The sequence below is a fragment of the Macrotis lagotis genome, chromosome 2 (assembly GCF_037893015.1).
Source record: "Macrotis lagotis isolate mMagLag1 chromosome 2, bilby.v1.9.chrom.fasta, whole genome shotgun sequence".
In the NCBI taxonomy this organism is placed as follows: domain Eukaryota; kingdom Metazoa; phylum Chordata; class Mammalia; order Peramelemorphia; family Peramelidae; genus Macrotis; species Macrotis lagotis.
In genome coordinates, this window is record NC_133659.1 from 170,588,875 (window position 1) to 170,724,130 (window position 135,256).

The 135,256-nt window shown below is 42.7% G+C and overlaps 2 protein-coding genes, 1 long non-coding RNA gene, 1 other non-coding gene and 1 pseudogene across 7 annotated transcripts in view; 2 read left to right on the top strand and 3 right to left on the bottom strand.

The window, feature by feature from the left end:
* LOC141513583 (uncharacterized) overlaps positions 1 to 11,390 on the bottom strand; it is a 74,945-nt gene extending 63,555 nt beyond the window's left edge. For all 4 annotated transcript variants that reach the window (XR_012475827.1, XR_012475830.1, XR_012475829.1 and 1 more), the window contains exon 1: positions 10,839 to 11,390. This is a non-coding gene — a long non-coding RNA (uncharacterized LOC141513583). The remainder of the gene's footprint in view (positions 1 to 10,838) is intronic.
* Positions 11,391 to 11,772: 382 nt separating this feature from the next.
* On the top strand, positions 11,773 to 25,003 carry TBX2 (T-box transcription factor 2). The gene is made up of 7 exons (XM_074223554.1): positions 11,773 to 12,633; positions 14,265 to 14,532; positions 16,804 to 16,950; positions 18,052 to 18,128; positions 18,412 to 18,575; positions 18,990 to 19,633; positions 23,344 to 25,003. The coding sequence occupies exons 1-7, from the start codon at positions 12,236 to 12,238 to the stop codon at positions 23,791 to 23,793; spliced, it is 2,148 nt and encodes a 715-aa protein (XP_074079655.1). The 5' UTR covers positions 11,773 to 12,235; the 3' UTR covers positions 23,794 to 25,003.
* Positions 25,004 to 51,126: 26,123 nt separating this feature from the next.
* Positions 51,127 to 83,524, bottom strand: LOC141512025 (claudin-6-like; annotated as a pseudogene).
* Positions 83,525 to 97,424: 13,900 nt separating this feature from the next.
* On the top strand, positions 97,425 to 121,477 carry LOC141512026 (T-box transcription factor TBX4-like). Its single transcript, XM_074220948.1, has 6 exons — positions 97,425 to 97,611; positions 102,336 to 102,494; positions 104,673 to 104,767; positions 116,937 to 117,056; positions 119,782 to 119,929; positions 121,382 to 121,477. Exons 2-6 carry the CDS (start codon positions 102,339 to 102,341, stop codon positions 121,475 to 121,477), a joined length of 615 nt encoding a protein of 204 aa, XP_074077049.1. The 5' UTR covers positions 97,425 to 97,611; positions 102,336 to 102,338.
* Positions 106,108 to 106,214, bottom strand: LOC141515685 (U6 spliceosomal RNA). The gene has a single exon (XR_012476443.1). It is a non-coding gene; the product is annotated as a U6 spliceosomal RNA (small nuclear RNA).
* Positions 121,478 to 135,256: the final 13,779 nt, after the last annotated feature.

Genomic DNA, 135,256 nt, shown 5'->3' on the forward strand with positions numbered 1-135,256 from the left:
CAAAAGAAAAGATTACTGCTTGTTCCCCAGTGCTCAGACAGGGAGACAGAATCAAAATGAGATGGGATATTGATGTGCTAAATCCCAAGGAGAGGCATTAGACAGAGATGATGGAAGGGACTAAGACTAATTCTCCAAGACTTTCCTGAGAGGAAGTCAAACAGAAATATGTCCAGACTCCCAGAGTCCACCTCCTGTGGAGTCCAGCTGAGACCAAGCCCCCAAGATGACCAATTGTGACCACTCAAGGGTGTGATTTTTCCCAGTACAAAGGCATCTAGGCTCCTTTTGTGCTTTATTCTCCTTAGCACAGTGACATTATCCTCATCTAACCTATGACACTTAGATCAGAGTGTATTTGACTCTCTGGGAAAACCAAACTAGGGAGGAAACAAGCAGTTTCAGAAATGGCACCTCTTCTCAGGAAGATGTTGTAAGTTCTGAGAATGGGCTAGAAATTAAATTTGTTCCTAGAGAAAGAGATCCTGGACAGCCTCTCTCTAAATACTGCCCCTGTGAGTGGAGGAGGGAATGAAGTGAGGAAATTTCTGAATTATCTGAAAAGAAAAAATAAATATGAATAATATCAAATAAGCATTATAAATATAAAAAATATTAAAAAATTTAAAATAGACACCATCCCCATCAATGATTCTACTTTTAAATATGAACCTCAGGGATCTGAGAACTGAACCTTTCACATCTCTGACACCCTATCTTTCACCCTCATCCCTCAAAACTGCCAAGGCTTTCTGGTACTCAAATATAACAGATACCTGTCCTGAACTCCCAACTCGTCTTTACATCTCATTTAAATTTTACATCTCCCCAAGCATCTGCTTAATATATGTCTGTTATTCTACATTGTATTTATATCCTCTGGGTACTGTGTGTGTGTGTGTGTGTGTGTGTGTGTGTGTGTGAGAGAGAGAGAGAGAGAGAGAGAGAGAGAGAGAGAGAGAGAGAGAGAGAGAGAGAGAGAGAGAGATCAGTTGAGGAAGGGGAAGAATGCCCATTTCCATTCATTAAAAACACCTACATGAGTCATATCTCAGCAGAGGTGGGGGAAGACTTCTCCAAAAGACGATGGAGAAGCAGTAGCAGCCTGACCCCCAAAACACTAGTTGGATAGTGCTCTGTCCTCTGGAACTTGAGCAAAAGCTCTATATCTATTGCAAAGACTGAGGAGAAATCTGGAAATGGAGAACAGCAGGCAAGACATGCAAATACCCACCTTTGTACTACACCTGCATGTACAAACGACAGTCAGGGATCACGCTGAGCCTGAGATCCCACCACTACCAAGGGTCATCTCTCTGAGACCACAAGTTATAGATATTTCCACTTAACTCCACTTAACAAGGTAATTCCCAACTTTCTTTCAATCTTGAGACCATAGGGAGAGGGTGAGGGTGGGAGGACGTAGTTTTCTTTGGAGCTTCTTTAAGGTATTATCCCTCCACTATGTGCAAATCAAAAAGAGAAATGAGCAGAAAACTAGCAAACACACTTTACCACCTACCTTTAATGGTGGACCTTTACATTTAGACTTGAAAAAAGCCTTAATGCCAATAGTATGCTAGCTCCATCCACCAACACAGGATTCCAGTCCATCTATATCTGGCTGGAAAAGGGAAGCTAGAAGACTCTGGACTGAAGAATTCCACCTCTGACACATGTCTTAGCTATCTGTGGGACTATGGGGAAGTCTTTTTATCTCTCTGAAATTCCATTTCCTCCTTGGTAAAATAACAAAGTCTATAATAGTAAAAGCATCATGAGGGTAGTAATAGATTGAGAGAAGAAATCAGAATCAATAAAACTTGGATTCAAATCTTTCCTCCTATACACATTGACTGTATGACCTTAGCAAACCACTTAAACTCTCAGTGCATCCAGGCAGCTTTCTGAAAACTGGAAAGGAAGTATCATGCAAAGAAAATTTAGATTAAATCTGCCTGGAATACTCATTATGAGTGTGACCAAGTAAGTTATTTACCATTCCTGGGCCTCAGTTTCCTTAATTATAAAATGAGGAGATTGGACTAGAAGGACTCAAGAGGTCCCTTCCCTGGATTTGCAGGATTGCAGAACAACCTCACTTGTAGAAGGAATTCTCTGTACCAGTGAAATCGAAGGTCCCAACAATGATAACAACAAATACCTCTATTATCCATCCCCACAGGGCTATGTGAGGTTCAAAGGATATAAAGTATGTAATGTGTCTTGCATAATTTAAATGGTAATAAAAATGTCAATGTGGTATAGTGAATAGGGAGTTGGCCATGAACCCAGGAAAATCTGGGTCCAAGTTCACTTTACCTCTGACATGTATTGGCTGTGTGACTCTTAATCTCTCAATGCTCTAGGTCATTTTAAATTGGAATGAAAGAGCCTGCCTTCCCCTGTGGAAGGAGTTTCTTCATTTGGCAGTTTCCTACTGTCAATGAAATCATATGTTCACTTGTTATCCTATTATTATTTGACAATATTTGTGAGTTACTGAGGAAAAAGTTATTATCCAGCATCCAAAGTAATGATGGCCTCTGAGCTCAGTTAGTTTAATAGATTCTCAAACATCAGTCATAGATTTTGAGCTGGAAGAAATTTAGATGCACTTGATCTTTCATTTTCCAATTGAAGAAAAACTGAGACCCAAGGAAGTCTCAGTCTAGTCTTCACCTCTCTGGCAGTCTTTCTCCCTGCTCCTTTTTTTTTCCTCTTTAATGCTGGCTTCCTTTCTTTTTTGTTTCTCTTTTCCTCCATTCCCTTCTGTTTTTTGTCTCTTCCTCTCCTTTCCTCCCTTTCCCTTATCTCTCTTTCTCTCTTCCTTTCTCTTTTGTCTCTCTTCTCTTCTTCCCTTTCTCTCTTGTCTCTTACTTTCTTCCTCTCACTCCTCTCCTGTCTCTCCTTTCCCATCTCTCACTCTCTTTCTTTCCCTCCTTCCCTTTGTCTCTTGTCTCTCTTCCTTTCTTTTGCTCCCTTTCTTTCCTTTCCTGTCTTCTCTCTCTCTCCCTCTCCCTCCCTCTCCTCCCTCCCCCTTCACCCTCCTCCCTTCCCCTTCCCCTCTCACTCTTTCTCCTTCCCTCCTTTCAGACTTTGACTTTAAATTCAGTGCACTTTCCCCTTCCTCTCACTTTGAAGTACCAGCAGTAATCAAAGTCTTTCCATTTTGGTAGAACTTAGAGCTTAGCAGCCAATGAGTCTGCCTTGAAGACCCTCAGGCTCACTTCCATACCATCCCCAGGTTGCAGGAGAATTTTAGTGAAGTTCTCTCCTCCAATATTTTTGGTTATGTTTCCATAATACTTTAATACTTTGTTCTCCTCCTCTCCACCTCTCCACTTCGGTACAGAAGTTTAGGAAAGGAAATCTGAGTTCAAATTCCATTTCTGATATACCTATCTGACTTAGAACAAGTGACTTATTCCCTCTGGGTTCCAGATTCAACTAGAAAATAAAGAATTTGGATTAAAATAGCCTCTGAAAATCCCTTCTAAAATCCTTATAGAGGCTCCCTTCCACCCAACCTCTCGGAGCCTAAGTTTCCTTACCTATAAAAGAGGAGCAAAAAGGCTTGCACTATCTGCTGCAGAGGGGAGATGATGGGATCAAATGAATCAAAGAATAAGAAGGAGCTTCTTAGGGCCAGCTATTCCAGGTAATGTGGGCCAACTGGAAACAGTCCAATCAGGTTTAGCTAGCCCCGTTTGCTCTACCCAGGGTCACTTACTGGCTGAGTCTCCTCAAAGGGAAGTGGGTCAGTGAAGACGACACCCTTCCCACCAGCGACCTCTCGTTCCTTCCGTGTGTGTGTGTGTGGGGGGGCGGGGGGGGGATTGATTTATTTGTTTTTGTTTTTTGGAGTTTTATGTTGAAAGAGATTAGGGGGAAAACACAAAATAGCTGGTCCCCCGGGGGCCCCAGCAGAAGCTAAGGGTACCCCCGCCTCAACATTCCCACGGGCTTGCCTGCCCTACACCTCCCTTCCCTTCAGGCCCACAGAAGGCTTCCCTTTCCTCAAGTTCCAGGGCTGCCGATGTTCTCCCCTGGCCGGAGCCCGAGGGGATGGGAGGAACCTTGCTGGACAAAGAGGAAAAGAGGTAGTTTGTCTATTTGTTTTGGACCCCAAGTTTGTGGCGGTCGAGTCCGGGGAGGTCTCCCTCCACTTTCCACCTTCTTTCACCAGGTTTTCGTGAGAAGGTCACCTCTTCGGGTAACTTAGCGCAGGGAACAAAAGCAGGAACCTGTCCGCCCCCCGCCCCGCTTGCAACAGGTGTGTGGGCGCAAGGCCCCAGATTGCAGGCTGCTCCCCTCAGCCCCCGAGGAATCAAAAAGGGAGGCTGGGACGGTACTGCGAGAAGAGCCCGAAGGCTAATGAAAACGGGTGAAGGAATGGTGAGAACTAAAGACACAGCGGAGTGCGGCTAATGAGAATAAGAATAAGAATAAGAATAAGAATAAGAATAAGAATAAGAATAAGAACCTCCCATTTTAAAAACTTTTCTAAAACGAAGCAAATCTTCTGCTAGGAGAAGTCCGTGTAGGTGGAGAGACCAGCTTTCCTGCCCTTCCCATGCTGGCTCCTGGCGCTCCTTCTCTGGTCCCTCATGCGAGGCCCTTTATCCCCCTTGTCTCCCATCTCTTAATCTTCGCTCCCTGCTTCTCTCATTGCCCACCTTCTTTTATTCATCTCCCTCCTCCACGCTCTCCAGCTTTTTCTTCTTTCCTAGTATTTTCATCTCATTCATTTTTCTCACTTCTCTCCCGAATCCCCAACCCCTTTCCCAGTCGTCAGCTCAGAGCTGTAGGGACAAATGAAGGGGAATCTAAAAGTCATCTCGTCCCAAGACTTTGGAGAACACCAAGTCCTGCGGAGGTGAATTATCTTGCCCAAGGTCATTAGGCTAAAGAGCTGGATTTGAACCTGGCTTCTGTGATTCCAAAGAAAGCGCTCCCTCCTCACTGCACCACCTCTGTCCTTCTCTACTATTTATGATTCTCATTTTCTCTCCCCCATTCTCACTCCAGTGTTTCTCCCCTACTGTGTCTCTCACTCATCTCTCGTTGTTCCTTTCCGTACTTGGACCTCTAGCTTTATCTTCCAATCTCTGTCCACATTCCAGTCTCTGGATGTCTCTCTTTCTGCCCTCCTCCTCCTCCCTCTCCCCCTCCTCCTCTCCCTCCCCCTTCTCGCTTCTTCTCTTTCCCTTTTTCACCTCCCCCTTTCCAGTCTAACTTTTCCAGGTCTCGTGCACTCAGCTTCCCGCAGGTATGGGGAGGGAAAGCCTCAGGTGCTAAGAAGAAACTGTAGCCACCTAGCGTCCCCCGCCCCCGCCCCCCAAACTGCACATACAGGCCAGCTCCCGGAGCCGCTTCCCGGGGGAGAATGTTCATTCACCTTCCTTGAAGAGGTAGTGACACAGCACCGGAGTTCTGACAGAAGAACCGGTTCTGTTCGCCTCGATGTCTTTTTCTCCCTCTCTTAATTTTTCCCCCTCCTCTGCCTTCTCCTTCATCTCTCACGCTTCCTTCACCCTTTTCAGTGAGCTTCGAGTTCTTCTCCCAGCTCTGTCCCAGACGCCCTCCTGGTCCTTCGGTGTCCCTGGGCCGCCCTCGGGCACAACAGGCCTTGGGCCCATGCACCTGCTGCAGAGGAGGACTGCGGCTGGGCGTTCGCCTTTGGTACTTGGGTCAGAATACCCGAAGGGGTGACCCTCCAACGAATCCCGGGTGACCGATGCAGACAGGGCGCGGTGGGGAAAGCTGAGAAACAGGGTCCTGATCCTGGCAGCGGCAGGCTGTGGAATCTGGTCTCAGGTCCCAGGTGCACAGGCTCAGGCCGGGCCATGAGGACCAGGGAATAGAGCAGAGCTCTGAACTACCCGGGATGGTACAACTCTGGGAGGGCTTCCCACAAACCCGTTACCATACTCCTTTACTGAATACTTTGTCCTTACAGTCTCCGGGCCGCGTGGTACCTTGGGGCGCGACTCAAATGTGACGGTTTTCCATATTGAGAAGTAAAGGCTCTTCAGCCCTAAAGAAAGGTGGAAATACACCCCCTTCTATCTTTGCAGAAGTAGGGAGCTAAGGAAATCGATTTGGACAGACACTCGTACCTGGTTGATGACCCAGTTTTGTTGCAGTGCCCCCCATTCTTTCTTATAAGCTATGGCTCTCTGCGGAGGGGGGAAGAGGGGAGAGAATATAATGGCAAATAAAGGCGATGTAAAAAAAAATTTCGGTGAAACTTCTTAAAAATTCAAAGCTGCATCTATGAGAGGAAAAGGCACTGGGAGCTTTCTCCGGATAGGCAAGTTGCCACAGGGGCTACAAATACAGAAAGTGCCACCGATCTGAGTCCTAGGTGATCCATCTTTCCGTGAGTGCAAGCCTCCGCTTCGCCCTGAGCAGTGAAGACCCGAGCTGGAGGTTCGGGGCTAGGGGAGATACAGAGCGGCAGGCGACCGAAACCCTCAACCTTCACGCACCCATTGACATCAGTGTTGGAGACAGGAAGGCTAAGATGAGGAAGTGGGAGAGAGGGAAGGCTCCTGTTACACTCAGGTCCCCAGTCCACATACACATACGCGCGCACATTCCCTTCATTCTAGTATTTTGTTACTGTTGATTATCTTTAATTTATCGGAACTTTATTTTTATGCAGATGTTCGCCTATTTTCCCCTCCCATTAGACTGTAAGCTCCCTAAGAGCAGGGACGGTTTGTTTTGTTGTTATTGTTTCCTTTCTTTGTATCCTTATTGCTCTTAACCCAGTATCTGGCACACAGTAGAAGCTTAATGGTGCTTACGGATTGACCTTCACGCACTCATTCCACCCCACGCCACTACCCACAGCACACCCTGCCTACGCTCAAATGGTGGGACTCTAGAAAAAGTCACAGGGGAAATTTGCCAAAGAAAGTTGAAGCCTGGCAGGACCCACGCAATCCTAGAGAACTTCCTGTAAGAGGCAGAAAAAATACTAGTTCTGGAGAAGAAAGCAGCCTCTTTATAAAAGTCAGGAGCTAAAAATCGATTTCAAAACAAAACAAAACAGAACAAACCCCGCCACAATCCATGATGACTGCAGTGGAAATGGTGACGGAGGAGTACGATTTCTTTCTCTGACCCTGTCTTGTTCCTCGTTTCTGCTTCAGGATCATAGATCTAGAACTAAGAGGCAGTCTAGTGGCATCCTCTTATTTTGCAAATGCCGCAGTCTAGGGAGCTCAGGTGGGAGGCTGCACGCTTCTTGGGGTCCCTTCGCGCTGTGCTGGGCGTCCGCAGTCACTCCCCGTTTTTCACCGAGGTAATTAAGGGACTAGGGGTGATAAGGAGGAGCCCGTCTGCGCCTTTCTGAGAGAGGTGCTTTTAAAACCATCACAGACGATTTGTCTAAGTGGTCCGGACAGGACCGGCAGCAGGGTCACCGAGCGTCCCTCTTTCCCCCTGCCGGGGACAGAGACACAGAGACAGCAGGAGAGACAGAGACAGACACCCATAGCTCTGGGCCCCGGGCTCTGTCTGCCTCAGGCTGGCGCCTCGGGCAGCTTGGCTTGCAGCTAAAAATAACTTGCGGAACGCGGAGAGACTGATAGCTGGAAAGTCGGATAACCGGGGTAGAGTTGGGGGAAAGGGAGTTGGGAGGGATCCTGGAACAAATTCTTGCGATAACTTTGAAAGACTGAACCCAGCAGAATAAGGAGGCCCTGGGGTACCCATTTGTCCTTGGATCCCTAAGCGCCTTTGCCTCTCCAATCCCCGCCAGGGGTAGAGAGCTGCCGCGCTGGGCTCCGGGTGGAGGAAAGAAAGGGTCAGCGACAGAACTTCCCAGCCCCCCGCCCGATTTCGTTGTTGGGAGGGAGGGGAGAAGAGGCGCCAAACAAGAAAGGTCAAGAGAGCGGATTATCCGCAAACCTGAAACTCTCCCAGGATTAGAAGCCAAGGATGGGAAGGAAGAGTTCTGGTCCCCCGGGAAGACGGGCCCTAAAAGTCGGGAAATAAGAAAAGGAAACGGGGGTAGGGGTGAGCTGTTACGAGAGGGAACGAGGAAGGACGCGTGCGTCCCCTCTCCTTAGAGCCGGAACCCAGACCGCCTTGGGTGCCCAGGCTGGCTCCCCCCAGGGACTAGAGAGCGGTCGTTTCGCCCGGAGCCATGGGCACCTTTCTCTGGATCGCCTCCCGGCAGCTGAGGGGGCGGAAGACCCCTGGCTAGAGGCACAGACCCGGGGAGCAGGGAAGGGACCGGGTGACCCGGTCCCGTAGTTTTCGGGGACAGGGATGGTGGAGGCAATTCGGTTTTGGAGGGAGCTCGAACTCCCCCCCTAGCCCCCCCCCCCGCGCCCCTGTTCTCCGCCTCCCAATCCCACCTAGGCTTGGCGCCTGAGTTGCTGTATGGGTCCTCAGGAGGGGGCCGGAGGGAGGGGTCCCCACAGTCGGGGCGGGCTCGGCGCGCGTCCCCCCGCCCTTCTGCGGGTGCAGGCCAAATGCGAAGTGACAGGGGCCGGAGCTTTGTTGTGGAGTAGCAGCCGCCTGGCGCCAGCCACCCCCGCCCCTACCCCCCCCCCCCAGCCCCTTGCAGGAAGAGTTGTGCCCCCCCCAGGCCTCTTAAAGGGACAAGCACTCGCTGCCCCCCGGGACCCACCCGGGTCTGCAGCTCTTTCCCTCCTCCCCGCCTCTCTTCATTCCCAGTTCTCAGCCCTCATTGCACACGGGAAGAAGTAGTGCCCGAGCTCCGGGGAAACCAGAGGTAGAGAAAGATGCGAAGAGCCCAAGACTGACTGGAGTGTCTGCTTCTTCGCGTCATTCTCCAGGACTGTTTTTCGATGCTCCCTCGTATCTCCCTATAAACCGTTCCCCCAGAGCACTGGCTGGGTCAAGTGTGCCCTGGAAAGTACCCTGAGAGATATAAGCAGGACTTGGAGTGGGGAGGTTGATGGTCACCGGGAAAAGAGGGAAGCACAGGTGTTGTGATAGGCTGGATCCAGGCCGGGGTGCCGATTTGGGGGAAGAAAAACAATTTTTAAAAAAGCTGGAAATATTTTTGGAGAGGGGGTGCAGGTGGTGGGGAAACTGGCACAACTCTGGACAGAGACATTGCCTGGAGGAAAAACACACAAAACAATCTATTTGTTTAAACAAAAAGTCCCCAAGCGCATACACACAGAATTTGGGATCCAGGAGCTGGCTAGTGGAGAATGCAGGCACTTTGGCTCTGACCAGGAATCCTGGTGTTCTAAAAGATCCCTGCAGGAGAGAGCACATCCAGCCCAGGCTGTAGGCAGTTGTGCCTGCCCTGTCCCTAGTTTCCTGTGTCTTTCACTGAGGGTCAGCCATGGAGGTGGCACACGGTGTGGACTGGGTTTTACAGAAACTAGGGACAGGCCATTATTACACTGGATGACTGCAGGGCGAGCAGGAGGAGCGCCCACGGGAGAGATAACAAAGACATAACCGAAGGCGGAACATGAAATCAAAGAGCCCGGCCTAGGGTCGAATCCAGCCCCCGCGGTTCCAGGCCGCAGGTCAGGGCCACAAAGAGGGAGCCTGGAATACCCGGGGCTAGAGAGCTCCCAGGACTGATTGTTCGGGAACACAATGCCCAGTCTCAGTTCAGGAGAGTTTGTGGGGCTCAGTGAGAATCCCTAGGTACCTTACCAATCCCGTGTGTGTTCTGTGCGTAGTTGGACATATGTAGTGGCCTGAACCTGAGTGTATAGGGCGTTGGAAGAGTCTAATGGACTCGAAACTGACAGAATCATCTGCCTAGGTACTTTGATAATAGGTCCAACGTACACACCTTAGACAGAATTTTAAAATATTTATATCTGTGTTAATACTACATGTTTTGTGTTAGTGTATGTTTGTGAGAAAATGATGCAGAAAATTTGAAAAGCGGAATAAAGACATTGTCTTTCAAATTCTATTACCCAAGGTACGAAGAATGGGGACTCCACTGCACCAGGTGTATTCATCCCCTACTCTACCGCTGTGTACGTTGGGTGTGTGTAAACCAGGTGCCCGACAAGCGGCGGTCAGTTCTGGACTGTTCTGGGTGGACACAGCCTATTGCCCAGGACCTTCAGACAACGACATGGAGACGTCTCTCCTAAGAAGGCACACACGCACTATCTGGACTGTCTTTAACACAGACCTACCTGGGAGTGCCTGGGCTGTGAGCAAAGCAAAAAAAAATGCATACACTCGCACTCATATTCACGTACACACAAAGAGAGATCTTAGTATCCTTTCAAGCTCGAGTCACATTCAAATGCTACGGAAGACAGAGGAATAAACACTGCATGGAATGTCCCCCCACCCCCCCACCCCATATCAGCACGGTGCCCATATTTAGGCGGCGATGATAAAGTCCAGTCTGCACCGGATGCGGCGAATAGATCTTGCCCCGGGTTTAGGAGGAACACGAAGCTAGCAAACTAGAACCCACCATAATCTGTGGCTACCGCGTTTAGCCACAGCCTGCCGGAGGGAGACGCCACGGCCAGAGTAGAGTACGGTTCTTGGCTGGGTCCAGAAAGGTGAAAGAATCTGGGAAGCCCCCGAAGTTTCCTGGGAAATTTCACTCCCAGGTTGAGATTTTAAGGGAATGGGGAGAATAGAGGTCGATTGGGTCATTATTTGTAAGCGCCCTAATTTTGCCACCGACGGCATCCCCAAGCACATCCTCTTGTTTTTCCTCTCTGAAGCTGAGGAACCTCCTATTCCCCCCCCCCCAAGGGACTCCGGGGCTTTCTCCCACCCAATCTCTTGCTCTAACCCCGAGTAATCCCAGGAGCTGAGCTCCGCTTGGCTGGCGCTCTGGCACTACTCACCTGGGTCTTGAGGATTCAGCTCTGCTCGAGGACCTCCGTCTTATGGTCCTGCAACCCTTGGGCGCCCAGCGCTCTCGGTCTTGAAGACGTGCTTGATGATGCTCCGGCTCCCTTGGGTCCCGAGCTTGGGGCAATAGAGGCGGATCTCGGACAGCGGAGCCGCGCGGGCCGGTGCATCGATCTCCGCTGTCCTCGTCGAGTTCCCAACTGTCCCTAGGGCACTGCCTAGCTTGTCACGCCCTCGGAAACCCGAATGGACACCGAAGGGATAGACCTCCGCCCGAGGACCTCGGTGATGGTCCTCTCCCCCAACACACACACACACACACACACACACACACACACACACACAAAGTAAGAGAAGAGGTTAAGGGTGACAAAGTCTGAATGGGATGACAGTTCCCCCACTTCCAGCTAGGGGTGCAGAGAGAAGGGACACCCCTTTCCTCTCCAGGACCCCAAGTTCTCCCTGTTCTGTGTGAATGCTTTGAACTTGAGCCTGGGAGAGGAAAGGTTTCCATTTCGGAAGGCCCCGTGGCCCTCGCAACCCATGTCCCCTGTCCCCTGCCCCTCAGCCCTGGACTCCCCCCCCACCCCACCCCCTCAGTCCCTCCCTCTCCTTGGGCTCCAGCTCCCGGAGTCGGGCTGGGCTGAGCTGCGCCGCCTGCCAAGGCGGCTGTGCAGAGAGGAGCCGGGGGTGGGGGCCAGGGCAGGGGGTGGGGTCTCAGGGCCCCGCCGGCCCGTCATTGGTTAACATTTTATTCTGTTGACATGTTTTCTTACTGCCGAGGCTTCCGACACCTTCTCCCCTGCCCCCCCCTTCCCGGCCAGAGCTTGGCCAGAGCTGTCAAAACCCCGCCCCCGGAGACCCACAATTGGTCCAAAAAGCGTAAAATCAGCAATCAAGGGGGGCCTGGCTCGTTAGCGAAGGGGGATCAGAGAAGGGAAGGACATGTGAGATAGTCACAGTTTTCCAGAGATCACGACAAGATCTAACCACTCGCGCGTGGTCCCCGGCGCCGCGCCGGAGCCGGCCAGCCCCAGCTCGGAGCCCGGAGCCCCCAGTTGGGCTCTCCACCTCCCCCCACCCCCCAGCCCCGAGCCGGGCCCCGACCGCGGGAGCAGGGAGGAGCAGCGGCGGGAGGGTGGGCCCGAGACCGGAGAGGAGCCGGCGGCCGCCGAGGAGGAGGAGGAGGAGGAGGAAGAGGAGGAGGAGGGCGCCGCTTAGCAGGGCGCAGCGGGAAGCCCCCGGCTCGGCGACTCCGCCCGTCCCGGCGCTACCGGGGGTCCCGGGCACAAAGGAGCGGCCGCTGCGCCCACCCCCGTCTCCTGGGGCAGCGCCCGGGGTCGCGCCCCCTCCCCTCCCCCGACGCCCCCCACCCCTTTCGGATGCACCGATGAGAGATACGGCGTTCGCGGGGACCGTCATGGCATACCACCCCTTCCACGCTCCGCGCCCCGCCGACTTCCCCATGTCCGCCTTCCTGGCCGCGGCCCAGCCTTCCTTCTTCCCGGCGCTGGCGCTGCCGCCCGCGGCGCTGGCCAAGCCGCTGCCGGACCCGGGCCTGGCCGGAGCGGCGGCGGCGGCAGCGGCGGCGGCGGCGGCGGCGGCCGAGGCCGGGCTGCACGTCTCGGCGCTGGGCCACCACCCCCAGGCGGCCCACCTCCGCTCTCTCAAGAGCCTGGAGCCCGAGGACGAGGTGGAGGACGACCCCAAGGTGACGCTGGAGGCCAAAGAGCTGTGGGACCAGTTCCACAAGCTGGGCACCGAGATGGTCATAACCAAGTCCGGGAGGTAGGGGCCGGGCCCCGGGCCGGGGGGGGGACCCGCAGCCGGCCCCGCTTGCCCCGCTTCTCTCCTGGGCGGCCGCTCCCCGCGCCTCCCCGGCCCCCGTTCCGGGATGCTGAGGGCACGGGGAAGCCAGCGCCTCGGCCGTCTCCCCAGCGCCCCCCCCTCCAACCCGGCCGGCTGGCTCGGGTTCGAGCCCAGCCCAGCCCCGGCTCCCCTAGCCTCCCGCTCCCGCGCTCCTTGGCCCCTCAGCCCGGGCGGCTTCTGCCTGGCCCTCTCCGGCCTCCGGCCCTCGGCCGTCTCCCGGGAGTCGTCTGGGCATTTTACTCGTTTGCTCTGATGACGAGTTGACAATTCCTCCGCTAGAAATAAGGAGGAAACAAAGCGCCGGGGTTTTGGTGGGGTTTCCCCCCCTCCCTTTAGCGAAGGGGGAATTTTTTTCTCAATCGGAGAAAAACCCAAACGAATAAAATGAAAAAAAAAGTTACCGCCCAGACAAGGAAGGAAACAACCGCTGTAACCCCCAAACCACCAAACACTCCCCTTCTCCAACCCCAAATGCCCGGAGGCCCCTTCCAAGTGGGTTCCCTTTTTTCCCCAGAACGCGGAGAGAACCTAGAACCCACCCTTCCGACAGTAGGCAGGCTAGTGCCCCGAGGGTCGGAGCCCACTGCCGTTGGTGCCTCCCAAAGCCCCCCTCTCTCTTTCCTCCGTCTCCCCTAACTCCGGGACTGTTCGCTGTTGCCGGGAGATCTGGGCTCTTCTCTAGTCGCACTTCTTTCACTTGGGCCAAGTGAGAGAAGGGGATGGAGACCCTCGATCGGGTTATCCTCCTGGAGGTAGAGGTGGGAGTGGGAGGGGGCGGCCTAGTCCTCACCCTCTGAGAGTGGGGTTGAGAGCGGGAGTACTCAGGGCCAAAGGGCCGCTGGCCAAAGGCTCCTCCGGGGCCTGGCCGACCAGGAGCCCTCTGAACTCGTTCCGGAGCCTCCTGGCCAGCTCCAAACAGCTACTCGGGAAGCAGTCTTCCTCTTCCCTTCCCACTTCCCTTTCCGAGTCCGGCAGCCATCCGTCCTGGGCTCCCCAACTTCTCTCAGATTTGCGCCTCAGACTTGCAGACTTTTAGGCAGACCCAGGGCGCTCTTCCCGGGCTCTGGGCTTCTGGAATCCCGACAATTACCCAACGAGTTCAGACCTAAAAAGAAAGTCCCAAACCTGGTTTCTTTGAGGAGTAAAGGGGTTGAGGTCCCATTCCTACCCACCTCCTCCCCAATTGTTCGGGTCGTCGTCTCTCTTTTGCCAATATAAACTCCCCAAACGGGACTCTTCTGGATTTTACCTGGATCATTTGGGCCAAAACGGGTATCGTTCTGGAATTAATTGCCCGGATAATTGAGGGAGAAGCGCCCAAGAAGGGAGGATAATCACTACATTCCTGGGAGCTTCGTAGACCTAGTGTAAGATAACGGGCTTGGCCTTGATTGTCTCCCCGGCCTGTGAAGAAGAGGAGAGAGAGGAAGGGTCTTCGATGTTGGGGGGCCAGGGCAGAAAAGGGGGCAGGCCTGGGGGGAATCCCGGGACCTGGCCCAAAGGGACCAAGCCGAAATCCCACTTCCAGTGTCTCCTCCTCCCCCTCCCAGGCGGATGTTCCCCCCGTTCAAGGTGCGGGTCAGCGGATTGGACAAGAAGGCCAAGTACATTCTGCTCATGGACATCGTGGCCGCGGACGACTGCCGCTATAAGTTCCACAATTCACGCTGGATGGTGGCGGGCAAGGCTGACCCGGAGATGCCCAAACGCATGTACATCCACCCGGATAGCCCAGCAACTGGGGAGCAGTGGATGGCCAAGCCAGTGGCTTTCCATAAACTCAAGCTTACCAACAATATCTCGGACAAGCACGGCTTTGTGAGTACCCTCTTCCAGACTGCTGGTCTGGGGCTCTGTGGTGTGTGTGTGTGTGTGTGTGTGTGTGTGTGTGTCTGTGTGTGTGTGTGTGTCTGTGTGTGTGTCTGTGTGTTTGCGTGTGTGTGTCTGTGTCTGTGTGTCTGTCTATGTGTATGCGTGTTGGAGGTTAAGGGGGAAAGAATGGCACAGGAAAGGAAAAGCCAGGGTACACAGGCTTCAGGCTCCCAGCCCCCTCCCAAACCCATACTAGATCTGTACGATTCTGTGGCCAAGAATCTGGAGCTTTACAATTGTACTTAAGACAACTGCTAGATTACAGGAAATCTGGTAGATCCAGCTTGGGAGAGTATGTTGGCCTACTCCCAGGTGCAAAGTGATCCCTTTCTTTTTATCCTGTGTTTTGCCTGCAGATGTCCAGAGTGGGCTAGATCCTAACAGGGCCTGAAGCAGTCCCTCCACTCCAGATTATCTCAGTCTTCATTAGGACCTGGGTTTCCCCAAGCCCCATTGCCCCCAGGAGGCAGGCTATTGCTAGAAGGGACCTGGGGACTGCGTAGCTCTCCAAACAGGACCATGAGGGACTGGGGGTTTGGGCGGTGATCTCAAGGTCCATTCCAGAGTCTTAACTCTGGTTGGTGGAATTCCTGAGGTCAGTCAGAGTGGAAAAGAAGGGCTAGGAAACAGAGGAGGATGGAAATGGAGGGTTCAGTTGCTGTAGCCAACATGGTGAGTCCTTCCCCCTTCTGATTAAGAGGATGATCCTTTCCATAGCCTCAAACTCCCCACTGGACTCCCTTAGATTCCCCAGGCTATCTCCAATGGGTGATGAGGAAGGCCTCTATCTCCAAGCTGGAGATGTCCTCAAGGCCAGGATCAGACTAAACATGGTACAAATGTATTCTGTTGAGTGATTCCCTGTTTCTCTACCTCCTTACCCCTTTCCCCCCTCTCATCTAACCCAATACCTAGGGCTGGGAATCAGTATCAAAAAGGGGTAAGAGCTAAGGAGGAAGTATGAAATTGGGGGCTTTAATATCTTCTCCCTTTTCCCTCATAAAGTTAAGTACATTTAGGACCCAAATCACTTCTATAAACCTTTTTTTTTGGAAGAAATAAAAGCAACACTTTGAGGTGCTATAACTTATATTCCTATTTTCTGGCCCTAAACTTATCGTTTGCTCAATCTGACCATTTTCCCCAATTCTGGCCCCTATATTCTTATTCCCACTGCTCTCTATCCCCACTGCTCCTAATCCCTCTTGTGAAGACCTCGTTTTGGAGGAATTTATTGGCCAAATCGGATGCCCCCACCTTCTCCTGGGTGACTTTAGGGAAGGTCTATGAACTTCCTCCCGAAGTTTGAATTCTGCCCTAAATTGAGAGCTATATCTCTAGGTGCACCCTAGCTAATCAAGGAGAAAGGAGGGAGGAAAGGGTTTTGTTTCATTTGGAGTTTTTATTCATTAAATCCTCCTCTTCCCATTTATTTCAAATCAAATGCCCGCATCTTCAGAAAAAGAAGGGAAATTCACTCATACCTGACCAGATGGTTGCAAAAGAGTGACCTTCCATCCTGTCCTGTCCTGTCCTGCAGGGTCGAAAGGGGAATCAAATCTTTAGGATAATTTGTTTTCAAAAGCGTCGGAATAGAAAGGAGTTTTTGGTATTCCGGTGGAGATGACCTTACAGAGCCTGGGCTTGACTGATCGCTGTGTTCTTCATTTTTCTGCCCTTTCTAAATGAACAAAGCTCTCCCTCCTCTTCTCTGCCTCCTGGTTTTCCTGACTTTCTTCAACTCTCAATTGAATTTCTAACGTTTTCTAGAAGCCTTTCCCAATTCCCCTTAATTTTAGGGCTTCCCATCGAGCTTACTCCCTATTTGTCCCCTATATATGCTTATAGTCAGTTTTTAACCTGTTGTTTACACCATTAGTTGTGAGAGTTCCTTGAGAACAAGGACTGTTTTTTAAACCTTTCTTTATATCCTCCCAGGGCACAGGCACAGGGTAGGCGCGTAATAAATACTAATATAATGACTGATTAATAATAATTATTAATAGTAATAGTAATAAACAAGAACAGAGTTCCCAGTTTAGAGAGGAGAGCAGTGAAAAAAGGATCGAATTAACTGTAGCCTTGAGTGGAGAAAGGGAAGATTCGACTGGATCCTGGAGAGAACCTGTAGTTGGCGGGAAAGCTGCCTAGCTGAGTAGACAGGCAGGTCAGGGGCGCGCTACTAACTTGCCTTTCTCTGCCCCCCTCCACCCACAGACCATCCTGAACTCCATGCACAAGTATCAGCCCCGCTTTCATATAGTGAGAGCCAACGACATTCTGAAGCTTCCCTACAGTACCTTCCGCACTTACGTGTTCCCGGAGACTGATTTCATTGCAGTCACAGCCTACCAGAACGACAAGGTGGGACCTTCGGGAGGGAGGGAGGGAGGGAGGCCAGGAGGGCTGATGTTTTCTTTCTTTTGCCTTCCCAATGCCGGAACGGGTGCCCCCCTTGTCTTCCTCTGTGGGAAACAGGGAGAAGCAGTCGGGCCCTCCCAGGTGCTGCTGTTTGTTTAGTTATTAACAAAGGATTTAGGGCTCTTTTTGACATCGCTCCCACCTATTTTTGCTCCAGGGCCGAGTTTAAACTTACTTGCTAGGAGCAGATGAGGGTGGGGTGGATCCCCTCCCCTAGAAAAGCTGCCCGGGGGGGGGGCTTTCTGACTCCCAGTTCCTAAATCCATTAAAATTTCGGGGAAACCCTTGATGTTTTGCGGTGGCAGGTGATGTAAGTCGATAAAAGCAATTTTTCACCGGGAAGAGGGTGTGTTGGGATATCTGAACCCTTCGGTCCTAGGTAAAGCAATAGAACTAGGAGACTCAGACTGCTTTTATTAAGTTTTTAAGAACCCTCTTTCTATTAAGCGGTATTCTGTGGGACGCCCATTCACCCCAATAAAAGTAGGGAGAGCCAGCTGCCTATTGCAAAAGCAAGAACACAAGAATGTGTTTTTTTTAGCGGAGAGGATTTGCTTCCAGAACAAAGTTTATGGTTGAGTTAAATTATTAAGGAAGGCCCAGAACCTTCCCCTCTCACTGCAAGCTTTGACTTCTTCCTTCGAATCCCATGATAGCTCCCCGTCCACCCTCTGGAGAAGCAGTGGAAGATTTCCTGTTGTCCTTTTCACAACCACCCACCGCCATTACCTGTGAGGGGAAGGGTGTCTCGGTCTGGAAGGTTAAAACCTCAGATCCTATCCTCTCCCTAAGGTCCTTATAATTAGTTAGCTGTTCCACCTTGTTCTGTATCCAAAATCAGCAGCAGGAGGAGACAGGAACACCAGACTCTGGGGGACAAGAACTTTGAGGGAGCTAGAAGAGGGTCCCTAAAATGACAAGATTGGGGCAAGAGAGGGGAAAACCAATGAGGCTACAGTTGCATAAGGAAGGGTAGGATAATAACTCTTGCGTGTCCCCATCCTACGGTGACCATTCCACTTGTCCGACTTCTTTCCAACCTAGATCACTCAGCTGAAAATAGACAACAATCCCTTTGCGAAAGGTTTCCGAGATACAGGAAATGGCCGACGGGAGAAAAGGTGAGAAAATGGGGAGAGAGTGTGAAATAATTTGGGGAAACACCTTTTTTTCCCTTCAATCTTCTTGGCTGCTTCGAGGGGGTAGCTCCCAGGTCGTTCACCTGTTCCCAAACCCATCCTAGGGAGTATGGAAACTTTTCAGGGACTAGAGCCTTGCATTCTAGGGTCTCTTCCTGCCCATGGTCTCAGGACAAGCATTGTTGCCAGGAACCCAAGAGAGGATTCCCCTGTCCTTCCACTCGTTTCTTCCTCTAATGTCCCCTACTCTCCCTTCTCTTCCCAGGAAGCAATTGACCCTCCCGTCCCTTCGCATGTACGAAGAACAATGTAAGCCAGAGAGAGACGGGGCAGAGTCAGATGCCTCCTCCTGCGATCCACCTCCAGCCAGAGAGCCGCCTGCCTCCCCAGGCACTGACCCCAGTCCCTTGCGTCTGCATCGCACTCGAGGTGAGGGATGGATGGGAAGAGACGAAAAGGGGGAACCAAGGAGGAGGCCCGAGATGGGCGAAAGGAGCTGGGATATGATTGTTTATCATGCTTGCATCCTGTTGCTCTTGATCGTTGCACTTTTAGAATATTAATTAAAAAACAACAGAGGGGTGTGGGAGGTGGGAAGGACCGCCGAGAAAAGGCAAAGTCACTCTTACTCGTTTGCTGGATGTCTGGTGTGTGGAGAATTAGGGAACCCTGAGACCTGGGAAGAGTCACCCCCCCACACACACATCCCCGGTTTCCCTTCCCAACCCGACGGGGCGCACTCCACTCAGCCCAGTCTCCAGAAGGGGCCACCTCCACATCTCCGCTCTGGGCTTCAGCACTCTCAGGTCTCTCCCTTTAAGCGCCCTCGCTTCCTCTCCGCAGCCGACGAGAAGCTGTGCGCTGCGGACAGCGACCCGGAGCCGGAGAGACTCGGGGATGAGCGATCCGGGGGCACAATGGGGCGCAGCCCGGGCCTGGAGCCGGCCAGCCCCCCGCGCCTGCTCGAGTCCGAGCGCGTCCGAGAAAGGCGCAGCCCCGAGCGGGGCAAAGAGCCAGGGGAAGGCGGCGGCTGCCCGGACGGCCCTTTCAGCCTGAGGGGCTTGGAGAAGGACAAGGCGGAGGCCAGGAGGAAGGACGAGGCCCGGAGGGAGGGCAGCGAGGCCAAGGAGGCAGGGTTGGCGCCCCTCGTGGTGCAGACGGACAGCGCCTCGTCTCTCAGCGCGGGCCACCTGCAGGGCCTGGCGCTGTCCGGCCACCTGCACAGCCAGCAGTTCTTCGGGCCCTTGGGCGCCGGGCAGCCGCTCTTTCTGCACCCAGGACAGTTCGCCATGGGCCCCGGGGCCTTCTCGGCCATGGGCATGGGCCACCTGCTGGCCTCGGTGACCGGCGGAGGTAGCGGCGGCGGCGGGGCCGGGGCGGCCACAGCTGGGCTGGACGGCGGAGCTGGTCTGGGCTCGGCGGCCGGATCGGCGGGAACTGCGGCCCCCTTTCCTTTCCACCTCTCACAGCACATGCTGGCATCTCAGGTAAGCTAGAGGCCAGCCGGGGGCCGGAGCTGGGCGGAGGTGGGGTGGGGAAGGTGGGGGCGGGGGGCGGGGGCTGAGAAAGAGGGAACAAGCAGTGAACCTTAGCCTTTGCAAAGAGCCTTAAGGGTCAGCCAGCCAACCTCCTCTCCATGTGGGAGGCTGGAACTTCAAGGCCTTGCGACTGGCAGGGTAGAGGGTATCCTAGGGGCAGAGACCAGAGCCTCTTCAGCCTCCAGTGTAAACAGATCAGGCCTGCCCGCCCTGGCCCAGTAACTCGTTTCCCAGTCCCTAGATTGGATGGCCTGTCTAGTTAACCGTGAACCCGAGGGACGCTAGGAACATTACCTAAAACCAAACACAGGAGTATGGGTCTGGATTGCGATCGGCTCCAGAGTGCCTGGGATTAACACTTAGCTGTTTGCCTCAGGGTAGAAGCAGGCCACCCTGCTTCCACACAGTGGGGCATAGACCAGGTTTCTGTTCTACAGTAGGCAAAGCGTATTTTTTTCTGATAAAAGAGACCAAAAGATGTTCCTTCTCCATGCCCATTCTAGGCTGCATATTTTCTCAGCTGTTGCTATCAGCTCCAGTCTCAATATAGAAAGAAAAGGGAGAAAGGGAAATCTCTCTTCTTCATTTCTGACCCCTCCCCCCAGTCTTAGGGTTAAGGCAAGTTTACTTTGGGTTTGTGTAATTTTTTGTATCATGGTATCTGGGATTTCATTGAACCCTCTCATTTAGAGCTATCATTACATATCAGCAACTTCTCAGCAATTTATAGTTTTTGCCTAAGCCACTGAGAGATTAAAAGACTTGTCCAGGGTCTAACATCTAGTACCTGTCAGAGGCATAATTTAAACCCAGGAATTTCGACTTGAGACTAGTTATCTGTTTAATATGTTGTGTTGCCCCCTCAATGTTTTGAATGTAAATTATGGTCCCCTCAAGCTATAATTTCTGAAAGCCTCTCCATTTTTACCTTATATTAATGAAAAGTTATCACAGATCTAAAGGGGTGGGGAACTGCAATGCTCATTTCTAGTTGGGTGGTGTTAGCCAGTTTGGAAGCATTTCCAAATCCCCTTCATTCATTACTGCCACCTTCTGGGATAGCAGAGGCTAGGGCTGATTTGGTTCAGCATTTTATCTGTTCCTCATTTTCATCTCTTGGAAAGTTCAGATTTAAGGAAAACACCTCTAAATTAATTTATTCTGGATAAGTTTTTTTTCAAGTGTAAAGAAATAAAGCTCGATATGTTAGTGTGGCATAGGACCCAACTTAGTGCTTACAGATCTTCAAGGGGGAAAGAGCCATAGAAAATCCAGAAGGATGTTTCAGGGACATTAGGTTGGAGTGGTGGGGGTGGGGATGGGAATCCTTTTTCAAGAGTCTGCTACAGGTCTTGGACTTTATGATTGTTGTTAATATGTACCTTGAGTTACTTGGCTAAGTGGATAGGGAGCTGGCATCAAGCATGAAGATCTAGGTTCGGGTCCCGCTTCTGACACATACAGACTGCATGACCTTGAGCAATAACTTCTCCGTATCTCCAGGAAACTCATTAAGACTTTTAAATTGCCAAAAAGGTGTTCACCTTCCTTGACAAATAGAATTTCTTCAAAGAGAGTTAGTTCTCTATTTCAGTGAAATCATAGGTCCAATAAAAAATTAATTTATAAATCATTAATAAAACATTTGGGAAACAAAACTATGGTATTAGTTGAGGAAGAATTATTATTCCCATTTGACAGATGAGGAAGTTGAGGCTCAGAGATTTTTGCAATCATACAGTTTGTGAATGTGTTAGTTGGATTTAAACAACCAGATAGATCTTTTCATTCCAAGCTGGTTCTTTTCTCGATGATTTAACCCCCAAACCTTCCACCAGTCTGCACAGTTGGTGGTGATCTCAGGATATTTACTAAGATTAACTTGCCTTACTTTTGTAGACACCTGATGGGAGTGGGGTGATAACTGAGTTAATGGGTCTTGCTTCAAGGCAAATTAGATACTCAATAAAACCCTGCTTTTCTGTTTTGTTTTGTTTCCATGATCTTGAATCATCATTTTCATTCCAATTCATGCCCCTGGCTTTTAGGAATAGCTAACTTTGCATACCCTTGAGGAACCTTTTGGTTTCTCTTCTTTCTCTTCTCTTTTTCATCCCTTGATACCAGCTTTGCAAAGAAACACTAGGAATTTGAGTTTTTCTTTTAAATCTCTCCCCTCTTGCCATCTCAGGAGGTGGTTCACCTACCAATTGAAGGGAGAGAAAGATAATCCGAAAGTCCTAGCTATTTGGATTGAGAACACACAATTCAGTGTCATTTAAGACTTTATCTTGCAACTGTTTGAAGCCTTTTAGCCCTTTAGTAGTATACACTGAGTTGGAAGTTGATAATTCATTGTCAGATAATAGGGAGCTAATTAATATTCCATTTACCTTCTGCATCATTTACCTAGTACAATTCTCATTAAGTTTATGCAAATAGATGAGCAATTATTAGATTTTGTAAACCCCACTCTTCCCACTCGTCCTGAATGCATTGATTCTTTCTCCCTACTAGGATGGGGGGGGCAGAGAGGGAGTGAAAGTAGGAAATGGAGGAAGAGAAAATAAACATATATCTGGCAGATAGGTCTGAATATATAGTATGATATAGTATGATCCATTAGGAAGATCCCAGGATTTGGAGTCAGAGGAACTAGGTCCTTATCCAGCTTCTGTCACTTACTATTTCTTTGACTCTGGGCAAATACTTTAATCTCTCTGGTTCTCAGTCTCCTCTTCTGTAAAATGAGGGGTTGGATTAGATCAGGGTTTCTTTAATCTCTCTCTCTCTCTCTCTCTCTCTCTCTCTCTCTCTGATAGACCCCTCTTGAAATCTGGAGAAGTCTTTGGGTCCTTTCTCACAATCATTTTTTTAAAATGTATCAATGAAAATTCATTGGGAAACGAAGGGAACCGATTACTTTGCAATAATAAACAGGCAGACCGATCATATAAGATCCAGTAATATCGAAGTAATGACGAACATAAATGATATTTTGAGAGAGGTGTAACAATTGTAATGTGATATGAAATTATCTGTGATTTTTATTGAGGACAATTACACAGTTGCTGCTAATACTACTGTGGTTTGCTGCCTACGTTCAGAGTAAATGGAAATCCAAAATTTCTGTTAGGGGTTCCTGAAATACTTATTTTTTTTCCCCTCATCCAAAGTCACGAACTTCCATTCGTTAAGAACACTTGGACTGTATGATCTCTAAGATTTCCTACAGCTCTAATGTGCTAGTATTCGGAATCTTACATTCTCTCCTCCCTCCAACCCTTCCCACAAGATCTCTTACCTACAATTCCTTTCTCCTCCTTCTATCATGACCTATCAAAAGTCTATCCGTCTTCCAAGGCACAGATTAAATTCCATCTCCTCCTAAAGATTTACTTAATCACCTCAGCTAAAAGTGGTATCCTCCCTCTCTCTGCAATCCTATTGGTCTCCCAGTTACATACACTCACGTGGCACAGACCGAAGGCTACTAGGTACATGTGGCTTCTACTCATCTAGCCTGTAAATTCCCGAAAGGCACAGTCTCTCTCTTTCCCTTATTGACTTCCATATGTCACCTTGCTCATAGGATGATGCTTTCATGTCGGGTGAATGATGCCGAATGCATAATTGACCTATTTCTTTGTTGATTCCAGGGGATCCCGATGCCCACATTTGGTGGGCTCTTTCCATATCCCTACACTTACATGGCAGCCGCCGCCGCCGCTGCCTCAGCCTTGCCAGCCACCAGTGCTGCTGCCGCCGCCGCCGCCGCCGCGGGCTCCCTATCCCGAAGCCCTTTCCTGGGCAGTGCCCGGCCTCGCCTTCGTTTCAGCCCTTACCAGATCCCTGTGACCATCCCTCCCAGCACCAACCTCCTCACCACAAGTCTGGCTCCGGATGGCTCTAAGGGGGCTGGCAGCAGCCGGGAGCCTAGTCCTCTGCCCGAGCTGGCGTTACCTAAGGTGGGAGGCTCACACCGGGGAACCCTGTCTCCTAAAGGCGCAGCCAAAGAGGCCGCCAGCGAACTACAGAATATCCAGAGACTGGTGAGCGGGTTGGAAAGTCAGAGGGACCTGTCCCCGGGAAGGGAGTCGCCGAAGTGAAAGATCAGTGTGGGCTAGGCCAGCCCCCCTACCCAACCCAACCCCATCAGCCTCCCATGCCCCCGCCCTATTCCCACCCCTCTACTGACCCCTGTGGCTCCAGGATTTTGTACAGCACGGTATGGGTATTTATTTAAATAAAGGAGCGATGGGGCAGCACCAGTCAGAGATGGAAAGACCAGCCAGTCTAGTCTGGACCGTGGGCACTAGAAAGGCGAGCTGGAGCATTACAGCTAAATCCCAACCTGCAGTGAACATGGATGGAGTAGACTTGAAGCCTGACCGGGTTCAGTCCAATAGTGCTCCTGGGTCAACATGGAGTCCATCTAGAGTCTATATGGAGTCTCATCCTTCTCACATCAGCCTTCGGGTGCTGGTTTGGGATTGAATAACAGGGAATGCCCCTTCTGGGGCGTGTTGGGAAGGGGGACAGGAAGGAAAGCCCTATGTCCCTGGGCTCCTGGAAGACCAGAGGAGGTCATGGGAGGGTTCCCCAACATCCAAAGTTCCAGGCCAGGGAGGAATAAGAGAATACGGAGAATAGGAAGGTAAGGGATGGAGCTGGGGATGAAGGGTGAAGGCAGAGACTTCCGGTAGGAAGGAGGATGGAGCTGAGGTGGGGACACAGCCAGCTGCCCCTGTCTTCTCCCATCAACCTACTCCCAGCTAAGGGCAGGATATTCCACCCTTAGGAGTCCGGGGAGGAAGCTACCACCTCCACCCCTGACTCCCTGGGGGGAGGGGGGATATTTATGAAATAAATGATAATTTGTGTAAATAAGCTTTAAGGTTCCCAGAATATGCAAATTGGTATTAATTTATTCAAAAGTGTACATTACCGTGTACATAATATTTAGAGTTTAACTCGTGGCATTTAATTTCGTTGGGGTTTTTTGTTTGTTTTGTTTTCCGAGTTTTCCCCCTTTTACACGAGCATATCTATATTGTAAATGGTGGGGGAAGGGAGAGCTGTTAGCCCTTTGTGGCTGCCCGGGACCCGAGCTCCGGGAGGGTAGCGCCGGTGGGAGCCGCCCCTGCCCCCCCGGCGGCTGGCCCGGTGGCCCCGGAGCGCTGCCCTTGAACCCACCCCCTTCCCGGGTCGGGGCCACCTCAGGTGTTTTTTTTTCCCACTCCGAAACGAGAACGAAACAAACCAGAAAAAAGGAAAGAAAAGATTATTATTAATAATAATAATAAATAAAGAAATGAAGTGAGCTCTGAGCCGGGCCAGTGCGCTCTGTGGGCCGGGGTGATGGGAGGGGGACCCGACGGGACCCGACCGCGTGGAGTCAGCCAGCGAGTCTGGGGAGAGGGAGGGGACTAGATTCTTCAGCTCGAGTCGGAATGGGCTGGGGGGGGGGGGGCTGGGGAATGGGGGCGGCGGGGGTGCCCATCCGGCACTCGGGCCTCCCTAGTCCCCGGCAGCTGTTCCCCGGGCCGCTTTCCATTTATCATGTCGCCAATTAGCCAGGGCTTGGGGGAGGGGGCCAGGCGGGCTCGTTAGAGGGATAATGAGGGAACGGGACCCTGGAGACGTCGCCCTCCCTCCCCCGCCGGGTCCCTCCTCGAGCGGCGCCGGCTCCGGCTCAGCCCGCGGTCTGGGGACTGAGAGCAGGAGCCTCACCCCACCCCCAGCCCAGCCCCCCGAAGCCGGGGCAAGCAGCCATCCCTCCCCCTTCTCCTTTCTTCCCTGCACCGAGTCCATCCGCCGGGTCGGGCCCGGGGCTCCCTCTGCCGGTCAGCGCAGGCCGATGCCCACTGCAGGACTTGCTCAGGTTGCTAAGGCTCGAACGCCCCCGAGCGAAGTTATTCAGCACAGCTGGATTCAGCCCAGAGTGAGCCCAGCCAGCTGTGCAGGGGCTGTGGCCAAAAGTTCAGCCGGCCCCTCCACGCTCCCACACCTTTTCCTTCAAAGCCAGGTCTTTGGGGTTCAGCCAAAAGTTTCAAAGAAAGATCCAACCCCGAGGGACTTTTTTTCCTTTTCTTTCTTTCTTTCTTTTTTTTTTCTTTTTGGCTGGGGAGAGTAGGGTGAAGGGTGGTCCCTGGAGGCTGCTCGTCTGTTTATAAGAGGAGAGCATGGCCTCTACCCCAGCCCCTTCACTTCTATCCCTTCCCACGGTGGGACCCAGGCGGAGATAGGGAAGTCAGAGAAGGGGAAGAAAACAGAAGTAGGTGGAGGAAGGCGGAAGGGGGGAGCAGGGTCTTGCCTTGAGGGTAGGAAAGGATTCTTATTTTCTCCCTTCTTAAAAATCTCAGGGAGGAGATAGCCTCGAAGCTACATATGCCTCGAAAGGACATTTTCCGGAGGTGTCATCTGGAGGTCTTTGTGTTTATCCACTTTTTTAAATTGAGCAGCTCATGACTATTACTCTCTCGTCAGCTCTAGCCTCCTACCCACGCACGCGCGCACATCCCCTCCCCTCCACTTTTGACCATTCACACCCACATACCCCACATCAGGATTTATATGGAAGTAATCTCCTTCTCCTGCCCTCTCCTTTAATCCCCCAAATCCAAATGTGCCCTACTCTTCTCCTCCCACAGGAGATAGGAAGAACTCCGGGTATATTCCAGGACTGAGTCAAAAATTAGTGATAGCATCCTCACCCCATCACCACCATCATCCTTAGCTTTCTTTCTTTTCTCACTTTACTTCCTCCATTTTTGTCTATTCATTCTTTCCCTTCACCCCCACTTCCTCCTGACTCTCCTCTGTCTATATCTGAAGTCAGTCAACAGTGTCCACGATGTTTGCGGAAAGGTAGAATGGGGGAAGCCCCAGGGAGTAATGGTATCCTAAGGGGCAGCGAAGATATCATTACAACTGTTAGTTGGGCTTACAATGTTCAGTTCCTGTCTCCAGGCTTTACCCCTTGCATGGCACTGCAGCTCTTGTCGGAACACATTTTGAGTGTTAACTCTTTGAATACCAGATGATTTGCTTTCACTGCTTTCTCTAGGGTAGGGCCCGAAGAATCTAAGTTCTATTGTTCTTCGAAGGACTTACCCATATCTGGTGCTGGGGGAACCTTAGATATCATCCTTCTTCCTCCACCCCCATTTTACAGATTTGAAAATCAAGGTTCAAAGAAGTTTTGGCTTACCCAGGTTATCTTCGTGGAAATACCAAATTTGAATTCCAGTCCTCCAACCCCAAATCCAGTGTTCTTTTGCAAAGAGATCTATGCCCTGTGACTCTGCCCCCAACTTCCATTCTTTTTCCAGATCAAATACTTTGGGGGTGTGTGCGAGGAAGAGTTAAGCGGCATTCCTAGCTTAGTATAGATGAAGCAGGAAATGGTGGGGGTCTGGGTGTGATTCTGAAACATTGAACCCTAGGGAAAATCAGATTTCTAGGAAGGAGTTGGCTTGGAACTGTTTTGGACAGGCAGAAGACCACATGAGCAGAAGACAACAGTTTAGAGGAAAGAGAATCCATAAAGCAGGTAAGGGCAGGGGAAGTACAAGGGTGTCAAAGACAAACCTTGCTGGCCTTGCACTATGCCCACTGCCCCGATCCTGACATTTAAAGTTTGGGATACTAGTAGGAGATTACTCTAGCTTAAAACATTGTTTTTCAAACTGCAAAGGACCCTGAAGCACCCAAACATTTGTTGTTGTTAATGAACCTTAGGTAGCTAGTTAATAGGCATTTAAGTAATAATTTAAAGAATTTTACTAAAAAAATTTTTGACAAAGTTTTGTTTAAACTGAAGAGTTCTGCCACTGTGGAAAGTTTTGAGAAACATTGATTTAGACCAAAAAGGGTCTCCTCCTCTAACACCACCAGAGGGGGCCTCTGGGTAAAGATGGGAAGTTTCAAGGTCATGTGTATCCTGAGCAGGCTGCACCTGGGCTTATGATCACCAGAACTGAGACTTGAACTCTACCTCCTCCCAAACCTAATTGTCCTGTCCCCTCTCCTTCTCTTGGAGCTGTTGGATTGGCACTTAGCCCTGGCATGGTTGCAGAAGTTAAGTTTGTCTGGGAAGGGGCTAAGCAGACATACTGACGCCTCTTTCCCCCCCAGACAAAGGGCAATGAGCATTCCCCTTCATTGTCCAATTAGACCACCCCCCCACCAGAGCTCTGCCCCTGCCTCCCTCCTCCTCTGCCCCCATTGTCTTGCTCTTCTGCCAATTAGTCAGACTCCTTTAGAAATATAAATTGAAGCACTGCAAAGAATCCTGGAACTATAGCTCTGGAAGGATCACAGGGTTGGTCTGAATCCCTCATTTTAAAGGAGGAAATACACTCCCTCTCTGATAATACATCTCTTTCCAAAGTCCTCAATGATTTCGAATCTGGACACTTCATGCCGTGAAAGTAGGGAAGTTGGGTGGAGTTAGGTATAGGAATGGGGAAGACAGAGACAGTCCACACAGATATGCCTGTAATATGGATGTGATGGTCTTTGCTTTTCTATAGGACTGTGTGTGATTGTGCATGTCAATAAGGGACCCAAGGTGTGTGTGTGTCTGTGTGATGAGAGAGAGAGAGAGAGAGAGAGAGAGAGAGAGAGAGAGAGAGAGAGAGAGAAGAAAGGAGGGGGTCATGACCAATGAGAAGTCTTTGTGTTTGATAAAGGCCTGGTGACTGGCATTGGTGGATCTTGATTTCACCCTTGTAATGGGGGAGGGAGGAGATTTTTTCTGACTCTCCAACTGCCGTGTCTCACCTTCCTCACCTTACACCCTTCTTCCTATTGCCTGAAATCCAACTGGAAGGGAGAACTCTACCCTGGAGAACAATTGGCTCTCATCAAACTAATCAACCAGTAAACATTTATTATTGAATGCCTGCTATTTGCTAACTGCAGGAGATACCAAGACAAAAGACAGGGCTTCCCACAAAGAACTTGTGTCCCACAAACCATCACACAGATAAATAAATGCAGGATAAACAGAGAATAAATAACCAGGGATGGTAGCAACTGGGAAATGAGAAGTCTGAAAGAAGATGGCCCACTTGAACTGAACTATGGAGGCAACTGACATAGCTATAGAGGCCAGACTGTGCAAAGGGAGGAGAGAAGGAATGTTCCATTTCCGAGAGTAAGCATCAGCATGAAGAAATGTTCATCCATTGCCTTAAAGAAACTGAATCTGAGAATTCTGGGGTGGGGGTGGGGAGGTGCACCAGCACACGTCTATCAAATCAATCTGCAAGCATTTGCTAATTGCTTGCTTTGGCACTATACACACACACACACACACACACACATGCACACGCAACTCTCAGGAACTGCACACAATTCTCTTACACACTGCACACAATTCTCTTTCTTAGAAGACGGAGCGGAGGCGGGAAGATAAGGGAAATTCAGGATTCGAGCCTTCAGTCCTCCAACCTCAGGCCTCAGGTCTACATCCTTTCGTGCTTTAAGACATCTGAAGGCATTAAACACAAAGTCCTGCCCCCAAACAAAACTGGGCACAGATGTTAGGGGGAACAAATGTGACTTGGGCACCGCCCAGAATGCCAGGGGATATTTGCGGAGGGTAGGGCCTTTGAAGTCTGAAAATCCCCTTAGGTCAAAGGAGATGGGGTGGTGGGATGTCCGGAAGGCCTCATCTCAGTGGAATGTATTATCCCCCCTACCCCCCCAACAACAGTGCAGGAGACCAGAGTTTGACTTTTTAAGAAAGACCAGGGGAGCTCCAAACTGGCACCTGTAGGGAAAGGGGGGAGGGGAACGTGTATATGTGTGTGTGTGTGTGTGTGTGTGTGTGTGTGTGTGCTGACACACCCACGCCTCACAGGAACCTTCTTTCCTTAGACCCTTCTTTCCAGTTCCTTTGGGCTTGGGGCTTGGATTGGCCCTCCGCCCCCCAGGCCCTGCACCAGCACCCTCCAGGCCTGACTGACTGCCGGGCCAGCCCACTGGCCCTCCTCCTCCTCCCTCCTCCCCCTCCTCCTCCTCTTCCCCCTCCCCCTCCTCCTCCTCCTCCCCTCCTCCTCTTCCCCTCCCCTCCTCCTCCTCCCCCTCCTCCTCCTCTTCCCCCTCCCCCTCCCCTCCTCCTCCTCCCCTCCTCCCCTCCCCCTCCCCCTCCCCTCCTCCCCTCCTCTTCCCCCTCCCCCTCCTCCCCTCCTCTTCCCCCTCCTCCTCCTCTTCCCCCTCCCCCTCCCCTCCTCCTCCTCCCCTCCTCCTCCCCCTCCTCCTCCCCTCCTCCCCCTCCTCCCCTCCTCCTCCCCCTCCTCCTCCTCCCCTCCCCCTCCCCCTCCTCCTCCCCTCCTCCCCTCCTCCTCCTCCTCCTCCTCCTCTCCCGCAGCCCTGGCCGCCCAGCCCCCCGGGCTGTCTGAGTGGAAGCGGCCCCGGAGGCCCGGGCCGAGCCCGCGCGCGGCCACTAGATGGTGCTGCAGGGCCGAGGCCGGAGCCGCCGCCGGCCCAGGCGTCCGTGGCCGCAGCGCGCACCTGCCGCGCGGGGACGGCGGCGGCCGTGGAGCTCCAGGAGCCCCGGAGGGCCGGACGGCGAGCCAGGAGAGCGGCCCCGGGCCGAGGGGAGCCCCGCGGAGAGGTCGCGGGGGGCCCAGCGGCTGAGGCTCGGGGGCACTTCGGGGAGACTCTGCCCGCGGACCTCGGCGCTCCCCCGGGGCCCGGGCCGCTCCAGCTCCCGGGCCCGGCCGGCCTGGGCTCCTCCGGGCCGAGCTGGGAGGCGCCGTCGCTAGGGGGCACCGGCGGAGCCCCCCGGGCATCCCTGCCGCCCCTCCTGCCGTGGGCCCCACTGCGGGGGTGAAGCCCGGGGAGGGGTCGCGAGGCCGGACCCCAGCCAAGAAGCGGCCGCCCCGAGCCCCCCGGCTCCTGGGGCTTGCCGCCTGCGAGTGGCCAAGCGGGGGCGCGGACGAGTCCCGAGTCCGAAGTCTGGGGTTCAAGTGCGCTTCCAGCCTCCTTCCTCCCTGCGAGACCATGGACAGAGACTGAGCCTCCTTGTCACGCTCACCGCGAGGTGAGACGACTTGGAGCTCTAGACTGATGTTGGAGTTGTAATTTGGGGGTAACCCTGAGTCAGTCGCTGATTCTGAACCCCAGCTTGCCTATCAGTAAGGTGTGGGTGTTCATACCTAAGTCAGAGGGTTGGGATCGAAACGGCAACTCCGCATTGACCCCTTCTCTAGGGACGACTCCGAAGCCTTCTTACCTTTGGAAACAATCAAAGCCATTTCTTTTTAATCTGAAAGACCCGAGTTCAACTTCCTCCTCTGTTACACTCAGGAACCCTGGACCAGTCCCTCAACCTCTCTACGCCTCAATTTCCACATCCACAAAATGCAGTCCTATGACTTCTTCAGGTTTTTTTCCCCTTCTAAATCCTATGAAACAACTTGACAAGAAGTCGAGAGTTTGAGAACAGAGGACATACCTTTTAAAATTAAAATAATCTTCTGGTTGCCTCAGTGAACATTATGCTTTGGGGTAAGGGGGCTATAAGAATGGTGACAGGGATAGAAAAGGGAACGACTGCTTCTTTCTCTGGCACATTAAACACTAATAATCTGTGAATTTATTTCTGAAGATGTAGTGAAATCTCTGCTTCAATAGACCTTTTCTAGACTCATCTTCCTGAGTTCTAATCCAACCTCAGACACTAGCTGTATGACTTCGGTTAAATTACTTAATCCTATTTGTCTCAGTTTCTTCATCTGTAAAACCACCCCGGGATCTTTACCAAGATAACCCCAAATGCAATTGGAGAATATCATCTGTATCCAGAGAAAAAACTGTGGGCTTTAAATAAAGACCAAGGACTATTACTTTTAATTTAGAAAAAAAAAAAAAAGAAACCCTGATATCTTGTTGTCTGATCTTGCTATCTCTTATACTTTGTTTCTTCCTTGGGGATATGATTTCTCTCTCATCACATTCAATTTGGAAATGTATACCATGGAAACAATGTAAAGACTGACAAATTGTGTCATGTGGGGGGTGGGGGGAGGGAAGTAAAATTGAGGGGAAAATTGTAAAACTCAAAATAAATAAAATCTTTTAAAAAATTAAAAAAGATAACCCCAAATGGGGTAACAGTCCAACATGTCTGAACCAACCTACCAACACTTCAAAATTGTTTTTATTTAACTCAGCAGTCACCTTTTGCATGTAGGGGACTGGACCAAATACTTTAGGAGAGATACTATGAAAGAGGAAAGGTGCAAACATTGCCTTAGAGCAACAAGTTTCTTATCTGTCAGCTATGTGCTCCTCCCTGTTCTATTTAGCTATGTTGTTAATTCTAGAGGGGAGATTGGGCAGAATGCCCTTCCTTGCAAAGTAAAGCTGTAGTCTGCTTACCAGTGTGGGAGGACAATTTTGAAGATAAATCTTACTGCCCAAGAGTAAGGAGAGACCTCAAAGATGGATGGAGCCAAAAACAAAAGTCCTTCTAGAAATGGCCTGGATAAAGACTGGGGCCAAGGGTGAGAGGCAATATAGTGGAGCCAGATTAAAATAAAATTGACACATGAAGCAGAAGAAGTGAGCTAAGGAACACAGCCCTGGGATCTGCTGCATTAAGAGCCAATGACTTCAGTACTCTGAGAGTATACTTTAGGGCAGGGACTATCTTGATTTAACCTTGTTATTCTCCAGCAACAAATACAGAGTCTTCCTTATAAAAGCCACTTAAAATTTGTGAACTGTATTTTTTGTTTTGGAGACGTGGTCTCTCTCACCAGGTTAAAAGTACAGCAACTACTCTGCTATACTACCAATATTGAATGGCACAGAATGTTTAACCTGCCATATTTTTCTAACCTGGCTTGGTTTATCTCTTCTTAGGTACATCTACTCTTCAGTGTCTCATCCCAGGGTTCACCATACTAGGGCTGACCTTAGTCACCTGATGAGTTTTTGTTCTATCATAACTCAGAACCTCTAAATTTAATCAATCCACCAACCTCAGTATCCTCCAAAAGGGATTATGGGATAACATTTAAATGTTTGTTTCCTTCCTTTCTTCCCTCCCATGCCTGGCTTGAACTTTTAAAATTATACCTTTTAAAATCACTCATATTTTCCTGTGTATCCTTTGTGACCTGCCCAACCTGTAACTGGTAGCAAGATTAAGAGTTGGAAAGAACTTTAAAGTTTATGTAATATAATCATCTTGTTTTACAGATGAAGGTGGGGCTCAGAGGCCCAAAGTGGTTGAATAACTTATCCAAGGTTACACAGTTACTAAGAGGTAGAATCTAGATTTAAGCTTAGGTCCTCTGATTCCAAATCTACCAGGATTTATTGCACTTTGTTTTTACATAAATGTTCTGAACTTTCCTCTTTTCTTATCTTTCCTATCACCATTGGGTTTCTGTAAAGCTGAGATATAGGTATTAGAGTGGGAGGCAGCATTACAGAGCCGGAGACTCAAATGGGTTTGAGTTTAGAACTGTTCACACTTTTGAGCAGACTGAGGTGTCATGCCAGTCTCAGGGCCCATATTAAGTCCTGTGGTGAGAACAGTAGGGGATCTTGTGTGCTGCCAGAGAGAAAGGGGAGTCTGTGAAGGCAACTAGGTGGCTTGGTGGATAGAGAGGTGAGTCTGGAGTTAAAAAGACCTTTAAATGTGGCCTCTAGCTGTGTGACACTGGGCAAGTCACTTAATTTCTGTTTACCTTAATCCACTGGAAAAGGAAATGGCAAACCATTCCAGCATCTTTGCCAAGAAAATCCTAAATGGGGTCATGAAGAGTTAGACATCACTGAATGACAACTAAATCCTATTCTGATGCCCCAGAATGGCAGTCTGGATTCTAAGCCTAAACCAGTGGAAATTAATCTCCATAGAATTCCTAACAATTGAGAAAGACCATGACAGTAAATCTGAGAAAGGAGCCACCCCTGGGCTTTGACAGACTAGTTTTGGCCTTATTTTGCTCAAACCCAGGCTTCCACATATATATCCACCCATACCACCCTGTAGCTTTCCCCTTCCCTTAGGTCCCTCTTACTGTTGTCCTAAATTAGAGGCCATGTCTATCTGTCTGTCTGTGTCTGCCTGCCTGTCTGTCTATCTATATATATACACACACACACATACATACAAGAGTATCTTTATATATATTTCTCTTATATAGAGGTAACTAGTTGGTGCAGCAAATTGGGGAGGGGGACTGTCTGGTCTGAGGGCCTTATATTATCTGGTTTGGCTGTTTTAAAGCAAACACAGGGAGAAATCAAAATTCAATTAATCTAGGAGCTTTTTTAGGGATGAATTAATTTAATATTTGACCAAATAGAGCAGTCAAATAATGTTATAAATATCCAAAAGACCCTTGGCAGAAAAAAAGATTCTCCACTACTGTATAACAGTAAAAGGGACCTAGGGGAAGGGGAAGTAAATAGAATGCTGAAGACGTCATTTCAAATCTCAAGATACTAGGTGTCACATCCTTTCTGTATGCCCTAGTTTTCTCATCTGCAAAAATAGGGATAATAGTACCTTCCAAGGTTGTTGCGAGGATAAAATAAAATGTTATTTGTAAAGCATATTGTAAATTTTAAAACATGATATAAATGCTAACTTATTTTTTTCTTCCTTCCATCCTTTCTTCCCCTTCTTCCTCCTTTTTTAAAAAAAAATTTACTTAAGGCAATGGGGTTAAGTGCCTTGTCCAAGGTCACTCAGCTAGGAAATTAAGTGTCTGAGGTCAGATTTAAACTCGGTGCCTCTTGACTCCAGGGCTGGTCCTCTATCCACTGTGCAGTCTAGCTGTCTTCCTCCTTCCTTTTTCTTTCTAACTTATTTCCTTGCTCTACCTTCCTTTTTCTTTTTTGTCATCTTTCCTTTTTCTTTTTACCTTCTTTGCTTTCTCCCTACTTCCTGTATTTTCTTCCCCCTCTTCCTTTCTTCATTTCTCTTTCCTTCTCTTAATCTTCCTTCCTTCCTTCCCTTCCCTTCCCTTCCCTTCCCTTCCCTTCCCTTCCTTCCTTTCCTCCCTTTCAATCTAACCCCGCCCCCAACACCCTACCCCAGAACTAGCTTATCCATTCCTTAGGCTGCCTCCTGCTGATGAATTTTTAGGACTTTTATAACTCACTGTGGATCAAGGAGCTACAATCCACTCACCTACTTATCGATTAATGTTGTCTAACTCAAATTTTGTATCCTACCCTAGTAGAACCTAAGTTCCTTGGGGGCAGGGATTATTTATGGTCTTGTTTTTGTCCCGTCAGTACCAGCGGTAGCATGATGAGATGGAAAAAAGCGGAAGGTGTTGAGGTCAAAAAGATCCAGCTTCAAGTCCTCTACTACCTTACTATTCTGTGTGACCCTAGGCAAATGCCCTCAGGCAACTAAGACTATCTAGTTCCCTAAACCATTGAAATCATAGATTCAGTAAAAAAAAGTCCTTAGGGTCTTACACAATAAGCACAGTCAAATTTATTTATTAGATTGAATTAATGAAAACTTGGGTCTTTCTAGTATTGGTTATAATATAGTTGTGGGAAAAGAAGTTCAGGAAGGAACATCAACATTTTATTACTCCTGTATTAAATCTGATATTTAGATAGGGACTGAAGTTGTGGATAGGGAGCTCCCAGGGTCTAGTCCCAGTACTGTTCAATATGACTTTGTGTGACTTTGGATAAGTTACTTCCTCCTCCTTCTTCTTTCCTTCTTTTGTTCTGTGAATCTGTTTTCTCTCTCTCTCTCTCTCTCTCTCTCTCTCTCTCTCTCTCTTTATCAAGTGAGAATGTTAGACTCAATGGCCCATAACACTTTATCTTTTGCTAATATTTTTTTACCCTGGATCATGAATGTGTATGAAAAAACTCCCAAATGAAGAAACTACCTCATTTTGATGACACTAAATTGGAAATTTGGGGGGCAGGCATAACCAAAGAGGCCAATACTGGGGTGTGGGAATAGAAAGCTGGGAAGAGTTTTCTATGGTGGGTTTCTCAGATGAAAATCTCATTTTTCAAATATGTGGAGAACAGAATCAAGTTTACAGTAGAATGAGTCATTCATTCCCCAGTTGATAAATGGTCAAAGGATATAAATGAGCAGCTTTTGTGAGAAAATCAGGGCTATCTATAATCACATAGAAAAATATTCTGAATTACTATTGATTAGAGAGATGAAAATGGAAACAGTTCTGGGTACCACCTCATACCTATCATCAGATTTGCTAGTGTAACAAAGAAGGAGGATGGTAGTTGTTGGAGGGGATGTAGGAAAACTGGAACACTGCAGTACTGTAAACTGGTACAGTTCTTCTGGGGGTCAATTTGGAACTGAGCCCAAGGAGCAATATACACTGTGGTTCAGGTATGGCACTGCTGGATCTGTATACTGAAAGAATTTTTTTTTTTAGTTTTTTCTAGGCAATGGGGTTAAGTGGCTTGCCCAAGGCCACAAAGCTAGGTAATTTTTAAGTGTCTGAGACCGGATTTGAACTCAGGTACTCCTGACTCCAGGGTCAGTGCTCTATCTGTCCCAACAAGCTGCTGAGAGATTTTTTTAAAAAGGAAATGCGTACAAAGATATTTGTAGTAGCTATTTTTGTGGTGGTGGGGAGTTGGAGGTTGGGGAGATGTCCATCAGTTGAGGAGTCATTGAATGAGTTGTGGTGTGGAGCAGTGATGGAGTGCTGTTGGATTGTGATGAGCAGAATGATTTCAGAGGGAACTGAAAAGAGTTACATGAACTGATGTGGGGTGGAGTGAGAACCTGGAGAATATTATGCACAGTAACAGTAATGTTGCATGTTGATCAACAGTGGATGGCTTAGCTATTCTCAGCAATACAAAAATTCAAGACAATTCCAGAGGACTTGTTCTCTTCAAGGGAAAGAAACTAATGGAATCTTAATATAGATTGAAGCATACTATTTTTTACTTGATTTTTTTTTGATAGGGCGGATCTTGTGTTTTCTTTCATGACATGACTAATATGGAGATGTGTTTTGCATGACTGCATATATATATGTATATATATATATCCTATTCGAATATTCGAATTGCTGCCATCTTAGGGAAGAGGGAGGAGTGAAAAAGAGAGAATTCGGAACAAAAAATTTTAAAAACAGATGTTGAAGGTTGTTTTTGCATATAGTTGAAAAAATATTTTTTACCTTTAATTTTATTATTTATTTATTTTAACACTTTAATGTTTTACTTATTTTCCAATTATATACAATAGTAATATGTACCCATCATTTTTTTGCAAGGCTCTGAATTCTTCAATTTTTACCCCTCCCCCTTCCCTGCCCCCCCCCACAGTCTCTACATTGTTTCCATGACATACATTGATGGAAAATAAGAGTAAACATAAACCCCCTAGCCCCCCATAAGATGAAAAACCCCAAGAATACAGAGAGGGGAGGTGGCTAGGTGGTGCAGTGGATAAAGCACCGACCTTGGAGTCAGGAGTACCTGGGTTCAGATCCGATCTCAGACACTTAATAATTACCTAGCTGTGTGGTCCTGGGCAAGCCACTTAACCCCATTTGCCTTGCAAAAACCTAAAAAAAAAGAATATATAGAGAGAAACAAATTGTACTTCAGTCTGTATTCAGATTCCAGTGGCTCTGTCTCTTATCATAAGTCCACTAGAGAAGTTGCTTCAATATTTTTTCTCACAGTTACTATCACTAGCTGTATTTCCCTCCACTCTATTTCTCCCCACTCTCATTTATTCTATTCTTTCTCTCTCTCCTTTCATTCTGGCCCTGTCCAAAAGTGTGTTGAATCTGAGTACCCTCTCCCCTGATCTTCCCTCTCTCCTATCACCTATTCCCCCTTCCCTTCCCCCATTGCCCCTTATCCTGTCCCTTTCTTCTTATTGGAACAATATTTTAAAAAATTCCCTCTACAAGCCTGCAATTTCTCTTCAACGTATAGTTTTATTTTATTTTATTTTTTTAGAGTTGCCTAGAGCAACATGATTAAGTAACTTGTTCAGGGTGACAACTTGCCCAGTATGTATCAGAAGTGGGACTTTTGTATCCCTGTCTTCCTGACACCTGGACCAACTCTCTATCCACTGTACCACACTACCTCTCAAATGAGAGATTTAACAAATACTTTTAAAAACTCTAAGAGAAATTCATGATTTCCTGTACAATCTTTTTTTTTTAGTATTGGAATGTTCATGCTGGTTGGTGATTGTTTTGTTGGTTCATTTGCTTCAGTTGTATCTGACTCTTTGTGATCCCAATTTTTGTTTCTTTTATGCAAAGATACTGGACTGATTTGCCATTTCCTTTTATGACATTCATAACATGAGGTAAACAGGGTTAAGTGACTTGACTAGGGTCACACAACTAGTGTCTGAGGCCAGATTTGATCTTGGGTCTTCTCTACTCTGGTACCAGCTTAGCTGCCCTAGTGATTGCTAGGTTCATAATAAAAATAAAAAAGTCTGAGAGATGGTCACATTCTCTCAAACTCATTGCTATACCTATGAGAGATGAATGGCTCACAGAAACTGACCATCTCACCTTGGCAAATGTCCTCCTCTAGGAGAGCTCAAGAGACTTTATAACTCACTTCAAACCCAATCCCCTCCTGAAGGCAGGGCAATCATATCCATATTTTGTAGATAGAAGAACTGAGCCCTAGAAGTTTCCAGGGACACTCAATAAGTCTGCTTTATAGCCAGGGGTAATGCAAAGGAGAGACAGGTCCTGACCTTTATCCCTAGATCTAGATCCTTTTAGCTATTTATTGTTATCATTGGGTTTGGGGTTTGAGATTACAGTCCTGGTAGAATTCCCAATTGGGAAATCACATTCCAGGTCCTGAAATACCCTTAGGAAAACAGCCGGCCCCAGCTGCCTCTTCTTCCTCTTCTCTGCTGAGCATGGCTCTCTACAGCCAGTGTTCTCCCCTCTAGAGCCAGTTTCATTTCCAGGGGTTGGGGCTTGGGGTGGAGATTGGCCACACAATTGGAAACTAAATGGGCCAGGAGCTTTGATTCCAAGCAAAGGAACAACTTATCTGATTGTAACAGAGACTCTTCCTTCAAAGAGGTAAAAGGGTACCAATATAGGGCATGCTGTATTTGGAGGAGGGATATTCCCATCTCAGGGTCCTAACACAAAGTCTTATAGTGGCTTCATGTTTAGCAAAAAGAGCTCAGAACTGGAAATCAGGAGACCTGAGTTTACTATCAGCTCTGCTTAATACACTGTATGACCTTGGGTAAGTTCCCCCAGCCCCACCCCATCCCTGCCCCAAGTCTCAGTTTTCTCATTTATCAAATGAAAATGTTGGACTAAAGGACCCATAAGTACCACCCTCCTCTAACTTTTGACCCTGGATTGAGAAGTTCAGTAAATGAGCATGCTGTTAGTACAGGGCAGAGAGGCAAGACTCTGGCTCATCTGTTCCTTTTTTTTTAACTCTGGAAAAGGAAAATGGGTCAGGTTAGATTACAGATATCTGGGCGATACCTCATCACTCCCCAGGTGAGTACCACAGCTTGGAACACATTAGTGGGCAGAGTGCCTGAAGTCCCCAAAGGACCTTCATGTCAGAGAATGTGGACCATGTTAGTGACACATTAAAGACAGCCAGAAATCCCAAGTCTTGATCTTGTCTTGCAGTTGGCAGGGTCTTTTTCTCTCTGGAGCAAGAGGAATGAAACATTATACAAAGGACTTACCATATAGGGATAGAGAGGATCTGTACCTTGGAGTCAAAATGGGCATGGTGCCAGCCCTCTTTCTTGTGAATGGTGTGCCCTCTCTGATTTCCCATCAGGTTGTCATTTTTGAAAAATGCTTCTCCCTCATCAACTGGCAAAGGGCAGAAGGGGGTATCCCAGTCTCCTATACTCCATGCCCCTTGGGCAGGTCAGATAGCTGAGTGTTTGCATGTTGCTTTTATAATAGGTTACCACCAAGCACTGGGGCCTCATAGGGAACCAGACAAGGCAACCTGAGCCTAGCCTGTCAGAAGCATCTCACTCTGTGAATGAATGCCCTTAATGCATCTGGGACAGGTGGTTATTCAACTTTTGCTTGAAGACTTCTAAATAACAGCAGGTTCTGTATCTAATGAGGCAGACCCTTTTGTTGTTATACAGTTCTAATTTGTAGAAAGTACATAGTTATATAGTTGAACTATGGCACTCATTGGTTTTAATTCTGTTCCCTGATGAGGAGGAAAAGGGTGGGGAGAATGATATCAGTAAAGAAGTGGGAGACTGGAGATCAAATGGTAGCGGAAAAAAATACTAGGTTTGCTGACAAAACACCTGGCTAGAATCTCCACTCTACTACTTGCTTTTCAGTCATTTTTTTAGTCATGTCTGACTTTTGTGACCCTATTTGGGTTTTCTTCCCCCCCCAACAAACTTTGCCATTTCCTCCTCCATTTCATTTTATAGATGAGTTAATTAAGGCAAATAGGGTTAAGTGACCATGGTCACACAGGAAGTATCTAAGGACAGATTTGAACTCCCGAAGATGTCTTCCTAACTCCAAGCACAGTGCTCTATCCACTTCACAACCTAGCTGCCCTGATCAAGTGTCTAGCATTCTTATAAGTGGATCCTGTTCCCCGTTCAGTTTCTTACAAATGACTCTGCAAACCAAGGCTTGCTGTCATGCCTACCAGCACCTGGGCAAGGGGGTCCTATGAGGAACAGACCCACAGGGTTGGCACTCTTCCCCAGGACAAAAAGCTCCCTGTTCTCAGCTCATTACATAGGCTTTTAGACCTACAACATCTTTTTTCCAAGAGGGGTCAGCTGAGAAAGACCAGAACTTGTATCAATGTAAAGGGGCCAGTAGAGGGAGGTCTGAGAAAAGAGTACAGCCAGTCTCACACTTCGCTAACAGACTTCTCTACAGCTCAGGACACCCAGCCTAACATCAAGATGCCCAATCTGGGGGAACCTCCTAAATATTGAACTCTAGGAAGCCATGGCATAGTTGCAGCACCTAGAGGTTTGGACCCCTGTTGATCTTGGGAAAAAAAAAAAAAAACAAAGTAGGCTTTTTAATCCATTTCTTTTTCAGGGACTTGGAGCTTGTCTTATTTCAGAGCTGTGATTAGCCCAGGGCTAATGGGGTTTTTCCCTGGGGCACTGACATAGATGGAGGTCCAAGATAATCAACCCCAGAGATTCTCTGGAGGAACCTGAGGTGAAGGTACAACTGCTATCAAGCCACCTTCCCCTCTACCAGGGTCATAACTCTTTCCCTAGGCTTATCTTTTTCTGTAAACTCCCTGGGGACAAGACTGCTCCTTTTTTTGGGTACACAGTTATCTGTAGGACTGTCCCCTGGGTCATACTTAAATAGAAATGGGGGCCACCAAAGCATCTATAAGTAACTCTCTTGGCCCCACTTGACTCGGTTTCACAATGTAATATTCATGTTTTATTACATTTTTGTTTATTTTGTTAAATAGTTTCCAATTACATTTTAATCGGCTCTGGGCTGCTGTTGTAGGTCACATGCCAGAAGGTGTCAAACATCATCATCAGGTCACATGCAGCTGGGGCTGTGTGATTGACAGCATTACTCCTGGTCATCATCCTCTCAAATGAATTTACCTTGATCAGTTTACAGCTGGTTCTGATTCTGTCCTATTGGAAATTAGATTTAGGCCCATAGATTTATTGTTGCTGTTTGTCCTTCCTGCTTGAAAAAGACCTTGAGATCAGGAAGGTGACACCATGAAGGATATGCACATGAACTGGATTTAAATGAAGGAAGGTTGTGTAATGTCACCAACTTCACTTTCTTCTCCAGAGCCGTCTGGTTTTAGTGGTCAAATAAGGAAAAGGATGACTGGATGTGGTCCTGGATACAGGGGGAGACCTTGGCCTTTTAAAGATAAGGACTTTAACAGGTCTCAGTGATTAAGGCTAGGTAAGAAAGAAATGAGGCAAAAAAAGAAATGAGGCAAAAACCTAGAACAACAACAAAAAAATCAATCTAGGATTTAGACGAAAACAGAACCCATAGACCACGGATTTAGAGCTGGAATGAATAGGAAAGAACATTTCATTCAACTCCCTGACTACAGAGAAGGAAACTGAGGATTAGGGAGCTCAAGGCTTGGTATTTGAACCCAAGACTTCATGAATCCAGCTCTAATGACTACCCATTGTTATTGTTCACTCATGTCTGACTCACGATTCTCCATAGAGTTTTCTTGGCAAAGATACTGGAATGGTTTGCCATTTCCTTCTCCAGTTTTATGTAGGCAGGTATTAAGTGACTTGCCCAGGATCACACAGCTGGTAAGTGTCTCAGGTCTGATTTGAACTCTGGTCTTTCTGATTCTAGCCCCAGTACACAACATACTTGTCCACTCTACCCATTATTCCACGATGTTTCTTTTCTTTTTAAAGTTTTTTTTCCAATTTCATGTAAAGATAGTTTTCAATAATCATTTTTATAACATTTTGAGTTCTGCATTTTCTACCTCCTTTTCTTTCCTCATGACAGCAAGTAATCTGATAGAAGCAATACATGTCTAATCATATTTAACATATTTCCACATTTCTATAACATTTTTTTCATGCTGTGAAAGAAGAATCAGATGTAATTAAGAAAAAATAAAATATTCAAAAAAGAATCAACAAAAGGGAACAAAACCCTGAAAGAAAAATCATAAAACAATTTTTTTTCTTTTTTAAAATTTATTTTTATTAAAGATATTATTTGAGTTTTACAACCTCCCCCATCTTACTTCCCTCCCCCACCCCCCCATGGAAAGCAATCTGTCAGTCTTTACTTTATTTCCATGTTGTACATTGATTCAAATTGAGTGTGATGAGAAAGAAATCATATCCTTAAGGATATGAGGCAAAAACTATAAGAGATAACAAGATCAGAAATAAGAGATCTGTTTTTTTCTAAATTAAAGGGAATAGTCTTTGAACTTTGTTCAAACTCCGTGGCTCTTTATCTGGATACAGATAGTATTCTCCATTGCAGACAGCCCAAAATTGCTCCGAATTGTTGCACTGATGGAATGAGCGAGTCCTTCAGGGTTGAACATCACCCCCATGTTGCTGTTAGGGTGTACAGTGTTTTTTTGTTCTGCTCATCTCACTCAGCATCAGTTCATGCAAATCCCTCCAGGTTTCCCTGAAATTCCATCCCTCCTGGTTTCTAATAGAACAATAGTGTTCCATGACATACATATACCACAGTTTGCTAAGCCATTCCCCAATTGAAGGACATTTACTTGATTTCCAATTCTTTGCCACCACAAACAGGGCTACTATAAATATTTTTGTACAAGTGATGTTTTTACCCTTTTTCATCATCTCTTCAGGGTATAGACCCAGTAGTGGTATTACTGGGTCAAAGGGTATGCTTATTTTTGTTGCCCTTTGGGCGTAGTTCCAAATTTCTCTCCAGAAAGGTTGGATGAGTTCACAGCTTCACCAATGGTGAAATACTGTCCCAGATTTCCCACAACCCTTCCAACAATGATCATTATCCTTGCTGGTCATATTGGCCAGTCTGAGAGGTGTGAAGTGGTACCTCAGAGAAGCTTTAATTTGCATTTCTCTAATAATTAATGATTTAGAGCAATTTTTCATATGGCTATGGATTGCTTTGATCTCCTCATCTGTAAATTGCCTTTGCATATCCTTTGACCATTTGTCAATTGGGGAATTGCTTTTTAAAACAAATTTTTAAAAGTGAAAATAGCATGCTTTGATCTGCATACAGACTCCATAGATCTTTGTCTGAATGTGGTTGGAATTTTCCATCACAAGTCCCTTAGAATTGTCCTTGATTACTGAACTTCTGAGTAAAGCTAAGTCCATAATAGTTGGTCATCACATAATGTTGCTGTTAATGTGTACATTGTTCTCCTAGTTCTGCTCAATTCATGCAGGATCGATTCATGTAAGTCTTTTCAGGATTTTCTGAAATCCACTTGCTCATTATTTTTTACATAACAATAGTATTCCATTACATTCATATAGTACAACTTGTCTATTTTCCAATTGATGGGCATCCCCTCAATTTCCAATTCTTTGCTGCTACAAAAAAAGCTGCTTTGAGTATTTTTGTATATGTTCCACAGTAATTTTGATGCTCTGTTGTTCATCCTTCATTCTCAAAATGAACCAATAACATCAAGAAGATGACACCTTGACTTACTCTTGAATCATGTGATTTATGTGAGGGTAAGGATGAGTGTGTGTGTGTGTGTGTGTGTGTGTGTGTGTGTGTGTATGTGTGTGTCTATGTGTAGCAGGAAAGGTACTAGATTGTCATTTAAAGATTTTGGTGTGAATCCTAGCTCTTGTATTAGAGCCTGGACAATCTGAACCTTTGTTACTTTAAAAAAGTATATTTACATTAGACATCTGCATCTGGTAATTGGTAAAAATAGAAATTATTAATAAAAGTATAATGTTTTGCCTTCTCAAGTAAATTACTTACATGTGAGAGTTTCACTTTGGAGCAGGATCCTCAAAGTCATGTCTATTTAAACTTCTGAAGCTGTGAGCCCTCATTTGTCATCAGTGGGAAGCATCAACCCAGATAGCCTTAAGAGAATAGCTATTCCCTCTAACAGCAGGGACTTTTCAGATGCATTGAGATGAAAAACCAATTTAAATGTTTAAAAATATTCCCCCTTCCCCCAAAATATTCTCCTTTCTCCTCTTCCACTCTTTTGCTAAAAACTGAATGATAATGAAGAACTCATAGAAATGTGGAAAGAATGTGGAAAATAAAATGCACAAGTAATGAGATTTTAATTATATATTCTGGCTTTATCATGTGAAAAAAAAAGGTTCTCTTCAGGTCTCAGTTTTCACATCTGCCAAATAAGGTATTAGATTACATTTCTTGAAAGTCCCTCTCTGAGGTAGCTAGGTGGCTCAGTGGATAGAGCACAGACCCTGGAGTCAGGAGTACTTGAGTTCAAATCCGCCTCAGACACTTAATAGTTACCTAGCTGTGTGGCCTTGGGCAAGCCACTTAACCCCCATTGACTTGCAAAAGAAAAAAAACCTAAACAACAAAAAAGAAAGAAAGTCCCTCTCTGATCTAAGTTCTGTAGATGAAATAAAGCACTTTTGGAATCTGGTGGCACATTAAAGAAGAATAGGCTTGATGGAGTCTTGAAAATAGAGAGCTTTGGTCAGCATGATAGTACCAGTGGCCTGAAAGGACAGGGAACAGGAGGTGCAGAGAGAGACACCAGAAGGGAGTTTGAAGGGATTACAGCATCATAGAAAACAGATTTAGAACTGAGGGGACCTCAGAAACCAAACCTCAAATTTGGCATTGAGGAAACTGAGGTCCAGAGAAATAGAATTTGAATCCAAGTTCACTTGTTCTAAGTTCACTACATTTTCATTGCACCTACTGAAACCTACTTTTAAGTCTTCCCCTAGGCCTCTAGGTCCTGCCAGGTAGCACAGTGGATAGAACAAAGGACCTATAATCAGAAAGACCTGAATTCAAATGTGACTTCAGATACTCATTAATCTTGTGCCTCAGTTTTGTCATCTGTAAAATAATATCATCTACTTCCTAGGGTTCTTGTGAGGATCAAATGAGATAATATTTGTTAAGTACTTAGCATGGTCATAGAGAATGTTTAAAAATGGTTGCTTCCTCTCCTTCCTTCAATCTGCTGGAGGAAAAGAACTCTTTCAATGACATAATGATACAGATGGCTACTGCCTGCTCTAGAGTCTCGGGTTCTCAAATAGAGATCTCAAATAAGAAGACTCTGAGCTATATAGGTATTCACTACCTTCTGACCCTGTTCTCCAATAGAATAGAATAATGTCCAGAGATATGAAGGAAGGGCAAAGGGCCATGAGAAACACTCCTCTGGGGTATACCTGTCCATTTGGCCCAGTATCTCTTCATATCTAGAATGATGCTATATGTGATCTGTCTTTGAAACAAGAGCAGGAATGATGCTGTAGAGCCTCAGCCTCCTTCTCTGAGTCATGAGCAGGCTTGTGGCAGGGCGGGAATCAAAGGCTGATTGTGATTTTAAGTGACTTCCCTATGAATGAATGCCTTTTCTTTGATCATCCTTTGCCTCAGCCCATCTGTAAACAGATGTTGATGGAAACAAACAGCTCATAAAGGCAAGAGTGATAGGGGAAATCTTAAAGGCACATGTCCTCTTTACTAACCACCACCTCCCCCCCAAAGCAGCTACCCTTAAGAGTAAAAAAGTGGAAAGTTGGTATAGAGAAGGCTGGTGAACAGATATAGATTCTCAAAGAAGGCAATGGCAAGGGCAGGTGTTGGGGAGGGGTACCTATATTTGGGAAATTGAGAGGAGAGGTGGGATGGATTGGCTTTGTTTATTTTTCTCTCTGAAGGGAAAGGGAACTATAAGGGTAAATCCTTTTGTGGTGGTAGAGACATCAAAGTCCAGTGGAAGGACAAAAGTCAAGATGACTGGATATGGTTTGGGATACAGTGAATGACCTTGGTGTCTTTGATGTCTGACCAAACTCTAAGTGATCCACAACACTTGCTTCAACCACCTTCATGACTATTGGAACAAATTATTCTTATCCGCCCATTCTGCAGGGGGAAATCTTCACATGCTTGGGGTAGACATTGCCTAAATCATCAACAGGTTTGAGGTAATTATCCTTGACCTTATTTAGCCTACCTGCCCAAACAGTTTTATGGGGATGTAGCTACTGCACATGTTATAAATGAGAGTTGAGTGCCAGATAGACACCACAGGTGAATGAGCAGCCCTAAAAAGGACTTGGAAAGCTCTCACATCAAAAGTGCTAGTCCTCCTTGAATTCTGTGCCCCTCCATTCACCTCAATTTTTGTTGCTGTTGTTTTAGTCATATCCAACTCTTTTTGGAGTTTTCTTTTCTTTTTTTTTTTGCAAGGCAATAGGGTTAAGTGATTTGCCCAAGGTCACACAGTTAGGTAATTATAAAGTGTCTGAGGTCAGAGTTGAACTCAGGTCCTTCTGACTCCAGGGTTGATACTCTATCCACTGCACCACCTAACTGCCCCTTTTTGGAGTTTTCTTGACAGATCTTGGAGTGGTTTACCATTTCCTTCTCTAGCTCTCTTGACAGGTGAGGAAACTGAGGTAAACAAAGTTAAATCACTTGCCCAGAGTCATGTAGCTGGTAAGTTGAGGTCACATTTTAACTCAGGTTCTCCTGACTCCAGACCCAGTGCTTACTTTACCTACCAAGCCACTTTCCCTACCTTGAAGATTAGAAGGAAAGGAGGGAAAGCAGTTAAAGAATGGTTAATAATGGTTAAAACTAACTAAACAATTGTTGAAAACTACAGCAATTGGAAAAAAATGAAATATTAAATGTAAAAATAAATAATTGAAAGACAAAGAATGACTAACAGCCTAGAGAGACCTGCAAAGACAAAGAACTTATTCCAGGTCACAGAATCACTCCATATCTTCCCATCCAATCAGGTAGTTCTATAAGACCCAATAAAAGTCTGGAAATTATAACTGACTGATCATAAATAAGAAAAAAAAATAAAAAAAGAATACATGCTGTCACTTAAAGAACTGGTTCTGAGTCAAGAAGATTTATTTATCAGAAGATACTAGCTAAACCTCTCCAACATTCCTGAAGGTGCCAGGTTGCCTCTAGTCCTTGACTAAAGGGTTTCTAGTCCTTGCTGAAAGGGCCATACTGTTTTCCTTTGCTCACATTCTTCATCTGCCCTGAAATGTCCTTCTCCCTTTCTCTGATATCCCAAAACTATCTGACTTAAGGCCCTCTCAAAAGCCACCACTTCTGTAAGCTTTCTTTTTTTTCTTCTAGCAAAAAGTAAAAAAGATTTCTTGGTATAATGGAAAATCCCCAGAATTGGAAGTCAGGTGACCTGGGGCTAAGAATATTACTTTACAAATTAGCTTGTTCAAGGTATCTGGAAGGAGCTCCTCACCATTTTTGTCCCAGTTTATTTCATCCTTAAAATCATGGGAATTGGACCAGAATGTGCTTCTGGCTCCTTGATTTCTCTGATCCCCAAGGTACTTCACTTCTCTCTGATGGTACTTTCTACTTGGCATCATCTTTCTTTATACATGTCTTTTCTTCCATGGGAGATCATAAAGCTTTTGAAGAAAGACAATGTCTCCTTTCTTTTTTAATTGATATTTTATTTTTCCAATTACATGTTATGAAAAATTTTCAACATTCAGCCACATGCATAAACATATTTTTAAGTTATACAATTTCCTTCCACCCTCCCTTCCCAATCCCCCCCTCCCCTCCCTCTGCCCTCAGCAGAGAACAGTCAAGTGAATAGACAATGTCTCCTCACCTTTAGATCCTGATCAGGTTGAGGGGAGCCTTGAATTTGTTTGTTGGTGATTTAGGGGAATATTTACTTCCAGCCTGTAAAGACTTCCTCTAGTGTAATGTGTGCTTGAGGACAGTTTGTTCCAAAAGCCATGAAAGGTAGCTGAAACACTGGAGCACTTAGAAGATGCCAAGGTCATCCACTACATGATTGTTGTCTTTATGCTGGACTTCAGTGACTCAGGAAGAGAGAGTGAACACTACTTTGCCTCACTTAAATCTAGTTTCATTGCTCAAAGGAAAATCGATGGGATCACTCATGGTCCTCTTTGAAAATGAAGTATGGGGGCAGCTAAGTGGCAAAGTGGATACTCTGACCCTGGAGTCAGGAGGACCTGAGTTCAAATCTGATCTCAGAAATGTAGAATGACCTAGCTGTGTGACTTTGGGCAAGTCACCTAACCCCATTGCCTTGGAAAAAAGAAAGAAAATGAAGGATGAACAAACAGTCCCTAGCAGAGTGCTCAGTATTTAAGAAATGTGTTTAAGGAATGACCCTTGAATGAAAGTATAAATGGATAGCTTACCTTCCCAGCCAGATGGTAAGGTCATTCAGAGTAGGGACAGCATACTACATAAATTCTTTCCACAGAGCAGAACAAATAGGAGACACGTTTTGAATATTTATTGTCTTGAACTGCTTCCACAATCTTCTCTCCCATGAAATATCAAGATTACAGTGTATTTACATCTCACTGATGCAACAAGGCTGGGACTGGGGTTTCTATGTAGAGTGGTTCATAGCCAGTGTGCCTTTATGTCAACAAGACTTGGATTCAAGAGCTGTCTTGGACAGTTAAAGACTGTGTCATCTTTTTATGTTCTGGCCAATTCTTCAACATATTTGGATTTTTAAGAAATGTTGTCTTATGAATTATGTTGTTTTTTTCTCTCTAATTTTTTCTTCTATTTGTAGTGATTCTTCTTTCACAACAAGATTAATATGGATATTTGTTTAGATTGGTTATAAATGTAAAGCCTATATTACATTGCTTTCTGTCTGGGGAAGGGGAGACAGAAGGGTAGGAGAGAGAAAACTGTAAAAAATGATTGTTGAAAACTACCATTACATGTTGGAAAAAAGAAAGAAAGAAATGGAAAAACCCCCACAAAATATAGTGGAGAGCAGTTGTAACTTGGATTAGGTAAGGGAGTTTTCTCATCAAGTTTTTCCCTATACTTATAAAGTCATAGACCTGCCCCCGTTTTATTTATAATTACAGATGAGGAAACTAAGTCTCCCAGAAGTGTAAAGAATAATATAGGTGGTAAACAGAAGCATGGTTTGAAATCAGGTCTTTATCTTTTTGTTTAATATTTCATTCCCCCCAATTACATATAAAAACAATTTTAAACATTCATTGCTTTGAGTTGTTTTTGTTTGTTTGTTTTGAGTTCCAAATTCTACCACTCTGTCTTCTCCCCTCCTTTTTTTTTTGGCAAGACAATGGGGTTAAGTGACTTGCCCAAGGTCACACAGCTAAGTAATTATTAAGTATCCGAGGTCAAATTTGAACACAGGTCCTCCTGACTCCAGGGCCGGTGCTCTATCCACTTCCACACCTAGCTGCCCTTCTCTTCTCCTTCTTGAGATGGTAAACAAACTGATATAGGTTATACATTTATAATCATACAAAAATATTACTTAGTCTTATTAGCCATCTTGTTGAAGAAAACTAACTTCAAAAAAGATAGGAAGAAAGGGAGAAAAGAAAAATAGAAGGCTTTGAACCCTACAAAGTCATCATCAGTTCTGAAGGCAGATATCATTTTCTCATCATAAGTCCTTTGAGATTGTCTTAGATTATTGTTTAGCTAAGATATCCACAATTATTCATTACTTAATACTACTGTTTCTGTGTGCAATGTTTTCTTGGTTCTGGTCACTTTTTTAATTTTTAAAATGTAATTTAATTTTTTCAAATTACATGCCAAGATAGTCTTCAGCATTTATCCTTTTGCAAGCTTTTGAGTTCCACATTTTTCTTTCCTTATATATATGTAGAAGATGTACAATCATGTTTAACATATTTCTATATTAGTCATGTTGTGAAAGAGGAATCAGTACTAAAGGGGGGAAACATGAGAAAGAAAAAATATAAAAGGTTTTAAAAAGTGAATGTATACTGATTTTTTTCTCTGCATTCAGACTCCATAGTTCTTTCTCTGGATGCTGATGACATTTTCTATCACAGCTCTCTCATGATAGTCCTTGATCACTGAATTGCTGAGAAGAGCTGTGCCACCATAGTTGATCATTTCATAATAATGTTGTTAATGTGTACAATGTTTTCCTGATTCTGCTCACTTCATTCAGCTTCAGTTCTTGCAAGTCTTTCCAAATGTTTCTAAAGTCCTGAAACTCATTTCTTTCTTTTTTTTTTAAAAGCAAGACATACTTTACTCTCTAAAAATCTCTAACCAAGGGAAACTCCACAAAGAGAGAGAGGGAAGGTAGCAGCATGGTGGGAGGGAAGGGAAGGTGTTTGCTAGATTCTGGATTAGGAAGATTTTTAAAAGCAGGATGCAAAAGTCAGCAGGGAGATCCTTTCCTGCCTTCTGGGAGTCCAGAAGAATCACAGTATCACAGTTTCCATAGAGACCAAGAAAGGCTAGTGAATTTTGGTGGTTCTGTTTTCCTAAGGAGCTGGGGATGGCAACGACAGAGCAACACTGGAGAATGCTGCACTTGAGAGGGTTAGAATTCAGTCCACACCAGAGGATTCTAGCATTTACAGAGAAATAGCATAGATCTTTGTGATGACATTATCCAGAGGAAAGATGCTGGAGCTCTTAGGCAACATCTCTATTACTCCGTATTCAAGGATATCTGGAAGACTTTGCATCAGTAGCAGCAGTAAAGACCAGGAAGAGATGTGGAGTCATCTTCTTGGTTCAGTCACCCAAGGAGTCTTTAAAAAAAAAGAAAAAACCCCAAAATCTCAAGACTGACAGGGTCACCTATAGATTTGTCTTGAGAGGGAAGCAGGGGGAAAAAGGACCTCCCTTACCTCAGAGAGTCATTTGTTGCCCTTCCTTCCCCTCTCCTTCCTTCCATATTCACACATAATTCTTGGTTGGGTATTCAGAAGGACCTGGGGGGGCCTGCAGGAGGAACAGAAGCAGAGTATTGAGCCACATAATGGCTTGTACCCCTTGAGCTCCCCGAGGGGCAAGTGCAGCATAATAAGCCCCCACCTAGTAGAAAAAGGCCTGCACCTGCCCAACCTACATATAGGCTGTGCCCCATTTCCCATTTCTAAGCCTCAGCCACTGCAGGGTTGTAGAAGTCCCTGATGATCATGTGGGCAGTCCAGCACAGAGGAATCAGGAGCAGGATAGCTGAGATGATGAAAATGATTCCTGAAGTCAGCACTAGGCGAGCCTTTGTCTTCTTGTCCTCAATACAGGTGGTACACTTAACCCCAGCAAGGTAGATCAGCAAGCCCACCAGACCCAATAGCAGAGTGATAGTAGTGAGGGCTGTAGCAGCTTGCAGGTCTTGAGGCAGGGCCAGCATGGAATTATACACCTTACATTGCATCTGGCCAGTGCTCTGGACCACACAAGTCATCCAGAGGCCTTCCCATATCACCTGGACCACTATGATGTTATTACCAATAAAAGCTGTGATTCTCCACATGGGCAAGGCACAGGACACTATAGATGCTACCCAGTTCAGTAATGAAAGGATCATGCCCAGGATCTGGAGGCTGATTGATGACTTAGAGAAGACCTGCTTCAGAAAGAAACCAGTGCAGCCAGAGATCAGGGGAGAGTATCTGAAACTCATTTCTTACAGAACAATAGTAGTCAATAATATTCATATATCATATATCATTCCATTTGTAGTAAATCTTCTTTCACAACATGATTAAAATGGATTTTTCAGGCATTCTCTGATTGATGGGCATCCCCTCACTTTCCAATTCTTTGCAACTACAAAAAGAGCTGCTACAAATATTTTTGTACATGTAGGTCTTTCCCTCTTTTTTATAATCTCTTTGGGATATACACCTAGTTGTGGTATTGCTGGATCATAGTTTTATTGTCCTTTGAACATAGATCCGAATTGCTCCATCTGTATTAGTGACCTAGTTTTCTCACTTCCTCTCCAATATTGATCATTTTCCTTTTTTTTGTCATTTTAGTCAGTCTGAAAGGTGTGGGGTGGTAGGTACCTTAAGAGTCATTTTAATTTGCATTTCTCTTTAATTTATATTATCCATTTTGATTTGGAGTATTTTGTCATATGACTGTAGATAGCTTTAATTTCTTCATCTGAAAGACCATTTATCAATTTGAGAATGACTTGTATTCTTATAAATTTGATTCAGTTCTTTTCATATTTGAGAAATAGTCCTTAAACAGAAATACTAGCTGTAAAATTTTTTCTCAGCTTCTTGCTTTCCTTCTAATCTAAGTTGCACTAATTTTATTTGTGCAAAACCTTTTTAATTTAATGTAGTTAAAATTATCCATTTTGAAATTTGTAACATTTTCCATCTCTTATTTGGTCATAAACCCCTTCTCTCTCCATCAATCTGACAGATAGATTATTCCTTTTTCTCCTAATTGCCTCATGGTATCACCCTTTATGTGTAAATCCTGTATGCATTTCCACCTTTTAGCTAAACAATTATCCAAGACAATCTCAAAGGACTTGTGATGAGAAAATGATATCTGTCTTCAGAACTGATGGTGACTTAATAAGGTTCAAAGAATATTATTCTTTCTCTTCTTTCTTCCTTTCTTCTTTCCTCCCTCTCCCTCTCTCCCTCTCTATGTTCTTTTTTGAAGTATATTTTCTCCAACAAAATGGCTAATATGACTAAGTAATTTTTTTTAGGTTTTTGCAAGGCAATGGGGTTAAGTGGCTTGCCCAAGGCCACACAGTTAGGTAATTATTAAGTGTCTGAGGTCGGATTTGAACTCAGGTACTCCTGACTCCAGGGCAAGTGCTCTATCTGCTGTACCATCTAGCTGCCCCTAAATAATATATTTTATATGATTATACATGTATAACCTATATCAGTTTGTTTACCATCTCAAGAAGGAGGGGGAGAAGAGGGAGTGATAGAATTTGGAACTCAAAAGAGACAAAAAACAATGAATGGTTGTAGTTGTTTTTAAATATGATTGGGGGGAATGAAATATTATACAAAAAGAGAAAGACTGGGGTGGCTAGGCAGCTCAGTGGATAGAGCACCGGCCCTGAAGTCAGGAGTACCTGAGTTCAAATCCGACCTCAGACACTTAATAATTACCTAGCTGTGTGGCCTTGGGCAAGCCACTTAACCCCATTTGCCTTGCAAAAACCTAAAAAAAAAAGAGAGAGAGAGAGAGAAAGACCTGATTTCAAACCATGCTTCTGTTTCTTACCACCTATATTATTCTTTTCACTTTTGGGAGACTTAGTTTCCTCATCTTTAATTATAAATAAAATGGGGGCAGGTCTGTGACTTTATAGGTATAGGGAAAACTTGATGAGAAAACTCCCTTACCTAATCCAAGTTACAACTGCTCTCCACTATATATTGTGGGGTTTTTTCCATTTCTTTCTTTCTTTCTTTTTCCAACATGTAATGGTAGTTTTCAACATTTTTTTTTACCTTTTTCTCTCTCCTATCCTTCTCTTTCCCCTTCCCCAGACAGAAAACAATGTAATCTAGGCTTTACATCTATAACCCTGCTAAAAACCCATATTAATCATGTTGTGAAAGAAGAATCACTACAAATGGAAGAGAAAATATATGGGTTTATATTGGGAGGTAGATTCCCAAATATTTTATGTGCCTACATTTACTTGAAATGGAATTCTTCTTTCTATCTCTGCTAGTTTGCTAAAGTTGTTAATTTATTTTATTTATCTGTTTATTTATTTTTGAATTTTACAAGAAACACATTTGATGAGCATTCCCTTTGACCTAGCAATACCACTACTGGGTCTATACCCTGAAGAGATGATGAAAAAGGGTAAAAATATCACTTGTACAAAAATATTCATAGCAGCCCTGTTTGTGGTGGCAAAGAATTGGAAATCAAGTAAATGTCCTTCAACTAGGGAATGGCTTAGCAAACTGTGGTATATGTATGTCATGGAACACTATTGTTCTATTAGAAACCAGGAAGGATAGGAATTCAGGGAAGCCTGGAGGGATTTGCATGAACTGATGCTGAGTGAGATGAGCAGAACCAGAAAAACACTATATACCCTAACAGCAACATGGGGGCAATGTTCAACCTTGAAGGACTCAACAATCAGGAACAATTTGGGGCTGTCTGCAAAGGAGAGTGCCATCTGTATCCAGATAAGGAGCTGTGGAGTTTGAACAAAGTTCAAGGACTATTCCCTTTAATTTAGGGGAAAAAGATATCTTATTGTCTGATCTTGTTATCTCTTGTATTTTTTGTTTCTTTCTTAAGGATATGATTTCTCTTTCATCACACTCAATTTGGATCAATGTACAACATGGAAACAAAGTAAAGACTGACAGACTGCTTTCCATGGGGGGAGGGAAGTAAGATTGGGGGGAAATTGTAAAACTCAAATAATATCTATAATAAAAAAAAGAAACACATTTGAAGTATGGAGATACATGTGGGATAAAGGTAAAAGACTGCAACAGGATATATTAGGTTTCAGTTGAAATTTTTAAAAGGAGGGGCTACTAATCCTGATCTCAGACAGAACAAAAGCACAAGATAATCTTATGATTTCTGTTAGTTTTGCTATTGATATGGTCAATTATGCTGATTATTTTCCTAATATTAAAATATCCCTATATATCTGGTATAAATCCGATCTGATCACAGTATATTATCCTTGTGTTAAATTGCTTTAATTTCTTTGTTAATATTTTATTTAAGTGATATTACTTCATTGCCTATTTTTATTAAAGATATTATCTGAGTTTTACAATTCCCCTCCATCTTACTTCCCTCCCCCACTCCCCCATGGAAAGCACTCTGTCAGTCTTTACTTTGTTTCCATGTTGTACCTTGAAGAGAAGTCTAAGAGGTAACAAGATCAGACAATAAGATATCTGGTTTTTTCCTAAATTAAAGGGAATAGTCCTTGAACTTTGTTCAGACTCCACAGCTCCTTATCTGGATACAGATGGCACTCTCTTTTGCAGATAGCCCAAAATTGTTCCTGATTGTTGCACTGATGGAATGAGCAAGTCTTTCAAGGTTGATCATCACCCCCATGTTGCTGTTAGGGTTAGTATTTTTCTGGTTCTGCTCAACTCACTCAGCATCAGTTCATGTAAATCCCTCCAGGCTTCCCTGAATTCCCATTCCTCCTGGTTTCTTTTTTCTTTTTTTCTTTTTTTAGGTTTTTGCAAGGCAAATGGGGTTAAGTGGCTTGCCCTAGGCCACACGGCTAGGTAATTATTGTCTGAGACCGGATTTGAACCCAGGTACTCCTGACTCCAAGGCCGGTGCTTTATCCACTATGCCACCTAGCCGCCCCCCTCCTGGTTTCTAATAGAACAATAGTGTTCCATGACATACATGTACCATAGTTTGCTAAGCCATTCCCCAATTGACATTTACTTGATTTCCAATTCTTTGCTACCACAAACAGGGCTGCTATGAATATTTTTGTACAAGTGATGTTTTTACCCTTTTTCATCATCTCTTCAGGATATAGACCCAGTAGTGTTATTGCTGGATCAAAGGGTATGCATATTTTTGTTGCCCTTTGGGTGTAGTTCCAAATAGCTCTCCAGCAGGGTTGGATGAGTTCACAGTTCCACCAACAGTGTAATAGTGTCCCAGATTTCCCACAGTCCTTCCAACAATGATCATTATCCTTTCTGGTCATATTGGCCAAACTGAGAGGTATGAGGTGGTACCTCAGAGAAGCTTTAATTTGCATTTCTCTCCTTATGCCTTTTAATTAATGTTCTGTCTGAGATCAGGATTAGTAGCCCCTCCTTTTAAAAATTTCAACTGAAGCATAATGTATCATGTTGCAGTCTTTTACCTTTATCCTACATGTATCTCTGTACTTCAAATGTGTTTCTTGTAAAATATATTTTGTAAGATTCTGGTTTTTACTCTTTGTCATCCACTTCCATTTTATGGGAGAGTTCCTCTCATTCACATTCACAGTTATAATTACTAACTCTGTACCTCCCTTCATTCTACCCCCTCCCATTTGTACTTTTCTCTCTCCTTTCCCTTTATCCCTCTTCACAAATATATTTGCTTCTGACTGCTGCCTCCATCAATCTACCCTCCCTTTTTGTCAGACCCTCCTTCTCTTTTATATCCTCTTCCCCACCTCTTCCTGTGGGAGTAGGATAAATTTCTAAAATAAATTGGAAATGTATGATATTCTTTCTTTAAGTCAAATTTATTGAGAGTAAGATTTACTCAGTGCTCACACCCTCCCTTCTTTTCCTCTACTATAATAGGATCTTTGTGACTCTTCCATGTTGTTATTATTTATCCTATAATGCCTTCTTCTCCCAGGATAATCTTAATTGTTTTATAGCTATTTTTATAATCACACCATCAGTCAGAGTATATTCCTTTCAACTATCCTGATAGAACTGCAATTCTCAAGGATTTTAAGCATTAATACATTATAATACATATCATTTCATACCCATACTCTCTGTCCAAGTACACTCCCCTCAACTGGCCCATTAAAAATATACTTCTCAAGAACTATAATCCTCCTTACATCATAATCAATTTATATCCACAACCCACAAGAGCTAAAAGTTTGATAATAACACAGTTGATTTATACCTATATCCTTTGTCTAAGTATGCCACTTTCAACTGTTCTAAGAAAAATACAGTTTTCAAGAGTTAAAAATATTGTCTTCCTGTGTATGGATGTAAATAGTTTAGTCTTATTGACTAATATTTCTTTCCCTTTTCCTTTTTATGAATCTCTTGAGTCTTGTCCTTGAAACTCAAACTTTCTTTTCAATTTTGGTCTCTTATCAGGTAAGTGTGAAAGACCTTTATTTCATTGAAAGTTTATCTTTTTAGAGGATGGAGTCAAGATGATGGAGTCAAGGCAGAGACTCTCCCAAGCTCTCCCCCAAACTACTTCAAATACCTTTAAATATTGAATCTAACCAAATTCTAGAGTGACTAAACTCACAAAAGACTGTGTGAAACAATTTTCCATCCCAAGACAACTTACAAGATCCTAGGGAAGGGTCAGTGGCCAACAGGGTTAGAAAGTGCTAGAGCAAACTGGCCCCACCCATCCAGGAAGGGACTGGCTCAGTGGCAGTGGTGGCAGTTTCCAGACCTCTCAGCTCAGTAAAACTTGAAATGTCAACAGGAAACTCTGTATATGGGTGAGATTGGAGCACAGGACTCAGCAGCAGAGATCTGACTCCAGTAGACCAGGAGTAGACCTTGAGAGTTAATGAGCTCTTCCAGAGCTCTCAGACCATGAACTGTAAGGGGGTCAGAAGGAAATTATAGCGGTCTCTTTGATATACTTGAGGTAGGATTTTGCTGCCTTGGCCACATGCAGATCTGCTCACAGTCAGGGACCACAGTCTCAGGAAAAGGAATAGAAGTACAACAGATCTTACTGCCTGCAGTGGAGCAGGGACCCTCCTCACAGTTTTAGGGCAGAGAGGAGTGCTTGGAAGAACTGCAGGTAGGGTCTGCTGCACTAGGTTGTTAAGGGCCTGCATTATATCCAAGCCCACACTGGAACAAACTTACTCCAACCATCCAAGAACAGACTGCAGGGTACCTGGATTTGTGGCAGTAGTGATGGTTTCTGGACTTCTTGGTCCAGAGATTGCCAATGGGAAGGTCAGCAGGAAAACTCATACCAGTGTGAGAGTGGACCCCAGTCCAGTGCAGGCCTCAGTGCAGACCTGGCCCCAGAGGACAGCTACCAGGGGGTAGCTGCTTCTAGAGTTCTCAGCCCACAGATGGTAAGGGGGTCAGGGAAGGTCTCTTTGCTATCCCTAGTGCAGGACTCTGTTGCTTTACCTATACTCCAAGCTGGGTCACAATCTGGGACTCCAGTCTTAGGAAAAGGAACAGAAACACAACAGAAAATAATATCTTAAAAACCAGACTTGGCACCCTTTAGCCTAGCAGGGCCACTGCTAGGTATATTTTCTAGAAGATATGAAATACAGGAAGAAAAGAACCTATATGTATGGGGATATTTTTGGCAGTTCTCTTCTGGTGCCAGGGAGTTGGGGACTGAGGGGATGCCCAGTAGATGGGGAATGGCTAAGCAAATTGTGGTATGTGATTGAGATGAAATGCTATCTGTTATGAGAAATAATGAACAGGATGCTCTCAGTAAAAAAAAAAATTGCTGAAGCAGATGTAAGGGAAAATGTGCTGTATGCAAAGTAATAGCAATATTACAGGATAATCAGCTGTGAATGACCCACTTTTTCTCAACAATGCTGTGACCCAAGAGAACTCTGAAGGACTTATGATAAAGAATACTACTTATCCTAAAGACATCACAAAGAACTTACTTTCTCAATGAGGGGGAGTAGGATGGGAGGAAAGGAGAGAATTTTGGAACTCAAGGTTTTGGAAGTGAATATTGAAACTTGCTTTTTGCCTGTAGCCAAGGGTAAAAAATAAAATCAAATTTTAGGGTTTCATTTTCTTCAGTTAGTTTTTGTGTTTCCTCCTTTTCCAGTTGGTTAATTTTACTATTAAATGAGCTGTTTTCTTTTTCCAGTTGATCAGTTTTAGTTTTAAAGGTATTATTTTCCAGAAAGGACAAGGATTAATGCTGGAAAGGATGTGGGAAATCTGGGACACTAACACATTTTTAGTGAAGCTGTGAACTCATCCAACCTTTCTGGAGAACAATTTTGAATTATGCCCAAAGAGCAACAAAAGTGTGCATACCCTTTGACCTAGCAATACCATCACTGGGTATTGAAGAGATTATGAAAAAGGGGTAAAAACATCACTTGTACAAAAATATTCATAGCAGCCCTGTTTTTGGTGGCAAAGAATTGGAAATTAAATGAATGTTCTTCAATTGGAGAATGGCTTAACAAAATGTGGTAAATGTATGTGATGGAACACTATTGTTCTGTTAGAAACTAGGAGGGATGGGAATTCAGGGAAGCCTGGAAGGATTTGCATGAACTGATGCTGAACAAGATGAGCAGAACCAGAAAAATACTAACCCTAACAGCAACATGGGGGTGATGATCAACCTTGATGGGCTTGCTCATTCCATCAGTGCAACAATCAGGCACAATTTTGGGATATCTGTGATGGAGAATACCATCTGTATACAGAGAAAGAATTGTGAAGTTTGAACAAAGACCAAAGACTATTATCTTTAATTAAAAATATTATTTTTATGTAAATTTGCTATCTCTTATATTTTATTTTTTTTCCTTAAGGATATGATTTCTCCCTCATCACATTCAACTTAGATCAATGAATATCATGGAAACAATGTAAAGACTAACAGACTGCCTTCTGTGGGGGGTGGGGGGGAAGGAAGTAAGATTAGGGGAAAAATTGTAAAATTCAAAATAAATAAAATCTTTCTTAAAAAAAGGTTTTTTTTCAGTCAATTTTTCATAATTCTCCTGCATGACTCTCATTTCTTTTCTCAATGTTTTTTCTTCTTCCTCTCTTCTTTGGTTTTGAAAATCCTTTTTTTTAATTCTTCCAAGAGATCTTTTTGAGAGCTATTAATACTTTGAGGCTTCATATATAGGTATTTTGTCATGGCTTTTCTCTTCTGAGATGGTGTTTTTATCATTCTTACCAGAACAGTAGTTTTCTATGCTTAGTGTCTTTTTTTTTGTTCATTTTGATAGTTGAGTTTGCTCCTGGGACCCAAGGCTATAGTTCCAAGTTTTTTTGTGCTAGGAGTTGGGGGAATCTGATCCCTGGCTTTCTGCTCTGGTTTCTCAGGTGCTTGCAGTTTTCTCCCTGCTTTAGGGCAGCTCCATCCAGTCCTACCTGCTACACCTGGTTTGAACATCACCTGCCAAGCTGGGGTTGGGACCCTCACTACTTACCTCTTGTATTGCTGGCTTACTGAGTTGGGACCAGAGTTGTACCATGACTAAAAGCCTTCTAAAACTGGTTTCCCAGCTCTCCTGCCTATTCTAAGCCACACTACCCCCTTTACCCATATGAGATAGGCCTTTTCTGAAGTTCCTCCAAGATTTCTTGAGTTGAAAAGTTGTTTCAACTTGTTAAATTGCTAATAATATTTTTATGCAAATAATTCCTTACCCCTGCTTTTTAAAAAATCTCTTTTGGATACAGATCTAGCAGTGGTATTGCTGGATCAGAGGGCATGTACAATTTTATAGTCTTTTATTTTATAGCATAAAATTCTTCAAACTGCTCTCCAGAATGATTGAATCAGTTCACAAATTCACCAACAATGCATTACTGTCCCAATTTTCCCACTTTCCCTCCAGCATTTATCATTCTTCTTTTCTGTCTTTAGACAATCTGATAGGTGTGAGGGGGCACTTCAGAGTTCTCTAACTAATAGTAATTTAGAGGGACAGCTAGGTGGATAGAGCATCCACCCTGGAATCAGGAGGACCTGAGTTAAAATCTGACCTCAGACCCTTAATAATTACCCAGTTGTGTGGCCTTGGGCAAGTCACTTAACCCCAATGCCTTGCAAAAAGTAGTAATTTAGAACTTTTTTCATATGTCTTTGTCTGAAAACTGCCTTTTCACAATCTGACCATTTATCAATTGAGCAGTGACTTGTATTCATATAAATTTGAATCAATTATATATTTGAGGCCTTTATCAAAGATATGGATATAAAAATTGTTCCCCAGTTTTCTGCTTTCCTTCTAATTTTGGTTGTATTGGTTTTGAAACCAGATCTATCTTGACTTTAAATCCTATTTGCTGCTTCATTTCTTCCTACATTTCTTTCTTTTTTATAGCATAAAAATCTCCAATTGCTATTGAGAATGGTTGGACCAGTTTACAGATTCTTCCTTCCTGTCTTCCTTCTTTCTCCTAATGTTTTACTAATGTTTTTCATATATCAGTAATTTCCTGATTTACTAGCCTAGCTGAACTCTCTTGTGAAATAAAAATAAGTTAAGAAATCAATAGACAAATCATCTTCATAGAACAGTGTATTAAACTTTCTGAACCTGTAGTTTCTCACATCTCTGCAGAGAGAGGGTAAAGGTGTTTCATCTTGTGTACTGTGGGGATAAGTTAGGTCATTTCAATGAATCTACAATGAACTCTTCCCACAATACATAAGCTATCTCTAGCAAAATTATATCTGGAATCTTTGTTGTTTTTCTATTTTCAAAAATTTCCCCCATCAACATATTCTCCTTAACATTTTCCTGGGAGAAAATCTCTTTTCCTCCCTCCCTATCACCTGCCCAGGAATCATTAAGTTTGAGTTCATTCAAGGAGGAAATATTGTTTTGGGTCTATTATTTTTGCTCCTAATCATTCAAATCTATAACTATAATTCTATTTTCTGAATCCTCAAAATGAGTTCCTGTTTTTTAATTTAAATTTTATATATATATATCTATTCACAAGTTCTATGCAAGTTTTCATATATCAGATATACATTTAAAATAACCATTTTTTTTTCATTTAACTCCATTGCCTCACAAAAAGGAAAAAAATACATGAAAAGAAAAATAACCAGGTTTTGAATGCACAAACAAGAACAACAACAACAAAGAGATTGCACATGAAATCACTGACTAATTACTATTTGGTTTTTAAAACATATAGTAATTTTTTAACAAAATGGTACATGAATAATCCTATTTGTTTTTACTATAACTTCTGAATCTCCCCTCATTTATGCATTTTTATGGATTTTATTGCCATTGTTATTATTATTTAATAGCATTAATAATAATTACTAACATTTATTTAAAGTACTTCAAAGGCTTGCAAACATTTACATATATTATCTCATTTGATTCTCACAACAACCCTTTGAAGTAGTTGCTATTACTATTTCCACTTTAAAGATGAGAAAACTGAATTTGAAAGAGGTTAAGTGGGGCAGCTAGGTGGGGCAGTGGATAGAGCACTGGCCCTGGAGTCAGGAGGACCTGAGTTCAAATTCGACCTCAGACTTAATAATTACCTAGCTGTGTGGCCTTGGGCAAGCCATTTAACCCCATTGTCTTGCAAAAAAACCCCTTAAAATATTAAGAAAAAAGTAAAAAAAAGAAAGAGGTTAAGTGATTTATCCAGGGTCACAAACCTAATATGTGTCTGAGATAGATTTGAACCATTTTCTTCCTGATTCTCAACTCAATCAATGCTTTATCTATAGCAAAATGTGGCCTTTCAGGAGTGACCACTGTATATAATATGTTCTTAATTTCAATTTTCTACAATCTGAATCCCTTCATACAAGTCTTTCCACATTTCTATGTATTTGTCACATTGTCACATTGTCTCTTAGGATTTTCTTGGTTTGGAATTTTTGTATGATGAAGTAGTTCTCTTAGTGTGTTATCTCCAAGAACTGTTGGAGACTTGGACAGTAACAATGATTTCCTTAGGATCAGAAAGTAAGAATAAATGCAGACTTCAAATTCATAGTTTCCTGATGCCAGATCCTGTATCCAATGCCCTATGGCACTATGGCTTTTAGATGTTTCTTTCTTTCATTTAGGCTGGACCCATGATTTCACTGGTATAGGAAACTTACAGTGAAAAAAATTCTTAGGGAATTAGTTGTCTGGGACACTGACAGGGTAAGTAACTTTAACAAGATCACAGCCATGTGTCAGAAGAAGGACTGGATTCCAGATCTTTCTGCCTAAGGGGCTGGTTCTTGATTATATTATACTTTGAATTTTTAAAAATCATTTTATTTTTAAAATTAAAAAGGATTTCTCCCTTTTACTTTTATCCTGGGGGTAGAGTATGGAAACAAAAGAAAAACCCCATAACAAATCCTCAGTCAAACAAAATAAATCTCCACATTGCTCATGTCCAAAAATGTATTTTTTCATTCTTTATCTTGAGCCCATCCACCTGGCCTCCCTGTGAATTTATAGGTAATAGGCTTCATCATCAGTTCTTTGTAGTGTTGGTTGGTTGCTCTATCAATCAGTGTTATAGATTCTTCCAAAGTTGCTTGACTTGTTATTTCTTTTTTTAAATGAATATTTCATTTATTTTTCCAACTACATGCAGTGGTAGTTTTCAAGGATCATTTTTTGCAAGGTTTTGAGTTTTACATTTTTCTCCCTCCCTCCCCCCTCCTCTGACAGAAACTGATCTAATATAAATTATACATGTATAACCATGCTAAACATAGATACATATTAGTTATGTTGTGAAAGAAGAATGGCATCCAAATGGCAAAAACATTAGAGAGAAAAAAAGAACACACTACATAACACAACTTTTAACAACTGAAACTTTGGTCTACATTTAAACTCCACAGGTCCTTCTCTGGATATGGATGGTATTTTCTATTACATTGACTTGGTCTTTCTTACAGCATAATACTGTTTATTTCATTCATATCCCCCAGTTTGCTCAGCCGTTCCCTAGTGGTTGATTGGACACGTGAATTGTTTCTATTATTTTGTCATTTGGGACAAGTTTGCTAAAAATATTTTTGCATAGATTGGTCTTTTTCTCCTACCAGTGAGCTCCTTAGGATATCTATCATTCAAGAGTGGAGTCACTGGGTCAAAGAGCATAAACAATTCTGTAGCTCTTATGGTAAAATTCCATCTTGTTGTCCAAAAAGATTGGCACAGCTTCTGGATGCCCTGGCTCCAGTCTCCACCACACTCCCTTTCCTTTTTCTCTCTGCCAACACATTCTTGAGTCACAGAACACAATTTTTTCAGGATTATAGTCACAACATAAAAGAGAAGATTCAGAAATAGTAATAATGAAAATGGCCTATGGTGTATTTGTACAAACCAGTCAGTAAATCCTCCTGCCAGTCCTTGAGACACAGTGTGACATCATGGAAAGAACACTGGACAGAATTGGGTATACAATCCAAGAGCTGGGTCAGCTTAATTCTTGTCATTGTATTCCCCATGCAGTGTCTAGGACACAGTGAAGACAGGGACAGGAAATGGATCTATAATTTCATTGGTGTAGGGAACTTTCTGGAAATGAAACTTCCTTTATTATTATTATTATCAGGTCATTTCTCTTCTGACTTATGGTCTTAAAAATTTCCTCGAACACTGAGAAGTTAAGAGAGTTACCTAGGATCACACAGCCGGTGTGTTTTAGAGGCAGGACTCCAACCCAGATCTTCCTAAGGGGAAGAGAAGCATCTATCATTTTCCATCCAGCCCTCAGTGAATTTTTCAGATTTCAGTTAGGTTGATCCTCAGAAAATAGTTCATCCTTAGGGGCAGCTTGGTGGTGCAGTAAATAGGGTACTGGCCCTGGAGTCAGGAGGACCTGAATTCAAATCCAGCCTCAGACACTTAATTACCTAGCTGTAACCTTGGGCAAGTCATTGCCATGCAAAAAAAGAGAGAAAATAGTCCATCCTTGTGTCTGAATCTAAGCTAGGATTACCAGGGACAAAAAACCAGTAAGGAATAATTTGGATAATTTTAAAATTCACTATGTGTTTGGGGTTGCTAAGAAACACAATGGATACAGAGTGTTGGGTCTGGAGTCTGAAGGACTAATTCTTGTGAGTTCAGATCTGGTCTTAGACACTAGCTGTGTGACTCTGGGTAAGTCACTTAATCCTATTTGCTTCAGTTTTCTCAACAGTAAAATGATTTGGAGAAGGAAATGACCAGTCACTCTAAAATGGGATCACAAAGAATTGAACACAACTTTAAAAATACTGAACAACAAAATTCACCATACTCTGAATTTTTTTTCTCCCTTACAGATCCCTTCCCTACTCTAGGTTTTATTGATGTCTGAGAACATCCAGTAACACCCATAGTCACCAAGATTCACAAGCATTCTCTTTCTTCTCTCAAACTCCAGTAAGAATGTTGAACATCCTTCCTGGTATCCTCTTAAGTTGATCCCTCCCAATTCTGGATCCTTGTCAGGGTTTTAAAACATAGACCCAACCTCAGCTAGCAGAGTTAAACCACTACTTAGTTGGACCTTGGTGCCCCATATGGTAATTCTACCTGAACATCGCCTTTTCCCTCTTCTGTCACTAGTCCCTTCATCTTCTTCACCCAAAGGAATCTCATATAAATTTAATACAGTTTCCCATTATCTGCAAAGTGAATAATTTATCCAGTGCCTCAGTTCTTCACATTCACCATTTTGTAGCTGGGAAAGTGAAGCCAGGAGGACTTCAATGACTGGCCCAAGGTAATAGAACAGAGCAAGGCAGTGAGGGCAAAGAATTGGTATGCAAGCCAAGTCTTTTTATTCATGGTCTAGACTCTGACATAGGCTAGTCCTCAGTAAACTCATTAAATTATTGGGGTTTGTTCACAGAGGGATGGGGGTGGGTTAGAGAGAATTCTAAGACCCCAATGCTTAGATTTGCAGTAGGACCCTTGGAAGAAACATTTCACTAGAAGCATGTAAAGCTGTCCAGAATGAGAGATGGAGGGTGAGGGACAGAAACAGAAACATACACAGACACACACCCGGGGGGGGGGGGGAGACAGAGACAGACAGACAGAGAGACAGAGAGAGACAAAGCAAGATAGAGAGAAAAAGAGGCAGATAGAAACAGAGAAAGAGTCAGACAGAGAGACAAAGACTGAGGTAAAGACAGAGAGAAACAGGGACAGAGAGACAGAGACAGAGACAGAGAGAGAGAGACAAAGATGGACCAAGGGGGAAACAGAGAAAGAGGGAGACAGAGGAGACAGAGAGACCAACAGAGAGGGACAAAGAGAAAGACAGAGACAGAGAAGGGAAACACAAAGCGAGATAGAGACAGAAAAATGAAGAGAGAGAGTTAAGAATTTTTAAAACATATTCTATGTATACCAAGTGCTGGGATTGAAATCAAAACATATTTTGGGGGTGGCTAGGTGCCACAATGGATAGAGCACCAGCCCTGGAGTCAGGAGGACCTGAGTTCAAATTTGACCTCAGACACTTAATAATTACCTAGCTGTGTGGCCTTGGGCAAGCCACTTAACCCCATTTGCCTCGCAAAAAAACTAAAAAAAAATATTTGGAGCTTACATTCTAATGATAATATTGAAAATATTAACAGATTCATATAATTCACCAACCAAAAAACACTCTGGGAGGTCTTTACTAATTTTTTCATTGATATTTTATTTTTCCAATTACATTATGAAAGCTTTTCAACATTCATCCACTTGCATATTTATAAGTTACACATTTTTCTGCCACCCTCCCTTCCCACCCCTGCCTTCCCTCCGCAGTGAACAATCTAGGAAAAGATATATTTTTTCATTTGTGTTTAACATGTTTACATATTAGTCATTTTGTGTATGAGGAATTAGGACTAAGGGAGAAGAAAGAAAACCATGAGCTAGGAAGGAAAAACCTAAGAGAAGTTTTTTGAAAAGATGAACATGGTGTTCATTCAGATTCTGTTGTTGGTTTTTCCCTCCCTTTTTTTTTATCTGAATGTGGTTGGTGTTGTCCATAACAGTTCTCCCAGGGTTGTCCTATATCTCTGAACTGCTGAGAAGAGCTGCATCCATCATAACTGATTAATTCACAATGTTGTTGTTAATATGTATAATATTCTCTTGGTTCTGCTCCCTTCTCTGAGCATCAGCTCATGTAATTCTTTCCTTGTTTTTCTAGAATCCAACCATTCATGGTTTCTTATAGAACAATAGTACTCCACAACATTCATATTCCATAACTTGTTCAGCCATTCCCCAATTGATGGATATTCCCTCAATTTCCAATACTTTGCCACTACAATAAACATTTTTAAACATGTGATACTTTTACCATTTTTATTTTAATTTTATTTAATTATATTATATTATATTATATTATGTTATGTTATGTTATGTTATATTATATCATTTATATCATTTATATTATTTTTATTTTATTTTATTTTGGATATTGGTATTACTGAGTCAAAGGGTATGATCAGTTTTATTACTCTTTGGGCATAGTTCCAGATTGCTCTCCAGAATAGTTGGATTAGTTCACAAATCCACCAACAATGCATTAATGTCCCAATCCTTCCAGAACCTCTTCAACACCAATCATTTTGCCTTTTTACCATCTTAGTCAATCTGAGGAGTTATCTCATAGTTGTTTTAATTTGCATTTCTCTAATCAACATTGATTTGGAAACTTTTTTTCATATGATTATATATATATACATACATATATATATATATATATATATATATAGTTTTAATTTCTTCATTTGAAAACTGCATGTTCAAATCCTTTGACCATTTATCAATTGGGGAATGACTTATATTTAATTCAATTCTCTTTATAGTTTAGAATTGAGACCTTTTATCAGAACCCCTAGCTGTGAAAATTGTTTCCAAGCTTTATGTTTTCCTTCTAATTTGGCAATGTAACTCTTATTAGGGTAAAGACTTATTAATTTAATAGTCATCAATTTTGCAATTTATATAATGAACTCTATTTCTTTTTTAGTCATAAATTTCTCTCCCTCTTCTCTCTCATAAAATTCTCTCCAAAAACTCTCTGACAGAGTATTTCCTGGTCTATTAATTGGTCTATGGTATTGCCATTTATGAATAAATCCTGTACACATTTTGATCTTATTTTGTATAGGGTGTGAGATATGGGTCTATGTCTAGTTTTTGTTATACTTTTTTCCAGTTTTCCCAGAACAGTTTTGTTGAATAGTGAGTTCTTATCCCAGAAACTAAAGTTTTTGGGTTTGTCAAACAGTAGATTACTATAGTCATTTTGTACCTACTCTAATCTACTGGTCCATTACTCTTTTTCTTAACCAGTACTAGGTGGTTTGGTTGACTGCTACTTTATAGGAGAGTTTTAGTAAAAAATAGTTCCTTACTAATTTTGATGAAAGGAGTCCTGAAACCAAATAGTTTGGAACCACTATCTTTGAGAGGGGCCTGTGGCCTTGAGACACCAAGTGACTTGCTCAGTCAGTATGCATCAGTTAGGAATTGACCTCAATACCTCTGTAAATATTTTTTACACCCACTTTAGCAGTAATGAGTGATCAGATCTTGCATAAGATGTGGTGCCTGAAGTCCACAAACATTTTCTTACATGTAAGGCATTGCAAAAGCCTCTTTTTCCTCAATGGGAAACAAGAGGGTAGCTACCCATACATTCAAAATGTTGTTTCTTAGTGTTTTGGGAAGGAGTCATTAAAATAAATGATTTGGATTCCTGTGTGAAATTTATATATACATGGAGTTTCCTATCAAGTTTTGTATAGAAGTGTCATATCTTGAAGAGGTCATCTTTGAGGTAACCCTAAAGAACAGAACTAAGCTTTGAAAAAAATCTAAAACTTCTAGATGTTTCATCTTCTACTCTTCTTTCATCCTTTTTTCCCTGTGATTGCAGACCTTAGTATCTTGGCCTCAGATTTTCCATGTCTCAAATGGGAGAGAAGAGAAAGCCCTACCATTTGGGGCTGATGGATGGTGACTGAGGATTCATATTCATGTCATCAGAATAGGTGGTCAGCTACTGGTATGATTTGAAAATGTCCTTACAAACTTAATAAATTTGCTTCATACCAGACCCTAGAAACAAAACAATAACAGCTTCTCCACTGTGAGGCTGCTTGTCAGAAACTTTGGTTTTGAATTCTGACCCCATCATTTACCTTCAACTAGTCCCTAACTTCCTGGACCTCATTTCTTCTTCTGTCAAAAGAAAATAATACTTAAGAAGGAAGGAGAGAGGGAGAGAAAGAGACAGAAGGAAGAAGGGAAGAAAAGGAAAGAAGGAAAGAAGAAGGGAAGGAGAGAGGGAAGGAAGAAAGGATGCAAGGAAGTAAAGAAGGAAAGAAGAAGAGACTGAATTTAAGTCTTGTTTGAAGCAGGGCAAGGTAGGGATGAGATGCTCCTGCCAGGCTCCCCTACTCTCTTTCCCCTCTGAGAATCCTAGTTAATCATTTGAAAATAGAGTTAACCATATGGGGATAATGATGGTCACTGACCTGGAGGCTGGTCATCTCACAATGTTCTGATTCTGCTCATTTCATTCAGCATCAGTTCATGTAAGTTTTTCCAGGTTTTTCTGAAATCCTTTTGCTCATGATTTCTTACAAAACCATAGTGCTCCATCAATTAATATACCACAATTTGTTCAACCATTCCCCAGTTGATGGCATCTCCTCAATTTCCATTTTTGCCATGAGGAAAAGAGCTGCTATAAATATTTTTTTGTACATGTGGGTCTTTCTCCCCTTTTTATGATTTCTTTTTTTTAGTTTTTTTTTTTTGCAAGGCAAATGGGGTTAAGTGGCTTGCCCAAGGCCACACAGCTAGGTAATTACTAAGTGTCTGAGACCAGATTTGAACCCAGGTACTCCTGACTCCAAAGCGGGTGCTTTATCCACTATGCCACCTAGCTGACCCACTATGCCACCTAGCTGCCCCTTATGATTTCTTTTGGATATAGATGAATGGATAGATCTTTTGTAGAGATGTTGCTGGATCAAAGAATACTGCCTTGAGCTTTGAAGATATTCTGGCAACTTGGGATATGGTAGAATCTCTTTGAGCCAAGGGCTGCTCCTCCCCTATCATGGGGGTAGGATCAGGGTCAAAGGAGAGAGAAGGGAGAGGAAGAGGAAGAAAGGAAGCACATTTTACCTGCAGGCAAAGCTGAACCTTCCTCAACTTCCTTGCCTTTAGTCTCTGGCTCTCTCATAGTCCTAATTATTCATTTTCACATGGGCTGTTCACCCAAGACAGATGACAGAGTTGGGGTAGGGGAAGAGGGATACTTTATGCTTTCAATCTATTTCCAATTTGCTATTATAAATCTTGGGTCAGTGACATTAACTCTTTTTCCAAAAGAAATAACCAGATTGGACTGGGACTTTCCTTATTAAAAAACAAACAAACGAAAGGAAACCTGAATCGCTGGGGGTGGAGAGGAAACTGTCAACCATACATAGGGTTAGTTACAATCCATGCCAAGAATTAGGATGAATCACCCAAGCATAAACATAGTCTACACGACTCTCCAATCTGTCCCACCTGCCCTGGGTGGGATAGTAGCCTTGGGAAAGTGATTATGAAAAGCATAGTCCACATCATTCCTCCAAAAATTTTAATCTTTTTAAAAAAGCAATATGGAACTGGGGAGATGGAGTTGCCTCAGGAGGCTTGGATACCTATGAACTTTGCCAGTGACTTGCTGTACAACTTTAAATCAGTGAGTTAGCTTCTCTGGCTTCCTTCTTCTGAAAAACAGAGATAGAGACTACTCCCAAAAGAAACCAAATAACAAAGTGGTTTGTCTCCAATCCATACCATCCCACTATCAAGAAAAACCAATGAACAAGTTCCTAAATATGTTATTTGTGCAGAGATGGGAAGGGGTGGCAGATATTTTGAATGATTGTTCTGGAATTTAGAGCTTCCCTTCCTCTTCCCTTGTGACCCAGGTGTGTGTTCATGCAGGTGTGGGTAGAGAGAGAGGGGAGTGTATCCAAAGGTTTGTCCCTAGTATTTTCTCTTTTTTCCTTCCTTGATAAACTTAAGCTTGTGACTCCAGCCACCATCTCTTGATCTCAATTTTTAGATCTAATCTCAACTCCTTTCCTCAACCTTATGCCCAAATTTCTATGATGGCTTCTCCTGTGTGTGTCTCACAAGTTTTATGCCCTGGAATTGAAACAGATATCAAAGGTCATCCAGTTCAACTTCCCCTTTTAGAGATGAAGAAGGAAACACACAGCTTCTCATGATAACTGAGCAGAAAGATAGGTTATTTCTGGGAAAGAATCTTATACATAATGAATTCCATCCAGGGCTGTACTTGAGGCAACTCAAATAAGCTAAGGAGAACAAATTATTAAATTTTCAGTGGAGCATTTATACCTTGAAAATTAAAAGAAAATCAGGGTTTAATGTTTTGCTTTGATCACTGTCTAAACAAGAAAGTGAAGGAAATAATATTAATAATTCCAATCAAACTTAGAAGTGTGGTTATAATTTTTCTGTCATTAAACATCTACCTGTACAATGATTCCATCTATTATATATTTTTTTACATTTAATTTATTAATTTATTTTCACTTTACTACAAGTCTTGTTCTAAACCTAAACATAATTCCCCCCTCCCCCCCACAAAGATAGATAACCCTCAGGAAAAATGAACTGAGAGAAAAAAGTGTACTTCAGTCTGTGTTCAGAAACCATTAGTTCTGTATCTGGGATAAGTCCATCAAAGAAGTTGCTTAAATATTTTTTCCACAGTTTCTATTGCTAGCTGTATTTCCTTCTATCCTATTCCTCTCCACCCACATTTATTCTATTCTCTCTCTCCTTTCACCCTATCCCTCCTCAAATGTGTGTTATATTTGACTATCCTCTCCCAGTATCTTCCCTCTCTTCTGTCACCAACACCCCCCCTCACTTCCCCCTGTTCCCCTTCTCCCATCCTCTCCTCTCTTTTTTTCCCTCTAGGGTGAGATAGATTTCTATACCCTGTTGAGTATACCCTATTCTATATCTCTCTGAGACACTTCTGATGGGAATGAAGGCTCACTCACTCCCCTTCACCTTCCTCTTCTTCCACTCTATTGCAAAAGCTTTTTTCTTGCCTGTTTTATGTGAAATATCTTAACCCATTCTACCTCACCTTCTCCTTTCTCCCTGTATATTCCTTTCTCTTCCATTAATTCCATCTTTATAATATATTATACATTCATATTCAGCTCCCTTCTGTGCCTTGTCTATATATGCTCCTTCTAATTGCCCTATTAAATGAGACAGTTTTTACAAGTTATCAACATCATCTTTCAATGCAGGAATACAAGCATTCAACATCATTAAATCGCTCATAATTATCTCCACTCTGCATTTGAAGAAATTATTTTTTTCAGAGAGCTATTTTATCTCCTTTTTCATCTGGCCACTTCTGCTTTTTAAGGTATTCTTCTCCTCATTGACTTTTTGGGCTGCTTTTCTCATTTGACCTAAACTAGTTTTTAAGACATTTACTTTGGCATTGGTTTTCATGATTTTCTTGCATTGCTTCATTTTTCTTCCTAATTTTTTCCTCTACCTCCCTTACTTGCTTTTCAAAATCTTTTTCTAAGCTCTTCAACAGCCTCTGATCAATTAATATTTTTCTTGGAGGCTTTGGATATAGAAGCTTTGACAAAGCACTTTTCATCCTCAGTGTTTGAAATAATTTTGGATCATTGTTATGCTGAGAATAGCTAAGTAATTAACAATTGCTCATCATGCAAAATTATTGCTACTGTGTACAATGTTCTCCAGGTTCTGTTCATTTCACTTTGCATCAGTTGGTATAAGTCTTCCCAGGTTTTTCTAAAACCATCTTGTTTGTCATTTCTCATAGCGTGATAGTATTTCATCACAATAATACAGGACAACTTATTTAGTCATTTCCCTCATTGATGGGCATCCCCTCAATTTCTACATCTTCAACACCACAAAGATTGCTACTGGAAACATTTTCGTATAAATAGTTCCTTTCTCTTTGATCTCTTTGGGATGTAAATCTATTAGTGCATTGCAATCAAAAGGGTATAACAGAGTTTTATAGCCCTCTAGGCATAGTTTCAGATTGCTCTCCAGAATGGTTAGATTAATTCACAATCACCAATAGTGCATTAGTGTCCCTATTTTTTTACATCTCCGACATTTGTCATTTTCCTTTTCTGTCATATTAGTCAATATGATGGGTATGAGATGGTACCTCAGAGCTGTTTTAATTTGTGTTTTTTTAAATCAATTGTGATTTAGAAAATTTTTTCATATGACTATAAATAGCTTTTTCATTTCTTAGTCTGAAAACTCCTATTCATGTACTTTGACTTTGTAACAGTTTGAGATTCAGTATTGCTAGGTCACTTTGCTTCACATTTTTATCAGTGATTTCCTTGATATTATTTACTTTTGTTCTTCTAGATGAATTTTGTAATTATTTTTTCTAGTTCTATAATATAAGTTTTTTCCTAATTTGATTTTGATGGCACTTATAGCCTTCCATGAACAACATTTCTCCAGTTATTTAGATCTGACTTTATTTGTGTGAAAAGTGTCTTGTAATTATGTTTATATAGCTCCTGAATTTGTCTTGGCAGGTAGATTTTTCAAGTATTTTATATTATTTGCAGTTTTTAAATTTTTTTTAAGATTTTATTTTTTATTTACACATGACTAAAATATTCTTGCTTAAGAGTAAACATAATACCTCCTCCCCCACAAAAATATAAAACCTCATGAGAAATAAAGTAAAAGAAAGAGAAAAAATGTGTTTCAGTCTGTGTTCTGTCATCAACAGCTCTGTCTTGGGTGGATCACTTATTTTTGTTATCCTAAGTTCATCATAGAAGTTACTTCAATATTTTTCCACAGTTGCTGTTGCTGATTGTTATTCCTCTTTACTACCACCTATTATATTTTCTCTCTCCCTCTCTATCTCTCTTCAAAAATGTGCTGTGGGGCAGCTAAGTGGTGCAGCAGATAGAGCACAAGCCCTGGGGCTAAGGGACCCCAAGCCCAAATCCCACCCCAGAGACGCAGTAACCACCTGGCCCTGTGGTCCCAGACAGATCACCCAATCCCAACACCTTGCAAAAAGTAAAAAAGAAAATGTGTTATATCTGACTATCCCCTCCTGTGATCTATCCTCTCCTCTATCACCCACATCCCTCCTTCCCTCCCCCTTTTTCTCCTTTTTCCTCTAGATGTCTATACCCTATTGAGTGTATAATGCTATTTCCTCTCTGAGCCATTTCTGATGAGAATGAAGGTTCTCTCATTCCCCCTCACCTTCCCCCCCACCCCATACCATTGCAAAAGCTACATGAAATATCTTAGCCTATTCTGCCTCTCCTTTCTCTTACTCCCAGTACATTTCCCTTTCATCATTGACTCCATTTTTACAATATATTATATATCTTCAAATTCAGCTCTCTCCTGTGCTTCATATATAAAAGTTCTTTCTATCTGTTGTATTAAATGAGAATGTTCATATGAGTATTATCAGTATCATCTTTCCATGAAGGAATCCATGCAGTTCATCATCAAGTCCCTCATAATTAATCCTAATCCTCCACTATCTATGCTTCACTGAGTCCTGTCTGTACTTGAAGGTCACACTTTCTGTTCAGCTCTGGTCATTTCAACAGGAATATTTGAAATTCCCCCATTTCGTTGAAAGTCTATCTTTTCTCCTGGAAGAGAATGTTTAGTTTTTCTTGGTAGTTGATTATCAGTTGCATTCCAAGCTCTTTTACCTTCCGGAATATTATATTTCAAGTCCTATGAGCCTTTAATGTAGTTGCTGCTAAGTCCTTTGTGATCCTGACTACAGCTCCACGATATTTGAATTGTATCCTTCTGGCTGCTTGTAATATTTTCTCTTTGACTTGGGAGTTCTGAAACTTGGCTATAATATTCCTGGGTTTTTTTTCCCCTTGGATCTCTTTCAGGGGGGAGATTGATGAATTCTCTCAATTTCTATTTTACCTTCTGCTTCTAGGATATCTGGGCAATTTTCCTGTAGGAATTCTTTAAAAATGATGTCAAAGTTCTTTTCCTGATCATGACTTTCAGGTATTCCAATAATTTTAAAATTATCTTTCCTGAATCTGTTTTCCAGATCAGTTGTTTTTTTTAATGAGATATTTCATATTTTCTTCTAATTTTCCCTCTTTTGGAGTTGAACTATTGTATCTTGATTTCCCACAAAGTCATCAGCTTCCTTTAGCTCCATGCTACCTCTGAAGGATTTATTTTCCTCAGAGAGCTTTCTTATCTCTTTTTCCATCTGGCCAATTCTGCTTTTTAAATCATTCTTCTCCTCAATAACTTTTTTGAACTGTTTTATCCATTTGACCTAAGCTGGTTTTTAGCATGCTATATTCTTCAACATTTTTTTGGATTTCCTTGACTAAGCTGCTGACTTCATTTTCATGTTTTTCCTGCATCTCTCTCATTTCTTTTCCCAATTTTTCTTCTACTCCCTTACTTGATTTTCAAAATCTTTTATTTTAAGTTTTTGCAAGGCAAATGGGGTTATGTGGCTTGTCCAAGGCTACACAACTAGGTAATTATTAAATGTCTGAGGCCCAGTTTGAACTCAGGTACTCCTGACTCCAGGGCCAATGCTCTATCCACTGTGCCACTGAGCTTCCCCTCAAAATCGTTTTTGAGCTCTATCATAGCCTGAGCCCAATTTCTATATTTCTTGGATTCTTTAGATGCAGAAGCTTGAACTTTCTCATCTTCAGATTGAGTATTTTGTCCTGCATGGGATCAAAGTAATTGTCTATAGACAGGTTCTTTTTTTTCTGTTTACTCATTTCCTCAGCCTGTGCCTGGTTTGGGGGTGCTTCCTGAGCTTTTGAGTATTACTGGGACACCCCCACCAGGACCTCAGTGTGTGAGGCTCTGACTGCTCCTGGTCTGTGAATGACTACTAGCTGGCCCCTCTGCCCCTGGGGCTATGAGGAGGTGTCCCTGCTCTATGGGGGGCCTAGACTGTGACCAGGGTCTGAATGTGGTCAGAGCCCCAGAGTCCTGTTCCAGGAACAGAGTTCAGATCTCGGAAGTCTCCCTCCACTCCCTTACCTTCAGTGGGCTGAGCATTCAGGGTGCAGCTACCTGGAGGCTCTTGCTGGGTGGCTCCATGGGCCTGCTTCCATTTCCTGGATCTGCACTGTCGAGGCTGTGCTGAGGTCTGTGACCTGTGCTGAGGTCCTGGGCTTTGTGCTCACTCTGGCAGAGGTCTCCCTGCTGATCTTCCGAGTTGTGCTTGGTGCGCCCTGGGGTGCAGGTCAAGAAACTGTTTCTGTTGCCCTGAGGCCCTGCTCCCAGTCATCCTGGAGTTGTTCCCAGGAGGCTGAAGTTCCTTTGCTCTGGCAAGGCCACCTCTCCAACCCAATGGAACAGTTTTTTCCACTATTTTCCAGGTTACCTTGGGCTAGAGAATTGCCTCACTGGATCTTTCTGTGGGTTCTTGTCTCTGGAAAATTTAGTTAGAGTCATAATTTTAAGGTTTTTGAAATATTTTGGAGAGAGCACTTAGAGAGGCTCTTCTCCTGCTGCCATCTTGGCTCTGCCCTTTTATTTGCAATTATTTTGTTTTATTTAGATTTTTTTGCAAGACAAATGGGGTTAGGTGGCTTGCCCAAGACCACCCAGCTAGGTAATTATTAAGTGTCTGAATTTGAACTCAGGTACTCCTGACTCCAGGGCCCGTGCTTTATCCACTGCGCCACTTAGCCACCCCTGTGGTTATTGTAAATAGAATTTCTCATTCTATCTCTTTATGCTTGTCTTTGTTGGTAAGTATAAAAAAATTAAAAACATTTATATGACTTTATTTTATATCCTAAAACTTTGCTGAAATTGTAATTTTCATTAGTTCCCCCCCCTTATTTAGTGTTTTATTTTTCTCCAGTTACATGTACAAAGAATTTTTAAATCTCTTTTAAATCATCTTTAAAACTCTGAGTTCCAAATTCTTTTCCTTCGTTCTATATCACCCCTCCACACTCCATTGAGAAAGCAAACAATTTGATATATTTTATAAATGTTTTCACTAGTTCTTTAAATTGATTCTTAGGATTCTCTAAGAATACCATCATATCATATGCAAGAGTGATAGTTTTGTTTCCTCACAGGCTCTTCTAATTTCTTCAATTTCTTTTCTTCTTTTATTGTTGTAGCTAATTTTTCTAGTATTGAATAATACTAAAATAATTGAATTGAATTGAATATTGTGATATTGAATAATGATGTTGATAATGGGGATCCTTACTTTACTCCTGATGTCACTGGGAAGGCTTCTAGATAAAATGTTTATAGATAATCCTCAATATAGATAGTGGTTTTAGATAGATAGTACTTATCATTTTTAAAAAAACTCCAGGGTAGCTAGGTGGTTCAGTGGTTAGAGCACTGGCCCTGGAGTCAGGAGTACCTGAGCTCAAATCCAGCCTCAGACATTTAAGATTTATTTAGTTGTAATCACTTAATCCCATTGCCTTGCAAAAACCAAAAGTAAATAAAAGAAAAAAAGAAAAGCCCCATTGATTCCAATGCTTTCTGCTGTTTTTAATAGGAATGAGTATTGCATTGTGTCAAAGGTTTTTTTCTGTATCTATTGAAATAATTATATTTTTAAAAAATTGTCATTAATATATCAATTATGCTGATAGTTTCCTTGATATTGAACCTGTCCTGCATTCCTTGTATAAAACACAGCCTAGTTATACTCTATGAGTTTTGTGCTGTATTTTAAGATTTGTTCATTGATATACATAAGGGATATTGGTCTATAATTTTCTTTCTCTGTTCTCTCTCCCTAATTTAAGTATCAATACCATATTTGGATCCTAAAAGGAATTTGGTAGGACTCCTTTTTTGCCTATTTTTACAAATAGTTTATATAATATTGGAATTTTCAAAAATGTTTTATATAACTCACTAGTGAATTCATGTGATCTTAGAGACTTTTTAAAGGCGCTCACAAATAATTTGCTTAATTTTTTTATAAGAGAGGGTAATTTGTATCCTCTTCTGTTAATCTAAGTGATTTATATCTAGAGAAAACTGAATGGGTAAAATTTTTCTTTAAAATTGCCCATATATTAGGGCATAAAAACTTAAATGCAGGAAAACATAAATATTAAATATATCCTTTTCAGATCATAATGCAATTTATTCTAATATTAAATAAATTATCTGGAATAGTAGGTAAAGGAGGAGTCTTACCAAACTATTTTTATAAAACAAATATGGTATTGCTACCTGTCAGAAAAAGCACAGAGAAAGGAGATTATATACCAATTTCATTAATGAATTTGAATGCAAAAATCCTAAATAAAATACTGCTTAGGAGATTACAACAATATATCACAAAGATTATACATTGTGACCAAGTTGTATTTATGCCAAAAATACAGGGATGATTTAATGTAATTGAATATTTCAATAACAAAAATGATAAAAATTATATGATTATATCAATAGAAACAGAAAAAAGCTTTGACAAAATGCAACATTATTCCTATTAAAAACATATGAAAATATAGGTAAATGTGAATTTTTTTTTAAAATGATAAGAAGTATCTTCCTAAAACTATCAGCAAGAGTCATTTGTAAAGGGGAATTAGCCAGAAAGAAATCTTTCCAATAATATCAGGAGTGAACTCAAAATTTCCCTAAATACTGATAATATTCAATCCTCAATTAGAAATGGTAGAAGAAAAAGATTTGAAGGAACAAGAATGGATGAAGTAATAAAATTTACTTTTTTTGAAGATGATATACTTGAAAATCCTAGAGATTCAATTAAAAAATTAGTTGAAACAATAATTTTGGTAAAGGAGCAATATATATATATATATATATATATATATATATATATATAAAATGTATACACATAATTGGCATTGCTATATATCACCAATAAAACCCTTCAAGAAGAGATAGTAGGAGATATCCTTTAAAAAATAACTATAGATACTATAAAATACCTAGGAGTATACCTGCCAAGACAAACCTGGGAATTATATGAACTTAATTATAAAACACTTTTTATATAAAGTAAGATTTAAATAATTGGAAAAATATTAATTGTCCATGTGTAACCAGAGCCAATATAACAAAAGTGATGATTAATTTAAAATAATATGCCTATGCAATGTCACCCAATTAAATTAATAAAAAATTTTTTGAACTAGAAAAAATAATAATGAAATTTATTTAGAAGAACAAAAGGAGTTAATGAGAAAAAATGTAAAGACATACAAAACAGAGTAGTAAAGTATTATAGCAACTTTGTGTTTGATGAAATAAAGATTTAAGTTTTTAGAATAAGTTCACTTTTAGTAAAATTTGTTGGGAAAATTAGAATGTAATCTGGCAGAAATTGGCAATAGACAATATTTTACACCACTGACCAATTTATGATCAAAATGGATACATGACCTAGACATAAAGGGAGCTATCATAAGAAAATTAGAAGAACTTGGAATATATTACCTTTCAGACTTATGGATAGGAGAAGAATTTATGAATTAGGAAGAGACAGAAAATATTGGGAGGTGTAAAATGGATAATTTTGATTACATTAAGTTAAAAAAGTTTGGTTCAAATAAAACTAATGTTCCCAAGTTTCAAATGAAAGCAGAAAATTGAGGTGAAAATTTTATAGATAGTTTCTCAAATAAGAGTCTCATATCACATATATATGAAATATATAAAGATATATATAAATACATAAATATATAATACATATAAATAATATATAAATATATATATATAATACATATAAAAAACTTTGGCATAATCTCCTAAGCAGTATAAGAAATGATGAATTCATTTATTTTAGAAAAGAAATGATTAAAAACTTGAGGTGGGGTGGCTAGTGGCACAGTGGATAGAGTACCAGCCCTGGAGTCAGGAGTACCTGAGTTCAAATCTGACCTCAGACACTTAATAATTACCTAGCTGTGTAGCCTTGGGCAAGCCACTTAACCCCATTGCCTTGCAAAAACTAAAAAATAACCCCCCCCCAAAAAAACAAACAAAAAAAACTTGAATGAGATGAAGAATGAAGTAAGCAGAGACAAGAAAACATTTTATGCAATAAAAATAATGTTCAAAGAACAAGTGTGAATTATTAAATTTTTTTGAGTATCATAAATATTCAGATCAACTGCAAAGAACCATAAAGGAAGATACAGTACACCTCCAGAGAAAGAACTGAGAAATAGAAGTATGCATGGTTTGGTTTTACATCCACACATCCATACATATCTGAGTCTAATGGTGGTCTTTTCTAGTGTCAGGTGGGCAGGGAGGGAGAAAAAAATAGTACGCAGTTGAGAACAAAAGAAAACTCAAAAAGAAAAGCTGGGTAGATTTGAAAATGACATATAGTGGTAGTAGTTATTACATAGTTTTTCAAAAGAAGTGAACTGTGACCTGGAGATTGATGGTTTCATATTGAATTCTCCCTTTGTGTTGTGCTGTCTGCATGGAAATGCTTTTTTCCCCAAAATGACTTTAAAAAACACAAAATAAAAAAATAAATAAAAGAATCTAGTCTTGGTACTCATACTATCAGTACTCTCCCTTCCTTTCTCATTCTTCAATCTTCATTTAAGGAGTGGAAAAGGCAGGCTTCTTCAAGATATCCTCTCCTGCATCACTGAAATCCAATTTATTTTTATTCTCCTGACATCACTGGTTCTCTTCAAGAATGAAGGACAAATAACAGCATTTTCCACCAGGCTGAAGATATTTTGGACTTTTTAAGGTCTCAATTTCTCCAGGTGTACTCATTTTGAATTTCTTTGACTTCTCCACCACATTCCCTCACCCTTGGTCCCTTCCCCCTCCACTTTTTCATTTTTCTTTTGTGCCTTGACTTCCCCCATTTGACTGTAAGCTCCTTGAGGGCAGAGACTGTCTTTTTCTTATTTGTATCCTCAATTAAAAATGTTTATTGACTAGAGAGACAATAAAACAATAAATTAAGCTCCAGTCTGTATAGTTTGCTCATTTCCAAACTGAAAATTTAACAATTGGCTCTCCAGAGTCTGTAGGAACTACCTTTAGCACTGTCCTGAGTGGAGAGGATTATGGGTTCAGAACTATATAAGAAAGAGACAGAAAAGGAACCAAATCTGGAAACTACATCAAAACAACAGAGGCATGAGTCCAAACCCAGGAATTCATGAATAAGCTTGGACTTTGTCTCACCTGCATCCAGGATCAAACAGGGCCTTTCCACACTATCCAAGACTATGAGCAAGAACAGAGTCTGGTCCTAGCACCAAAGCCTTAATCCTGAAATAACTGGGGATTTGAGGAAATGGAAGAAAATGCCCAACACAGTGAAGAAATAAAGTCTAGCTCCCTGATGTATATATATATATATATATATATATATATATATATACACATATATATATGTATATATATGTATATATATATGTATATATGTGTGTGTATATATATAAGTATATGATATGTCCATATATGAATAAAGTATGAAACATGAAATCTATGTATGAAATGTCTATTTGCACACATTTAATATATATGAAATATATGTATCTATACACATATGAATAGGCATATAGGAAATTTCTATAGTTATAGATGAATAGATTGATAAATATACACACACAAATAAAATCTCTATTTCTAGTTATTCATATATACATGTATATATGTGTGTATAAATACTCCATCTCTTCATATCTTTTTTTTTAGATTTTTTTTTGTATGGCAATGGGGTTAAGTGGCTTGCCCAAGGCCACACAGCTAGGTAATTATTAAGTGTGAGGTTGGATTTGAACTCAGGTACTCCTGACTCCAGGGCCGGTGCTCTATTCACTGTGCCACCTAGCTGCCCCTCTTCATATCTTTATGTAGAAAGAGATAGATAGTTAAGTTGGCACATTTGTGAACCTTTTGTATTGACTTACCAAGAGCTTCCTTGATCCACTGAATTCATGAATAAAATTGTCTGTATTTTGAAAACTGACGGAGTATAGTTAATACATTCAGGTCTGAGTATGAAGGACTCCTTTACTTATATAAGCATGTGACACCATTGAGAAAGGAGAGAGAACCTGAAGGCCATCTCTGTCCTCCTGCTTCTCCCTTAAGAAATGAGACTGTGATTTTGTCCATTTCATTCATCCCTTTCCTTTCTAGGTGTAAGGGCTCCTATATCAACGTGGATCCAGCCCTAGAGCTAGAGCCTTAGGGATATAGGAATCTAGTAATAGGAGCCAGGTGCTCTAGCCAATTTACCAGTAAAACCCCAGGGAGCAAGGGTCTCAATACACTGGCCCACTGAGGTTTTGAACTTATACTTGGTGGGACTAATGCAATGTAATAACTGAGTCAAACTGTGAGCCTAATTTATATATCCAAAACTTAGTATAGTGCTTGGTACATAAGTAGTTAATAAATGATTATTGACTGACTTTCTAGTGAAAAATAAAATGAGGAGTCCTTATCATCACATTCTAATTGTGGCATTAGTTTGTTGGATGGGTTTTAACAGCATGACACAATGAAGAATACTCACTAATTTTGAATTGAATAATATGCCCATGAGTAATCATGGGAAAGTTATTTAACTTCCTTTAACCACAATTTCCTCCTCTATCACTCGATGGGCTTCCTTTCAACTTTGGATCCATGATAAATCTCTGGGTCTCTATGGATTTGGTTTTCTCATCTATGGAATGGTAGTGTAATACCTCCAGGAACTAGAGCATTTGTGAGTGGCAAGAATTTTGAGGAGGGGATGAAGTTGGATATTCCAAAACTCCTTCCCCAAAGCTCATGGCTAACTGTGATGTGGCTTCCAGGCAAACTTCTTTTCTCCTTAGAAATGCCCAGAGGCTACAGGAAGGGAACGCTGCTCTCAATGATGTTGGACTCTATAGATTGACCAACTTCTACTGACTGGAAACTTTTCCTAAAGAAATGACAACCAGTTATTTTTCCTCTTTTTGCTTTGTAGAAATCAATAAACAATAGGCTCAATCTATGGCGGTAACGATATTTGTTGTTTATTATGTTTTGCCCACAAAGGGATGTAGCTAAGAGAAAATGAGCTTGGAGAATCTCTTAGGAACTCTCCTTTTGCTCTGAATTAGATGAGGAGAAATTCTACTGGGAAACAGGGGAATAGATGAGAATCCTATAAAGGATTCATGGAGAGTAGAGGACAATCCCAAGTGCCAGTTGTTCTGGTGAGCATGGGGTAAGGGGTGTTGGAAGGAAGCTAGTGCATAATTGAGCCCATGCTTATGAATGAATATAAGAATAATGAGTTTCCCTCATCCCATGCCACCTCCACATGGAGAAATAGCCTGTTTATTGACCGTATGGAGATCATTAATGCCTCCTGACACCAGGGTCACTCCCCAGGTCAATCCCTGAGCCATTCCTGCAACCTGAGGGGAAATGAACTTCCCAGTGACATATGGCTCAGTCTCTTGAGCTTCAGAACCTGGGCAAAGCAGAACTTTGTCCCACTCCCCCACCCCCAGCCCTGGGAATGAATCCCTAGCTAATTCCCAAATGGGCAGGTCCCCCAAGAACCTAATGCATTTGGGAAGATTGGGGTTGGGGAGAAGGAGATGGTGTAGCTTTGTATAGATGAATAAATGAGGGGTCTTGTCTTTCTGCATCCTGACTAGGAAGGTCCCAGATAATAGAACTGATTAATTAATCCCTTGGTGGACTGGCTGGGGTGATGTCTGGTAGCTGCAGCTGCAGTTTACCAGGAGTCAAAGCTGCCATTCCTACAGGTGGTGGAGGGAGGCAAGCAGGGCCTGAGGTGGCCATGTGGCCCTCTTCTCGGCTCCCTCCCTCCTCCCCTTTTCAGTTTCCTTCTCTCCCCCTCCTAAGGCTCTGAGGGAATCTCCTTTTCAAAATTACGGTATTTCCTCTGTGTTCAGATTGAATTCAAGATGGCAACCAGGGCTGGATTTGGGGAACAATAGGAGCTGCTGATTGGTGCAATACCATGCCTTCCAAGTGGATAGACAGACACATGAACCACTCAGAGGACCAGTCTGGCATCAGCAAGTTGATTTATTCTATTGCCAATGGGTTGATTATGCTGCCATCAGAATTTTAGGTTGGCAGAGAACTCCTGTCACGCCCTAGACTCAAGTGCCTGAGAATGCCCAAGTTGGCAAAATCAGGAAGTAATCCAGCAGTCTGGGCTGATGTGCCAGACTTCTAGCCAGGCCCTGGCTTCCTGGGGCAATGGCTCCTCAGTAATGAATGGATCTGGGAATAAATCCCACACGCCTGGGGAAGAAGGGGAGAAAACAACCAGGAGGAAATCAATAGGATTATAAGGTTAATACCAGAGCAGCCCGGAGTGACAGTTACCAAATAAATGATCTCAGGAGGACATGGCCAAGGTTAAATGAAACCCAATAAATAAAAGGGAGCATTCAAAGGAGAAAATGCAGAATGTATAAGGATGGAAGGTGGGACAGGGCCAGCAGGGGCCAACCTCCAAGTCTCTGCCCTGGATCCTGGGGGCTGCCTTCCCCCTCTTCTTTGTGTAGGGGGTGGGGAATTCTCCTTCTAGGGTCATTTATCTTTGTGGCTTATGGTCACAGGCCCTGTCCTGCTTCTGGCATAGAGGCTCAAATGTTCAGTGGGCCTCTCATTCTTTGTCCAAACTAAACTTTCAAAAGAGACTTATTTGGACCAGGACACAGAGAGAAGCATTATCAAGTATCAGAAAGCTTGACTGGAGCTCTAGAGCAGAGGCACAGCTAGGATTATTCAAAGCAGGACAAACATTTGCTCAGGTGAAGAGGAGGTGGCACAGAGGACAGAGAACTCTGAATATGTAGACATGCTTGGAGGGGAATGGCCTCTTTCCTATGTTGCACTCCTGTGGCATAATCTACAGACTCCTACCCCTCCATCAGGAGGCTGCTGAAGCAGGAGGTGGCAGGTGAAAGGGGTGGTACTGTCAAGGAAGCTAGTATCAATAGATCAGCACCTTCCCTTGGATGCCCCAAGATCGGCAGTCAAGAGATGAGGATATGGAAGATATCAGGATAAGTAGGCTTTTAATAAATATTTGTGGATTCCTTGATTGATTTATTGACTGAACAACCTAGAGAGAAATCAAGACCCTTGGACACCCTGGAACAAAAGGCTAGTTGTCTCCCACTAGTAATGACTCTGCTCTGGAACTGATAACTAAGTACCCTCCATAAGCAATAGTTCCTCTTAAGAATTTAAAGAAACCTAAAGCAACTATCTGACTTGAGTGGAAAAGGGAGCAAGAAGTCGATGAGATTACTTCTCAAGGCATCAAAGGGATAGTGGACAAGAGCACAAGATTTAGAATGAATAAGATTTGAGTTGAAATCGCATCTCAGACTCCAGCTATCTATTCTTGGGAAATATCATCTCAACTCTCTCATCATTTGTTTTTTCATCTACAAAATGGAGATAATAATACCTGCACTTTCTTTTTTGTAATCTAGAGGTTTTATTTCTCTTGTTCATAGCTGCAGCATGAAAATAATTCAGGTAAAAAATAGGACTTTTTTCCCTATTAGATTAACTCTAATCCTAATTCTCCCAACTCTATCCCCAAAACCTGGGAAGCCCATTTCTGTCTATTCTTTCATTGAGATCTGCTTGGGTAGAATCCAGAGAGGTTATTGAAGGGTAGTGACTTTGGAGGATGGTGAAGAATAATGAGTTGCTTTAGAATAAATTAAAAATCTTCCTGAGTTAAAATCTGACCTCAGACAGTTATTATCTTTGTGAGCCTGGACAACTCCCTTAACCCCTTAATTGCCAAGAAAATGTCTATAGAACATCCAGATCAAGATGTCCAATAAGCAATTGGAGATGTGAGACCAAAGATCAGCAATGATTAGTGTTGGATAAGCATAGCTATCCTCAGCATAAAGATGATAATTGAATCTTTTTTAGTTTAAATGGTATAGAGAGTTGATGAAATGAAATGGTGTAAAGAGAGAAGAGAAGAAAACCTGAGACAGAGTCTTGTAGGTCCCTCATGATTAGTGAACATGACCTGGACAATGATTCAACAAAAGCAGATTAAGAAAGAACTGACAGACAGGTGGAAAGAAGATCAAGAGAGGGGGTATTCCAAAAACCTAGAGAAAAGAGAGGTGGTCAGTAGTGTCCAAGGTTGCAGAAAGATCAAGAAGAAAGAGGTTTGAGAAAAGACCATTAGATAGGTAATTAAGAGAGTGTTGATGATGATATTTTGTCCTTTGTTCTCAAAGAAGACCATTACATCAGGGAGATGATGCTATGACAAGCACTTGAACTGGATTTAAAAAAAGGGGTGCTATGCTATGTCACCAGTCTTACTTTCTTCTCCACAGTCATCCATTTCTTCCTTATCTTCTTATCCTTTTCCTTGCTTCCTATAAATATTCCCTACTCTCCTGTAAAAAAGGGAGTCTTACTAAATCAAATCACCCCTACTAGTTACCATCTTATATCTCCCTTCATTTTCTCAAATAAGGCCCTAGAAACAGTTGTATTCCATGTTTATATTCTCAACCCTTGGTAATTTTGACTTATACCTTCATTATACAAGAGAAACCATTCCCCTAAAGTTAGCAATGATTTCTTAGTTGAAAAATTTAATGATTTTTTTCTTTAGTTTTCATCATTCTTAACTTCTCTGAAGCCTTTTCCTCCTGAATATTCTCTCCTCAGAGTTATGATTCCACTCTTTCATGGTTCTTCTGCCAGACTTATTGTTGCTTTTTAGTCTCCATTGCAGGATTATGATGTACATTATCTCTCTTAATTGTAGATAGTGTTCTAAGATTCTGTCCCCGGTGCTTTTCTCTCTTCACATTTTCACATTGTGACATTTTCCTCATTGGTCTTCCTGCCTCAAATCTCTTCTCAATAAACTCCCAATGCTCTTTATTGTTAGGATCAAGTGGTTTTTAAAGCCCTTCCCAATCTGACTCCAACCTACCTTTCCAGTCCTGTTCTATATTACTTCCTTTTCTGTACTCAAAAGTAGCCAAATGGATCTTTTTCATGGTTTCTTATATGTGGCACCATGTTCTATGTCTAGAATGCATTGCACCTTCATAGCTTCAAGGAATGCCCAATGCCATTTAAGACTCTGCTTAAGTTCTATCTTCTGCATGAAGCCTTTGTTAACCTTCCCTTACTATTGGTGTCCCTTTCCCTACCTACCTTGTCATTGTTTTGTCTACATTCTAAATATGCCTATAAATGCATATTCTACGTCCCCTTATAGAATGTAAATTCCTTGAAGGAAGGAATTATTTCATTTTAAAATTTGTTTCCCAAGGTCTAGCACAAACTAGGTACTTACTAAATATTTATGGATTGATTAATTGATGAAATAGATTACTGCATCAATTAAACCAACCTATTCATATATTTGCCCTGGATTCTTTACAATGCCCATTCCAATGCAATAATGAGGGTGACTAGTAATTCAATTGTGTTCAATTTATTTGTGTCTGAATCTTCATGTCCCTGTGGACCATAATGTCTATAGGGTTTTCTTGGCAAAGACACTGGAGTGGTTGTCCATTTCCTTCTCTAGTAGATTAAGGGAAACAGGTTAAATGACTTGCCCAGGGTCACACAGCTAGTCTTTATGGGCAAATTTGGACTCAGTTCTTCCTGACTCCAGGTCCAACTCTTTAACCACTGAGTCATCTAGCTGCTTGACTAATAATAACTCTACTGTTGTAATGGGAAGTACCTGTGAAATCCCTTAGACATGTAACATTAAGTTTATAACTGTCCTGGTCTATTGCCATGAGAAAGGTAAGTGCTAAGAAAGATGGGAAAGGAAAGGAGGGAAGTAGGAAGGGAAGAGAGGAAGTATGGCATTTTTCTCAGAAGAAGTTTACATTTGATCCTAGAAACATGCTATCCTTCTCTTCCCTTTCTCTTTTGCTAGGATCAAATGTAAACTTCTTTAATTTTTAAAGCCATTCCCAATCTGATTCCTTTTCTACTGTTGCATCTTTCTTCTTTCTTTCCCCTTCTTTCCCCTTCTTTTCCCTTCTCTGCTCCCTCCCTTTTCTCCCTCTGTTCCCTCTTTCTCTCCTCTCCCATTTCTTCTTCTGACCATTGACCATGCTCTTAGTTGGACAGGACAAGTATCTATAATCAATGAAGTTAAAATGTTCCCTGTATCCCACTCCCTCCACACTCCTTGTAGCCCATGGAACTATGGATTTGCTAGTTGGGACCACTAGAATAGATTATCTCTTTTGGATTTGACAATTTGTGATTTCATTATTAAAAACTGACAACCCCATTGAAACACGGACTATTGGTGAACATAGCTAATTAAGTGTAGCTGATCGCTGGGTTTGCAAGAAAGCCTTTGCCAAGTGAACACAAATCATTTCATATTGATCCCTATTTTGCATTTGAGGAAATTGCTAGATGGGCAAAGCTAAATCAATTGCCTAAACTCACCTGTCATATAAGTGAGACTTGAAAGTCCTTCCCCAACTCTACCACCCATATGGTGGTCTTTCTGTTATACAAGACTCCCATGTGCTCAGCCTTCCTGGTCTTCCTTGGTCTCTGGTGCCTCAGATAAGCTCAGTTCCCTGGTTCAGCTCTGCCTCTCCAGGTCCTCAGATACTTCATTCCTCTTATCCATCTTTTGGGACCTATTGGATTTAGTGGGGTTTCCTGAAGAGAAAAGCAGGATAGGCAGTTAGGGGTTTGAGAAATCAGAAGTGGGAAACAGGAGCTGAGAGAGTAAGAGAAAGCCCCTGTAGAATCAATAGATGACCTTCTCTTTTTTAAAAATTTATTTATTTATTTTTGAATTTTATTTTTCCCCTAATCTCCCCCCCACACACACAGAAGGCAGTTTGTTGGCCTTTACATTGTTTCTATGCTATACACTGATCTAAATTGAAAGTTATGAGAGAGAAATCATATCCTTAAGGAAAAAAATACAGGAGCAAAATTACATAAGATAATGTGTTTTTTTAAATTAAAGGTAATAATCTTTGGTCTTTGTTCAAACTCCACAATTCTTTCTCTGGATACAGATGGTTTTCTCCATCACAGACAGCCCGGTGTATTGTCCCTGATGGCTGCACTTACGAAATGAGCAAGGTCATTAAGATTGATCATCAACCCCATGTTGCTATTGGGTGTACAATGTTCTGGTTCTGCTCATCTCACTCAGCATCAGTTCATGCAAATCTCTCCAGGCTTCTCTGAATTCCCATCCCTCCTGGTTTCTAATGGAACAATAGTGTTCTATAACATACATGTACTACAATTTGTTCAACCATTCCCCAATTGATGAAATTTCACTCAATTTACAATTCTTCACCACCACAAATAGAGCTGCTATGAATATTTTTGTACAAGTGATGTTTTTACCCTTTTTCATGAGTATAGATCCAGTAGTGGTATTGCTGGATCAAAGGTTATGCACATTTTTATTACCCATTGGGCATAATCAAAATTTCTCTCCAGAAAGGTTGGATGAGTTCACAGCTCCACCAACAATTCATTAGTGTCCCAGATTTCCCACATCCATTCCAATATTGATCATTGTCCTTTCTGGTCATATTGGCCAGTGTGAGAGGTGTGAGGTGGTACCTCAGAGATGCTTCAATTTGCATTTCTCTAATCAGTAATGATTAAGAGCAATTTTTCATATGACTGGATAGCCTTGATTTCCTCATCTGTAAATTGCCTCTGCATATTGTTTGAGCATTTGCCAATTAGGGAATGGCTTGCTTTTTTTTTTTTTTGTAAATTTGACTCAGTTCTCTCTATATATTTTAGAAATGAATCTTTTGTCAGAAATACTAGTTGTAAAGATTGTTTCCCAAATTACTACATTTCTTTTAATCTTGGTTACAAGTGGTTTTATCTGTGCAAAAGCTTTTTAATTTAATGTAATCAAAATTATCTAGTTTGTTTTTAATTGATTTTCTCCATCTCTTTGTTGATCATGAACTGCTTCCCTTTCCATAGATCTGATAGGTAAACTATTCCTTGATTTCCTAATTTGCTTATAATATTGTCTTTTATGTCAAAATCCTGTATCCATTTTGATCTTATCTTGTGAGGTGTTGGTCAATCCAAGTTTCTGCCACACTAACTTCCAATTTTCCCAATAGTATTTATCCCAAAAGCTGGACTCTTTGGGCTTATCAAACAGATTGCTATAATCATTTTCTGCTATTGCACCTAGTCTATTCCAATGATCCACCTTTCTATTTCTTAGCCAATACCAGACAGTTTTGATGACTGATGCTTTATAATATAATTTTAGATCTGGTAGGGCTAAGCCACCTTCTTTTGCACTCTTTTCATTAAAACCCTGGAAGTTCTTGACTTTTTAATTTCTCCATATGAATTTAATTACAATTTTTTCTAACTCATTTAAAGTAATTTTTTTGAATTTTGATTTGTAGGGCACTAAATAAGTAGTTTAATTTAGGTAGAATTGTCATTTTTATTATATTAGGCTCAGCCTATCCATGAGTAGTTGATATTTGCCCAGTTTTTTTAAATCTGATATTATTTGTGAGATAAGTATTTTGTAGTTGTTTTCAATAGAGTTTCTGAGTCTGCCTTGACAGGTAGACTCCCAACTATTTTGTATTGTCTGAAGGTACTTTGAATGGGATTTCTCTTTCCAGTTCTTGCTGCTGTATATTGCTATTAATATATAGAAATGCTGAGAATTTATGAGGGTTTATTTTATATCCTGAGACTCTGCTAAAGTTGCTAATTGTTTCTAGTAGTTTTTTAGATTTTTTTTTAGGATTCTCTACCCATATCATCATGTCATCTGCAAAGTGTGAGAGTTTTGTTTCTTCCTTCCCAATTCTAATTCCTTTGATTTCTTTTTCTTCTCTTATTGCTGAAGCTAACATTTCTAATACAATATTGAATAGTAGTGGTGATAACGGGCTACATGCCCTTCTCTTAAAAAAATCTTACATTAGCTTCCCAAGAATGGAGAAATCACATCCAGCAAACCTTCTAAACAAGTCCACATCCTCCACCAAGCCGAGCCTCCCTTTGCTCTTATTGCCCCCCCCCCCCAGGTGAGCCCAGCAGGACATAAGCTAGGGAGTCTGGAGAGGATTGGGGGCAGCTGGGTAATCAAGAGCCCCAGTGGGAGGTGGTAAGTTTCTTGCCCTCACTACCTCCTCCCATGAGGATTCATGCTGGATTTCAAAGCTCAGATCAGAACACACATGTAGTACTCTCAGGACTGGTCAGACAATTAGGAATTCTGGTTTTCAGAATTCCAGAGTAGTATGTTCATTCTTGAACATTGCTCTCTCTCTCTCTCTCTCTCTCTCTCCCTCCCTCCCTCCCTCCTCCTTTTTCTTCCTCCCCAGGACACACAAATACTTATTTAAAGAATAGCAAATTTATTCACATATACTCTATTCTCACTGTCCCTCATAATTCCCCAACTAACTCATTCTTTACTAAAACAAAAATATACTGAGACTTCCTTTTCTAATGCCATGGCATGCTTGGAATAGCAGGTGTATGTTGTACATGTTCTATGGTGCTTAGCCTCAGGCATCTGAACCTCATTCTTCCTCTTCTTGGTCTCCATTATTTCTGTTCTATCCCACAATTCTCATTCATTTCTTAAATTCTAGTACCTATCTTGTTTGGATTTGTTTATTGAGTCTGTAAGTTTATCTAGTTGACTGGTTAACTGGCCATTTAATGGTAAATTATTTAACTAGGAAGTAGCTGGATTTGCAGAAGCCCTGCCTGGTGAACTGATTGGTTGGATGAGGATTCGGACGGCATGTTAGGTTTTATGTCATAGCTTGGGACAAAGCTACTTCTTTCCTTCTGCCCCTTCTCATCTCACCTCTTATATACCACCACCCTAACCAACACTTAAGAAGAAAATAATGCCAGCTGGGACTTTATTCTTTCTTTAGAGTAACAATGTGGTGAAGATCCTGATCTGGATTCAGCACATCTATATTTTAATTCCAGCTCTGTCTTTAACTTGCTATGTGATGATGCATGTCACTGACCCTCTCTGAGTTCAAATTCCTTTCCCTTTCTACAGTAAAAATAAAAGCACTTATACCCGCATGCCCTCCTTTCCAAATTGTTGTCTCCCCTCAGCTCAAAAGCTTCATCTTCTAGTTCCAGAAAAGAAGGAAACCAAGATTTGTTTCCCATTTTATAACTTTTAGGCAATTTATTCTTCTTAGGGTCTGGCTTAAATCTGGCCTCTTGTCATACAGAAAAAGGCCTCACTTTTCTCATAATTTGGGAATTAGGAGAATAATCACTCACCTTAACAAATGACATGCAATCATAGGATTCTTCCTTTGAACTGTGTGTGTGTGTGTGTGTGTGTGTGTGTGAGAGAGAGAGAGAGAGAGAGAGAGAGAGAGAGAGAGAGAGAGAGATGGAGAGATAGAAAGATAATTGGAGAAGTTGAGACCTGGATATATGATATCCTGGATATGATTGTCACCAAGGGAAAACAGTTGCCTTCTTTTATGAGATTATGCTCTGACAGATTTGGGGTCCTCTAAAATAGTTGTTCTCCCTCCCTTCAATAAATAGAGGAAAGATGCTGATTTTCACTTACCTCAATTGACATCCTTGGTCTTCTTAGGTACAGAGATAGGAAGGAGGATAGGTTTGAGAAAGTGAGGAGAGTTTTATACTGCTGGCTCATCTATTAGCTAATCCCTCAGCCTCATTATAGGCAGGAAATGGATTCTGCTGTGATTTGGTGCTTTGGCCCCTTTTCCAAGGGAAGTTTAGTAAGGGAATGACAAAAATACCACCCCAGTGATATCTTAGAAAGAGAAAGACAAAGAAGGTTAGCACAGTTTTCCTTAAGGACCTTCCCTGAGCATGATTCCATGATTGGAGTCTAATGATGATAAAAGAGTAATTTTGAACCACTTGGATTGGTGGAGGGGGGAAGCAGAGAAAGACTGAGGTGATTTCAAACATAGCAGAAAGGGTCAGCAAACCCACATTTGTTCTTACTCCAGCAGAGTTAAAGGTTCATGCACAAATGAAAAGTAATAATAATACTCAACATTTTTAGAAAGCATTAAGATTAAGAACACACATCTTATTTGGGTATCATATCAAACCCTCACTGGAGATACTGTCATTTTCACCCCTATTTTACCAATGAGGTAACTATAGTACAGAACTGTTTAATGACTTGCCTAGGGTCTCACAGCTAATTAAATATCAGAGATAAAATGTAGATGTTTTTAAAAAATCCCCCCAAATCACTTATGCCTTGATGACCAGAGAGAGGTTTGGAGGTTCTTAATGAGAGAGCTCTGGGAGGGAAGGACAGAAAAAAGAATTCCCCCAGAAGATGAACCCCCTCCCCCAGTATAAAATGTGGGAATTGTAGGCCTCTTGGTCTGCTTTCTTCATTTTCACTACTGCCCCCCCCCCGCCTGTTGATGGATAATTGTTGATAATCTTGTACGTTAGGAAAGAAAACCAGGTTTTATTTGAAGAAGACCAGAAAATTCTAGGTCAATTCTGATTAAGTATTAAACCAAGTTTTTTGCAGCAACAATACAGATTGGGAAATGGGGTAAGAGGGAGAGGCTTGGCCTGGATAATACAATGTCTGATTCTTATTTATTCTTGGGTTTTTTTTCTTAATGCTTCTTGCCCCATTTTATACATGGGAAGTCTATAATCCGGTGAAGTAAATCCTGAGGAGCAGAATTGGTACCTCCCTCAATCCAGGAACTCTGACTCCAGCTGGGTTAGAGTATTCTGAGCCTTGGTGCCTTAGAAACTCACATTCCCCCAGTTTGGTTACTCAGCATTCACTCCTTTCCTAAGGTGGTTCCTGAGTTTGTCTTGGAAAAGGCAGGTGGAACCTTCTATTCAGGTCCCTAGCAATCTTGTTGATCTTCCAAAGTGGACTGTATTAGTTGGGGATAGGGAGAGGGGCAATGCAAACTGACTCTGGTGGGGAGGAGGAAGCCTGTTCTTTTTGCTTCTTTAGTCACTCCAGAGGCCCACAGCAGGACAGCAGCTAGCAGGGCTTCCAGAATGTCTCTTCCAGGAGTTGAAAACAATGAGCCCACCCCCACCCAGTAGCATCCACACAAGCCTACTTCACTTAAAGACTCAGCTCCTTTCAGGCCAAGCGGGATCCAGCTTCCTAGGGAGGGGAGTTTCCGAGAAGAAAACTGAAAAGAGAATTGTCACCAGATAGCAACCAAGTTGAGAAATACAACTTTCTGGTAGTATTCTAAAGACTTTAGCTAGCAGGAAGAAAGGGGAAGAGGAGGAAAGAAAGAAAGAAAGAAAGAAAGAAAGAAAGAAAGAAAGAAAGAAAGAAAGAAAGAAAGAAAGAAAGAAAGGAAGGAAGGAAGGAAGGAAGGAAGGAAGGAAGGAAGGAAGGAAGAAAGAGATGGAAGAAAGAAAAAGATGCCAAGGAAGGAAGAAAAGAAAGGAGGGAGGGAATATGTAGGAAGGAAAAGAAAGAGTCAGGGGAGAAGAAATTGATGTATAGAGGGGAAAAAATAAAGAGAAATTGCCAATTTAGGGGGAGAAAAATAAATGTAAGTTAATGAAGAGTTTGAGCTATCTGTGGCTGATATGAAGAGTGGCACAGATCACCCAGAAATGGAGGGGTAGGAGTGGGAGAGGAAGGAGGGTTGGAATGAGAAACCATATAGACCTGTCCTAGTGGAAATGGGGCCCTCGGAAAACTTGTATCAGCGGGGTCAGTTTTGAGGCTCCCCAGTCCTAGTGGGTGGGTGAGAGGGTCCCAGGGACCACAACCGCGGCAGAAGCGGAGGCCTGGAGGCTCATACTAGCCCGGACGACCCCTTCAACCTCGAGGCTTCCCGATCCCCAGCCCGGGTTGCTCCTAACCTTTTTCCCCGAGCTCCAGAGGCTGCGAAAGTCTCCCTGCTCGGCTTTGGGAATCGGGACCGATCCTGACCTCAGCCAGATCCTCCCTGGCCTCCTTTCTGCCTCCAGACTGACTTTCCTCCTACGAAGATTCTCCCAGGGTCCCAAAGCAAACCTGAGACGTGAGATGCTGGACTTTCTCACCCTGTTCTTCTGGCCGTCGGTTGGTCGGTGGGTTGACTGGGTAGGAGTAGGTGAGCCTCGGGTCCCGGCTCCAGCGGTCTCGGAGGCCTTCTCCTCCCCTCCCCAACTCACCCAGTCACTGCCCGGACAAGCGGAGCTTCGGTGGAAAGAGCAGGAGGCTCGATGTCCGCTCTTCTGCTGGGCCTGACCCGCACCCAGTAGGGTGGACCGGAGGCGGAGGTGGAGGGGTGGAGGTGGGGTGGGATAGGCGGGAAGAGGAGAGGGGCTCAGAGAGGGCGGAGTAAGTTCCTTGGTCCTTGCGGTGACCCCGATCCGGAGCCCTCGGAGAAGGTCAACTGTCCCCATCATTCGTACCATGGCCCAAAGCGGAGAAGGTACCTCCCTCCCCACCATGGCCTGAAGCTCCAGCTGAGTTCTTGTAGATGGAAAGGAGATAGGCCTCCCACTCAGACTGGTCCTTTCAGGCTTTCTTCTCTCACATCATAGCTTAGCTTCTTCCCACCTAGCCTTCTGTCGAGCCTTCTCTCCAAGAACCCAGCCTCTTTTCTCAGCTTCCCAGCACTAGTCTCTTCTCGGCTTTGGCCTCCCCTTCACTCAAGCCTTCCAACAGTTGTCAGCTAAGCTTTCTCCCGATGCAGACCCAGATTAAGTGTGAACAGTTCTAAGAGCTCCACGGATGCATCTGGCAAGTTGGGGTCTACCCGATTCTTTCTTTTCCTTTTTCTCTTTCTTTCTTTCTTTCTTTCTTTCTTTCTTTCTTTCTTTCTTTCTTTCTTTCTTTCTTTCTTTCTTTCTTTCTTTCTTTCTTTCTTTCCCTCTCTCTTTTCTTTCTTCCTAACTTCCTTTTTCTTTCTTTTTTCTCTTTCTTCCCCCCTTTCCTTTTTTCTGTTTATTTCTCTTATTGCTCTTTGTCTTCTCTTTTCATTGTTTTCTTTCCCTTATCTTTCTAGCCTTTTCTTTCTGAAATTCAACAAATCTGAATCTGAAATACAAAAAAAGATTTAATTTAGAGGCAATTCGTCTATCTTCTCCAAAATAGTGTGGTGTGTGGGTGATGGACAAGTTCCCCTGCACCCCATTTCTATCTACTACTCCCCTGACACCCGTATACTCCAAAATAACTGGAGAGAAAAGGGAAATCCATGTACCTGGAAATCGGGAACAGGAATAATCCCTTTCATATCTCTGGCAGAAAAGAGGTACAGGGTCTGAGTGTATATCGGCAAATAAAGAGTAACCCGACTTCTGAGTTTTCCTTAGAGGGACTTGTTAGAAGGAAAGCAGAATAGGCAGCTGCCTCCTTTCTTGCCCCCAACTATTATAGAGAATCAGGGAGCTCTTGTCGTTAGCACCTTCTCTTCCTGCCTTCAGTTCCTCCAATGCCCATTCCCCTGCCAGATGTGGTGTGACCATGAAGGACCCTACATAAACACACATTATTAAATGAATAGTCTCATTGGCACAATGGAGTCAGAACTGGGGCTTTGTAGGCAGAAATGACTCCCTTAGGCAAGGAGAATCACTGAGGTGCCAAGCATAGCTGGGTCTTCAGTCTTATTTAAAGGGTTCAGATAATTGTTCTGCCAGAATGGGCCTATGGGAATGGATGGAGTCATAGTACCTTTTATTTAGGAGTTGTAGAGTCCCCAAAGCCTCATAGATTCAGGATACTTGCCTGAAATTTAAATAGGAAGTCTAGGCTGGGTTACTTTTCCTAGTGATGCTGTCTGTGGTTATATACCCGGGACAGGTAGGGGTGTGTGTATGTCTGTGTGTATGTCTGTGTGTGTGTGTGTGTGTGTGTGTGTGTGTGTGTGTGTGTGTGAGAGAGAGAGAGAGAGAGAGAGAGAGAGAGAGAGAGAGAGAGAGAGACTCCCCCACTAGGGTATGGGTCAGTAGAAATACATGTGTGAATCAGGGAGTGAATAAAGAGGTTTGGCCTTAAATGTGTGTCTACCGTTGTGTATGTGAATGGGTACAAGTATAATTATTTTTTGGGGGGTGGGTATAGTTGTGTTGTGTTCTTTAGTAAATCTGTGCATCTGTGAATGTCTCCATGCCAATTCCTTGACTTCTGTAGGTGAGTATCTCTGTGTTTAGATGTTTGTGGGTTTGAGGAGGTAAGGAGGCCTCTTTGCCTTGTGGCTGCCCAGGTTCAGGCTTGGCTAAGTCCCTACAAGGTTCTCGGGAGTCTTTCTGTCTGACAGTCAGTGTGTCCTGGCTAGCTTCTCCCTTCCCGCCTCCCTAATCTAAACCATGCGGATTCCTCAGTCCTTTCCTAGCCCAGAGGGGCCGAGTGCGGGCCCAGCTCCAATGCTAGAGCAGGAGGCTGCTGTCCTCACTCAGCTTAGGGTATCCGGGTGTCGAGGGAGTAGTAGATAGAAGTGGGGTGCAGGGGGATCTTGTCCCCCACCCCCACACCAGCAGGATGGCGGGAGCAATTCTGATTGACAGTAGCAACGTCAGCGCCTGAGGGGGGGGCCGGGCCGGGCCTCCGCCGGGCCGGGGGTGGGAGGGAGTGAAGGAGGGAGGGAGGGAGTGAAGGAGGGAGGGAGGGAGGGGAGGCCCAGCCCCAAACCTTAGCTTGCAAAGGAGATCAAGGGCCGGGCTCCAGAACTGGGATGTGTCGGCCCTGAGGGTGAGGCAGGAGGTTGGACACTGACCCAGTCGGCTCTGAACCCCCAAACTCTGTAGCCTCCATCCCCAGAACCCGTGAGTCTTCTCTTTCCCGGACCCCGGACCCCTAGGTCCCCCGGGCCGCAGGAGCCTCCGGATGCGGCAGCCCGGCTAGCCCGAGCCCAGCCAGGGTAAGTGTCTGCGGCCCAAGGGATTGGGACACTTAGGGAAGCCGAGGACTGGGGCCCATAGAGGAAAGAGTCCCGGCTCCTTCGAACCAGTTTGGGTTCTTCGTGAGGGGAGAGGAAATTCAGACTGAGAATAAAATTAAATCAGGGAACTGGGGATAGAAACCCGGGTCGATGACAGTAGGAGAGGAAAGGCATATGAGAAAAAAAATGCAAATAACGAAACAGTTTAGGAAAAGAGACAGGGTTGAACCACACTCCTTGGAGGTGTAATAACGGATATGAAACATGCCCCTCAGGCTCCAGAGAAAACAGTAAAGAAAAGTCTAGGGTTCAAATAGTGAGTAAAAATATAGTTATTTCTCCTCCAAAGAAAGAGGGGGAACGAATTATATAACAAGGGACCAACAAAAATCAAAACTTTTAAAAAGACAGTACCGTAAGAGCACAATTAGCCACTACTTGTCCAAGCTTTGATAGCAATTTAAATGGGACTTCCCAAACTCGAGAACTTTTCCATCTCCATCTGGGTTCCCAGACCCTCTGAGAGTTGTGAGGTTCTGAACATAGGTACAATTTTGAGAGTGATTGGAAATCTGCAACTCACAAGGTGACAGTAGCCTAAATAAGCCAAGTCGATGCCTACTGCTCTTTATAACTATTTTAATAACATTATAAATTATCCTAAATTAACTACAGCTAGCGAGGCAACGTGACTGATAGCAGCCCAGGTACTAAGAGCAACATTATTCATTACTGAAGAAATAACTAGAAGGTGGATTGTGGAGACATTGACAAAGAACAGCGAAGCAGTAGCGACAGAGTTGAAAATGTAAAGTACCAGAAATTATCGACCTGGTATTATAATAATAATGATGAGAGGGAAAAGAAACATTAAGGACCCGGGGAGAATGTTTTAGATATCAAATTGCTGGAGATAACCAGTATAGCAAAGCCCTGGGCATGACAAGCAAAACACAAAAAATAAAATTAAAAATCTTATACCCCCAAATGGGACTCGATTGAAAAAGATTGAACCGAGACAAATAGCACCTAAAGATTTTTTAAAAAAGGAAAACAGTAAAATGTTAGGTAAATCCATCGACTAAACTAGAGAAGGACAGTCACAGAGCGAACGGGTAGGGGGGGAAAGATGAATAATGCTATAGATCTGAAATTGTGTGAATAGCAATAATTAGGGCAACGAGAGAAATCTACTAATTGCAGTAACCCAAACAATTACGGGTCTTCTAAAATAGCAGGAGGGGGGGTGTCTTTATGTAACAGGGTCCATACCCCAAAATGACAAGAATTGTATTATAATATTCTCAAGGAAAGTGTGGACTAAGAAGAATTTTATTTATTAGGAAGGGGAGCAAATGTTATCAATAACCAAATTATGGAAGAACTGCAATGCTTATGACTCCACAAAGATTGTTGGTTTTTTTTTAAGAAAGAAGGAAAAAAAGAAAAAAGAAAGTAGGAAAGGAAGAAGGGGGAAAGAAAGGAAAGGAGAGAGAGAATAAGTAATAGAAAGAAAGAGAAATAAGGGAGTTCAAAGAGAGAACTTGGGAGCAGATAACGGGAATTAAAAACCGCAGAAATTGCAGGAATTGTTTCGGATTTCCCCACCCTAAACCAGCACACTCGCAGCTGGATGACTGCTGCCAGCTTGTCCCAGGCTAGGAGACTCTTGCCTAAGTTACCGCCTTGCAAAGGTGAGAGAACTGACGGAAATGGATGTTGGGATGCTGCGGAGGGAAGGTCACCTGCAAGTCCGCCGGAACAGCCGCAGCTTCGACAGCAAGACCAGGAAAGCAAAAGAGTCTACAAGCCGGGAGAAATCGAACACAAACCGGGCAGAGGGGAATCCCAGGCTTTAAGGAGCCGGGAAAGGCTCGCGGACGGCGGCAACCCAAGGTTCGCCAGTGGCCACTGTGAGCGCAATAACAGCGCGAAGGGCTGGGATGGAGCGCTTGGGACCTGAGTCCCATCAAGACTGCAGAACCGCTGGGATGGCCGGCCACGGGCCACAGGCGACTCTTCCAGACTTCTGGCTCGTCTAGGCGTGATCTTTGACAGATTGCACCCCCACCTCCCACCCCCTCAATGCCCGGAGTTGTGAAGACTGGGAGGCTCAGAGGTTCCCGTCAGCCAGAGTACCTGGTTAAACAGCCACACTAGTCCTGAGGCGGGGCGGCTTCCCAAGTGGAATGGACCCGCTATCTGCTCTCTCCACCTTTTACCTCCCAGCCTCCTTGCCTTAGTCTGGAAGTGAGTCTTCTCTGGGCTCAGCCCTGAACTGTTCTGGCTACTTGGCCTCCAAGCGGGAAAGGCAGCAACGGGGGCCGAGGCTGATGCTTACTAGGGGGAAGATGCGGAGAAAGGCCGAGAAGGGGCTGCTCCTAGGGACGCAAGATCCGATCCGGGAGGTCGGTACCTAAAGACCCAGAGGAAGGCCTGAGCCTGGTCGGAGCCCTTGGGCTCTCAATGAGGGAAGTTGTCCCCTCTCTGCAAAGCTTGCCGGGAGAGAGCTGGATTGGGGTTCCTCGGGAGTCAGGGGGCAACCTGGCTTTGTACACCTCTCAGGGTGTCTGGGGCTGATTGTGTTTTGGAGAAGGGGTGTTTGGATTTTCTTCCCTGCATGTTAACAGTCTGGGACCCCGGGGATTGTACGATCGAGCCTCTGCGGACGGAGCGCAGCCTTTGGCCTTTTCTGGAGTTTCCTTTCGGTGCCCCGGCTGAGGTCATCCCGCTGCCTCTCCGCTGTCTAGAGGTAGGCTAGGCTTACTGGAATCCACTGAGGCCCTGGGCCCTTCCTCGCTGATTTCTGTCAGTCACAGAACTCCCAAGCAAGGAGAGGGGCAGCTGCTGAGTAAGGGCACCAGGGCCTCGCACTCTGGCTTGGCCCTAGAGTAGCCGGGCCTGTGGGAGAGAAGTCGGGGCAGCAGAATAGGAAGGCCTCTGGCCAACCCAGGTTACTGAATGCAGAAGGGGAAATGAGTGCTTTTTAAATTTTTCAAAATTTAATTATTTTAATTGCAAGATTGAGACAAGCCAAAAGGCAGGGGCGTCGGGGAGACCTCCAAAAGTCTAGGACATTCCTCTGTTTCCCGTATCTCCAAGCATCATTTCTCTATAGTCTGTGTCTAAGTGTCTGTCTGTGGGTCTGTCTGTCTGTCAGCGCTTATCTTTATGGGTTTTTCCCAGCCCCTGGCCTCGGCAGACTTTTATCTCTTCGGTTGCACTTGGCTTGTTTATACTGGGAAGGCCCAGGAGGTGCGGGGCGGGGGGGGGGGGCGGGGAGCCGCCCCAGGCAAAGAGAACTGGAGAACCGGGAGGAGGAGATGAGATGCTTAGCGGTGGGGGGAGGGCAAGGAAGAAATCAAAAGAGGAGAATGAAGGGAAGAAACAGAGGACAACAGAGAAGATAAAGAGGGGCAAGATTAGAGAACAGAAAAAGATGGAAGAACCGAGTCAAGAACAGAATAAAAACGAACAAGTCAAAGATTAGTCCGGTTGTTGGAGAGATTTCTTTAGCCCATCGGAATTGGAGGGATAAGGGTGGGTGAGGAAGGCAGGGATATTCACAGATGGGGAAGTTAGGATGAACCTAATACCCCCTAGGTAATTTAGTCCGTGGGAGTCAGAATGGTGGAAGCACTGCTGCTTTAAGACAGAAAAATGGGTTTCATATACCTATGACCCTGGGTTATTGTTTTTCTCAGAATGGTCCAGTCCCCAGTCATTTTAATGAGGCGGAATATTCATATCCCGTAGCTGTGTAGTGGTAATGTGTATGCAGGGATTCTGAATGCTTGGACACAGAAATCTGGCTCAGATTAAATTAAAATTAAAACTATTTTAAATTAAGTGTATTGTGAAGGGAACTGGGGAGGTAGTAGAAGGAGGTGTTCCTAAAATATCAAGTTCTTTTCAAATCACTCAGTTACTGGGAGAAACCTCCATCTCCACAGTCCAAGCAAAAGGCTGGACAGACTTTTAACTAGGTCATTCAAGTCAAATTATTGGGTGCTGTTTGGTTGAGACCAAGGGTATGAAAGGCTTTTATCTGAGACTGGGTAGTGGAGGTCCAATTTATTCCTGTCTGCTAAAGCTGTCTGTCAAGTGGTTGGTTGTGGTGTTTTACTGGAAAATGAAATAGTTTTCTGATTTCTGTCTGCAAAGTGAACCTTTCTTTCAATTTCTTTAGTCATCTCTCTCCAATCTTGAGGATTTGTCTTTGACTTGAGTTGCCTCTCTTTGCCATCCTCCCTCTCATTTCAGGCCAGTACCCTCAGGATTTGGGAGTCAGAGAAATCAGGATTGCAGAGGTAGCCCCTGCCTCAGTTTGGGGCAGGATTGCAACTGAAAAGTGATAGAAGAGGATGAAGCTGGGTACCAGAGATGAAACTAGGGCTGGAGCAGGAGAAAGATAAAGGCATATAGGGATGGATTGAGCTAAGAGCTGATCAAAGAGAGAGATAAAGCGGGAGATGTAGGCACCCAGATGGTGAACAGAGAGTGCATGTACACAGATCCAGGGTGAGGTAGGACAGGAAAAGCGGGGACTCTAGGTAGAGTACTGCCCCAGAAGCTAGAAGTCCACACTGCAGGTGTTACCAGGCTTCTATACCACCAGTACCAGGTCATCAATCTTTGACACAGGATCGCTTGCTGTGACGAAAACTCACATCCTACTCTATATGTCTGTATATGTCCCACAGGAGATGCTTCAAGACAAGGGTCTTTCTGAGAGTGAAGAGGGCTTCCGAGCCCCAGCCCCTGCACATGGCGATCAGGCCTCAGCTCCGGAGCCAGCTTTGGGAGGACAGGGCCTTACTGGAACTCCCCTCAGCAGCCCCCAGGGCCAAGATGCTGAGCAGGTAGGAACTGGGGACTTAACTGAGATGGGCTGCTGGGATTTATGGGAAACTGGGCAAGGGTCCCCCAGAGTTTCTGCCCAGAGGCTTCTGTGTGTGTCTCTCTGGGAGAGTTCCTGAGACAAGGAGGACCTGGAATTAGTCTCTCTGTAGATAGGACCTTCCCATAACTCAGTCAAAAGACAAGCGCCCTTCCCCACACACACCCAGGGCTGATCTGCGTTGGGTGCCCCATCTCCCCCCAAATCCGGGTTCCAAACAGAGCGGGGCCCTTCTCTCCCGAGATGCCCATAAAAGTGAAGAATTTACTGTCCCAGACCCAGATGGCCGGGCTTTTAAATGTTTCTTCCCCCCACCCCCAAAGTGTCCCTGGGCCCCTTGCCTGGCGGGGCACTAGCTCTATCGGTTGGGTCTGGTTTGCTTTGTAACTGGCTTTTATGGGCAGCCCAGGCCCGGGGGCTGTTTGCAATTCTTCCCCCGGGGCTTTGGGATGCTGGTGGTGGGGAGTGGCCATTAGTAGTGCCCACTCCCTTTCCCTTTTTGTTGGTATATAATTCGTCCCCTCCAGCGGGATTCGTGCTTAGGCATCGATGCAGGAGCCTGGAGAATTCTGCAGATGAAACACTTGAAAGGCTGGCCAAATTTTGTCAGATGGGGTCCCGCCATATTGACCCAGATTCCCAGATCTTCGGGAACTTTTTCGATTTCTCGGGCTATCCAGGCCCGGAGACTAGAGGCCAGGGATGAGGCGGAAGTCTGTGCCCTCTTGGTTTTCCACCCCTTCACTTCCTTCATCCCCGCCACCGCCCACTTGGGTTTCAGCTCCAACTAGCCGGGAAAATGGGGTGAGGACCGCGGGTCGAGGAAGCGGTCTCTGAGCGAGGAGCACCAGCCCAGGTCCAGGCTCCCTGGTCTGGGAGCAGAGGAAAGTGCAAGCTTGGGGAGCAGAGGACCAGAGAGGAGTTGGGGGGGCGGGGGCTTCAGGCGTAGTGGCCCCGCAGAAGACTCGCTCTTGGCCTGAATTTCGAATCTCACAGACATTCGAATTTCAAAGCGCGTAGACAGTGGAATTTCGGATCCCCCAAGACATTTGGATTTCGAATCCCCCAGATATTCCAAATCCGAATTTCCAATTGAGTCGGATCTCGATGGGCTCCTCTCCTGGAGGTTCAGGGCCAAAGGAGCTCGCCAGCCCCACGAGCATTTTGTGTCCCCCGTTCCCCCTCTTCTATTTCCTGGGTAACCCGACGTGTTGTTAGTGGGGGGGGGGAATCCAGCTGTTAGACCGGATAAATTCAGCAATTTAATTTCGCCAGGATACGGAATATCTTTGGGCCATTACCGCGCTAAAAAGGGCCAAACTCGGAGAAAACCTTGAGTTTTCCTTTCTGCAGGGCCGGGATCACCTGCGCCACACTTTCGAACTAGCCCTAGGTAGGCTAGCGAGACGGGTGGGACAGCTTCCCCCTTTTATCCCCAGCCCTTCTCAGACACCCTCATGGGGTTCGAAAATTCTTTAAATATGTTTATTTGTGTGCACACAGGTACATATTACAATGCAGATATGAAAAGGGAGAAATATTAATTTCCTAAAGTGACTCTTCCATTTATTATTCTTTTTTTTAAATCTGAAAGTGGGATAATTAATCAAGGGAATGGGTTCCCGGGAGCCAGGCTACCTGCTCCGAAATTCTGTGCATGCATTCGACTCAGCCCCAGCTCGGAGGCTTCGTGGGCGCGGGGCCGGAGCCAACAGTCTGCTGGGAGCAGAGATGCGCTTTGAGAGGGCCGAAGGGAGACCAGAGTCATTGGGGATCCCATAGAATGGAACAAGGAGCCTGGGGGAAGTCGCCGCATATCCCCATCCCGGGAACAGGGACGAGTCACCTCTGGTTCCTCCCACTCTTCCCCCATACATTGTTTTGGTGACCTGGGTCTCGCCCCACCCCCACCCCATCTACCTTTGTCGGATTCTTGAGTTTCAAATCCCCCCTCCAGCTGGGTGCCTCTCAGCCTCTCAGACCCATTCCCTATCCAGGAGGCCAAACTAAAAATAGGAATTTTGATTAGCTCAGAAAAGTGGAGGCCCCTTCTCCCCTCAGGAATCAACGGCTTTCCTAGGGGAGGGAGCCCAGAACAGGGGCTCTGTGTGATGGCTTGTCCTCTCCCCACTTCCCCCAGACAATCGAGAATATCAAGGTGACTCTGCACGAGAAGGAACTCTGGAAGAAATTTCACGAAGCGGGGACCGAGATGATTATTACCAAAGCCGGCAGGTCAGTTTTTGTGGAAGTGTTCTTTGGAGGTCTGGAGGGTAAGGCTGGGAGCGTTAGTCTTATGGAGGGAGGGGTCCGCTCTGGGAGGCCGCACTTTCCTCCCCCGCAGGGCCCTGGGCTAGCTTGGCCCTGGACTGAGCCCCCAAACTGGAACTATATGCCCAAGCTTTAACCATCTTAACCTTCTTATCTCCATTCCACATCCCTTCCCCCTCCTCCCCAGCCCCCCGACGCCCGCCAGGGATTAAACTGTAACAACTCAGGGCCGTATAGACGCCAACTGTCTAGATCCCAGCCCTTCTAGGAAAAACTTTGTGCCTTCCTGCGAATTGGACATCCTACAGTCTGAGACAGACGAAACTATGCAAATAGCATGCAAATATCGTCCAGGACTTTTGGGCCTCTAGTTCTGGAGTTCTTTCGTCTCAACCTCAACATCTCCCACCAGCTGCTGTAGACGCAGCATGGCGAAGAAGAGAGGAGGACTCTGATTTTCTTCTGCCCCCACTCCTCTCCCCCACCCTAGCTCTCCTCAGGGATAGGCTAGCGGCTCCAGGTTCTCTGCATTTAAAGGAGATGCTTCGAGGCAGAAGGAAGGGAACCCGGGATACGCCTGAATTGGTCCAGTGTAGGCGGGGCAGGAGGGGAGAGACCCTGGGACCTGTCTCCGCTCTGGTTTGTTTTTGTCAGGGTGCAGGTGCCGGGGAAGGGGGACAGACGGACAGTGAAGGCAGCAGGCAGGTTAAGCAAGGGCGCCATGCTTTTCTCAGTGAAGGAACCCTTTTTTTCCCAACCTACTTATGAGAGGCTTAGGGGCTGCCCTAAGGGTGTTCCTCTCCTTCTCCTCCTCCTTGGGGCAAAGGCGCCGATGGGATGTGGGTGTGTGGGTAGGGGATGAGGTAGGGGCCAAGCAGCTCTCGGGGTGGCTGCCAGAAGGGTGATTTATAAAGTGGAAACATCTTTAAAATGCGATGGTGTCTGTGGGAGAGAACGGGGATGAGGGGGGAGAGATGGAGGGTGAGACAGCCAGGGAGATAGGGGGAGAGACACTCAGACTGCGTGTGCAGGACCCAAATGAAGGGGTGAGGGGAGCAATAGATTCGATGAATTAGATTTGGGTGTGCAAATCTGAAAACACTGCAGACCTCCCATACTTCCTTCTCTCCAATAGCAGGGTTTTTTGGAAACGATTTCTTTGCCTGGCAATTCCAACTCCCCCACTTTAAATGGAGGCATGGGTAGTAGGTAGTATTAGCAATGTAGGTTACTATAGCAGAGCTTAACTCCTTTTTCTTCTCTTTTATTAAAATATCTTCCCTAGTTTTGTAAAAATGTTTTCCCTAACTACATTTCGCATCACAAATTTGCATATCATCCTTGAGCAGGGGCCGTGCTCGTCTTCTCTGTATCCTTCCAAATTTTGTATATGTGCTGCCGCAGCAAGCACTGTGCAACTGATTTCAGAAATAATTCAGCAAAACAATTCCAAATCTTCACATCTCAAATGATATTATGCGTGTGTAAATCTCTTTGCAAGTGTACTTTATCGATAGGAGTTATTTAGTGCTGAGGTGAGAGTGTTTTCTCTTCAGGGGGAGTCAGACCCAGTTCCTTCCTCCTAATCTATCTCATTATTAGTCTTAATTTTCCTCTTTATTTTAGCCTGGGTGATGATGGACAGAAGTGGTTGTCCTCCTCTGACTCCCCTCTTCCCAACCCCAACAACACTCTCTCTCTCTCTCTCTCTCTCTCTCTCTCTCTCTCTCTCTCTCTCTCTCTCTCTCTCTCAATATCGAGGTCAACCTCAAATGCTTCGTCTGAGGAAATCTGGTGTTTCATTTCTTGAGGGACTTTCTGTAGGGACACAACGAGTTACCTTTCTGGGGTGGGAAAAGAGGAGTTTTTTTAATGTTGTGCCATGGCCTTGCAGAGCCTTTTCCCAAATTGCACTCTGTTTCATTTCAGGGATGGGGCTTTGGGGACAGGGAAGGAAGAGAGAAATAAAAGGTTCAAGTTCAGAATTGCCCATTTTTGGGCGAGCAGCCATAAGTGACATTTTCATGGTAAAATTGCTTGAGAAAGGATGAAACATTCTCTGCATCTCTGGGTAGCAGGTAAAATTCCAGATATCTTAATTTCAAGGAAGAAAGATTCTTGTGGTCTTCACAGGTGTTTGCTCCATCTACCAGTAGCCCCAGGGCTCAGAGAGTGGAGACCTTCCAGCTTTAGGCAGATGTTGGTGAGTGAGCCTGGCAGTAGTTCAGAGATGAGCAGCTGAGAATAATAACAATAGTAAATAGTGGTTGTGATGATAAAAATTTTCCTTCTTGCTGATGGGTTGAAGAAGGGGGTTGGGGGGGGAGCCCTTCCTTTCCCAATAGAAAGTTATCTATGCTGTAAATCTTCTCATTAAAAAAAAGTCATTTAACTGGCCTCACTTCCTCTTCATTGTGCTCCCCATTAGCTCCTGTTTCCCAGAGAAGACGCTCACCTCCCTCATTCTAGTTCTTCTTCACTCCCTCTTCTCATCTTCCCCTACCTGCAGCCCTCTCAAGATAGTAACTCAAATTTGTTTAGAGCTTTGCAAATTCTCTCCGAATGAGATAAAACCCCCATGTTTTATTATTATTTTTTAAAAATATACCAATCATTTTCTCTTTAGTCCAACTCCTAAACCTTTCTCCTAACAAAGAAAAACATTTAAGAAAAACTGACACAGCAACCTTCTCTGACTCTGTATACCAAGTAATTTAGTCCTACTGAGAGGTAAAGGAGGTTCCTTGTTGATTATCCAGGCCCTAGTTGGTTCAGTACAATTTATCACTTAGACAATTTCTTATAGTTGTTAGTGTTTATATTATTGTAGTTATTGCATACATATCATTCTCTTGGTTCTACTGTTTTCACTAAACATTAATTCAATCAAATCTTCCTGTGTTTCTCTGAATTATTCAAATCCATGTTTCTTATCAGTGTAGTAATATTCCATTACATTCATATTGAATAATTTGTTTAGCCATTCCTGAAAGTTAGGTGTCTATTTTGTTTCTGTTTTTTTTCTATTTTATTTTTGAGAGTTCATTTTAAATCTGCAAACCCCCCCTTTTTTAAAATCAGAATCATGGTCTTTTATCACACAAAAGTTTTCTATTTTTTCCAGCAAGAAATATCAGGAGCCTTCTGGTTTGCAAAATCTTTTTGTGCCATCCTTGCCTGTCTTGAATAACCACCTAGGAAGGATAAATAATGGTCCCTGTCTATAGTAAAAGCAGAGTAGAGAGTTTATATAAATACGTTTAAAAGAATTTTTTAAAAAGGCATGCCTTTTTTTTTTTTGCCCAAATCACTTGAGTGTGATGGCCCAATTCAATAGATTGGGCAGTAGACAGCCTTCTTTGCCTGTGCAGGCAGTGGTACATGACACTAAAAAGCATTCTGAAATATAAAGGGTCATAATCATAATAACTCCTATTTTTCTGAGGCAGGAGCTTTTAACCTGAGAGCTCCAGATTTGTTTTGTTTTGTTTGTTTGTTTTAATATATTGATAGCTTTCACTATAATTGGTTTCCTTTTTAATCTTATATATTTTCATATATGCATTTAAAAACATGATTCTGAGAGATCCATAAGCTTCCCCAGTTTGACAAACCTCTCTCCTGAAGGTTAACAACCTGTATTCTAGGGTCTTAAAGATGGCAAAGTGATTTTCTCAAATATTCATTAGAAATAGGTAGTGCAAGTCTTATTCTTCCCAATTCATGGATGAATAAGTGGATTTCCAGTGGAGGTGAAAAGAATTTCCCTTGGTCACACAGCCAAGAATTGGGACGGGGGCTCAAGTCTAGTATCCTAAAAGTCCCTTCTCTAGAAGGGGAAAATGAATGAAGTTTCTGTCTTCCCTGGAGGAGGCAAAGGTTGCAGGAGACAGATGTGCCGACAAGGTGAGCTGGAACATCTTACTAACCTGGATCCTTTTTTAGTTCCCTTTTCCTTATAGTGGGAGAGTAGAGGGGCCCTTTCCTATTTCATTCTTTTGGAGGTTTCATAAATCTATTTTTCTCACTCTGGCTGTTTTGACAATAATCTCTCTGATAAAAGTTGAAGTCACAGCATAAGCTGTCCAGGGCCAGGTTTGAAATCGGGCAGGAACCATCCCAGGCAGGTGTAGAAGGGATAAAATGATAATCTCAGGAAGACAAAACAAACCCAAGCCAGCTCCCCTTCCCTGCTCTTGGGAGAAGCAGATGACTCTGATTTGGGGAGGAGACATCCTCTCACACATACACCCAATTTCCCCGCAGCCCTCTTTTCCCTGATACTGGCCCGCCCTTCTTTCTACCCACCCTCTTCACCATCCCTCCTTACTCCCCTCTTATCCTCCTCCCCCTCCTCTCTCCCCACGCGGTTCCTTTCTCCCCCCCCCCCCCAAGCAGAGTGTGTGTGTGTGTGTGTGAGAAACAGCATTTTCTTCCAAACTCAGATAAAAGTGAGCTTCACAAAAATTTAAATATAAACGTCCCCAAATGAAAATTTCCTAACTGCCTGACCTCCCTGTCCTGGGGTCCTGGCTCTGCCACCAGATAAATCTTCGGTCTCCCATCCCCATAGTCTGAGTTCAATGTTGCTTGCGTTAGTGACAGTGAATTTGTGGCTGAAAAATGAACTACCGATGAGAACTCCCGTTGAACCTGCATTGTTTGTTATTCCGAGGCCTGGCTCTGGCTCAGACTAATCCTCTACTTCAAAGCTTCCTGCCCTTTCTCTGTATACACAGCGTCAGGGCCCAGTGGCGTGGGTGATAAGAGAAATCAGGGCTTGGACAAACTGGGAAAGTGGGACCCGGAGAGACAGCGCTTTGATCTCCGGTAAAGTATTTTCTGAAAGCCCGAGTCTATCTGAAGGAAATACCATTACACCAAAAGGTGGGGGAGCTAAGAGAACCAGCTGACTCTCCTTGCAACTCCTCACCCCCCACCCGGTCCCACCATCTAGTCCGCACGCCCTTTCGCTTAATGACCATGGGGAGAGGGGCTTATTTCCTTTAAACGATTTCAAGGAATCAGGGAGCATTTTTCTCAGGGGGGAAAAATGGAACCAGATCGTGGGATCTTGGCAGTTGTTTTTAGATACGATAGTAGTTGTCATTCTGCCCTACTCAATGCCTGTCCAACCATCTTCAACCCTGCCCTCTCTAGCCCTTCGGATCTCACCTTATATAGTCGGACTCCTAGCAATTATCACAGTCGGAAGGGAAAAGGAAAGGCATGGTTTTGTCCTGGACCCTAGACTCTTTCCCATGAATTTTTGTCACTTGTTTGCTGTATAACTTTAGCCAAGTGGCTTCACATTTTTTGCCCCAGTTTCCTCATCTGTAAAATAAGGGGGACCATAGTAACGGTGGTGCTTATCTCATGGTGTTTTGAGGCTGAAATGAAATCATGTCTATTTGTGAAATGCCCGCAAACTTTGAAATGTTATTTAAATGTAACTTCACCTTACGCGTAAGCTCACCTACTCCAAACCCCAACCCGTATGGTTTCTTTCAGCTTCTGGCATCCCAGGCGCTGGTTGTTTTCACAGCTGAGTTATTCCTGAAAGAAAAGGTTTAAAATGAAAAGTTTGGTGGTTACTGGGGTCCCCTTGGGCACTTATGTTGGGGATGTTAGCTGGCAGAATGAAGAGAAAGAAGAATCAGGGAGGTTCTGGGAGATTCTGATAGGCATAGAGGGAAATGAATTTATCAATAATAGGTTATTATACAAGGTCAATGAAAAGTGAGCACAAGTTTTTATCCCGGGGTTCATGGACGGAGCCTAGAGATTTTGGGGGTGGGCGGGAAAAGTATACCTTTATTTTGACTCACCTGAAATTTCACATTTCCTTCAACTTTAAAGTAAAAAAAAAAAAAAATCCGAGAAGGGATCTGTTTCACCAGACTTCCAAAGGGGTTACTATTATAAAAAGGGTGAAGAAATCCTGTCTTAGACACGTTTTTTTTTCCTTTTCTCTTCATTCTTCCTCTCTGACTTTTCCTCCCTCATTTCCCTCCTTCTTTCCTGTCTCTTTCTGTCTTGTTTTTTTTTTCTTTCTCTATCTCTCTCACTCTTTCTCTCAGCAGATAGGAGCTATATAAGATGATCTCTGAAGTTCCTTACCACTGGAGGATTCTGTGCTTTTCTTTTTTTCTTTTTGCAAGGCAATGAGATTAAGTGACAAGGTCACTCAACTAGGTAATTATTAAGTGAGATCGAATTTGAACTCAGATCCTCCTGACTTAGGGGTCGATGCTCTATCCACGGTGCAGCCTAGCTGCCCCCAGATTCTATGCTTTTTTAAATCCTCCAGAATGGTCATGTTATCATCTTTCTCCCCAATTCTTGCTTGAGGGATGCCAAGAAAATCTACCCTTCTTGCCCCCTGGCTTACAAAGCGATCTTTTCTATTTGCAGCTTTGAAATGTATTGCTCAAATGCACATCGAAGCTCTTCTTCCTCTCTGCCCCTGCCACTGAGGCCTTGAGTAAGCTTATTTTAGCAGGTCATTCTAAAATCATTTGTGAACATGAAATAGATAAAGGCCCCTGTGCACGTCAGCGCAACTCACTCATCTTAGGAGCCTGTTTGGTGATCAGAGAGGAGAGCCCAGCTTTCATCTCCTCCCTGAGCCTGGGTTAGATTGTTTATGCTCCTGCCTGGTCAGTTTTGGTGATGGTGCAGAGGGAAACACTCCATCTGCCCAGATGGAAGGGGGCTTGGGAAAGAGGAGGAGCTTTTCCTTGAGACTGAGTCCATTGGAGAGAAAATCCCATTACTTTTCTTCCTGTTAGAACAGCTGCTGAGTAATTTAACCTTTCTTTTCCTCCCCCTGAGACAGACAGTTTCCTGTTCATCACCTCTTGGACTGAAAAATTAAGGTATATCTCATAAGACATAGATAATAGTAGCACTTTGGAGGAAGAAGTTCACTCATGATCTTTGGGCCTCACAGGAGTACTGTGAAACAGGTAGCATGAAGAGTATTATTATTATTCCCATCTGACAGCTTAGAAAACTGAGGCTTAGAGTAAGTTTGGTAGAAAGAGTGGAGGAAAACCCAGGCCTTTCCATTAATTCTCTGTTCTCTATCATCTTTAAATGCCTTCCTCAGCATAATCAAGACTGCCCAGAAAATATACCTCTCAGTGACTAGCTCTCTCCAATATATTGGCCAGAAAGGAATTGTAGAATCTAGCTTCCAGTTGTTTAGTCAGTTTTTAGTTGTTTCTAGCTCTTTGAGACCCCTTTTGGGGATTTTTCTTGGCAACGATATGGGAGTGTTTTGCTATTTCCTCTCCAGTTTATTTTACAGATGAGGAAACTGAGTTTAAAAGCTTCCCAGAAATTCATGTTCTTAACTTTGGAGAATTGGGAAGTCTCTGGAATGGTCTGAACCTCATTTTTCTTGTCTCTGGCTCCAACTAAGGTATTCTCTCCCTACTGAGGTGGTTTCCTCACTGTACTTAATCAAGGAGAACAAAGCAATTAATTTAACTTGATACTGGGACTGGGAATGGTGGGAAAGAAATGGAAATCAGTAGACAAGGTATTTGGATTAAATGGAAATAAGATCCTTTACACCTGTAATTAGCTGTCCTTCAGTGGTAGGAAGTCATTAGATTATTCTAGATTATTGAATTTTAAAGTTGAGAGAGTCTAAACTCTTAATTGCATAGATGTGGAAACTGAGGTTCAGAAAAAAATGAGATTTGTCTAAGACCAAGTAAGACTATTCAATATAATTTCTTCCTGGGAAGATTGAAAGAGACAAACAGCGAAAGAGAAAGAGAGGGACAGAGAGAGCCAGAGAGGAAGGAAGAAGGGAGAAAGAGAGGGAAGAGAAAAAAAGAAAAAAATTATTCAAGACAGGGGTTTTTAACCTTTTTTTTTGATAGGGACCCTTTAGGAATCTGTTGAAACTTATAGATTCCTTCTGTAGCTTCCCAAAGTAGAGTGATTTGTTAAAATCAAATAAATTTTGGGGTTCAAACTGAGGTCTTCCAAGTTCAGTAAACCTTATTAACCATCATGTTTCTCACATTTTGACTGGCATTTAAGATATCTTTAATTCTTCATTTCTAGGAAACCTCCTCTAAGTTACATACCCTACCCGGAATAAAAGTTGAGTCTGACAAGAGACTTAGAGGCAGGCATGCACCGGAATTCTACCCCCTTTCAACAATACCATTTCTCCATCTCAGGCAGAGCAAGAATAAGAGAATACCTGCAAGAGGGTTTGTCTGACTTAGTTACCAAACCTAGATGAATGTTTTAGGAGTCTAAAAGCAATTCTTCCCCACAGAGATCCCATCACTGGTATCTATCTGTCTATCAGGAGTCACATTCATTCCTCAATTTCAAAAAAAAAAGTTGGCAAAAGATGGAGGAGGATGATTGTGATCCTGACTGTACTCCTGGGAATGATTCTTTCTGTCATTTTTTTCTTATTTTTATTTTATTTTTCCCTGGATACAATGCAAAAACAAGTTTTAGCATTCATTTTCAAAACCTTGACTTCTGAATTCTCTCCCTCCACCTAAAATCCCTCTCCCATCCCCACCCCCCTCCACTGAAAAAGCAAGTAATTCGATATAAGTTAAAAATGTGCAGTGATGCAAAACATTTCCATAACAGTCATGCCATAAAAGAAAAACACAAAGTCCCCATCCCCAAAATAATAAACCTCAAGAAAAATAAAGTTAAAAAAGTATGCTTCAATCTGTATTCAGACACTATCAGCTCTCTCTCTCTCTGGGGATGAATAACATTCTCTATCATAAGTCCTTCAGATTTGTCTTGGGTCACAGCACTGCTGAGAAAAGCTAAATCATGGGAAGGACACTTTCTTCTTAAGTTCCCCTTCTTCTTTTGCCTCCCTTCCACATAGATGTGTGATGAAATATAGAGTTGTTTCCCTGATTTGGTTTGTACCAGGAAAATAAGAAATCTGTTTGTATTGTCGAAGCACTGTGTGCTAACCCCCCCCCCCCCCCAGCTCCCAACTCCACTCCCGTTTCACCCTCACATTACATGAATATGACTTTTTAGATCCCTCATCAGCTTCCTTTATTCCTCCTTCTCCCAGATGTTCCAGAAGGGACACCATCAAGACTCCCCCACTAAGCCCTGGCTAATGCTGGTATAGGAAGAGGGGAATTGAGGTAGTCGGGAAGAGGCCAGGAACGCTTTCATTCTCTGAGCCCCAGAGTCCAGCAACACCTCTCAGGGGCTGTTATCAGTCAAGAATTTCATGTGTATACGTTATCATCCTGTGACTCCATGTATTTATTGAAGGGGCCCTAGTCACAGGACACTCTGAAGGCAGACACATCCAGCACTGGTACACTGGTCAGGCTGGAGCCCCAGCTCTTTAAATGCCTTTTAAAAAGCACTTAGTGAAGTCAGCCTGGATGCTTTAGCAGCTGAGATGAGGTGTAGCAAGAACGGGAGGGAGGAAGGGACCTTGACAGATGTTGGTGCCGGCCTTTTCCAAAGTGTACCTTAAGGTTGGCTCATTTCCTTCAACAAACCCATTCCACAGGCCTTGCAGCATATCTTTCCAGATCATTCCAACCCCCCCCACTTAGCAAAAGATGCTAAAGAATGCAGAAAACCTTGCCATTACCCCTCCCCTCCCTTTCCTTTTTTGTCTTCTTTCTGTTCCAGAAGTAGGAGCAAGTCCTGGGTTGACTATGGAAGGTACTATGTTTGTACAGGTGACTATTATTGGGGAACTGGAAAACTAAAGAGGGAAGGGGTGACTTCCCCCCAACCCAATTCAGGGTTTGAATGTTCAGTAACTCAGTGCAAACCTCCCTTTGTACCCCCACCTCACTGCTGCTGCCCAGACTGATTATGTGGGAAACATCTGGAATGTGTGCAGGACATTGGCGCAGGGGGCTGGGGCCTAACACAGATGGATCTGACCCCATTTACATTTTTCCCCAAGTGTATACACAAAATGGTGGCCCCAAAGGTAAGAAAATTCATTCTTTTCTTCAGAGAATGGGTGCAGCTGCCCCCTCCATTCAGCTGCCTTGTCCCTTCAATTTCCCTCCTCCAACTTCAGTTTCATATTCCTCCAACCCCTTTTCCTAGAACACCAGAGGAGGAGCTCAGAGCAGAAGGCAACTCCAGATTCCCAGATGTGCAGGGGTGTGTCTGAACTTGAAGCAAGGGTAGACATTAGGGATGACCCAACACACTCCCTCTCATTCTGGGCATGGGAATAAAGGGGTGGGGCTGAGAGCCTATGACTGTTAAAATGCTTTTGATTGACATCTGGGACAAATTCTGAGATGACATTTTCGAGGTGCCTAGGCTTGCAATTGGAATTTTGTCTTTCTTCTCTCTCCACATCCATCGAAGCTCACTTATTCTGTCTATACTGGAAACAGCTCTGGTTGCCATATCCATGGCAAGATTATTTCTCCCCTGTCCAGTTTTCTCTCTAGCTCTTCTGTGTTGTTTTTGGAAGTCCAGGTAGTTGGATATACCAAAGTCAACAGCCTTAGTTGCTCCAGGAAGCAGGTGGTTCTTTTTGTTCCTCGATAGCAAAGTGTGTGTGTGTGTGTGTGTGTGTGTGTGTGTGTGTGTGTGTGTGTGTGTGTTTGTGTGTGTGTGCCCCTGGCCCTGGGTAGGACACTGAAGACAAGAAGCAGCAGAAGAATGAAAGGCAAGATGCCTTTTCATGATTCAAAGAAGGAAATCGGTCCTCTGGAGCTCAGGGTGTCAGTTATATAATAACAATGTCCTGATCCCCCATATCCATGCAGCTTCTGTCTACATTAGCTTCCAACAATGATTCCAGTTCCTCTTTCACCCCAAGGAACTTAGAGTGGAGATGGAGGAGTAGGGGAAGAAGTGGCCCAAACCATTCAATCTAGTCCACTGTCAGTGCTTTTAACATCATTTGTGGCAAGTTACAAGTCTTGGACAGACTTTCCCTGATGACCCCTTTCTTCAAACTCCTGTCAGTAAGGTTACTTTCCTTGTATTTCCATCTTAAGGGAAGGTATATCCATTTTCATGTTGGTCTTAACAAAACATAACTATTAATATTAATCTACTTAAATACATACATATACATATGTAAATATTCTCTATCATCTATTTACCATCCATCCATCATCTATCCACCCATCCATCCATTCATCCATCTCTCTCTCTCTCTCTCTCTCTCTCTCTCTCTCTCTCTCTCTCTCCCTCTCTCTCATCTCTGTATCTATGGAAGCCTGAAATAGAGGCTAGAGAAGACCAGCCTCATCATATACTGCCGGTGAGATCTTGGCAATCAATCAATCTCTTCATGCTTGGACAACTCATTAAGACTATAAGTTGTTGAGGTCTGAATTGATGGAGTGAATTTCTTCACCCAGGAATTCTTCATCCCAACAAAATCACAGGTCCAGGCTGTGTATTTATGTGTGTGATTTCATGAGAAGTAACATGGCATAAGGGATCCCAAAATAGCTAGGTGGCGAAGTGGATAGAGGGCTCAACCTAGAATTTGAAGTACAAAATTTGAATCTTGCTTCTGACATATATACAACCAAGGGCAAGTCATAGAATCTCTCCTTGCCTCTGGCAACCCTCCCAATGGTAATATCCATTTTTCACTGATTTAAATGTTTGGAGGAAATTGGTGTGGGCTTGGACCCTTGTGTGTGTGTGTGTTTAATATATCATGAAATTAAATGAAATTTTAAAAATATTGAGTTGTCTGAAGACACAAAGATCAGTATAGTCTAAGAATAAATGAGCACAAAGCTCAGCTCTAAACCTTTCCCTCAGGTTGGCAGAAGGCAAGGTCATTTGCCCCATTCCACCCCTCCAGAAGTCCTTCAGAAATCAGAGAAGCCCCAGACCTGAAAACTTGGCATATAACTTCCCTTCCCTCAGAGTCCTGAACACTGTGCTTCTCTAGCATTTGGCTATTTTCAGCTGTGACTCTAGGAGGTGGGCAAGCAAGTGGTCTTGGGGCATCATGTAAGCATGCCTTCCTCAAAGATCTCCCAGTCTTTTTCTCCCCTTCTAATTTTATTCTCTCTAGAGGTCTGCAAGCATCATCATCATCTTCCGTTCCCTACTCTCTACCTGCCTTCTCACATGTCTCCCTTTGACTTTTTCCTAGGAGAATGTTCCCCAGCTACAAAGTGAAGGTCACAGGGATGAACCCCAAGACCAAGTACATTTTGCTGATTGACATCGTCCCAGCAGATGATCATCGATATAAATTCTGTGATAACAAATGGTAAGAGGCCAGAAACCCTCTCCGTATTACACAATCCTAATCCCAGTTGTGTTATCAGTTCTTTGAACAGATTGGGATTGAGTGAACTTCTGACTATTCTGACTGAATCACTCAGTCCTTTGCTCCTTCTTCCCATTCCTTACTCTTAACCTCTTTACTCCTTGTCTGTCCCTGTTCACCAGAGATGGGGAGGGAGAGGTAGGGTAAGTTCAACTCTATCCTTTTGGCTACTCTGGGAAAAGACCAAGGCTTAGAATGGGGTTGGGGATGCTATTTAGACTAGCAGTAGATTTCCCCACAATCAGATACAATCCAGGGCTAAGTGAAAGGCTAAGTTCTTGAAGGGTGGGAGAGGCTTGGGAAGGAAAGGAAAGCCAGGGATAGGACAGAAGATACTGACACCAGTTACCAGTATAGAAGGATGGAAATGACTTTCATTGGGAAATCTAATTTACAACTGACACATACTGATTTTTTACTCAATCTTTATTTCCTCATGCCCTTTTTTATTTCCCAAAACAAAGCAAAATCCACCTGTGTGGGAAAGTCTAACTTTTAGATCTGCTCCTTTACTCTGACTCAATTTTCCCACCTATGAGTCTAGGAATGTATATGTTTGTGGTATGCTAGATTATGAGCTTAAAAGAATCTTTAAGGTAATGGAGATAGGAGGTCATAAACCTAGAGGTGTCAGGATTGGAGGTCAGAGGTTAACTAGTTGAATTCTGAATTTTATAATCAAAGAAAATGGAGACTAGAGAGGCTATGGCTTTCCTTAGGTCAGATAAATAGTAAATTGTAAATGTGGGATTCAGATGTCTCCAAATTTGGGGCTCTTTGCAACATCTTCATTTTTCCCTTCATGCAATACCTTCATATTCAGAGGAAACTGAGATTCAGAAAGAGGTAAGGGCTCGTCCAAAGTAAGAGTCACAGCAGAAGTTAACCCAGGTCCTCTGACTTCAATCACTTAAACATGAAGTGACATCACAAGCTACTAAGTTCAACCTCTTTATTTTATGGGGTAGGTAGGTGGTATGGTGGATAGAGTGCTGGATATGGAGTGGGGAAGACACTTCTTTCTGAGTTCAAATCTGACCTTAGACATTTACTAGCTGTGTGACCCTGGGCAAGTCACTTTACCATATTTGCCTCAGTTTCCTCATCTGTCAAATGATCTAGAAAAGAAAATGGCAAACTACTTCAATATCTTTGCCAAAAACCCCAACAAGCTCATTGGGGTCATAAAAAATCTGCCATGACTGAAAACTGACTAACAGCTCCATTTTACAAATGAGAAAAACTGAGGGCAATTGTGGAATATTTTTAAATTGTCACTAGCTCACTCAACCAGGATGAGAGGGGGTCTCTGACCAAGTGGCTAGTAAAGAATTGTGACTTCAATGTAAAGACTCTTTGGATAAAGTATATTGGGAAGGAAGGCTGAATCTGCAATGGCTTCTCATCCAGATGTATGATCTAACACCTCCTATGTCTCTCTGGGCTCAAAGCAAAGTCAGCAGCCTCTTTTCTCCAGGTCATACCTCATTTATTCCATTCACTTTCTTGACTGGTTCCATAGAAAAAGTTGTTTTTATCTAGTTCTACAGCCTGAGACTGAGGGAATTCCCAGTAGGATTTGCCAAGGAAATAAATTGAATTTTTGAAGTGTCTGTGTGTGTGTGTGTGTGTGTGTGTGTGAATATGCTTGTCTGTGCATACATGCATATCAAATTGAATCAACAAGTCAAGTCAATGAGCATTTATTAGACACCTACTATATATTAGGCACTGTGCTCAATATGGGGATAAAACAAAAAAGCTTGGTGCCTGCCCTCTAGGGAGCTCACAGTTTAATGGGGAAAAACAAAAATGTACAGACATAAATGTGTGTGTGTGTGTGTGTGTGTGTGTGTGTGTGTGTGTGTGTCTGAGAATGGGAGAGTGGATGAGAGCAAGAAGTGAAGGACTCTCTAGTGAGAGAAGATAGGACTGGTAGTAGTGAAGGTAGGGGAAGTATTTTTCTTTCTGTTCTCAATAAGCATATGATATTCCAACAAAGAAGAAAGCAGATAGTATCACTTTTTACTTCTGGAACCTTGGGAAACTTACTTAACTTCTCTGAACCTCAGTTTCCTCTTCTGTAAAAGATGAGCTGATCTCTGAGGCCTTTCCAGCATTGTCATCTTATAATCAGATGATTCTGAGTTAATTCTTGGAGCTGGATTTAGGCTTAAGTGTTGAGCACTGACCAGCTTGGAGAACAAGTCTCTGGAAACTTCTCTCCCTCCCCTGCAATTTTATAATCTGTATTATCCCTAGCTTTAGGGCATCAGTAATAATCATGTGTGTCAGTGCAGGAAACCAATCCCACAGACCTCCTCTTCTCCCTACTTTGGAGGGAAAAACGTGTAGTGATTTTATAGGAAGAGCTAAAACCTTGAACATCACCTCCTCTGTTAAGATGAATGTCTGAGAATCAGCTCATAAACCTACTTCATTAGATTGTGAACTCTTCGAGGCCAGAGAATAACTTTTTCCTTTCTTTGTCTCTCCTCTCCCTCCCCTGCATTCAGTATGGTTCCTGAGACAAAAATTAATAAATATTTGTTGACTGACTGATTCTGTTCAAGGTGGGTTAAGAGAAGGGTCCCCTCTGGGGTTCCCTGGCATTCAATAGTTTTCAGGTAGGGGATCCCTAATGTGGGGACTGCTGTGTTGGCAGGATGGTGGCAGGAAAGGCAGAGCCTGCGATGCCAGGAAGACTGTACGTGCATCCAGACTCTCCAGCTACGGGGGCACACTGGATGCGGCAGCTGGTCTCCTTCCAGAAGCTGAAACTGACCAACAACCACCTGGACCCTTTTGGGCATGTAAGAGCAGGGTCCCTCCCTGGCTGGTGGCAAGTTAACTATCTGGGCCCTGGGAGTAGGGGTGGGAGCTCATTGGGCTGGGCATCAGCATGCCATTCTCTAGATTTTTATTCTCTAAGTTTCATTGTTAAGGAAGATTGTATCATTTTTTTTTCTTGCATTCATTTTCTTGAAAGGTAAATTATACATCTAACAAACAAGATTGAGGATTTGATGGAGCACCAACCAGAGTTTGTCATGGAAAAAAAATCATTTTAGAGGGAGGGGGGAGAGAGAGAGAGAGAGAGAGAGAGAGAGAGAGAGAGAGAGAGAGAGAGAGAGAGAGAGAGGTTTCACTAGATGTCTTTTTAAAGTTAACTTTGTTGTGAGATCCCAAGAAGTCATTGAACCATTCAGTGACTCAGTTTCCCCATTTTCAAAATGGGGGAGAATATTTTCTTTCTCCATTTCAGAGGGCTTTAGAAAGCAACAAAGTATTGCTCAAATTCGGTGTTTAATTTTTCTGATGCTTAACCTTCTTTCAAAAAATTTTATTTAAATTGATCTCTTTTGTTTTTCTATTGACTTCATTTCCAAACATATCCCTTCTCCCCATCCAACCTGGTAAATCACTCCTCATAACAAAGACTAGAAAGAAAAAAAAGTGTAGCAAAACCAACCAATGCATTACAATATATACAATATGTCATATGTCCAGCACCTTCACCCCACCCCTCCCTTAGTTTGGAAAGAAGAGAGGGAGATGCATTTTTCTCAATTTTTCTCTTGAGTTTGGTCACTAAAATTATGATTTTGTCTTATTGTTCTATTTATATAGTTGTATCATATCTATTGTTTTCTAACTTATGGTTATTTTACTTTGTATCAGTTCATAGAAGTCTTCCTATGTGTCACTGTAGTCTGTGTAATCATCATTTTTTATGGTGTTGGGATGTTCCTTCACATTCAGGAACCACAATTTCTTTAACCTTTCCCCATAAGTAAGTGAGCATTTGCTTTACTTCTTGTTTTTTATTAGCACAAAAAAGTGTCACTATGAGTGTTTTGGTGTATATAAGAACTTTCTGTCTTTGATCTTCAGAGTATACGTGGCTTATGCTTCATATGGATTCTTTGAGCCAGATTTCATCATGAAAACAGTTCTTGTGCTTTCCCCTCTTTCCCCATGCCCCCAGCCAGGGAATTCAGACTCACTAGGTCAGTTAGACATTGCCAAATATAACTGGATAAGTCATTCTGTATTATTATTGGGAAAAATCAGGTAATAGAGGTGCCCAAGCCAGAGGGAGTGATTTTTGGATTATCCACCAGTTAGGATTTTCTGCACTACTATTCTCCTATACTTTTGATGATAATCAAGAGTAGACTGTAGTCTGAAAATGGATTATAGGGCATGGGAGTAGGGAAGGGGAGGAGATCTCATGCCTCTGGTTGAGTGCCTGTTATTTCCAGGGCCCTGGGTTCTGTGGGGTGGAGCTCTTTGGCCCCAAAGATTGCTGCCTCTGGGCCCCCTTCAATCCAGAGACCCGCCCCTCACAGGTTGCATAAGCTCATTATTTTCCAATCTGGCTCTGGCAGGCCCATTAAAAAAAAGAGCATTTTATTTGGAAAATCTTAATTCATGTGTATTGCAGATGTAGGCCTGGGGAGTGCTCGATTATCTGCCACAGCTCGGAGGGCCCCTGGTCTGTCCTGGCAGTTTTGCGGTTATTGAGTATAGAGGATCTAATTGTATCTGCTATGCACATCCTATACTGACAGGCACAAACCTGGTGTGGTACTGCTGCTGCAGTGTGTGTGGAAGGGGAATGGGATGGGGGGGAGATTGGGGGAGAAGAGAGAATAACAATGCAGGTGTGCCTTGCCGTATACAACAGATGTGTTCCTGGAACGTTGCATATAAGCCAAATTGTTATATATCTCGAATTTCCCCACAAGAGACATTGGAGAGGCTTTATCTTAATTTCAAATGAATCTTCAGTTGACTGGCTCTTCTAAGTATTGCATTTTTCTGTGTGGGCTGCCAGCATGCCCTCCCTGGGGAGGTAATATTCTGTAAACATCCAGCAGGACTTGGGAAACTGGGATTTAAAGGAATGGGAGAGATCCTTCTGCGGTGGAATAATCAAATCCTGTATGTAATCAGTTTTATTTGTGTGTGTGTGTGTGTGTATTTATCTCTTGGATTTTGCTTGAGTGGGGCCCTGTGCATACACGGGCATATCTGACAAATGGGATCCAACTCGATCTTACACCTATCTAGTCTCTTCTAGAAGCTCTGCTCTCTCTCTCTCTCTCTCTCTCTCTCTCTCTCTCTCTCTCTCTTTCATTTACAAAGATACATAAAACAGGGTCCCTGTTCTCCCTGAGGGTGACTTTTTCTTATTCCTTAGATCAGGTCTTCCTAATGATTTCATTGGTGTAGGGAGCTGCATCAAGGAACTAAATCTACCTTCTCTGAAATGTGGACTCTCAAGCAAGTGCTTAGAGTTCTAAAAAGTTAACTCACAGTCAGGAGTGGCAATTAAACCCACATTTTTCCAACTCTGAGGCCACATCATTTCTCTAAACACTCTTTCATGTTGTGTTTATTTTGTATGAGAAATAGTAAGATACTGTGGCTAGAGAGCTGGGCATCAGAGTCAGAAAATCCTGGGTTCAAATCCTGTCTCTGACACATACTGACTATGTGACCTCAGATTAGGTCATTGAAACTTGCAGTGTCCCAGCCAAATCTTTAAGACCAGAAGGTGCAAATATGCACTGGTAGAGAGTTTTCTCATCTTGAGTTTCCTGTACCAACCAGGTTTAATGTCTGTGCCCATCCCACTTATTTAGTATAAGTTTAGTATTAGTTTATATAAACTAATATAAGCTTTTTGGGAGCAGGATCCTTTTTTCCCTAGAACCTAGTGCCTATCTTAGAGTAGATGCTTTAAAAATGTTTTCTGGCAAGACAAAAGATAATGTTCTAAGTATATTCAAATCGATAAGCTTAATCACAGCTTGATGGCATCTTTTCCTTTGTTACCATGATCTTGGGTCCTTTTCTTTTTTTATTTAAATATTTCATTTATTTACTTTTCCTACTACACAAAATGGTAGTTTTCAACAATCATTTTTTGTAAGATTTTGAGTTTCACATTTTTCTCTCTCCCTCTCTTCCCTACCCCTTCCTCCTAACAGCAATCTAATTAATATAAGCTATACATGTAAAACCATGCTAAACACAGCTCCTTATTAATCATGTGGTGAAAGAAGAATCAAATTCAAATGGGAAAAAATGAGAGGAAAAAAAGACATAATACATAAGAAAATTTTTGAAAAATTTAAAAATTCTCTGGGTATGGATGGTACTTCCCTCCACAAATCTTTTAGAATTGTCTTTGATTATTATACTGTTTAAATGTGCAAGTCCATCATAGTTGATTATCACCCAGTGTTGCTGGTAGTGTTTATAATGTTCTGATTCTGCTCACTTCTGCATCATTCTGATGCTCACTCTGCATCAATTCGTGCAAGTCTTTCCAGGCTATTCTGAAGTACCATTCCTCATGATATCTTAGAGAATAGTAGTGTTCCATCACATTCATATACCACAATTTGTTCAGTTACTCCCCAGTTGATGGGCATCTCTTCAATTTCCAATTCTTTGCCACTACAAAAAGCTGCTATGAATATTTTTGTATATGTGAATTGTTTATTCTTTTTAAAAAATCTCTTTGGGATATAGACCTAGTAGTGGTATTGCTGGATTAATAGGTATGCATAATTTCATTGCCCTTTGGGCATAGTTCCAAGTTGCTCTCCAGAAAAGTTGGATCAGTTCACAACTCTACCGACAATGTGTTAATGTCCCAGTTTTCCCACATCCCCTGCAACAATGATCATTTTCCTTTTTAATCATATTGGTCAATCTGATAGGTATGAAGTGTTACCTCAGAGTTATTTAAATTTGCATTTTTCTAATCAATAATAATTTAGAACAATTTTTCATATAACTATAGATAGCTTTGATTTCTTCATCTGAGAATTGCCTTTCCACATCCTTTGACCATTTCTCAATTGGGGAATGACTTTTGTATTCTTACAAATTTGACTCAGCTCACTATATATTTTAGAAATGAGCTCTTTGTCAGAAACACCAGTTGTAAAAATTGTTTCCCAACTTATTGCCTTTCTTTTAATCTTTGTTGCATTGATTTTATTTGTGTGAAAACTTTTCAATTTAATGTAATCAAAATTATCCATTTTGCATTTTATAATGTTCTCTATTTCTTCTTTGGTCATAAAGTGCTTCCCTTTCCATAGATTTGACAGATAAACTATACTTTATTCTCCTAAATGGCTTATGATATTACCTTTTTATGTCTAAATCCTGCATCTGTTTCATCCTTATTTTGATTTAGGTTGCAAGATGTTGCTCTATGCCTAGTTTCTGCCATACTATCTTCAAGTTTTCCCAGTAGATTTTATCAAAGAGTGATATCCCAGAAGCTGCAATCTTTGATTTATCAAGCAGGAGATTAATATGGTCATTTACTACAGTTTCTACCATGTCTCTGTTTCTTAGCCAGTACCAAACTGTTTTGATCATTGATGCTTTATAATATGATTTTAGATCTGGTATTGGTAGGCCACCTTTCTTTTGATTCCCCCCCCCCATTAATTCCCTTGATATTCTTGACCTTTTGTTCCTCCATATGAATTTAGTTACTATTTTTTCTAGTTCAATAAAATAATTTTGGAAGTTTTATTGGAATGGCATGGAATAAGTAATTTAATTTAAATAAAATTGTCATTTTTTATATTAACTTGACCTAGCCATGAGCAATTGACATTTGCCCAGATATAGGTCTGATTTAATTTGTGTGAAAAACATTTAATAGATAAACTTTCTGTCTGTATGATAGCTTTTTCTCATTCTGCTCCAATGGTCCATCTTCCTCCTCCTGCCCCTGAAATATGGATGTCTCCATAAGTTCTGTCCTTGATTATCATCTATTCTCTGACTCTTTCCATTGGAGATTTGAAGAACTTTCATACCTTCAATTATCACCTCTGGATGATCATGTGTCCAACCCCAATCTCTCATCTTGAGTTCTAGTTCTAAATGTCCAGATGCCTATCAGTTCTCTCCACCCAAATGTTTCATTGTCATTATAAGCAAAATGCATCCCAGAATGATTTCCTCCTCTTCCCTCTTTTCTTTTTTTTAAGATTTTTCAAGGCAATGGGGTTAAGTGGCTTGCCCAAGGCCATAGAGCTAGGTAATTATTAAATATCTGAGGTCAGATTTGAACCCAGCTACTCCTGACTCCAAGGCCGGTGCTCTATGCACTGAACCACCTAGCCGCTCCTCTCCTCTTCCCTCTTAAACAACTTACTTCTTTTTTCTGTTGATAGTCCCAGCTGTCATCCTGCTAACAAGTCAAAAATCTCTGAATCATTTCTGATTTCCCTTCTCCAATCCCATCAAAATCATTGTGGCAAGTGATGGGCTGAGTCTCTTTTGATTCTTTTGGATCATACCTCTCTCCACTCCCACTGCTATTACTCTAACACTGACTTGAACTCTTGTTATAGCCTCCTACATATTCTGTATATCCAATATTTCTTCTTTCCAATCCATCCTTCATTTAAGATGCAACTAGGGACCAGATCTGTAATTTCAATGGAATAGAGAAGGTATAGAAAACTGTAGGAAGGGATATAGCAGGGAGACATTTCTGCAATGGAAATCTCCTTCACACAGCTTCCCAAATAACCTTCCTAAAGCACAGATGCAACCACATCACTCCTCTGTTCTAAAACTCCTCAGTGGTCCACTGTTGTCTATAGGATAAAATGTGTGACCCTTAGCCTGGCATATAAGGTCTTCCAGTCTGGTTCCAATCTACCTTACCAACATTAATTCACATTGTTGCATAACTGAACTTACACTGGAGCAAACTACTCTTCTATCGATATTCCCCATCTCATCCTGCCTTCTTTGCTAGTTTCCGTACATAGGAACAGGTCATTTCCCTATCTGGAAACATTTTCCTTCTGTGATCCTCCATGAAAATCCAAATATGATGCATCTCTTTTTTTGCATATATATTGTCCTCCTAGCACATTGCATCAATCTTTTTTTTTTAACCCTTATCCCATTCTACTTTCTTTTTAAATTTTATTATTCTTAATGAAATGTGAACTCATTGAAGGCAAGGAACTTGATCATTGTTTATTCTAGAGAATAGACAGCATATATATAAATGATCTTTAGCTAAGAATTTAATCATTAGTGGATACGAGTCATAATGGAGATAAACTGTTGATTTACCTGAAGATTTCCATCATTCTTATTCAGGAATTCATATTTTTTTTTGTATGTGTCATGGGCCCCTTTGGCAGCCTGGACCAACCTATTGACTCCTCTTGAGAATACTGTTTTTAAGTAATCAGAGAAAATGCTAAATTTCAGTTAGTGGTTATGAAAATAAAGATATGTTTTCTCTAAGTTGAAATCTTTCCATGTAGCCCTTTATGGGGAAGGGTCAGAAAACCCAGGTTAAGAGCTCTTAATCTTATCAGATTTGGATTTTGAGTCAAATCCTGTTGACTTTTGGTATCAAGAGATGATCTGGTTAGAGGTCATTACTTTTCTGGGTGCTTTTTATTCTATCTCCTGAGTCTTCTTCCCTTCAGTTTTCTGCACCCTAAATTGAAAACTACAAAAGGCAGTGCTTATGAACCGATGCCACTTCATGGCTATTTAGTGGGGAAGGGTGGAAGGATTAGTTGATCTCAATGGATAAAACCAGGAAGAAGTATGTGTCAAAGTTGTGGAGAGGGAAATGTAGGCAAAATTTTAGGAAAAACTTCCTAATCTTAGAGATATACTAAAGTGGAAATGTATGCTCTGGAGACCTCTTGGATTTCCCTCACTGGAAGGCTGCAAGTAGAGACTAATTTTTAAAATGCCGTTCTGGACTAAATGACTATTAAGATCCTTTCTAACTCTTAAATTCTGTTTTTCTGAGAGAAGGATTTGTATTCCCAGGGTCTGGATTCGAATACTGTCTCTGCTATTTGCCTATTGAAGTTGTGACTTCAATAACTCAATTAACCTCCCTTGGATCTCATTTCCTCATGAGCAAAAGGAAAGAGCCGGACTAGATGGTCACTGCTATTATGCTCTGGGATTTCTCTTTCCACTTTGGGTGCTTCTCTCTCAGGGTCAGTCTCTCTCTGTGTTTTACACACATGTATACACACAGGCGCCTCAGTAATCCACAAACCCCCAGAGGGGAGGGTACCATTTGGGTAAGAGCTAAAAAGGCAGGATGGGAGGAGTCTGATCCTGCCAAAACTATGAAGGGAACAAAACTCTAATAAGGTTTAAAAATGGACCTGGAGGCTCCAGAGAGGGATTTGTCTGCAGCAGCTTTTAATCATGTTTCCTAGTAAAACCGTCAACTCGGCTGGAATTTTTTCTTTCTTTTTTCTTTCCTTTCCTTTTCTTTTCTTTTCTTTTCTTTTCTTTTCTTTTCTTTTCTTTTCTTTTCTTTTCTTTTCTTTTCTTTTCTTTTCTTTTCTTTTCTTTTCTTTTCTTTTCTTTTTTCTTCTTTTCTTTTCTCTTTTCGTTTCTTTTCTTTTCTTTTCTCTTTTCTTTTCTTTCCTTTCCTTTTCTCTTTTCTTTTCTTTTCTTTTCTCTTCTTTTCCTCTTCTCTCCTCTCCTCTCCCTTTCTTTCTTTTTCTTTCTTCCCTCCCTCCCTCCCTCCTTCCCTCCTTCCCTCCTTCCTTCCTTCCTTCCTTCCTTCCTTCCTTCCTTCCTTCCTCTTTCTTTCTTTCTTTCTTTCTTTCTTTCTTCTTTCTTTCTTTCTTTCTTTCTTTCTGGGAGGGAGGTGGGGGAGAACTTCCTCATCTTTCCTCCTCCCCCTTTCCCCCAATAAGGAATAGTGGAACCATCCAACTTGGGGCATTTGGAGTTTGGGGAGGAACTTGGATTGCTGTGGGTGTTTCTGATGGTGTGGGGTGAGGTTGGTCTTCCTTGAGAAATACAGATTTTCCCCTTTGCAGTCCCCCAATCTCTTCCCACCCCAACTTGGCTTTCCTGCCTATCACACCTAGTCACTTCTGGACATTTTTATGGTAGTTTTGCAAATAACCACTTACTTAGGGATAGTTTAGACCATCCTTTGGGAATATCATTTATAATAATAACAATAATAATAGCCAGCTTAGCATTGTAAGGTTTGGGAAACATTTTACGGTGTTTTCTTGGTTGATTTTCACAACAACCTTGTGAGGTAGGTGCTAGAGGCTGGAAAAGATGACTCATCTAAGGTCACATGCCCATGTCTGGGGCAGGATTCAAATTCGGGTCTTCAGTTTAATCCACTCATTAAGCAAGTGATTATGAAGTTCTTGATGGGTGTAAGGGTGGAGGATTCAGAGACAGAAGTAAAAAATACTACACACATTTATTCAATAGATATTTATTAAGTACTTATTTTCTGCCAGGCATATGTTAATCAATGGATTCCAAAAAAAAGGGGGGAGGGAGAAAGGCAATTCATGCCCTCAAGTAGTTTACAAGCTAAACGTCTCTGGAAGAGAGAAGCTGACAACTTTGTGCAACTCTGCTTCACTTACACCCAATTTATGTGTGCCAAGACGTCATCTGTGATTGCATCGCTTTTTGAAAATGAAGGGCAAACAACAAACTAAATAAGTAGGTCCATACAGACTGAAAGAGAAGGCCAGCCTAAGTAGGTTAATAAAGAAGGATAGGTAGACCCAAAGAAGCACTACTGGGCCATTGGGTGCTGATTCTCATCAGATATCACTGCTTTAGGCTCTGGCTTCTTTGATGGGTCTGGCATCTCTTTGGTGTTAGAATTTTCAATGCCAATGGGATGTACCAGATATCTTCTCTAATGGTACAGTGGAAAGTTCAGTTGGCTTTAGAGTCTGATATTTAGCTCCACCTAAAATTCAATAATAATAACATATATTCCCAGAGTATTTTTCTCAGGGGCTTTTCTCACAGCCTCATGAGATAGGTGCCTTTCCCATTAAGTTAGCCAGGAGAGCCTCCTTCTGTAACTGGCCATAATTCAGTAATGGATCTCCAGATATCTGAGCACTGAGCAACTCCACTTCTCCCTACCTCCACCCCGCTCCCCGCCCCCTCCCCCGCAGCTGACTTGTCAGGAAAGTGCAAGGAAAACAAATTAATCTAAAGAATTTAGAGATGGAAGTGACGTTAGAAGCTATCTGATCCAACTCCTTCATTTTATAGAAGGAAAATGAGGCTCAAAAGCAATTTGCCTATGGTCATGCAGCCAAGAGCAGCTAGGTGACTCAATGGATAAAGTCTGGCCCTGGATTCAGGAAGACTCCTCTTTCTGAGTTCAAATCTAGCCTCAGATACTTACTAGCTGTGTGATCCTGGACAAATTACTTAATCTTGTTTGCCTCATTTTTCTCATCTGTAAAATGAACTGAAGAAGGAAATGGCAAATCACTCCAATGTCTTCAACCCAAATAAGGTCGTGAAGAGTTGGACACAACTGAAAAACAACCGAATAACAACATGGAATCATAGTGACAGTTCCAAGACTTGAATCTAGGTCTTCTTGACTCCAAATTCATGTGTCCTCTCCACTATACAACATTGTTTCTTCCCCAGTCTATCCTACTCTGGTGACTGTATTTTGGGAAAGAGAGACATTTCCCTCTCAGTGGAAAGTAACAAATGGAATTTCAAAACTGTTTGTGTACTAGGGAAGCTTAGGTAGGCAATGTTTGGATGGATGCACTGTTTGTGTGGGTCTGATATGTTTGTACAGGTGGATTCAGAAAAGCAATTGCTTTCTGTAGCTGAGAGAGAAGTAGGGCTAAAGGTATCCTGCAGTCATGAGAGTTTCTGTTGGCCAAGGCCTAGGACAACAGGGATGAATTAGCCCACAAATGGGACCAGGGAACTGGAGAGAGATGAAGGTGAGGAAGTTAGCTTTTCATTATGTTTTATGGCAAAAGGACATTAGGTTTTGAGGGTGGGGTCATTGAAACCAGCCCAGGAAGCCCAGATTGAATTTTCTCAGCCCATGGAAGCCAACCTAAGATTGGTTTGAAATTTAAATTTCGTTGATCCTGAGTCTCATCCTCTTTACCTCCAGAGTTTTTCTGTTAATGGGATAGAGAAGAATAGGAACCTGGGAGACAAAACCTAGAACTGTTTCCCTTTTCAAGAAATGTCCACTGAGTACCTTTTGGGTACAAGGACTTGGATTCCTCAATGGAGGTTTCCCATAGAGTTCTTGCCCAAGCTTTTCACTGCTTAGTATTTTTTAAATTTCAAGTCAGTATAAAGAGAGTTGGGCAATAAGATTCAGCCAGCTAGGGATCCTCTAGCTTGACTATCTTCTTTTTTGAACCTGACAAATAATTTGTTTTGGGATCTTGGCTCATTCATCTCACGTTTCTTATCTCTTCTTTAAAAATGCAGACAGACCATGGTCTCTTGTTGATGTTGAGGATGTTGAGAATAGATTGTGGAAGCAGGTGATAAAGGCTTGGAAAAAAAATTTTAAAATATGAAACTAAATCTCTTAAATATAGCTTTTTAAAAAGTATTCATGGGGGTGGCTAGGTGGCACAGTGGATAGAGCACCAGCCCTGGAGTCAGGAGTACCTGAGTTCAAATCCGGCCTCAGACATTTAATAATTACCTAGCTGTGTGGCCTTGGGCAAACCACTTAATCCCATTTGCCTTTCAAAAAAAAGTATTTATGAAATTTTACATAGCTATCTCAACATTACCCTACTTATGTTCCCTTCTTAATTTTCTTCTGTTCTTTTCTATGTATAATTTAACTTTATATAAATTTTAATTTATGTAAAATTTAAACTTTTATTGTCACTCTTCTTTTTCTTTCTTTCTTCATCGCTCATTTCTCCTTCATCATTCATCCTCCTCTCTCCTCCTGAAAGCCTTTTCTTGTAACAAAAAGTTATAATCAAGCAAATTCACACATTGGTTGAGTTTTGAATGTAATAATAACAGCTAATATTTATATAGAATTTTAAATAAATCTTGCAGAGTGCTTAAAAACACGTTATCTCATTTGATCCTTAAGAAAACCCTGGGAGGTAGAAAGTATTATCTCCATTTTACAGATATGGAAACTGATGCTAAGAAAGTTTAAATGACTTGTCTAAGATCACATAACCAATACCTGAGGTCGAATTTGAATTCAAATATTTCTGATTTCAGATCTAACACTCTGCTTTGTCACATAGGTGACGTACTTATGTTTCCTTCTGTATCATCTTTCTGGAGCTAGGATGGATACTGCATTGATCAAAATTCTTTAGTCTTTCAAAATTGTTTTGCTTTACAATATTGCTATCATTGCAGAAGTATTCTTCTGTTTCTGTTAATTTCCCTTCATAGAATTCTTCCCAGGTTTCTCTGAATCCATTCCTTCATTATTTATTAAGGCAAAATCATATTCCATCACATTCACATACCATAATTGTTCAACTACTTCCCACTTTGACGCTACAATAAAAATATTATTAAATATTTTTGTACATATAACTCCTTTGATCTCTTTCAAATACAAGCTTAGTAGTTATATCACTGCATTAAGGATGTCCACAATTTAATGATTTTGGAGGTATAGTTTTTTTCTTTTAGGTTTTTTGCAAGGCAAATGGGGTTAAGTGGCTTGCCCAAGGCCACACAGCTAGTAATTATTAAGTGTCTGAGACCGCATTTGAACCCAGGTACTCCTGACTCCAGGGCTGGTGCTTTATACACTGCGCCACCTAGCAGCCCCTAGGAGGTATAGTTTCAGAGAAAGTGCTTTCCAGGATGGTTGGAACATACTAGTTCATTAGTGTGTCTTCCTTCCATCCCACTCCAGTATCTGCCACTTTCCTTTTTTTTCCCCCTCATCTTTGCTAATCTGTTTCTTGTGAACTGGAACCTTAATTAAGTTTTAATTTGAATTTATTTTATCATTAGTGATTTGTTATCTATTTCCTCGTCCAGTTTTCTTTTGAATATTGTCTTCCTTGAATAGATCATTATAAACTGCTTGGGGGCAGGGACCACTTTTCTTTTTTTCTACTTGTATACCCCAGGTTTAGCACAATGTACCACATAGTATTTGCTTAATAAATATTTATTGACTCTGACTATTTGGAGCATTTCTTCATATTATTAATTTCATAATTTGCATTTCTTCTGTTGAGAACTGTCCCCTCATATCCTTTGACATTTATCTATTGGGGGATCCTCTTATATCAGTTTCCCATTTATCTTGAATATCAGACTTGTCAGAAAAATTTGCTGCATAGAGTTTCCCAATTAACTGTTTACCTTCTAATTCTAAGTCCATTGATTTTTTTTTTGGGGGGGGGATATTTCAACTTTATGTAGTCAACATGACCATTTTGTTGGGAAGCCCTCTATCCTACCTCTTATGAGAGGATCAGGGAAGTGGAGAGGGATTCTCTCCTGAGACAGACTTAACTGAGAAGAAATCATACTGGTACCACTCCTGGAGTCCCTGTCAGTCTTCTGGAACTGTTCTAGTAGCTTTCCTCTGGTGTGTACCTGTCCTTCCCTACCCTCTCCAATATTTGTCATTTTCCTTTTTTTTGGTGGAGGGGCATCTTTGCTAATCTAATGCATGTGAGCTGGAACTTCAAGTTACTTTCATTTCAATTTATTATTACTGATTTGGTACCTTCACTTCCTCACACCCTTTTCAGCTTTCTATTATGTATTGTAAACTCTATTGTGTGATTGTAAATGGCTTGGGACAGGGCCTGTTTTTCTTTTATTCCTATTTGTATCTTGGTCCACTGAACCTCCCTGTCAGCTGAAGTAGCTTGAAATACTGGGTCAGCAGGTGATCAAAAGTCACCCTAAGTTTGGCCTTTGTGTATTGGGGTGATTGGTCCGAGGATACGCTTCATGTGGAGGAATCTTCTTAACTGGGAGAGAGAGGCCATATAACTGCTATTGGGGTGACTTACCCACATTTTCCAAGTTCTCCACATCAAGGGTTTCTCTGAGAGGTTATGTACTTCAGCTACCTATACCCTGGACTGGGCTTGATCTAAAAAAATCCATCTATAATTTTCTGTTAAGGACTTTTACGTCTCAAAATAGGTGGGTTTTACTGATGCCTTGTATTTTTATATCGATCATTTCTAGATAGGCTGAGATTTTCACTCAAGGAATACAATACAAAGAAAAACCAATTAAGCAATACAATTCAATACTGTGACTGTCTTTGGAAGTGTATCTAGTTTTCTGCACCCATACTCCCCCACCACTCCCCACTCTCCTGAAAGGAGTGAATTACATTTCTGGACTTTTCTCTAGATCCCATGTTGACCATTGCAGTTATTCAGAATTGGTTTTTCATTTAAATGATCAAAATTATTGTGTAGTTTTTTAGATTTTTTTTCATTAAAAAGAATGTTAAAAATAAATAAAAAGAGAATAAGGGAATTTATTTTTTCTCTTCCTGAGATATTGAGGCTTTGTCTTTACAAAAAGATATGTAATGTCACAAAAAAAATAACAACTCACATTCAAATCTCACTTCACTATTTATTATGCATTTTCTTTACAATAACTTTGTTACCCATTTTACAGATGAAGAAACTATAGTCACCAAAGTAAGGAAGGATGGGAGGTTTGTATCTGTAAGACCTTCCTGGACTATGATTTGAGACTCTGGGAAAAATCACTATTCTTCTCCAGGCTTCTGTTTCTTCTCACATTTAAAATACAGTCTCTGTGGAGTATTTTCTCCATGACAGCTGGGAGAGAGAACTGGCAATTTCTATGATGAGAAATGTTAGTATTTTTATTTTAAACCATGTAGGAATGGTTCATTCAGTCCTGACCAAGTATGGAACAAATTTCTCAGCCCCCGTCAGCTTTTTCAGGGATTTTCATTTACCTGGTATTAACAGTGATCCTCCCAGGTGGAAATGATCTTTCCTTTCTCCAGTCTCACATAGCAAGTGCTTTGTACTTCTCTTTTTAAAAGGAAAAAAAGATTTATTGATGCTTTTGGTTGTTATATCACAGTTATTTCCAGAGATTGCCCTCCCCATAAGGAGTCTTTCCTGGTAATAAAGAAAATAACTTCTGACAGTACATGTAAAATTCCATACTCATGTCTTCAATGAAAAGTGGGAGTAGATTTCTTTTTTGTTTCCATCCATTCTTTGTTGTTGCTGTTGAGTTATTTCAGTTGTGTGTGACTGTGACCCTATTTGGGTTTTCTTGGCAGAGATACTGGAGTGGTTTGCCATTTCCTTCTCCAGCTCATTTGACAGATGAGGAAACTGAGCCATTTAGGGTTAAGTGACTTGTCCAGTGTCACACAGCTAGTAAGTGTCTGTGAATAAATTTGAACTCAGGAAGACAAGTCTTCCTGATTCCAGGTCTAGCACTCTATCTAAGAGGCATCTAATTCCCCTTAGTCTTTTTATTCTATTCTAATTCTTCTATTCTATTCTATTCTATTCTATTCTATTCTATTCTATTCTATTCTATTCTATTCTATTCTATTCTTCTATTCCATTCCATCCTATCCTGTCCTATTCAAACCTATTCTAAACATGGACTCCATAAAATACTATATTCTACTCTAATTCTATTTTAATTCTTCATAATAATTATTGGATGGTTATTGTATAGTATTTCACATTTGTGCATTATTATAATTCCTCCGAGGTATTATAGCTCCAAAGAGACAGTGATCATGCCCATTTAAAAATGATTTCTTTCACAGTGCTTTGCATTTAAATGCATTAATAATTCAAATGAAAAATAAAAAAACCTGACATTAAGTATAAAAACCTTTTTATTTTTATTTAATAATATTGAATATTTAATAATATTGAATTAAATTTCTTCTAAAGTAGATGACACTCTTCCCTGCTATTTCAATAAGAGTAAGTTTATAATTATTAATGTTAAACCCTACTTTAGGATTCTGGGTCATCATTTCTTTGCCTTTTCACGTATTTATTCTCTTCTGAATACATAAGCACAGATTTTTGATATTCTATTTTTTTAACTTCCTAGATTTTTTCTAATTCTGAATTTATAGCTCAAGATTAAAGAATTAAACCTGCAAGATAAACAACCTTTTAAAGGAATAAACCATCTCTAAGAAAGTATATTAATTATTTTTTTAAAAAAATTTAGGGGCAGCTAAGTGGTGCAGTGAATAGAGCACGGTCTTGGAGTCAAGAGGTCCTTATTTCAAATGCAGCCTCAGACATGAATTACCTAGC

Coding starts and splice junctions, on each gene's coding strand:
- TBX2 (XM_074223554.1), top strand. CDS start 12,236: ATGAGAGATACGGCGTTCGCGGGGACCGTCATGGCATACCACCCCTTC. Junction 16,951..18,051: donor CAGCCTACCAGAACGACAAG/GTGGGACCTTCG, acceptor TTTCCAACCTAG/ATCACTCAGCTGAAAATAGA. Junction 18,129..18,411: donor AATGGCCGACGGGAGAAAAG/GTGAGAAAATGG, acceptor TTCTCTTCCCAG/GAAGCAATTGACCCTCCCGT.
- LOC141512026 (XM_074220948.1), top strand. CDS start 102,339: ATGCTTCAAGACAAGGGTCTTTCTGAGAGTGAAGAGGGCTTCCGAGCC. Junction 104,768..116,936: donor ATTATTACCAAAGCCGGCAG/GTCAGTTTTTGT, acceptor ACTTTTTCCTAG/GAGAATGTTCCCCAGCTACA. Junction 119,930..121,381: donor ACCTGGACCCTTTTGGGCAT/GTAAGAGCAGGG, acceptor TGTTATTTCCAG/GGCCCTGGGTTCTGTGGGGT.